At 48.5% G+C, this 140966-nt stretch overlaps 7 protein-coding genes and 4 long non-coding RNA genes across 16 annotated transcripts in view; 3 read left to right on the forward strand and 8 right to left on the reverse strand.

Annotated features, from left to right (window-relative positions):
• Window positions 1-43: 43 nt before the first annotated feature.
• On the reverse strand, window positions 44-23762 carry enpp2l (ectonucleotide pyrophosphatase/phosphodiesterase 2-like). The gene is made up of 25 exons (XM_040188732.2): window positions 23585-23762; window positions 20682-20787; window positions 18428-18577; window positions 17543-17668; window positions 17398-17458; window positions 17170-17267; window positions 16721-16800; window positions 16516-16635; window positions 16186-16241; window positions 15232-15297; window positions 14466-14538; window positions 14198-14306; window positions 13935-14060; window positions 13819-13850; window positions 13593-13720; window positions 13126-13204; window positions 12794-12881; window positions 12515-12687; window positions 12242-12302; window positions 11711-11856; window positions 10310-10451; window positions 9930-10007; window positions 8618-8750; window positions 8063-8216; window positions 44-1651 (listed from the first exon to the last, which is right to left on the reverse strand). The coding sequence occupies exons 1-25, from the start codon at window positions 23600-23602 to the stop codon at window positions 1481-1483; spliced, it is 2574 nt and encodes an 857-aa protein (XP_040044666.1). The 5' UTR covers window positions 23603-23762; the 3' UTR covers window positions 44-1480.
• Window positions 23763-31350: 7588 nt separating this feature from the next.
• On the forward strand, window positions 31351-34566 carry LOC120826977 (DEP domain-containing mTOR-interacting protein). Its single transcript, XM_040189629.2, has 5 exons — window positions 31351-31552; window positions 32358-32525; window positions 33457-33527; window positions 33614-33718; window positions 33817-34566. Exons 1-5 carry the CDS (start codon window positions 31534-31536, stop codon window positions 33943-33945), a joined length of 492 nt encoding a protein of 163 aa, XP_040045563.1. The 5' UTR covers window positions 31351-31533; the 3' UTR covers window positions 33946-34566.
• Window positions 34567-37715: 3149 nt separating this feature from the next.
• Window positions 37716-98469, forward strand: col14a1b (collagen, type XIV, alpha 1b). 4 transcript variants are annotated; one of them, XM_078081006.1, is made up of 48 exons: window positions 37716-37819; window positions 38679-38780; window positions 52413-52529; window positions 56893-57036; window positions 59318-59392; window positions 65969-66127; window positions 66465-66584; window positions 66991-67155; window positions 67281-67442; window positions 67605-67774; window positions 68190-68316; window positions 69692-69837; window positions 70925-71054; window positions 73876-74015; window positions 74096-74222; window positions 74347-74486; window positions 74585-74717; window positions 74812-74856; window positions 75250-75395; window positions 78129-78258; window positions 80151-80273; window positions 81178-81327; window positions 81406-81522; window positions 82519-82668; window positions 82782-82856; window positions 83111-83250; window positions 83384-83507; window positions 83589-83732; window positions 83816-83980; window positions 84081-84119; window positions 84339-84477; window positions 84556-84698; window positions 84836-84945; window positions 85168-85326; window positions 85984-86061; window positions 86535-86621; window positions 86945-86998; window positions 90404-90499; window positions 90814-90867; window positions 91348-91401; window positions 91575-91628; window positions 91790-91861; window positions 92722-92757; window positions 92911-92977; window positions 93187-93375; window positions 93504-93581; window positions 93665-93820; window positions 96716-98469. In XM_078081006.1, the coding sequence occupies exons 2-48, from the start codon at window positions 38705-38707 to the stop codon at window positions 97006-97008; spliced, it is 5598 nt and encodes a 1865-aa protein (XP_077937132.1). In that variant the 5' UTR covers window positions 37716-37819; window positions 38679-38704; the 3' UTR covers window positions 97009-98469. The 4 variants fall into 4 exon arrangements, with proteins under 4 accessions (XP_077937132.1, XP_077937133.1, XP_077937134.1 ...); XM_078081007.1 differs by having other exon boundaries at window positions 96755-98469; XM_078081008.1 differs by lacking the exons at window positions 52413-52529; window positions 56893-57036; window positions 59318-59392 and having other exon boundaries at window positions 37723-37819.
• LOC144383480 (uncharacterized) lies at window positions 39695-45858 on the reverse strand. Its single transcript, XR_013450896.1, has 2 exons — window positions 45718-45858; window positions 39695-43045 (listed from the first exon to the last, which is right to left on the reverse strand). It is a non-coding gene; the product is annotated as an uncharacterized LOC144383480 (long non-coding RNA).
• LOC144383481 (uncharacterized) lies at window positions 44112-45088 on the reverse strand. Its single transcript, XR_013450897.1, has 2 exons — window positions 44434-45088; window positions 44112-44357 (listed from the first exon to the last, which is right to left on the reverse strand). It is a non-coding gene; the product is annotated as an uncharacterized LOC144383481 (long non-coding RNA).
• On the reverse strand, window positions 48342-49701 carry LOC144383482 (uncharacterized). Its single transcript, XR_013450898.1, has 2 exons — window positions 49575-49701; window positions 48342-48430 (listed from the first exon to the last, which is right to left on the reverse strand). It is a non-coding gene; the product is annotated as an uncharacterized LOC144383482 (long non-coding RNA).
• On the reverse strand, window positions 77834-78142 carry LOC144383483 (uncharacterized). The gene is made up of 2 exons (XR_013450899.1): window positions 78010-78142; window positions 77834-77976 (listed from the first exon to the last, which is right to left on the reverse strand). It is a non-coding gene; the product is annotated as an uncharacterized LOC144383483 (long non-coding RNA).
• LOC144383604 (uncharacterized) lies at window positions 87282-88381 on the reverse strand (the record flags this gene model as incomplete). The annotated part of the gene is made up of 1 exon (XM_078081867.1): window positions 87282-88381. A coding segment is annotated over one exon (987 nt), but the record flags the coding sequence as incomplete, so codon positions are not given.
• On the reverse strand, window positions 87282-90064 carry LOC120826465 (layilin-like). Of its 2 annotated transcripts, none has more exons than XM_078081012.1 (6): window positions 89791-90064; window positions 89414-89530; window positions 89222-89323; window positions 88953-89077; window positions 88734-88864; window positions 87282-88535 (listed from the first exon to the last, which is right to left on the reverse strand). In XM_078081012.1, exons 1-6 carry the CDS (start codon window positions 89930-89932, stop codon window positions 88385-88387), a joined length of 768 nt encoding a protein of 255 aa, XP_077937138.1. In that variant the 5' UTR covers window positions 89933-90064; the 3' UTR covers window positions 87282-88384. The 2 variants fall into 2 exon arrangements, with proteins under 2 accessions (XP_077937138.1, XP_077937136.1); XM_078081010.1 differs by having other exon boundaries at window positions 89414-89533; window positions 89791-90062.
• Window positions 98470-104053: 5584 nt separating the features above from the next.
• Window positions 104054-140966, forward strand: part of LOC120826543 (zinc fingers and homeoboxes protein 2-like) — a 48378-nt gene continuing 11465 nt past the window's right edge. Inside the window, exons 1-2 of one of the 2 annotated variants that reach the window (XM_040188924.2) lie at window positions 104054-104272; window positions 122243-122366. The gene's annotated coding sequence lies outside the window, so the exon portion shown is untranslated. Of the gene's footprint in view, window positions 104273-122242; window positions 122367-123477; window positions 123530-140966 lie in introns of those variants that run through there. The other variant, XM_078081013.1, reaches the window with a different exon arrangement.
• LOC144383611 (uncharacterized) overlaps window positions 140072-140966 on the reverse strand; it is a 2703-nt gene continuing 1808 nt past the window's right edge. The window contains exon 3 of the mRNA XM_078081882.1: window positions 140072-140119. Within this exon, the coding sequence (XP_077938008.1) occupies window positions 140072-140119 (48 nt within the window). The remainder of the gene's footprint in view (window positions 140120-140966) is intronic.

The following is a 140966-nucleotide window of genomic DNA, read 5'->3' on the forward strand; positions in this document are numbered from 1 at the left end:
GCTAGAAACGCTTTCAGCCAATCAAAAGTCAGAGCAGCAGCAGTTCAATTCTCCTTTTATTTGAAAGACCACAGGAATAAACATGGCTTCGTCTGCGCTCTCCAGTCATTTTATGGGTTATTTTCTATTGATAACCTTGACAGCTAGCTGTGTTAACTCATCAGTGACTAAAGGAAACAGGTTGTGAGGAGGAAAGAGGAAACATTTTGCCCGTATACCCAGGTCCTTATACTTGCAGTTTTCTCTGTGTTGACTAAAAAGTACAAAGAATCAGCCAGGTGGAAATAAGAGAAAGGAGATCTTCCCTTTCAGGGAGAATCACTTTTGTCACCTCCTTTGAACATCTGTTACACTGGATTCATACTGTAACAGATGCCATTGTTATTATGATGCCACGTAATAAATATGACAAGCTGTATAAAAATATACACCTGGATGATCAGCTGAGAAACAAAGGGACCCTGAACTGTCACCGGTTTTTGTTTGTGGTCATTGCTTCTGCATCTTTTGTTTTATTCGTTAACCGCATGAAATGGTTTAAAACTCAAAATGTAAGTGATCATTTAGTTGTGCGGGAACGTCATTTTGTGGGGAATATGGTTGAGGCAATAGTTTATTTGTGTTATACATATTTTATGTTAACCGTCTCTAGTAGCAGTTGGAGCATATCTCAAGCTTGGCTCAGGATTCTTTTCTTGTTGATTGCTTCTTCCTTTTTAATCTTTACAAAAGCCTCAGGATGGCTGGTGTGTTTTCATGAGTAGATGCTGCATGCTTATATGCATGGTTCACGTGGATCGAAGCCAAAGGTTGGACAATTGGTAATAACATAGCATACTATTATCAGTTAACTGGTGCTGGTGTGTCTGCCTTTAGACAGAGACTAATGCTAAGTTACGCTACGCTAAGCTGCAGAGGCAGCAATCGTCTTATCTCACTACTATCAATAATGCATTTCCAAAAATATCAAACCATGCCTTTGCAAAACTTTGCAGGGATGTTGTATGTTTTTGCCTTTTTCTATTCCTGAATGTGTTTTTCTGACTTTTTAGAAATATGAATATGTGGTTTCTGTGCAGTTTGCTATGAGAAGTCCTCACAATGATATTAGAACTGTGACAGAAAAATAACTGACAATGCAAGATTATAGAGTATTTTATGAGAAAGAAAAGACACGTTCAAAAATGTTTAAATTCTAAAGCGCTGGCTGGGTTGTAGGAGCATGTGTTCACGATGACGTACTATACGTTTTTAATGAAATGTGCGATGGCTTCCTTCATCATTCCTGTGCTAGCTGTTTTATCCTCTCTTGTTTGTGATAGCACTAAATATTCCAAACTTTTATTTTATTGTTAGAAATGATGATTTTTCTAAGCACTTCTGAGCCAGTTCCAGGAGAAGAACCATGTTTGCCGTGTAGCTGCAGGGATTCTACAAAGGCCGACATCCTGAGTGTGTGTGTGTGTGTGTCTCTGCGTTTCTAGTCGTCACTCTCGAAGGTGTGCAGGTAGGTTTTGAGGCTCAGCATGCTGGTGAAGGTCAGGTTGGTGGACCGGAAGAGGTCCAGGCCCGTAAGGATCTCCACGTCTCGGACCCGGGCCGTGTGAAGCTTCAGCAGGTCCTCCACCCACTGCGACTGGTCCTCTCCACTCTGCAGAGACACGGACGGACGCGGTTAGTCGCCGTGAAGACGATATGCAACACGAGTCAAAAGATGGGTGTGATTCCAGCCAAGCACCGTAAATAGGAGGCTAGGAAGTCGTCTGGCAGGAGGCTGAGGTCCATCAGGACTAAGACCTCCTGCCACACCAACAGTTTCTTCCCGTCGGCAGTCGGGCTCATCAACAGAGCCGGACCCCCACTGACTGACTCTGACATCCCACCGGCACCAATCACCAAGTCAAATTCATGTATGTCTGACATATTATGGCAATAAATGATTCCTGACACGATCGTCTCTGGTCGCGTGTGTGTCTCTTCCGTGTGACTGTTGCAGATGGTGTTTTGTATTGTTCATTCTGTCTGATCTGCAATCACCACATTCTGCCTCTTCGTCAACTTAATTAGTGGTTGTCAATAAGTGTTTTTTCAGCACAAACACCGTTGTCCGAATTCGGGAATAGAGATCCCATGAACATGAATGTCTCCCCTCTCACTGGGTTTAATGACATCTACGTTTCATTGGGTTCAGCTTCTTAGCCACTTAACAAGACAAATTGCACACATGCTCAGGCTACACAGCCTTCAGAATTATAGATTGAGAGTTAAGTAAACAAGTTTGGCATCTTTGCTTGATGAATGACTTAATGACTAACTGATTGTACTCTGTGATAAACGAGTTCCCGTTTGCTTGGAGCGCTGCATTCAAATACGGCAAGGCACCACAATAAAAGTTCTGCATACCTCTGCGAGTATTGACACGTATCTGTGATATGAATCTATAAGAGACCAAGCAGGTTCTGCCAATTGAAAACAGCCGGTCTGTTCAGCAGATTAAAGGACGGCTCCACAACACGTGGCTCATTTACTACGTGCGTTATGTAATCAACATGGTTTTATGAGGGATCGTACAGACATTTAGGTGAGTTGTCTCACCGAAACCATTTGATTTCAAACTGCAGGCGAATCATCAAACTGCTCGATAACTCAAAATGTTTCAAGTGTTTTCTGTAATTTGCTTCTGGTTTTGTCGGTGGAGATAAATCGGGCGGTTCTTCAAAGGGAAGCCAAAGCTTCACTTGTTAAAGCTGCGTTCTTTCTAGTGACCACGGGGCGACTCCTCTGGTCCTACAGAAGTCTCTCTTGATTTACTCCCTCAGTAGACATTGCAAACATAAGTTTATGGTTAGGGGACCCAGGACGGAACCATGAGGAACTCCAGTAGTAAGAGAACAAGGTTCTGACACAGATCCTCTCCAGGTTACCCGGTAGTTCAGGCCATCAAGGTAGGACGAGAGAAAGGAGAGAGCAGAGCCTGAGACACCAAGTTCCTGTAGGGAGGAAATAAGGATCTGGTGGTTGACTGTGTCAAATGCAGCAGAGAGGTCCAGAAGGTCGAGGACAGAGGACAGAGAGGAGCTCTAGCAGTGTGGAGTTGATGGTGGGTTTCTTCAGGAGAGGGTTGACTCTTGCCTCCTTCAGAGAAAACAGCCAGATAACAGAGCGTTGTTGATGAGACAGGTGAGGAAAGGAAGAAGGTCAGGAGCGATAGATTGTAGAAGATGTGATGGAATGGGGTCAAGAGGGCAGCTGGTGGACGGGCAGAGGTTACTAGGGTAAGAACTTGGTTAGGAGACAGGGGGGTAAAGGAGGGAAGTGAGGGCGATAGAGGTGAAGCCAGTGGGTTTGAGAAAGAGGAGCGTATGTCAGCTCTTTTTTGGTAAAGTAGTTAACAAAGTCTCCTGGAAGAAGGCTGGAGGGGGGAGGAGGACTGGGGGGGTTCAAGAAGGCTGGAAAAGATAGAAAAGAGTTTTTGTAGGTTAGAAAATGAGGACTCAGTTCTAAATTGGTAGAAAGAGCTTTTGGCAGCAGAGATAGAAGCAGAAAAAGAGGAGAGAAGAGAAGGTCAGAAGGTGGATGAGAACAGAGCGATGAGAGTCGAGGACGAGGTGAGGGGTCTCCACAGTGCCAAAGGGCCTCCAGCGACCAATAATCAATCACAAGATTGATGCTCAGGCCAAAGGTCACTATGTAGTGCACTGAAATCTCTTCTTCTTGATTGTGATCATTGTGACAAATGCAGAGGACAAAAAAATGCATCCATGCAATAATTTGTCATATTTACTATTTGAGTCTTTAATAAAAAAAGAAAAGTCCTTCAGAAATTTGAAAAAAAGAAACACGTTGCATCAGGTTGATAGTTATCACTAATCGCCTCCATACAGCCAGAATGAATTAAGCTGCACGCTCCCACGAAGATAAATACTGAGCAGGTGGCTCTGAGGTCCACCACCTGCCAGAGGTTTACACATCAGCTCCTCACCTGAGCAGTGACCTGCAGTCAGAGTAGGCAAGGCACGCACTGCCTACTCTGCATACTCAGTTCCTGATCCCCGGTTTGCCAATAGCCATTCCGATTTTTGGATCTTGAATAAATTAGTTTTTGTTTACGACATTTGCATTTGATTCCTGCTTCCGCCGCCTTGACGAGACACTAAGTCAATTCAGAAGAAATCTACAGACATGAAGTAGAAAAACAAACAACTGAATGTGTATTTTGGATGTTTCTCTCCACTCTGAAAGAAAACATGTAAAAGGAAGTAAAACATTAACTAGTGAATAAAAAGAACAAAGCATTTGCCTGCGAGGTGCCTCACTTAGTACAACTTCTCATCATCTCAAAAAGTTACTCTGAACAGGGAGGAAATCAAACAGACACTCTGACATATTTGTCATATCAGTATAATTCATAATTGTGCTCCACTAACAACACTTCTGTCATCGAGTCTCCATCACGTCCGCGCTGTTTTCCTCCTCTCAGCATCAACGTAATGTTGCCGTGCAGTTTCACTTCATATTGAATTTAAAGGCTTTATCTCATACAGCACACAATAGTTATGACGTGAAAGCGGAAGCTGGAGTGTTGGTTCCCCATCAGTGAGTCAGCAGAGGGAGTGTGTGAGGCGTGGGAGTGAAACCAGGTCAGTACGACCTCATTAGGTTTTCTCCGCTCCGCAGGGACTCTCCGTACGTCACGGCCACAAATCACATTTTCCCTTTGGCTTTACGTCGTAAAAGATATTCCAAGCTGACAAAGTATCAAATTGAGTTCAAACTGGAAGCAGAAACCACCAGAGGGGGAAACGGAACACATCAACACACGTTTCATCTATCTCTCTATTTATGATGCTCCTTAGCTCCGCCCTCCAGAAACCATCTGCGGATCATCGCAACAGTAAAAGAGGACGACAATTAGCCTCGGTGTGGGGTCACTTCCTGTTTTATTTTCGTATGTCCCCGGGTAACCCTCACTTCCTGCCCTGGTGTGTTTTCTTCCTCCTCCGTGATTGCGTGCCTTGTGTCCTCGTCGGTTCGTTGGTCTTTTGGGGTTTTAACGTTTGGGGGTTCCGTGTAATCTTGGTCCCCGCCTGTTCCCATCATAGACATTCTATGTAATCCAATTTAGTTTAAAAAGAGTTTAAAAATGAATTTCTGCTTTGAACTCTGACCTTAAAATCGGATTGAACCTGTTTAACCTGCGTGACGCAGCGGCTTTTAAAAAATGAACAATGACTGTGTGGCAAAAATATGCAAAGCGCCTTTGAATCACAATCATGGGTCATGCTGCTTTGAATCCCAGTGCGTCATGTTGGCTGCTCGCTATTTGGGTGCAACGTGCCGCAGCCTGCTGATGGTTTGGCAGCTGTGGGAGCGATTCCCCCTCGGGCTTGTTGCCATGACAACAGAGGGGGAAACTCCTTCGCGAGCCTCCTTCAATGTTTTGGAAACGGATGGTTGCACTGATACGCTCCTGGTGGGACGTCCTGTGCAGGGAACCCTTTCAAGTTTGAGTCGCGAGAAATGTAACGCGCAAAGACCAGAAGCTGACGTTTATTGAGTCTGTACACAAACTAACGGCTTTAAGGAAAATCATTGTTCACTTTGCACTCTTCTGTCTCTATGCTAAGCTAAGCTAATCGTCCTCAGGACTCAGGAAACATTTATTGCCATAATATGTCAGACATACAAGGAATGTGACTTGGCGGTTTGTGCGTAACAGCAGACAGTACGACAATGGACGACAAGACAACAGTGCACGAGGAATAAAATAACATAAAACGACTCCAGACTTGAGATTCAATCGGCCTCTTTGTCTTGTTCTCAGTAAGAAGGAGAGGAAGCAGATGTTGCAAAGGGTCCTCGGACGAATGTTCACGAGAAGAGCATTTAAATGACTTAACTTCAATGTGAACCAAGTCGGAACTATGTGCAGGGAAACATTTAAATCAAAGTCTTTCTCTTTTCAACCAAACCAAATTGGCCTGGACATTTTTTCACCTTTGAATGCCCCAAACGTTCTCTGCAGAGAGGCTGATCGGCTGCAACCTGCCGTCCCTGCAGGACTTGTTCGCCTCTAAAGACCCTGAAGCAGCTAAAAAGATGGTAGCCGACCCCTCTCACCCCGGACAAAACCTGTTTGTGCCCCTTCCATCTGGCAGGAGGCTGAGGTCCATCAGGACTACGACCTCCCGCCACACCAACAGTTTCTTCCCGTCGGCAGTCGGGCTCATCAACAGAGCCGGTCCCCCACTGCCTGACTCTGACATCCCACCGGTCACTCCCTTCACACCTGCACACTCACTTTCTGTTTGCTGGTGCACTTTATTTTTTAATTTTTAAATATTTTTAACTTTAACTTTCATTTCTTTATTTTTAAACCAACCCATAGCCTTATACTTCTAACCCATAGCATTATATTTTATCACATTCCTTGTGCACTGTTGTCTTGTCGTCCATTGTCGTACTGTCTGCTGTTACGCACCAAGGTGTGAGGTTTTAGCTTCCTGCGAGGAAATGATCCGTCCGCTTTGTCAAAAACTGTTGTCCAAAAATGGCAGTAAAGCATCAGTCACCAGATAAAGTGGTTACTGCATCTAAGACTCAACATAATAGATGTTGGATTCATTTATCTTAAGCCTTCCCTTAAGGTGGTGAGACATAAGAAACGTTTAATACATCCATCATCAACACAATGGTCCCAGTTGGAGCATCTGGATGTGAAGTGAAAGGAAAGCAGTATGCGCCTGACACATCTGCCATTTTTAGCTTATTGGTGGAGTCATACTGAGGTCAATCTCCACAAAGCGGGTCAAGACCCGTCCTGCAGAGACTCCAGGAGAAACCTCTGAGTTCCCACTGAAAGGGGAGCGTGTGCTTCGGCTTCTTTCAGTGACTGATAACGTGCACATGATGACAGCTTCACAGGCGTGCTAACAAACACGAAACGCACAATCATAAGACCTTTCAGGACAAAAGTACTATGATTAACTCAACCCGTCACCTTTGTTCCAACCAATTTACCTGTCACACCAAAAAGGAAATGGATGATGCTTCTTCTCAAGGAACCTCAGAAGCTGTTTCCCAGAAGTGACTCCAGAACAAACCCAGACACTCTTCCACTTTCTCTTTTAGGCAAAGTGAAAACACGCCTGAGGAAACACGCTGTGTCTGATTCCTCTGTGTGCTACTAAGAAAACATCTGGATGTAGAAAAGGGACTTTGAGAAGAAAGAACAGCTGAGAGGCTTCGTGGAGAGGCGACACTGAGTCTCTGGGCGCCGCTGTGTGATCTCCTCTGTATCACCACTGACGGTTTGGATGAACGGCCAGTGGAGGCGACGCGTTGCTGTTTGTTTGTTCAACTATGAAGAAGAAATGAGTCAAAGAAATGTCAGGCATTGTTCATCGATACCACACCGCTGAGTCACACACGGAGGAATCCTGCTGTGACCTGTACCTGCTCACAGCAGCGCTGCACGAGACCGTGTGACGGTCACCAGGCTGATTCAAAGTCACACCGCCTGCAGGATCTTATTCTAGCTGAGTCTCCTTCTGAAATATGAACATCTGGCAGCAGCTGCCCGATGCTCCTCAGTGTGACATCACGCTCTCATTAATGTTACTGAAACCAGTGGAATATCTTTAAAAAGAACCGTTCCAGTAGCGCTGAGCTGGTTCTCTGAACTCCAACAAGACAAACTCAGTCTGCTTGACGTGAAGACAAATAGAAATTCCTTTTTAACTGAAGTTAACGGCCCGGCTCATGTTTTCACAGATGTGTTCCTGCATCACGGCAGCGAGACTCTTTCCATAATGCTGTCAGACAACAGCAGGAACGTCCAAACATCAGAGGAGCTGAAACCACCACGGCCTTCAAACCCAGAGGGATCAATGAATCAACCTTTGGGTTCTTTCATATTTCCTTCCTTCTCTTTAAAATATCAACTTTCACAGCGGCATGAACAAAAAGGGTAGTATTTGTGGTAATGGGAACTCCTTTGGGGGGCACCTGGAGCTATTCTCTCGGCAGCGCTGCCCCCTGCTGGCCGCCGCTGGTAACTCACATTGCACGACTCCGAGTTGTCCGCTCGGTGAGCCAGCAGGAAGGAGACGGCCCGGAGATCTCCATCACACTCCTCCACCGTCTGGTTCATCTCCTGGCAGCTGGTCACCACCGCGTAGAAGTGGGTGGGGACGGGGGGGGCGTCGGCCGACGCCCTGGGGGGAGAGAGGCGGTGCTTTGATTAGTGAAAGCAGTTCTATTTAGTTTGGTGAATAGATTTAAGGGAGAAATGCACAATAATCCCAAAGCAATGCTAAAGGTGCCTGATAGCTGTTAGCCTGTTAGCTCGGCTGCTAATCTGCAACAAATAAGGTCAGAGGTGAAATATCTGCCAATAATAATAATAATGATAAAAGAAAACCACCTCTGAGACTTTGAGAGCTGTAGGTCAAAGCGAAGAATATTAGATATAGTTTTAACATTATGCAGTTTGAAGTAATAATGTCAAATCTAGTGAAGATACTTAATACCCAGAATGATTATGTGTTAACAGTTAAGACAAATATCTATTTATTCTACAGAACAACACTTTCTGCTTATTTCCTGTAGTATTTACTCTTTTATCGTCTCTCTGGAGTCTCGCAGGCCGTCGTAGTTGGAATCGAAGACGGGCCCGACGAGAACGTTCACGCCGTTGTGCTCCTCGGCGTAACGCCTCAGCAGCGTTCCCTGCAGGAAGCTCCAGAGCCCTGCAGACGAGGAGAAGGGCGTCATTGCTGCTGCGTCTCAGCGCATCGACCCCACTGGCACACAGACACATACATGTATATGTATATGTATATAATGAATGAATTATCCCTTACAATGAAATAAAAACACACTACTATAGAAAGTATTGCAGTTATTGTGCCGGACATTGAGTTTGTTATCGAGGGACAAATCTCGTTTGATATTTTAATAATTTTTAAAAATGAATAATAGTTTTGTCTATTAAGAAATCCCATAACTGACATTGTGTTATGTTATATTGAGTAAGAAACAAATTAAATGCGATTGATAGGTGAAGTTCATTTGAAACATTTCAACAGTTCTACTTCTTCCTTATGTGACGATTCCTCATTCAGCAGTCCATCCTCACAGAGCTGAGGATGGACTGCTGAATGAGGGGGGGGGGGGGGGGGTCATCCTGATAAGCCTTCTCTGTCTGCACGGACAATGGGAGACAGGCCGTCCTCGCTCGGACCTGACCTCTGTCTGTGTGTCAGGAGAGGAGGAGGAGGAGGAGGAGGAGGAGGAGGAGGAGGAGGAGGAGGAGGGAGGCCGCTGAGTGAGGCCTAAAGCCTAGTTTATGGTTGTGCTTTTTCAGAGAAACGCAAGGACACACCTTGCGTGTCCCTTGCGTGTCCCTTGCGTGCGTCGACCCATTTTTCTAGACCAGCGTGTAAAGCGACGCAGCGTCCTGCAGCACCAGGCTGTGATTGGTCTCTGACTACGTCCTTTACGGAGTCTCACATCTCCGTTTTCACAGCACAATACGGCCGTTATTAAAAGGAAGAATGTTTACGAGAGAACGGATCAGACTGAAGAGCTTTTAAATATGATTGCTTGTACAAGCCGTCATTGGCGGACTATGAGGACGCCGGATGGCCTCTGATTCATGGAGGGAGATCTCCACAAACGAGGGGAACAAAGTTGTGGAGGAAAATACGGGACAAATGTGTCCGCAAAAAAAAGCAACCCGCGGTTGTGAAAAGCGAAGCTGCATTCTGTCTACTGGCCACTAGGGGGCTCTGCTCCTTTTCAAGTCTATGGGAAAAGGACCCTTCTAATCACAACCTTCAGTGTCCATTTACATCCCCCATCAGGCCCCAGTGGGCCCTGTCTCCCCCAGGTGGATCAATGAAGTCGTGCAGCGGAGTGTGACTCACTCTTGAAGGCCGGGTACATGGGGACGACGTTGGTGATGAGCGAGGCGTCGTATCTGGACTCTGGAGACGAGGCCAGCTCTGTCAACGACATCACAAACAGAAACAACTTACATCGCCTTGTCAGGCCTGACTCCCGCGGGAACCTGTAGGTCCCATTTATCTTGTCTGCTATCGTCTGTTTGTCTGCTAGACACAATTTATAAATGCGATTAATTAAAACCTGCCTGGTGGGTTCAGAAGGTCGGAGGAACTGATTCCATCACGTTAAAAACAAATACCTGTTTTATTTTATGAAATACGCCTGTCAGAAAATCGAATGAGACATTTGCACATATGTTTCAAGTGACTCATTCATCGGTTCACGAGGGGCCTCGGCTCACCGGGGGGGAACAGGAAGCCGGGGCTCAGCTGCTCGTTCTGGCTGTAGCTGCTGCAGCTCTGACTGTGATCAGCTGACACGCGGGGGTCCGCTCGGACGCACTGTTCGCCGGCGGACGCCTCCGGGACGGGAGCCATGTCCTCCTGACGGACACACACAGCATTTCACAGTTAGTTAGTTTGCATGTGGACCGTCACGCGGGGTGAAGACGCGTCGTGGAAAATGTGCTCTGCAGGCGAGAGGCCAATCGACACCGAGAGGTCGACGAGGTGTTGGTGCGTGAAGTGTGCGTTCACACAACATGTGCGCGTCTCAGGTGTGAGCAGCTGCACCTCGTGAACCTGCAGCATGCTCTGGTCAACATGGGGCAGATAGAGTGTGAGTGTTTCCTCATGCTGGTGCACACCTTCATGTTGGTGCACACCTTCATGCTGGTGGACACCTTCATGTTGGTGCACACCTTCATGTTGGTGCACACCTTCATGTTGGTGCACACCTTCATGCTGGTGGACACCTTCATGTTGGTGCACACCTTCATGTTGGTGGACACGTTCATGTTGGTGGACACCTTCATGTTGGTGCACACCTTCATGTTGGTGGACACGTTCATGTTGGTGGACACCTTCATGTTGGTGCACACCTTCATGTTGGTGGACACCTTCATGTTGGTGCACACCTTCATGTTGGTGGACACCTTCATGTTGGTGGACACCTTCATGTTGGTGCACACCTTCATGTTGGTGGACACCTTCATGCTGCTGGACACCTTCATGCTGGTGGACACCTTCATGTTGGTGGACACCTTCATGTTGGTGCACACCTTCATGTTGGTGGACACCTTCATGTTGGTGGACACCTTCATGCTGGTGGACACCTTCATGTTGGTGGACACCTTCATGCTGGTGGACACCTTCATGTTGGTGGACACCTTCATGTTGGTGCACACCTTCATGTTGGTGGACACCTTCATGTTGGTGGACACCTTCATGCTGGTGGACACCTTCATGTTGGTGGACACCTTCATGCTGGTGGACACCTTCATGTTGGTGCACACCTTCATGTTGGTGTTTGTGTGGACGTAAGCAGGAATCTCTCCAATCTGATGCCCAGTTTAAACACATTGAAAGGGAAAATTGTCTTTGTTTGGAGGACGTGTTACACAGTTTCAATCTGCAACATGTTGGACCTTTAAACTTTATACATGTGCAACATTCTGCTTCATCTCGGTGCTTCGTGGGAATCAGCTTGTAAACACTTGATAATCCATCACAGTGTAATTAGTTTTAATCATGACGACGTCCTACTTCACGCAGCAACAGGATGTTTCTCCCTTTAGACTTATTGTTGATCACATATGAATGATGGTTAGATTAAAGGTTCTTAAAGGTTCTGCAGGTTCTACCGGGTTCTGTCGAGGCAGCGTGAAGGCCGTCCACAGCGGCATGGCCAGCTCTCTGCTGAAGCCGCTGACGAACTCCACGTGGTGAAGCAAACTGTACTGAGTGTCGAACATCACGGCAGGACGACCGAACGGGAGGAGGCTGCTGTCTGCACACACACACACACACACACACACACACACACACACACACCGTGCTTTGTGTTACCACAGTGGAAGACAACAGGAAATGGAAACTAGAAATAATGCCCCAGTTTTGGCGTTATTTCATTTCGTGTGAGTTACGAAACACAAAAGATTTCACGTAAACAAAGACAAGTTGTGTTTTTGTGTAGAAAGTTACAGAGCGAAATCGGGACCCCTGATCCAGAATTCCAACTCTTCTTCATGAAAATGTTGCTGCCAAACCGGAATAAGCTGCATGTACTAGTACTTTAGTAAGTATACTGAAAGTATCACAGTGTTTAACAACTTGGACAAGGATCAGCTGATTGGAGAGAAGAGGAGGACTGTCAATCATCCTCATGGACCTACTGTAACTGTAGATCCCATCAGGAGCCGGACTGAAGGCTTCGATGTTCTCCTCCACTTTGTTCTGAAGCAGAAAGAAAAGAAGTCAGATTCTTTTGAGGGTTTCTGCTCTCTGGAGCAGCACAACTTTGTTTTTCTGTCACGTGACCCGGTTTTTAGAGAGAACGGCGGGGAGGTGCTTTGTTTTAGCGTCTCAACAAGAAGTCCGATGGGATTCTACCTTTGGATGTTGTGTCATTGGAGAAAATATTGCTTATGGCAAAGGTTTCCTCTGACCTCGTCATCACAGATGCAGCCCGGGTCGTGGGTCACGGCAGAGGCGGGGTCCGACGCCGGTGACGGCGATGTCACTTCCTCCGGTATGGCGGGTCGGTGCGGGGGATCCTTCAGCATGTCGTTCAAGCTGCCGTAGGTCCCGTTGTTCGGGGCCGGCTTCAGCCCCAGCAGGTCTGAGACGCAGAGGCGGGAAAGGGGAAGCAGGGGGGCGTCTGAATGAGTCGCCGGTCGCCAGCGGAAACAGGGAAACCATCAGGGGGAAGATACCAATATTCTCACCACACATCACGTTGTATAATTCTATGTTATCAAACTCCGGCACTTTTTTCTGGAACTTGAAGCTCGGTCCATGACCCATGAAAATGGTCTGTGTGAAGAAAATAAGACGTTAAACACAGAACTAAATCAGGGAAAAACCTTAGACTTCAGAGACTTCAATCTTTACTAATAGACATGAGATGTAACCTCAGAGGAGCATCATGGCAACGTGTCCCTACTCAATCATCTCGATCTCCACCATTGGTATCGTTTTATAGGTGTGAGCAGTGAATAAGAAGAGCTTGGTACACGCTACAGTCCAACACGTCCCATGACATAGAACTGCACAGTACCCTCATGCTGGTGATCTTGTTGTCAAAGCCGTGGTCACCAAAGAAACCGCAGCGACTCCTCCGGCTTTCTGGCATTTTCCTAAAGCAGAGAAGAATATTGTGTTCTTTCAACAATGTATTGCGTAATTAAAGAAGAAAAATGAATGTTGAGTCATTCAGTGGATGAAAGTCTCCCGTGTGCATTGATGTTGCTGAAAACCTCTCAGGTCTTCTAGCCTGGTTTAGGGTCCAATAGCAATGTTCTACAGACTCAAGGTTCAGATGTGAGGTTGAAGGGACCAGAATTCACTAAATGAACATCATGCTGTATTGAAGAAGACTTGAAACTAGAGACTGAGACCATAAACTCATGTTTACAATGTTTACTGAATCAAGAGAGAAGTAGAGTCCTTTTCTCATAGACGTCTATGGGACCAGAGGAGTCGCCCCCTGCTGGTCACTGCACAGAATGCAGCTTCACAGGGTACCTGGCGATGTGCCACTTCCTCTCCATCAGCAGGTGGACGTCCTCGATCCTGCGGTTGTTGGCGTAGTGAAGCCTCTTTGGTAGATGTTGCTTCAGGTACGGCTTGAAGTGCTGAGTCGGCATTTTACACTGAAACAACCAACATATGTGTGACCTCTCTATGAGAAACTATATGAACAAGTATACATGTTTGTTGTGATTGGGGGTAATTTGCTGAAATGAGTTACCGTGAGGTTTGCAACCACGACCTTTGGATCATCTGGAAAAGAAAACGTGTCACAATGAAGCGTGTTTTCTTTTCTTTTTTAAAACATGATAAAGTCTAGTGAGAGTGTCATCTTACACGTGGTGGATTTGGGGTCGCGGGGTCGCACCCGGCCCAGCGAGCCGGGGATCAGCATGATCTCCTCTATGTTGAGCGGGTAGCTGCTGAGAAATTCTGTCCGATCGCAGTGGGCCTCCTCCATACCTGAGGGATAGGAATCCGTTGTCATAGGCACTATTTATTTTATTTTTTGTAGGTATCGGTTCCAGTTAAGAGCTAAATGGTGCCCTGTTTAAATAAACATGACACAGTTGATCTGGGTGAACACGCGGCGGTCATACCGTGGTCTCCCACGATGATGATGTTGACACAGCGATGCAGGTTCATCTGCTTCAGACCGTTCATCAGCTGACCAATGATGTTATCGATCTCCCTTAGAGGGTTATCCAGCTGTACACAGGATCAACAAAGACATACTACAGATGTATACCGTCTAATTGAATGATGCAATGAAGCAAGGCACTCAGAAAGAACTTCAACCCCTTTGATGCACCACCAGGGCATCGCGGCGGGTTCTCCACCCACCACGGGGAGTCAGCAGGTGCTCACCTCACTGCTCAGCGGCCCCAGTCGATGTCCGAAGGTATCCGGCTGCTCCGAGTGGACGGCAAAGACATAAGGCCTACCGGGACACAACACGGACGGTTGGCTTTCTCTCGATCCTTTCTCGATGTAAACGAGATAAAACGCTTTGCTGAACATCTCACCGTAACTCACCCTCTTACAACTCTACAAAAACACGAATCAGCAGGTTCTTCCCTCGCTGGCTTTATCTTCTTCTTTAAGAGACACCCATTAACTCACATCACTGCTAACATGTTGGACAAACGCTATTAGATGGTCCATGAATGTTTCCTAGAGCACATTGGGGATGGGGGATCGGGGATGAGGCAGTTGAGCTGGGGAGGTGTGAGGGGCATGGCCTTTCCAAATCAAATTTCTCTGGCGTTGATTACAGCGCCACCACGTGGCCGTTTGGAGCCGTATTACTTGTTATTGGGCCAAGCTTCGTGTTTCTAGTCCGTTCACAAGATTTACAGACAGCTAATAATCACAAACCCACACTCAACGTAGGGTTCTGCGCCTTTGGGCTGTAATGAATTGTAATAATAAGGAAATTATTGACAGCTATTTTGTGTTATCTTGAAATTGTATGTAACTACGGCTATATTCATGTTACTGGTTCCCCTAAGAGGTTTCCTGCTACTGCAAGTCAGAGTTTGGTCTAAGAGAAAGACCCCAGGTTCACTCGAGCACAGAGTGAGAAAAAACAGCTTTTAATTGGTGCATTCATGTCTCAAACGGAGAAATATACCTTTCATCATCGGGAAGATGCAGCCAGCGGAGGATGGTTAGAATCCTCCTCTCCAGAGGAATAACCCTGAAATGAAACCATCAAAAAGTGGGAGGGGAAGTCAAAGAAAGCAGACACGAAACGCAGTGACCGATCGTTTGGGTTCTTTGGGTTCTTTGCGCTGGTCCAAGGGAACCTGGTCGTTCTTTCTATCACTTGGCCTCTCGTTTTATCCTTGATGTGAAGCCCTCTCACCCAACAAGCTGGAGTTTGAGTGGTCAATGGCCTCCTCTGTGACTGGGTGAGTGGGGCTTTTGTCTGGAGTCTTGTGAGAGTTTGGGCCCACTGAGAGCGGCTCATCGGGATCAGTACGTCATCGACATGCTAACGCCATTCACAACCGGTCCGTCTCGCTGAGGAGAGAAGCCTCTTTAAATGTTTGATACGCATCTTGTTGATTTGAAACTGTTGCCATTACGGTTCATCGCTTGACTCATGAAGACCAATTTAACATGAAAATGTAGCATTTAAGTTGCTTTTGCCTGAGTGCTTTAATTCAGAAGTCTCACCACGGACTGTTTGTGCTCCGGAGAAAAGTTCACTTTATCTGGTCGTGAAGACTTTAGAAGATTCTCTTTAGTTCGTAGCAGACGTGTTACTAGTTTTCTGATTATACTTTGTGCGTTCATGGTCGGTTGTGTTTTTCGGGTTTGTTCTTGTCGGTGTAAACATGGTCGGAGGGTTTGGCTGATCAAGAACTTCTTAGTACTTTTCTACTTGAATAACCTGCAAAGAAGTAAAGAAACCATAATTTCTTCTTTTAGTTTTGCAAAAAACATTCTGTACAAAAATGTGTTATTGTATTTTAGGGGACAAAGTGTTTCACTGATTATTATCAGCAAATGTACCCAAATGCGCAGCACTGCGTTCAGTGTCTGAAGCTATTGAAATATATTCCAGTACTAACTTAAGTACCAAGGCCAGAAGAAAGAGGCTGCTTTCACTCCTTGTTCCTCCGCTGTGATCCAGATCTGTCAAACAGGAAAGACAATGTCAGCACGGAGCCTAGTGCTCCCTTTGTTTGCTCTTTTCTTCGTCACGTGGCTAGAACATGGCCTGGATGATGTTATATAAGTCTACTTATATTATGATTAGCAATGGATCCCTCTATGAACCTGCAGGATGTGAACCCTGTCAGCACGTTGGGTGAAAACCTGCGATCAGCCCGCTGAGTGAACGCAGGATCTGATCCCTGAGCAGCGCAGGTTGCATCTGATTTTCCGTCTAATCACAGAGGTCACTCACCGGCTGTCCGCCCCACCAGCGGTGGTTCAGCTTCTCCCTGGTGCGCAGGCTGAAGGTGGCATTGAACACGGGGTCGTACATGGTGTTCCCCACGATGCCATGGGACTCGGGGTAAAGGCCCTGCAGTCCCCACAGTTAATGAAGCAGATTTTAGGCAGCAGGACCCTCAAAGACCCTCACAGAGACATGACCCAGGGTCACTTACCGTGACTAGTGTGTATAAATTTGGGAAGGTCTTTGATGGGTAGACTGGTCGCATGTAGGGGGCTGACGTTCCACACTCTCCTGAGAGGAAAGAAGTGGAAGCTTTTCAGCATTAAACTTAAGGAAATACACTTTAAGCACCACATCAAAGAGGAAGGAGAAGGCTAAAGTCTCGGGTCCGGACCACAAAGACTTCTGTAAGAGTTATCTGTGTTATCAGGCTGAGGAGACAAGAAGAATGAAACATGAGCTCTTGTATCTGGTCAGTGGTTGACATCTGGAGGCTCAGATGTCTTAAAGTCTCTTCCTGTCTCATGTCTTGTTCCTTTTGTCTCCAGTCCCTCATTTATACATATTTTCACCAAGGAGGCCAAGTTGACTAGACTTCTGTTTCAAAACGCTGCAACTGCATTTAGGAACGGAAGCATGAAGTGTGGGGGGGGAACGTACTCAGTTTGTGCATGTTGGGGATGACAGAGTTGCCCTTCTTCAGGTAGGAGGCTCTGAACCCGTCCACAGACAGCATGATGAGCGGAGGACGGATGAAGCTGAGACCAACCAGGAGGACAGAAGACACACTGTTACCACGTAGATGTGGACGAATCAGTCCCCTTTTCCTCGGCTTCCTGCTCACTGAAAAGAAGCTGAATATGTCGAGGTGTCTTGAGTTGGACTCACCCTGCAGGACATTCGGCGCTCTCGATCTCCTCACAGTCTCCATGGACCCACGAGGCCTCACCTCACGAGGGGCACAAGAGCACAGAGTAAGGCCCCCCCGCCTGTCACGCACGGATCTGGGGCCGTTAATCGGGGAGCGCGGTACCTTTGCAGAGCGACTTGTAGTTGGAGCAGCAGTCCCCTCGCTCCAGGCAGTCTGCTGAGCAGTGGCAGGCGTGCTCCTCATTCCTCTCCTCCCCGCAGCGGTCCTGCGTGCACTCGAAGCCCCCCGCTGAGAGCCGGGGGGGAGGGAGGAGAGTTCATTGTCACGTCAATACTCTGATACCACAGAGCAACATCATGACATGCAGCACCGGTAAGTACCGGGATCAGAACCCACGGTTTCATTTCAAGGAAAGCAATAAAAGCACCAAGGAGCTCATGATTGGAAATGTTTTCTCTTTTAGCGTCGGAAAGTTTCCCACTGTCGATTGCTTAATGTTTTCAAGATGAAACCTCGGTTTCACCCTCCTCACTTGGGCCAAGCTCTAAACCAGCATCAGATGAAACTCCCGGACAGTTGGCCGGGGTTCATGTTACCCCCGCCACAGCACAAAGCACTTATGGTATTGTGTTTGCCAAGCGCTCTGAGTACTGGGGCTACCGTGGTACCGCCGGGTTGTATTCTGAAGAATACGTAGCAGCAGACGTTCATGCAACAGTCTGAAAAGGTGGATGAAGATCTGTAGTGTGAAGAGCTTCTCGTGGTTGGGAGACTAGAAATCCATTTCAATTTGTCATACAAGGATACAAAAGAAGACTAAACCAAAGTACCACGTAGTTGTGATCAGTCCAAAGATACTGTAAGATGAGTCTACGTTGTGTGTTTCACACAGGACACGAGCTGACCCACACATCCACTTTGGGCACATTGTTGGTTTTAGTCTTTTTATGGACTTTGTTGCAATGAGGAAACAAGTACAAGTACAACAGACTTGTTTTTGGGCCAAAAGTCTGTGTCCCTCACCAAAACGATGGACATCGAACTGACCTGTTTTCAGGCAGTGCTCCTCGAAGTCGGAGCAGCAGCTGTAGTAGGTTTTACACAGATTGTCACATCTGCATCCCGGAGGTTTGGCCTCTTCCAGCTCGAAGCACCTCCCCTTGCAGGAGCCCGCTGAGCTGACCCACTCTGACACGACTGGAGGGAGGAGAAGGGCTGCGGTTACACAAACACTCTGGACTCATTGTTTTTCTGTGCAGTGACCAGCAGGGGGCGACTCCTCTGCTCCCATAGACGTCTATGAGGAAATGACTCTACTTCTCTGTAGTGACCAGCAGGGGGCGACTCCTCTGCTCCCATAGACGTCTATGAGGAAATGACTCTACTTCTCTGTAGTGACCAGCAGGGGGCGACTCCTCTGCTCCCATAGACGTCTATGAGGAAATGACTCTACTTCTCTCTGGATTTATTCCCTCAGTAAACGTTGTAAACATGAGTTTATGGTCTCAGTCTCTAGTTTCAAGTCTTCTTCAACACAACGTGATGTTCATTTAGTGAATGATGGACCATGCAGAGCAGTGGCGGCCACTCCATAGAGGGCCGTGCGGCCTTGAGCCACAAAAAAATTACAATAATAATAATATATATTTTTATTATATTAAAAATACATTTTACAAATAGTTAATATTTATGTATTTGTGTTTTTGAAATATAGGATATAATCAGTAATATTTGTAAATAAAGATATCTGCTTTTCCTGCACGTCCTCTCCGCCTGTCTGCATGTCTCAGCTGGGCTCGGGCAGGCCCAAAAGAGGCGGGTCTAAGAAGCAGTTTAGCCAATTACTGATTACTGATAAATTAGTAACATGTCATTTCAGCGTCCTAAATTAGATTGAGTCTTGGACAGTCGCCGTTTGGTCCCAGGCTGCGCTCTCGTCAGGGCGAGGCTCGAGAGGCTCCATTTTAACAACAACAACAATCACGGGCAGTATTCTTCAAGAAGACCGACCCGACCTGTAAAATCTCTCCTCCAAGACCCGTTTGGGAGAAGAAACCAGAGGTAAAACAGCTGGATCAGATCAACCTCACAATCAGACGAGGGACGGCGTGAAAGGGAAGCCGCACACACGACGCCGCAGAGGTCCGGGATGTTTAGCTAGCTAGTTAGCTACGTGCTAACGCCGTGTTTAGCTTCCCATGCTCACTTTTTACAGTTTTTCTCAGTAGCATTGGTACATTTCTAGAATCATCCTCGACATTTGCCAAGCAGTACGTGGATTTCTCAAAACAATTTGTACAAATAACAAAAACTAATTGTTACATCTGTGTGTATGTGGGAGATTGATTGCTTCACATTTACACTTTTTCTTTGCAATATAGAAAAGAAAAGACAGCACTGCATAGCACAAAGAAAAAAGACAAAAGAACAGAAGTAGAAATGTGAACATAGATAGATAGATGGATGGATGGATGGATGGATGGATGGATGGGTAGGTAGGTGGGTGGGTGGATGGATGGATGGATGGGTGGGTGGATGGATGGATAGATAGATAGATAGATAGATAGATAGATAGATAGATAGATAGATAGATAGATAGATAGATAGATAGATAGATAGATAGATAGATAGATAGATAGATAGATACTTTTGTCATCCATTCAGACGAGAATGATGACACATTTCCAACATTTCTGCAGGAGTTATTTTGAAATATAAGAAATCTTAGCAGAGAATCAAAGAATAATCATTCCAAGCCGACCAAGGGGGTCCTGCTTTATTCTCAGGACAGCTTTTTTTTTTTAGTGATTGTGGTGCTGTAGGATCCAAAGGTTGTCTCAGAGAGGAAGGAGAGGCGGAAACCTTTCAGACGTGCAGGAAAACATCATTTCTGATTCATTCTTGTTTCACACGTTTGCTTTAGTACATTCATGAAATGATGTCTGTATGTGAAAAATCATTCAAACTTTCAATAAAAGTTAATAATTGATGTAATGCTCCCTGTTTTTTAGGTCAGTGTGTTATGAGTGACGTGTTGACACACATGAAGTGTTCTGTTGGTCTGAGTGAGTTTTGGAGGTTTGATTAACCGTCTGTTCGTAAATAAAGTCCAGAGTGATGAAATAACTTTCACTTTGGTTAGTTAGTCCTGGTTTAACCAACAGTTTGGTTAGTTAGTAGTAGTCAGTCCTGGTTTAAGCAATAGTTAGGCTAGCTAGCAGTAGTTGGTGGTGCTTTAAGCAACAATGTAGTTATTTAGCAGTAGTTAGTTTGGTTTGAGGCATTAGTTTGCGGTTCTCACCTTTGGTGTGAGGTGCTGGGTGGTCTCCTCCCTCTGCAGGGCTGCTCGCTTGAAAAACATAAGCTCTGCTGACGTCAGTTGTCCACAGACAGAACACCAGCGCTACCTGCAGAAGAACCACAGTCCACACGTTAGAAAAACCCACATCCAATGATCTCCTATCGGAAAGAACCTCCTTTAGGTCAAAGGTTAAGCTCAGCAGCAGCTCTACACAGCCGCACACCTACTGGGCACCGGGCCCCGGTCAGGGGCCCCGGGGCCCTCTGTGTGAAGTTACTCGTGACATTTCTTTAGAGACGTCATGACTAGAAAAAGGCCTGAAAAAAAGACGGAAGAACAGATGCAAAAAAGTTTACTCAAAATAACCAAACATGGACACATAATGACCATAAAGACACAATGAACGAGAGACAAACACTGATGCAAAAAGATCCAAAGAAAAGAGATTAAAAATGACCACAAAGAGACACAAAGAGATACAAAGAGACGCAAAGAGACACAAAGAGACACACAGAGACACAAAGAGATACAAAGAGACGCAAAGAGACACAAAGAGACACAAAGAGACACAAAGAGACACAAAGAGATTCAAAGAGACGCAAAGAGACACAAAGAGACACAAAGAGACGCAAAGAGACACAAAGAGACGCAAAGAGACACAAAGAGCCACAAAGAGATACAAAGAGACACAAAGAGACACAAAGAGATACAAAGAGACGCAAAGAGATACAAAGAGACACAAAGAGATACAAAGAGACGCAAAGAGATACAAAGAGACACAAAGAGACACAAAGAAGACACAAAGAGACATAAAAAGATACAAAGCAACGCAAAGAGACGCAAAGAGACACAAAGAGACACAAAGCCACAAAGAGATACAAAGAGACACAAAGAGATACAAAGAGACGCAAAGAGATACAAAGAGACACAAAGTGATACAAAGAAGACACAAAGAGACATAAAAAGATACAAAGCAACGCAAAGAGACGCAAAGAGACACAAAGAGACGTAAAGAGACGCAAAGAGACGCAAAGAGACGCAAAGAGACGTAAAGAGATACAAAGAGACACAAAGAGATACAAAGAGACACAAATAGACGCAAAGAGATACAAAGAGACACAAAGAGACACAAAGAGATACAAAGAGACACAAATAGACGCAAAGAGATACAAAGAGACACAAAGAGACACAAAGAGATGCAAGAGACATAAAGAGATGCAAAGAAATACAAAGAGACACAAAGATACATAAACAGATACAAAGCAACGCAAAGAGACGCAAAGAGATGCAAAGAGACATAAAGAGATACAAAGATACAAAGAGACACACCGAGATACTAGGAGATACAAAACAAGAAGATGCATGGAAGCGACGCACAATGACCTAAAAGAGAAGCACAATGATATGAACAAGGAAACTCTTCGGATCTCTTTGGCGCTGTCGGCCTCGAGGGGGGATCGGGGGATCGGGGCCATTGTCTCTGTCCAGGGACCCATTGTCTCACCATCCATCCATGACTACAGCCTCTGTGTCTGGACTCTTCAATTTGATTTGCTACGTCTATGTCCCAACTAAGACATACATTCACGTTCACACCTCAGCGAAGAGGTCAGAGGTCAACAGGCAAATCTGTCTAAACAAAATAGCTCACACACTTTGTGTTGGACACAATCAGCTAACGAGATTTCACTGAGAAACGAGCACAGATGTTAGAAAACTGAATATGATACTTACGACTCTTAACTCTTCCTAACACACATTGTTTACGGTCACAGGTCCAACTAGAATAAGAACCACTCAGCAAACATAACAAGGCATCCAATGCAGAGGCCAAGTCCCGCCTCCTCTGAGGGACATTATTTTGGGGGGAAAGTTACGTAGCCAACGGCGAGACCATTTTCCAATATCGTTTGAATCACTCATTTGATTTTTGTCACATCAGAAGATAATTTAAACTGTTGAAGCACAAAACGTATTTTGTCTTCCCAGCTGATCAAAATAGTTGCTGGATGAAATCCATCAGGTGACATGACATCCCACCCCATTGAGTGTTCAACCCTGAACCCACAGGGTCATTGATCCACACGGCAAGACCACCAACTGAGACTCTCAACGTGGTCTTTGGGATACAAACATCGTGTGGGTCGTTTCTGGAACCATTGAAATGGCTTCAGATCAATAAATTGATGTATTGTTATTTTTGAAAAGCGGAGGCGGGACTTCCGTGTGGAGGTCAAACCAGTCAAGTTGAGTCAATCTAGTCAAAAACTAACACTTCTCAGTGGATTGATTAGACTGCAAGACCAGAGACAGATCTGGAGACGCTTCAATGAGACACATTCATGTGTTCACAAAAGAAAACACACCCACGCGCCTCCCTGACAGAAAGATGCAGCCGACGGACGTTTCCACCGATTACAAATAAAGACAACCGAGTTGTGACATTCAAGTCCATGAAATGCATACGTGTGTATTAAGAGAGAGATTCACCGGGACGCGAAAGGCCGATTGTTGTGTCTTTAGTGAAGAAGGTGAGGACGTGTGTGTGTGTGTGTGTGTGTGTGTGTGTGTGTGTGTGTGTGTGTGTGTGTGTGTGTGTGTGTGTGTGTGTGTGAGGCAGCAGTGGTTACATGTTACAGTTTCACTGCTCTTTTTACTTTTCCCTGTTTTAATATTTGAGGCGTCTCAAATAAAAATGATTCTTCTATGATGATGATGATGATGATGATGATGATGAAGGTAGCAGCTCGGTTACCGTTCACAGCCTGCATGTGAGGCAAAGTGCAGCTCCGTCACTCACGGGTCGATGCGGGGGGGGGGGGGGGGGGGGGGGGGGTCTGTACGAACAGCGACAAACAGACGCGACATGGATACACGAGCGGTGTCACGCGGTCTTACCGTACCAAATTTCCCGATAGCATGTTCCAAAGAGCGGGTCGGCGCGGAGCATTCCCCCGGGAACTACAGAGAAAGATCCGGAAAATGTCCCCAACGTCCCGTAGAAGCTGAGCTGGCCTCTGCGGGTCGATGGAGCGGAGCGCAGGGGTCCAACTCTCTCCCCCCCTCTCTCTCCCCCCTCCCTCCCCCGTTGTTTGCCTCTCGCTCTGACGTAATGGGGACAGCTGCTCTCAGTGTAGTTTGTCTTACACTAATGTAGGTAAATGAATGTAACGTAGAATAGTAAAGCCTCATAATAATATGGAACACTGTGTAATAACCATATCACTATATAGAATAATGTGTAATAACCTTATGCAGCCATTAAAACACATGAGGGACTCTGACGGGAACATTTTGTTCGTGATGTGGTGACTGAGGGGAGGAAGACACATCTTTGTCTTATAAAGACCACACACACACACACAGGCACAGATTACCTAGCATACCTCAGTGGTGGAGGACGGGGGGACATGTAGGGGAGGAGGGCCGAGTCTGCAGAGAACATTGGATGAAGTTAAGTTCAAAAGTCTCGTCTCATTTTGTTGACGTATTGGAGGCGAATGTTTTCATCCATTGAAATGAATATTTTTCATCCATGTTGTAGAATCCAGAGAGGAATGAAGATGTGAAGCTTGGTGATGTAAACGCTCCTCAGGGAGAAACTCATTTAAAGAGAAGTTTAGTCACATGACCAAAGACACTACAGGTGAAAAGTGTCACGAATGAAAGAGTAGAGGAGCATTTAATGATTACGTCTTTCACCTCAGTGTTAAAATGTAATAAGGATGGACCCCGTGCAGAGGAAGGAGGCCACCTTTGTTTCCTCGTCTCCTCTCCTGTGATCCCGATGAGGTGATGTCACCTTGCATGGAGGGGGTTCAGGCTCCGCCGCCCGAGGACCAGCTTTAGCCGACGCTAAGCCGAAGGACGCCTCAGCAGCCGCCCCCCGTCCCTGTTACCCTGAGAGCTGCCTCGGCATGTCGGACTGCCCCCCCCCCACCGCCGGCTGCAAAACACACTTTTATTCTCTGGCTTTCAACTCACAATGAGAGGCGCCATTGTGGCTTTTTAAATGTGCCTTCGGGGGGTTTCACTGGTTTGTTTTTATGTTTATTTTATTTCATATTCCTTCACGATTATTAAATAAAATAAAACATCTCATTTCTCTTTTTTTAGTGTCCAAATGTTCATTCTAGTGGATGTCTAACCTTTGCTCTTTCCCAACCGAATGCTGGGACTTCCCTGTGAGCGCGGCGTGAGGAGGATGTGGGTCAGGGGGCCGGGGGGCTCGCTGAAGGTCGCCCTGTGTGTGTTTCTCACGCAGGCAAACAGCTCCGGCTGAACTCAGTGTTTCCACAGTGCTTCACAAACCAGGGCCCTCAAATGATTCAGAGAAAGTGAGTTATGACTTTTTCACCTGGAGGTCGAAAGCAATTTCAGGGACACGTGGGGAGGAACTTATCACCATTGCTGTGTTTTTATACATCTGGTTCACGCAGTTTAGTTTGAAGGCATCGCTCAGGAAGGAGCAGAGAGAAACTCTTGTCTTCTCTTGTTTGAGAGAGAGAGAGATGCTCTACGGACATTTGAGCATTGTAATTCCAGAAGAGTAATGTACTTTGGACAAAGTTAATATTTGCCTGGCTGTGCTCAAACACACACCCACACACTCACAGACCCACACACACACACACACACACACACACACACACACACAACACACACAAGATCCCTTTGAGGAAGAGATAACGGTTGTAAAACATGAACCGTAAAGAGTCATTACACAACTCGCCCTGATTCATCCATTTCACTAAAGTGTTCAAACTGAATGTATTTATGCGATTTAAATATATAAAGTAGCTCAAAGGCATTTTCTTTTACACATTAGACAGGGAGGAAGTGAGACCGGTCTGAAGGAAACAACTACACACCGGTCTCTCTTCTTCCCTTTGTGTCTGAAACTTTTGAATGTGCGATCTTTAACCAACTCTCCTCCTGTCTCCACTGTAACAACCTCCTGGACCTCCACCAGTCAGGCTTCAAGGCTCCACAGAGACTGCTCTCCTCGCTGTCTCAGAGCAGCTCCACACTGCTAGAGCTCCTCTCTGTCCTCTGTCCTCGTCCTTCTGGACCTCTCTGCTGCGTTTGACACAGTCAACCACCAGATCCTTATTTTCTGTGTCAGAACCTTGTCCTCTTACTACTGGAGTTCCTCAGGGTTCCGTCCTGGGTCCCCTCCTCTTCTCGCTCTACACCAACTCTCTCGTCTCTGTCATTCGCTCGCATGGCTTCTCCTACCACAGCGATGCCGATGACACCCAACTAATTCTCTCCTTCCCTCACTCGGATCTCTGCCTGTCTGACTGACATCTCAGTGGATCCGCCCACCATCTGAAAATCAACCCCGACAGACTGAACTACTTGTCTTTCTGGGAAAAGATTCTCCTTCACGGGACCTGACTGTTAACTTTGAGACTCTGTGTTAACGTCCACTTTGACTGCAGGAGACATCGACAGCCGACTCTCCCTGACTCCAACATCACTGACAACACGATCATCCAGAATGCAGAACGACAAGACAACAGTGCGAGGAATAAGAGGAAGAGGAATAAAATATAATGCTAGTTAAAATGTTTAAAATATTTTAAAATTAAAAATAAAGTACACCAGTGAACAGAAATTGACGTGTGCAGTGTGAGGGGGAGTGACCGGTGGGATGTCAGAGTCAGGCAGTGGGGGACCGGCTCTGTTGATGAGCCCGACTGCCGACGGGAAGAAACTGTTGGTGTGGCGGGTGGTCTGATGGACCTCAGCCTCCTGCCAGATGGAAGGGGCACAAACAGGTTTTGTTCGGGGTCCTAGAAGCGAACAAGTCCTGCAGGGACGGCAGGTTCCAGCCGATCACCCTCTCTGCAGAGAGCAAAACACTCGACTAGATCTCCACTCTTTGCTGTCCTGCTCCTAAATGGTGGAAGGAGGTCTCTGAAGACATCAGGACCACAGAGATCCTTCACATCTTCAGACTAAAGACACACCTCTTCAGACTCTACCTCCATGTGCCTCTTATGTTTGAAATGCACGTATTGTCGTGACTAAGCGTCAGCAAAATGACATGTAATGTAATTTCTGTTTTTATTCATCTATAACATACAACATGTATAATATGTTTATTTTATTTGTGTCATCCGTTAGATTGTTCTGATACTTATATTTAATCTTTGCATTAGTATTTATTGTATTGAATCCAGAGAAAGGAGGAAAGTGAACTGGAGTTACTGAAGAAACTGCCAAAACCATTCCGCCCCCTGCTGGCAGGCGCAGGTACTACATCTCCCCTAAGGGCAACAATACAGAGCAAGCTAAACTGACCACGTGGATCTGACATGTCGCATGTGACAATGTGATGACGTCATTTCTAACTTTCTATTTTCACACGTTTTAGCTAAAAGAATATTAGGGATACTCAGTGGATGTGTAGTTCTTAAGGTATATTCTATATTCAGCAGAAGAGAGCGAAGGCAGTGAAGAAGAACAAGGGAAGACAACTTGGATGTGTTGGGCGCGGTTCTCCAGCAGGGGGCAGCATTATCTCTGTCACAGTAAATGACAGGTTGGAATTTAGACAAAGGTATATTTTTTCTTTTGTTTCCAGACTGAGGCTCCAGAGAGCCTTCACATCCTCCACCGCAGACTAAAGACACACCTTTTCAGACTCTACCTAACAAACTGCAGCACTTACATTGTACTTATAATGGCTCTTATCTACAGGAAGTTGTAAATCGGCTTATTTAATGAAATGGCACTTTCTTGTTTCTTGTTCTTTTGAGTTTGTGTCCTTATGATTGAATGCACTTATTGTAAGTCGCTTTGGATGAAAGCGTCAGATAAATTACATTTAATGTAATGTAATACATATAAAATGATACAAAGTAACAAGAACACAAAGTCACCAAGACAGCGATGGTATTGTCAGCAATAATAAAAGACAAAAAACACATTGGTTTTGACGGTTGGTTGGTTGGTTGGTTGGATGGCTTTTAAAAAGGACAGGTCGGAATGAAATGATGTTGTCAAAGGGAAAGACAAGACAAAGTGAGGATGAAGTTAAATCAACAGTGGGAGCAGCATTGCTATCATGTTTACTCTCCATCTAAGACAGAATAGGGCCTGAAGTAGAGGAGCAAAGCGGAAGGAGGACGTCACTCATCTATAGCAAATGGTAAATTGGCTCATTTGAGGAAATTGCACTTTCTTGTTTCTTGTTCTCCTGAGTTTGTACCCTATGGTTGAATGCACTTATTGTACGTCGCTTTGGATAAAAGCGTCCGCTAAATGACATGTAATGTAATGTAATGTTATAGAGGTGGAGAACTACACCCATGCAACAGAACCTTTAGGATCACAGGAAAAAAATCTCCAGCTTGTTGCTGCTTGGAGGTGGAGACGGTCCAGTGTGTCCTCGTCTCATACACATAATGTTCAGCTTCTTTCCGGGAGTTTTTTTGTGCTTTCTCCCAGCAGGTCTCCGCAGTAGTTCCTTCTGGACCCTGGTCCTGACACCTGCCGTGGCCCCGCTGACACCTGCTGCTGCCATCATCATCATCATTATGAATCATATTACTGTTACTGACAAAAAACCAACATTACCCTTTCACTCTTTGTGCTTTCCCTCCCCACAGGCTTCTGTGGATGGTGGTTCTGTCTGATGGTGGTTCTCTCTGATGGTGGTTCTGTCTGATGGTGGTTCTGTCTGACGGTGTTCCGTCTGATGGTGGTTCTATCTGATGGTGGTTCTATCTGATGGTGTTCTATCTGATAGTGGTTCTGTCTGATAGTGGTTCTATGTGATGGTGGTTCTATCTGATGGTGGTTCTATCTGATGATGGTTCTATGTGATGGTGGTCCTGTCTGATGGTGGTTCTATCTGATGGTGTTCTATGTGATGGTGGTCCTGTCTGATGGTGGTTCTGTCTGATGGTGGTTCTATCTGATGGTGTTCTATGTGATGGTGGTTCTGTCTGATGGTGGTTCTGTCTGACGGTGTTCCGTCTGATGGTGGTTCTATCTGATGGTGGTTCTATCTGATGGTGTTCTATCTGATAGTGGTTCTGTCTGATGGTGGTTCTATCTGATGGTGGTTCTATCTGATGGTGTTCTAGCTGATGGTGGTTCTATGTGATGGTGGTTCTATCTGATGGTGGTTCTATCTGATGGTGGTTGTGTCTGATGGTGGTTCTATCTGATGGTGGTTGTGTCTGATGGTGGTTCTATGTGATGTTGGTTCTATCTGATGGTGGTTCTATCTGATGGTGTTCTATCTGATGGTGGTTCTATGTGATGGTGGTTCTATCTGATGGTGGTTCTATCTGATGGTGGTTGTGTCTGATGGTCGTTCTATCTGATGGTGGTTGTGTCTGATGGTGGTTCTATGTGATGTTGGTTCTATCTGATGGTGGTTCTATCTGATGGTGGTTCTATCTGATGGTGTTCTATCTGATGGTGGTTCTATGTGATGGTGGTTCTATCTGATGGTGGTTGTCCCTGCAGTACAGTACTTGGAAGGGTTTTCATTTGTTGGGGAGTTTTTCCTGTGTAGATATGAGGAAGTACCTTTTTAAAGTCTTTTACATGTTTCCTAATTTAGTTATGGATTAATCTTATTATTTTTGTTATTTATTAATCTGATGATTATTTTCATGATTTATGAATCTGATGGTTATTTGAATGATAATATTGTAGGATTAAACCAGTTATAATTTAGTTATGGATTAAACCGGTTATGTTTATTAGTGTAATCCCACTAAACCGTCCTTTTAATAACCCTAACCCTCTAATCAACGGCTGAAAAATCAACTGCTGACTTGTTCCTTTAAGTGTAACCTTTGGATGGCTTCCTCTTCTCGCTTTGCAATGTTCAATAATGCTAATTGCTATAATGCTGACTGGTATGATTATGATTTGGTTTAAGTTTGGTTACAGTAGCGGACTCTTGAAGTGTAAACTTGGTGATTTGGGTGACATCGTTTTTATCATCATTCCTTTTAATTGTTCCCACGACTTGAACCTAAAGCCATTAACACGTATTTCTCCTGGTTGGTTTGCTAAGAGTTTGATTGATAGATGCCTCCTCCAATCACCTGCCAGGCACTTCTTCCAAAGTATTGCCCCCTTTTCCAAACACTTCCCAATGACGGCTTCTCAGCTGAACTGCGTAACAAACCATCTGTATGTGTGTCGCTCCAGCAATGTGAAAAAGCATTGACTGCTCAGATCGGGGAAGGGGATTCTCACAGAAAGTGCAGCTGATGCGACACGCCATCGTGCACGTGGGGGAGAAACCGTACGGCTGTTCTGTCTGCAGTAGGAGATTTAAGCTTCTAAAGTTTAGAAACATTTCATTGAATTCAAGGAAGTGAACCAGCTGACGCTGCTTTTTGATGGAATAACCCTCTTTAATTATCCTTGTGTGCAAATTCTGTCCATCTCTTCATCTTGATCAAAGACACTTCGCACTGGGAAGTTTATCTCGCTCAATAAAATGTTCAATCAACCTGATGTCACCTCCCGGATGTGAAGGATTTGGTGATGACATCACTTGAGCCTTTAGACTGCGATGAAGTCGCATTACTAACTGCTGCCCCCGATGGACGGTGAGACCAACAAATCACGCTCCACCGACGTGTTGCCACGGGAGCATCGGAACTCACAGGGTCACCGGGGTCAAAGGTCACGAGATTAGAGTTTAGATTGATCGGGACCCAGAAGTTTGGTTCTTGAAGCCAAAATGTAAAACTTCCAAGTACTCGACGGGAAATCAGCTGGCTTTGATTCTCTGGAATCATTTCTACGAATCGTAGAAACCAAACCAAGCTGTTATTGTGTCAACTTAAACATTCAAAGGCCGTTATCTTCAGAGGAAGGATCCTCGTTAGCTGCTGACGAGGATTATCAGACGTGTGTTTACTCCACCCGTCACGTGACGATGTCGCCTTTGTTGTTGTTGACGATGTCAGCGGCGTTGCTCTCAGTCGATCTCATTCTCAGCCGCATCGATGGGATCAGACATTTTTCTCTTGGTTGTTTCTCTGCTTTTAAAACACTGTTCACCTGTTTAAATACATCTCCATGTATTTACAAATGAAGAAGCATCGCCTCTTTTCTCCGTGCGTCCTTTTGCTCCCCGGCAGCCAGCGCGGCGTCAGGCCGCTGCTCCTGTGTGTCGTGGAGACGGTTCGCTGCCCAGCGCACAAACACTACTTTTGTCTCTAAAGTTGCTCAATGCAGGAGTTCATTGAGAAACACATGCAGCTATCAACACGTAACTGATATCACTCACACGAGGAGAAGGAACAAACATAGTTGCCTAACAGCTGTAGACTAGGGAACGTTTTAACAAAAGAAGCCTCAAAAGGGGGGAAAGGATACACATTTTATGAATTTAATCTTTGAGATTTCTACAAACGTCATTTTTTGTTCTTTATAATGTGCAGCGTTAATATTTCCCTGGTTGTCTTTTCTTACTCCGTCACCAGTCTGTATGTGACATTTATCTATTATTACATATTGATTTTTGCTGTAATCATGTTGTGCGCTTCTTGTTATTCTCATCCGGAGAGTCACTAACAGGAAGAAAAAGGATTTCTAGATTTTCTTCAAAACATGTTATGAAATGTAGTTTATTTGAGAAGTGACGCTTACGTTGTTGCTGAGAGGAAAACCTCCTTCTGGAAGCGTGTCTCCGCCTCCTCGGGGTTTGTTTGCTTAGCGGTTAAATATTTAGCTCTCACACACACACACACACACACACACACACACACCGACGCGTCTCCCTGAGCAGCTGATCACAGACCTGTTGAAGGTCGTCATCCTCGGCAGGTTTCTTCTCCTCGGAGGCCGGATGCCCGGCTGACAGATGGGACCTCGGACAGCAGGTAAGAAATGTTGGATTGAGTTCTGCTTCTGTGTCACTATAATGAAAGAATGTCAATGAATTTCCTCCTTTTCTGTGTAACTGAGACCCGAGTGCAGGAACAGAATCAAACCCGTGACACGACGTGTTCTACTCAACCTTAAAGTTTAAAAACAATCAGATAAGACAGGCGACTCACTTTAAACCAATCAAATCAAATGACCCTGAAGGCTGCATGCTAATAAATCAATCAATAATCAGTGTAACGTCCGTTAACTCCACACAGCTGAGGCAGCGGAACCTCTCACCCCAAAAACACGCTTTTAAAGCGTTAATGTTCTGTTACCATGGTTACAGTAGGAAGTAGTGCAGAGACGAGGACCCGGAACAGGAAGGAAGGACACGCTTCATCCAACAGCAACTTTATCCTTTTATCATCTGTGTGTCAGGTCGTCTTCCGTCCGCCGTCCCGTCACAGAAGGACCTGATTAAATGTGTGTGTGTGTGTGTGTGTGTGTGTGTGTGTGTGTGTGTGTTTGCTGTAATAAACATATTCATAGACCAGGTATTAACCACCTTCTAAAGAAACAAAGGTTTAATAATATTTATTCACTACAGCCTGAGTCTATTGAAGGCTCTTTTTCTATATTCATTTAAATGTTTCTGGAGGGTTACGCCGGCCTCCTTTCATCACGTATTTGATCTATAAGAAATAAATAACAATAATAATGTTGATAACGGTCCCCTGTTGGTCCTTCTCAACTCTGCTGTCGTATGAATCGAGGAACAGAAATAAAGCTCGTTGTTGTTTCCTCTTCCTTCGTCAGTGGCTCCTTCTAAGGAGGCGAAGGAGGTGGCAGGAGGTCGGGGATTACCCCGAATGAGGAGCTGCGACGGCAGCAGATACAGGAGGAGAGGAGTCGGCCTATCCAACAACTCCCCCTCTTCATCTTCCTCCTCCTCCTCTTCACCAGTGCTCTACAGCCCCAAATCAGGTAGAAGACAAATAGTGGATGTGATGCTTTTGCTTCATGTGTTAAAGCTGCATTCTGTGCAGTGACCAGCAGGGGGCGACTCCTCTGCTCCCATAGACGTCTATGAGGAAATGACTCTACTTCTCTGTAGTGACCAGCAGGGGGCGACTCCTCTGCTCCCATAGACGTCTATGAGGAAATGACTCTACTTCTCTGTAGTGACCAGCAGGGGGCGACTCCTCTGCTCCCATAGACGTCTATGAGGAAATGACTCTACTTCTCTGTAGTGACCAGCAGGGGGGCGACTCCTCTGCTCCCATAGACGTCTATGAGGAAATGACTCTACTTCTCTGTAGTGACCAGCAGGGGGCGACTCCTCTGCTCCCATAGACGTCTATGAGGAAATGACTCTACTTCTCTGTAGTGACCAGCAGGGGGCGACTCCTCTGCTCCCATAGACGTCTATGAGGAAATGACTCTACTTCTCTGTAGTGACCAGCAGGGGGCGACTCCTCTGCTCCCATAGACGTCTATGAGGAAATGACTCTACTTCTCTGTAGTGACCAGCAGGGGGCGACTCCTCTGCTCCCATAGACGTCTATGAGGAAATGACTCTACTTCTCTGTAGTGACCAGCAGGGGGCGACTCCTCTGCTCCCATAGACGTCTATGAGGAAATGACTCTACTTCTCTCTGGATTTATTCCCTCAGTAAACGTTGTAAACATGAGTTTATGTCTCAGTCTCTAGTTTCAAGTCTTCTTCAACACAGCATGATGTTCATTTAGTGAATTATGGTCCATTTAGAGTCAAACAGACCATGAAGCAGGGGGCGCTTTCATTTTTTTATTCGCCAACTTTTCACCAAAAAGTCACCAGCCACACGGCCGCTCACACGTTATTCGAATGTTAAGAAAAGGTTTCTACATTCGGTCTGTTGTGCTTCATGTTCAGTCCTGAAGAGGCCGGTGAGCACGGAGGAGCTGCAGAGACCGGGAGGACCTTACATCAAGAAGACCTTCACAGTACGTGGCTCCTCCTCCCGTCACGTGACAAACACACCTTGCAGCTGTAGATTCTTCTGACGCCCCTTTGGCCTCCGTGCCTGCAGGTGGTGTCCGATGCCGTCGGGTGGGGTTTTGTGGTGCGAGGAGAGCGGCCGTGTCACATCCAGGCCGTGGAGCCTTGCGGCCCGGCTGCTGCTGCCGGGATGAAGGTGTGCATTGTGGGAAATGTAGTTGGAGGAGCTTTTTCAATTTCTGTAAAGAAACACGTGGTCCACAGAGACGTTCACCTCCTCCTCGCTCCCCTCAGGTCCGTCAGTTTGTGGTTTCGCTCAACGGGGTCAACGTCCTGGATCTGGACTACCGGACCGTCAGCCACCGGGTCCTCACGGGACCCCGGGCGGTGGTGATGGAGGTGATGGAGGAGACCGACCACTGAGCCACAGGGAGACAAAGCCAAAAACAGCTTTTGTGAAACAGGAGGCGTCCCTCGAGGACAGGAAGGAGGAGACCTCCTCAGGAACCACGTGTCCGGCTGAACTTTAGGATCGTCCCCCCCAGAAGGATCGCCCGGAACCCAAAGGTCTTTGGAGGGGGACGCTGGGGGGTACAAACCGCCGGGGACGTCCAGGGGTCAGCTGAGCTGATCACGTGACGACTGGTCAGGAAATAGTTTGGTTCTTGACCTCCGCTCTCCTCTCGTTGTGTCATTTTTCATTTTCTTCTAAACAACATTTTAAATAAAGATTCCGGCCTTAAAGGACTATGAGGGGAAGCCAGGTCCTCTTCATACTGGTCCTCACCGAGGGGACGGGGGGGACGGGGGACGGAGATGACGGGGTTCTAGAGACACACCTGCTCTGTGTTTTCCTGAAAGTCTCCCTGAAGGATCACGCTGTTGACGCGGCGTCTTCCTTCATTTGGGAGGTTTGGACTTTTGGCCCCCGCACACAAACACATTACCCCCCCCAGTGTTTGCTTTTCCATCCGCAACATCTGTGTGTGAGTGTGTGTGTGTGTGTGTGAGTGTGTGTGTGTGTGTGTGTGTGTGTGTGTGTGTGTGGATCAACACTTTTAAACTGAAGAGTCTTTTAAAGCCTTTGTACCACCTTTTTTCTGCTCTTGTGTTCAGTCGACTCAACGGGAAAAGACTCTTCTCTCAGCGTCTCTCAGCGTTCATCTCGTCTCCTCTGAGTCTCTCGTCTCCTCTCTGAGTCTCTCGTCTCCTCTGAGTCTCTCGTCTCCTCTCTGAGTCTCTCGTCTCCTCTCTGAGTCTCTCGTCTCCTCTGAGTCTCTCGTCTCCTCTGAGTCTCTCGTCTCGTCTGAGTCTCTCGTCTCCTCTCTGAGTCTCTCGTCTCCTCTGAGTCTCTCGTCTCCTCTCTGAGTCTCTCGTCTCCTCTGAGTCTCTCGTCTCCTCTCTGAGTCTCTCGTCTCCTCTGAGTCTCTCGTCTCCTCTGAGTCTCTTGTCTCCTCTCTGAGTCTCTCGTCTCCTCTGAGTCTCTCGTCTCCTCTGAGTCTCTCGTCTCCTCTGAGTCTCTCGTCTCACTGGTGCTGGATTTCATGCAAACACAAAGCTTTTATATAAATTGATTTATTTCTGTTTTTGAAGAATCACCCTTTGAATGCTTGTAAATCCTTTATTTACATTCTGTCTTTGTATTCGTGCTGAAATTGTTTGATTGTGAAACCACTTTAAGTTGCATTCGTAAAAATGAAAAAAATAAATTATTCACAAATATTTTTGTAATTTCTGTGAGAGAGAAAAAAAGGTCAAATCACAAGGGTCACAAGGTCAAATGTGAAGTCCAAAGTTAATGACGGAGCGTTAACAAGATGGAGGGCTTTCAGGTCAGAGGTCACAGGTCACATTCAGGTGTTTGCTTTGCTGCCAGCAGGGGGCGGCACCTGTTAGAGCACGAAGTGGATAAAGATGGACATCTTGAGGGAGTCCTGGGGGGTTTGAACAGTCTGCTTGTGTTTTTGCTGGAATCAGATGCAGCATGTGGTGTTGGAGTAGTTTATCGGGGGGGTCAACGGATAAAGATGGAGAGGACGGAGCATGTGGTGTTGGAGTAGTTTATCGGGGGGGTCAACGGATAAAGATGGAGAGGACGGAGCATGCGGTGTTGGAGTAGTTTATCGGGGGGGTCAACGGATAAAGATGGAGAGGACGGAGCATGCGGTGTTGGAGTAGTTTATCGGGGGGGTCAACGGATAAAGATGGAGAGGACGGAGCATGTGGTGTTGGAGTAGTTTATCGGGGGGGTCAACGGATAAAGATGGAGAGGACGGAGCATGTGGTGTTGGAGTAGTTTATCGGGGGGGTCAAAGGATAAAGATGGAGAGGACGGAGGTTGTTGTAAATTAACGGTGATTTGGAGATATTTCCTTTTCCTTTTACACGTGTAAAAGTTTTATTCTGTGAGAGGAATAAAGATCAATCTCATTCCCGGTGATCGCTGGCTATTAGCGAGCTCGTTGAAGAAGAGGTCAAAGGTCAGGTTCAAGAACGTGACGAGGTGAAGAACCAGAGGACGGCGTGTCTCCTTTCACACTCACAGTGCAACTTCATCACCAGAAGCAGCAAGAGACACAAAACGTCTTCGAAAAGACACACACACAATTATCACAGACACAAAACAACAGCAAATGGTAGAAGACTCAAAGCTCAGGTAGGACAGGTGCTGAGGTCTAGATCCTCACGGCTGGTCCAGACTTGTGGACTCAGAAGACGGATCTCACTGAGAAGTTTTTTTACATGAGGATTCAACAGGGGACGAAAAGAAGAAGAAGCCAAATATTATTTTACACACACAGGAAATAGTTGTCTGCATTTGACCCACACGGCCCGAGCTGCACGGTGTCTCAGGGACACTTGGACATGGGACATGGAGCAGCCGGGGTTCAAACCGACAACCCTCTCTACTCCATGCAGCACGGTGGCCCCGTCTGGTCCTACTTTGATCTTAGAGTCTTGATACAACGTGAACTTCTTCCACAGTCTGACTCCCCCGCCAGGTGAAGCCCCGCCCCCCTGAACCAGGTAACAGGAATGAGTCGCTGCAGGGCAGGAGGAGGAATGAGGCGGGAAACACCCTGCAAGTCTCAACTGAGACAGCAGCAGCATCAAGCTCCCCGGGGTCAGCTGGAGCCACACCGGAAGTGAGATTAATCCCCCTTCAGATTAAAGGAAAAAAGGGTTTTGATCCGAATGAACAAAAATGTAAAACATGGAAGGGACCCAAAGTGTCTGTAATAATAAAGTCAAGTCAAGTCATTTTATTTTGTATAGCCCAGAATCGCAAATTACAAATTTGCCTCAGAGGGCTTTACAGTCTGTACACATACAACATCCTCTGCCCCGAAACCCTCCATCGGCACAGGAAAAACTCCCCAAAAAATGAAAAAACCCTTACAAGAGGGAAAAAAGGGAAGAAACCTTAGGTAATAAAGTACTAATACCACTGTGTAGTAATAGTAGTAATACTCATATCGGCTGCCAGTAAAAGGCAGTGAAAAGAGGTGAAAATGTGACTTAAATATGGGGATTGCTTAATTTTAGTTGCATGAGTTTATGGGGAATTTTCCTAATTATGTTCGTGGTTTAATCTGTGTGTCTTCACCATGGAGGGGTTGTTGACACAGACGCCCACATCCCAAAACTGCAAACAAAATGACATCGTCTTCTTCTTCATCCGGGGCCTCTGACACTCCGCAGGCTACTGATCCTAAAGCTCAAGATTTGTGATATTGAGTAATCGAAATGGAATTGATTAAGGTTACATGTTCCTTATGATCAACGTCCCCTTTGACTTTAAGCATGTTTTCATTAGATTACCCTTTACTCATAATGTAAAAGCAGGATTTCACTGTTAGAGCTGGAGGTACTTGTTGAAACTACTGGGTAACTTAAGTTATTTTATTAAAACTGTTATTATTTCTAAACATTTTTGAGCTCCATGTTTGTTTTTTATGCAACAACCTTCATTTGTTTAGCAACTAAATACTTCAGTTGCCCCATAAATGTACAGATGAGACATTGGCTTGTGGAGAAATGGTACTCGTGTAAAGTATTAAAGCAACAAAGTAAATATTTGTACTTATTCGTTTCCTAATTCTCATTAGCAGCACTGAAGCCAGTCCTCGTCACGGCTTTTATTGTGAAAGTCTCCCCGGTAGCGGGTGGGCCACTCGCTCCGGCTTGTCCCACCGTGCACGAGCAGCGCGCAGTCGGTGAGCAGCGTGGATCAGAGTGGCTCTGCGGAGCTTCTGGAGCAGCGTGTCCGGAGGAGCGAGCCGCGGAGCATCACCAGGTACCGCTTCGACCACGCGCACCACGCGCACCACCTCACCTGAGCTCGTTCAATTAAGGGAAGAAACAACAACAACAACAACAACTTCCGGCTGCTTTTCTTCGCCGTAAGCCGGAGCGGTGTGTGCGGGAACCGTTTCCACATCTGGCGGGTGCAGGTGTTTGCGCGTGCACCTTTTTAGGCGAGTGGCCGCCAGCTGGAGGCGCCGATTGGAGCCTCTAATTGACCCTCTAATTACTCTTAAGCAGCCAGGTGTGTGAACGCGCAGGTGAGCCTCCCTGCAGCGACGTGCCGCGCGTGCGTTGTGCCGTGCACGCCGCGCGCCCCCTCGGGCACCGTGTAGTAGTGTAGTGACGCGCGTCCACTGCCACGAGCGGAGCTCCACTGCGCGCGCTGCGGTCAACTGCTGCTGTCAGCGGATTGGTGAACATCTGGAATCCAGAAGTCTGCAGCTGGAAGTCTTTCTAATAGTGTGCATGTGTCATCTTTAATGACCGCAGGTGAGGGAGTACAGCTGTGTCACGCATTCCTTCCTCGCACCGTGATGGACGAGCTGCAACTTAATCCCCAAATAGTTTGTGTGATAGAAGCTTCCTCCTGCGAACCAAACAAAGGGAGAGAGGGAAGATTTGATGAAAGCAGGGGGGGGGGGCAGGGGGGCTCAGATCTGTGAGGCTGTGCGTCCTCACCTGGAGCCGACGGTCTGTCACTCACACGTGACCTCTGCACACCTGAGCAGCTGCTTAAGAGCAATACTATTGTGTAACGATGGTTACGTGTGTGTGGAACAACAGATTGACTCCTCCCTCTCTCCTTTCCTCCTCACCTTCCCTTACCTGACCTTCTCCCCCTCCTCCAGGTGTGCCATACCCCCCCCCTTGCAGGATGCGCTCCTCACTGTTCCTCGGCCTGCTGGGCCTCTTTGTCGTCTCCCTGTTCCCTCAGCCGGCGCAGGGCCAAGGTAAGTACCTCCCCCTCCGAATGGGACAGGGCCCGCAAGGCCGACATGGGGAGGCGGGGTTTGTTTGGCGTCGTGTGGCCAGCTGGTACCACCCTGTTTTTCCTCATTACGCGGCCGAACAGGGTCGACCTTTTCCTCATTGAAGCTCGGCTTTTAGTGGTCGTTTGAAGGTCAAAGGTCAACCAGGCCTGGTCCCTCTTTTGAGCGCTGATCATGGTTCACCAGGGCTTTCTATAATAGAGCTTTCTATGGGGTTTCCCATGGTGCTTAGCAGGGATTCGCTGTGCGACGGGTTCAGGGTTCATTGGCGGACTGAAGCCATGAGCTGTAATTCAGTTACTCTCATAACTCTGTCATTAAAGTGTTTGATTCATATATTTATTCTGGGGGGCGGCTCACAGGCCACGCTAATGATAGCTTTCTGTGTAGCTCAGGTTACACATTTGAAATCCTAGTTTTCACTCTCATTTCTGTCGGTGCTTAACGTGCGCATTAAATGACATACATTTAAATTAACATCCAGCAGTTTTCTGGCTTCCTCCTCTGCAGCTGTGTGTTCTACTTCCTGTCTGTGAGGAGCACTTCCTGTCTGTGAGGTGCACTTCCTGTCTGTGAGGCGTGCTCGTGTTGACTCCTTTTAATTGATTCAGTGATTGACAGATGTCACTTCACAAACACACGATGTCCCGTATGATCCTCCACCTCTGAGAGGAGGAGCTTAGGACGAGGTGATGGGCGGAGTCATAAATCGCCTGTACACACGTTCCTGTTATTATAGATCTATAGATCCTCGAGGTTACGAGCTGGGATCAAACATCCCCAATAACGAAATCTAAAAGTCCACTCGGTCGACTGTGGTGGAAGATTTTGCACAGACAATCGTTAAGTAAGAAACAAAGGCTCTGAGTCAAGTATGTCTTTTCTCCGTTTATTTCCTTGCAAGGGAAAAAGGGTCACAACAGCTACGTGGTCAGTAGACTGTCAAGAACCTCCTTTTTTCCTCTCAACACATCGAGGCAGTTCTTATACCTAAACTTAGATATCGGTGGCGTCAACAGAGACCGTTAACCATCTTGTTGAGTCTCTACAGCCAGGGTACTGGGAACACCTCGTCCATGTGAGACACGTCAGTTCTTCGACCGTGTCCTTGCTCTCCCAACATGCTTAAACAAAGGTGGTCATAGACATAACAAACACTTTGTTCAATCTCTACAGCTATGACGCTGGAAACATCTAATCCAAGAGGGAGACATCAGTTTTTATGTCAGGGCCTTTGTGACCTAAGCACTTGCAACTAATAAACTGGTTATACAAATGAAGCATTTAAAAGGGTCACATATCATTTTCCCATTACATTCCACTCTTTTGATTACATAATAATCACAAACTATGCAATCAATTTAGAATGACTACTCTAAAAATTTACCATCTGATATCTACCACATCAAATATCACAAAACATGAACATCCGGACATCGCTCACAAAACTTTTCCTGCCACAGAACAAAAACTCCCTAAAAAAACCCTCCGAAATGGGAAAATAGGAAGAAATCTGTTAGGAGAAGATAAAGACTGGAAACCTTCTCACAGGATTTGAGCGTTACACCCCAGATGTCATGTGTACAGTATTGAAATAAAAAAGAAATGAGAACATGTTTAAATCACAATACCAGAACTTGATCCCCTTTCACACAATACAGATATAGAATATTGTGGAAAGGTCATTATATCAATCATATTTACGTTACATACTAATAAATGCAAGGATAAAAGCTGTTTTTGTGAGAATGTTATTTCTCATTGTTTTAGCAAGCTACTGTGAAACAAAAAACATTTAGAACACCAGGAATGCACACAGACAGTGTGTCACTATGTCACTATGCGTATGTGTCGAGGTCGTAAGTGTTCAGCTCGTCAAGGGAGTCCGAGTCACTGTTGGGGTTATTGTCAGAGTCGCGTCTAGGGAACAAGTTTGGTGGTGAGTCATCAGGTGACCCCAGGCTGTACATAGCCATTTGTTTCGCCAGGAGTTGGGCAATCGTATGACGGATCAATGGGATACCGCAAATTACGAATGCGAAGAGAACACAGAGGATAGTAGCTGCTTGTATTAGTGTTCCTTTCCATGAATACCACACCCGTGTGAGCCAATCTGGGGAGGGAGATTTATCTCTTGTCATAGATTCCCGAAGTTTTGTCATGTTTTGTATCGCCTGATGGATTATGCCTTCGTCTTTGTCATTCTCAGGGATAAACGTACAGCAATATTCTCCTACGATAGCACAAACACCTCCTTGGGCAGCGGTCAATTGGTCTAGTACCATGCGGTTCTGCATAATCATTAAACGCATGGCGGTCATTTCCTCGCGAATACCCTTAAGGCCAGCTAGAGTCATGTTTACAAAGCTTTTGAAACGGTAATCAACGGTTTCAAGTCGTAGCGTGTTTTTTCCCACTCCTGTCCATGGAAACAGTCCCCACAAAACTTTAACTGACGTACTGGCGTGTTTGAACTCGTCAGGCACATCGCTGCCCCAGATTGAGTCGTGTGGCGCAAAATTGACTTCCGGGTTAAGGCCAGTGTCCAATGCGGCCATTCGTTTTGTTCGTTTGCTTGTCCCTGTTGTAGCTGTGAGAATAAAAGTATGATCAGTAACGCGAACAGGAGTACATATTCCGCTCCACTGAGGGGGGAGAGACACGCGGAGGGTGGTGCCACACAGCCACCATCCCTCGGTCACTGGATAAGTACCGTTCTTCCCAGGGAGGAAAGTGAAATGGAAAACAGAACAATTAACATTGGGCGGGCAATCTCGTGGATTTACTGGAGTGAAAGTCCAGCCAGAACACGACCATTTTTGGAGATGAATGGGCACTTTTGCGGCCCTTTCTGCAGTGCCCTTAGCTTGGCAAAAGCTCCTGTTGTGGTTTTTGGCGCAGTCGTTTCGGAAAGTTGGGAAATGGTCTTTATTGCAATTTAAATCATTAAACGCATGGTTTCCTGCAATGAGGATCGTGTCACACCTTGCAGGGTCTGTTTTCCCCACTGGATGTGTCCCATCACGAGCATAGCAGAGAGGAAACCGTGTTCGGCTTTCCTGAGCCTGGAGTGCGAATGTAGACCTTTGGCTAGCCGTGTATCGTTTGATATCGTGAGATTGTGCACAGTCCAAATCATCTATTGTTTCCCATGGGGATAACTCATAAATAAACAAAGAATCTTTGTCGCTATCGTTGGATATATACAGGACTATGGGGGGCACATACCACCCACTAACCGAGAGCCCGCAGAAACATCCTTCAGACTTCCCCAGGGGGGCTACGGCTAGCCGTGGTTGATTAGTGCTGATGGGTAGCGGAGAACATACGTAACAGTCGGAAGCATTTTCTTTTGTCGCTACGTGTTGAGCATAGCGCCACCACATATTTGCAGAATATTTGTTCAATGGGTTCATCCCATTTTCGAACCGGTTGTCTAGGCGGGTCAGTGCTCGCTTGGTGCGGTTGCGAATGGTCGAGTTAGAGTGAGTTGAGTTGTTTCGTCGGTCAAGTAAGTCGTCTAAATGTTTCTGGTGGAGGACAAAATATGGAATCAACACAAATAAAGTGACACCTGCAAATAAACACATGGTTACACGAGTCCCCCCCAGTCGTCTGAGGGGGTTCCATGAACGCTGTCGTTCCATGATAAGAGAGACCCACTCTTTAGATAGCTGACTACGGAATCACAAAAAGATGCTGAGATATAATGAAACTGAAGCAAGCAATAATATGAATAAAACTGTCGTGGCACAAACGACTACTGTGTCTATGTGGAGGGGTCCTGGCCGTGTTCTTCTTCTTGTGTTGGTCCGCAGGTACACGTTGGGATGTGGAGTCTGCCAACCCTCTTTCTTGTGAGGCATCCGCGTTGTAGACAGTCAACACAGATCACAATGCACTGTGTGTCTGTCGGTCAACTGCCCGTCCGTGGTCACTGGATCGGTGGTGTCGGTTGATTGACACTTTTTGTGGAGGTAGGGTCGCCTGAGCCCAGTGCTGGTACTGGATCTGGAACCTTCTTGCAATGGGATGCGTGGACCCAAGTTGCTCTTTCAGCTACCTTGACCGCTGTTTGGGTGACCAGGAGAATCTGGAATGGACCCTGCCACCGTTTAGCTTTCCAACTTTTCCTCCTGAAGTCCTTTACCACCACGAAGTCACCTGGTTGCAGTCGGTGTAGTGGACCCGTTGCTTCTCTTGGAAGTGCAGCTACAACCTGTTTTCTTACATCAGACAAAGTGGAAGACAGTCGAATGCAATAGGTTAACATGTCATTCTCGCACATTGTGGTGGAAGGGAGTGGTGTTCCTGGAGCTTCCACACCTATATGGGGAGGAACTGCGAAAAGGATTTCAAATGGGCTTAGGTTGCTGCGTGTTCGTTTCCTCATCCGCATGTACATCAGAACCAAGGGCAGTGCTTTTGTCCACGGTAGGCCTGTGTCTGTGCAACATTTGGCCAGTTTTGTTTTCAATGTTCCATTCTCTCTCTCTACCGCTCCTCCACTAGCTGGATGGTATGCGCAGTGTGTTTTTAAGTCAATACCCAGGTATGCACTTAATTCTGTGATTGCTTGGTTGACAAAATGTGAACCATTGTCGCTAGAAATTTTGCTTGGGATTCCCCAGCGGGGAATGATCTCTGAAATCAAGGCTTTAGCCACTGTGGAGGCAGTCTGCTTACTGGAGGGAAACACCTCAACCCATTTGGACCACATGTCTACCATTACAAGACAGTGTTTCTTACCTTCCGATGGGGAGAGTTCCACAAAATCCATCATTACATGTTCAAATGGTCTTGCAGGCGGTGGATGTGCTGCATGATGTGACACCTGTACTGAACGACCTACATTGTGAGTTGCACATGTTATGCATGCTTGGCAGAACCTTTGTGCGTAAGCTGCAAAACCTTTTGTGAACCATGTTGCATCAATGATACTTAACATTCCCCCTTTTGACACATGGTCTAACCCATGAGTCAATTTCGCATAGTGAGGGAAGAAATGTTTAGGTAAGCATGGATTACCATTCGGACCATACCAGATGCCGTCTATGAATTTGGAGCCTGAGGAGGACCAAAAACGTCTCTCATCTGAAGTAGAGAGGGACTGCACGGCTGCAAGAGAGGAGGGAAGAGAACACATGGCAGGAACTGGGCGTGATGGTTTGGGAAGAGGACGTCTAGCAGCCGCTTTTGCAGCTAAGTCTGCTCGCTCATTCCCCTTTGCGATGTCGCCTGTGCCGGATGTGTGCGCTGCACATTTACAAACGGCAATAGCTGTGGGCAACAAAATGGCATCCAATAGTTCTGCTATCAGAGTGTGGTGTAACACTGGTTTGCCATCCGATTTGAGAAAATTTCTGTGTCTCCACAGCGCGCCGAAATCATGAACCACGCCAAAAGCGTATCTGGAATCAGTGTGAATGGTTGTCGTTTTATCCTTAGCTAGTTTACAAGCTTCTGTTAGCGCGATTAATTCTGCTGCTTGGGCTGAGAGGTGACATGGAAGAGGGCCGGAACACAGAACAGCTGAGTCTGAAACAACAGAGAAACCCACAAGATTAGAACCAGTCAGGGGATCCCGTGTAGCAGATCCGTCAACATACATTACCATGTCACTGTTGAGCAGAGGTGTATCTGCGAGGTCTGGTCGAGGTGTGCACTGAGCTTCCAGCTCAGCCAAACAATTATGCTCCTCTCCATCCTCCGGAGTGGGGAGAAGAGATGCAGGATTGAGGACATTGCAGCGTTTTACTGTAACATTCGGCATGTCTAGGAGACATGTGTGATATCGAAGGTAACGCGCTGCAGATAAATGAGACGACTTCTGTTCGAGAAGAATCAGTGAAACCGAATGTGGAACCAATAATGTTAGCGTAGCATAGCCTACAATGTCACGAGAGGCTGTAAGAGCCTTTTCAGCAGCTGCCACAGCTCGAAGGCACTGTGGTAAGCCTGCTGCTACGGGATCGAGTTTTGCGGAGAAATAAGCTACCGGTCGTAGTTTATCGCCATGGGATTGTAGGAGCACTGATGTCATACATCCAGAACGTTCGTCAACGGTTTGTGTGAACGGTTTGTGAGGATCAGGAAGACCCAAAGTCGGAAGAACTTGTAACGCGCATTTCATGTCCGTGAAAGCTTGAGAGGCTGCAGGGAGCCACTGAATTTTATCATGCGCGCTGAGATTTTTCCCATGTATCAATGAGGACAGAGGTTGCTCGAGTTGGGAGTAATTTGGAATAAATGACCTACAGTAGGAACACATTCCCAAAAATGACATCATCTGTTTCTTGGTTTGTGGTTTTGGAAGTGTTACAATTGAGGCGATGCGTTTTGGTGATAGTGTCTTCCCTTCACCGGAAATGTTATGGCCTAGGAAATGAACGTTCTGTGAAACAAACTGTAGTTTGGATAGGCTGGCCTTGTGTCCTTCCGCTGCTAAGTGTTGAAGCAATTTGAGTGTGTCCTGTTCACACTGCTTTTGTGTTGGAGCTGCAATTAAACAGTCATCAACATACTGCAAAAGAGCTGTTCCTGGAGACAAAGTGAGGCTCTCCAAACTTTCCCTGAGTGCCTCGTTGTAGATCGTAGGTGATTCTGTGTAGCCCTGACACAAGCGTGTGAAAGTGTAAGGCTTGCCATTGAAATTAAACGCAAACCAAAACTGACTGTCAATGTCCACAGGGACACTGAAAAAAGCATTTGAGAGGTCAACCACGGAAAACCATCGAGCATCAGGTGGAACCTGTGCCATAATGGTGTAAGGGTTGGGAACATTTGGGGCTCGTGCGTGGACGGCTGCATTAACGGCTTTTAGGTCCTGCACGAAGCGCCACTCAGTTGGTTTGCCTGCATCTCTGATCTTTTTAACTGGAAAAATAGGTGTTCTTACCGGCGAGTCAGGACATGGAACAATGACTCCGGCCTTTAAGAGGGAGTTGAACACCGGTGTTATACCGTCAATGGCCTCTTGGCGCAGTGGGTATTGATGTTTGTGGGGACGGAAGTCTGATCGAGGAGTGATGACCACAGGTTGACATTTTTTGATGAGTCCCACGTCATATTTATGCGCTGCCCACAAGGTGTCTGGGACAGAACTGAGGGCAGGAGAAATAGAGGAGACATTAGTCAAAAATGTATCAGTGTGTGTGTCAGAAAATATGTTATTTTCATCTATGACATAAACAGATCTGAGAGCAGGTGTGCAAAATGCGAATGGCTGTTTAAAGAAGCCTGTCGACGGAGAGCGCATCACAAGTGGATCTGGTGTAGCCTCCCAATCTGCCAATGCCTCGCACGCTGCGACAAAAGGTCCCAAATCTCTCCATTGGTCTGTTGCTGCTTTAGACAAGGAGATGTGTGGGAAAGAAGAGTCCACATCAAAGAGGTGCTGCTGAGAGGGGGTGAGAGAAACGGAAACAGCACATTTAAGTGTGGACCAAAACAATGTCATACATGCAATTTGATCATTCAGATCCTGTAGAAATAATGCATCATATTGCTTATCTGGCCCATGTGACACATGGGCTGTGCAGTGGAGATATGAAGCATCCATGCACTCTGCCTCAGGCTGGACGCGTGATGCTGCCAGGTGGGACAGTTCTGATTGTGAGTCAACCGGAAGCCACCACTGGTACACAAACATTGGATCACTTATAACTGTATTTGCCATCTGGTCAATGGCTCTGCATCTCACCACTTGCAACCCTGTAGGAGTGGAGATGAGGCTAATGCCGAAAGAACACATGAGGTCTCTGCCCATTAGATTAATGGGACAGCAAGAGGACAGCAAAAAGGAATGTTTTACTGTGATGTCTGGTTCAGGGTCAGTTGAGTCAGTGTGTGTACTGGTCATAGGTGCCGTAAATCTCTCTACAATAGTCATCCCTGAAGCTCCTTGTGAGAAAACCTGTTTTCCACTAAGTTTCTGACCTGGAAAATACTTTTGTTGTATTACAGAATGTGTAGCCCCCGAATCAACCAAAAACGATAAAAGTTTCCCTTGAATTTTCACCATAGTGGTGGGCATATTTTCAAATGATTTTCCTGAAAACTTTGCGTATGTGTGTTTAAGTGAAAGCTTTTGTTGTGTTCTCAATTGCTCTGTGATGTCCACGAGAGCTTGTTGTTGCTCTGGTGTGTGTGTGTGAGTGTGAGTGTGCGTGCAGGGAGTTAGTGCAGAAAGCGTTTCTTCATTGCAGGCTGCGGTGTGTGTGTGTTTTACTTCCCTTATCATGTGAGGCCTCAGCGTGGTTGCCGTCTCCCCCTCACATGCAGCCTCCTCCCCCTCCGCCTCACGTCAATCGGAATGTGCGTTGCCACCCCTTCCTCGTCTGGCCAGTCCACGCCCCCATCCTCTACGAGGTGCATTTTGTGGACATTCTCTGTGCCAATGTCCCTGTTCGCCACAGCGGAAACACGTATCATAGTCATTGGGTGGAGACAGCTGTGATCCCTCCTGGTTCCAGGAGGAGCGTCCCCTCGTCATATCCCGACCACGCCCCCTGAATCCGCCCCGTTGGTTGGGATCCCGTGGGCGGTCGTTTCTGGCAAGTTGAGTGACAGCTTGGAGCATAGTCAGTTGGGCGAGTTCAATCTGACGTGAGCGCCTTTTCCCCTCGTGGTCAGTTCTCTCTATGTCCATGGATTGCGCATGCGCAGCATGTTTCTTTACATCCGCGAGTCGCGAGTCTTCCATTCCAGCCACAGAGCGCTGCACATTCATTTTTATGTCGGGCAATAGTCCATTCATGAAAGCATTCTTCAGGTGTGATTCCCACGTCCCCAGAGCGTCTCCTAACGCGGTGGGTTGTGGAATGCCACTGTTAAGATTAAACACTGTGAGAAGTTTTTGGTAGTAATCATGGACGGACTCACCCGCTGCCTGCTTGGTATTGTTGATGGGAGTCATATCCACTTTGTCAGGGAACAATGTCTTTATGCCGTCGTTCAAAGCCGTGAGTGCGTCTCTGTACGGCTTATTTTGATTTGAACTCCATTCAACGTCTGCCGCACTGGTGTCTCCTGCAACCAGCTGGTTGAGCTTCTGGTAGTGAGTCGGACCCACGTGACTCATTAGAACACGTCGAATTTCAGCAAAGTTGGGCAGGAATTGCTTACAGAAGTCCATGAATGCTTCAGCAAACAGTCTTCCCGAGTGCTGTATCGGCGGGAGATGAGCCATTGCAGCTCTAATGTCCGTATCAGTCCAAGGCCGGAAAACAAGTATGGGACCTGAGTGTCCTGGTACTTGAATCATTGGGGTTTGGAGCACAGATTTTGCATCCGGGGGAACTCCCTCTGGGTCGAAGGAGGGGGAAAAAACATCTGATGTAGATGGTTGCTCTGCAATCAGTTTGTTGATGGCAGAAGTGTCCCCTCCGGTTGCTCCTGGAGAGCGAGTGGGGAGAGCAGCCTGTCTCTTTTCCTCCTCTTCGCCGAGGAGTCGTTCCTGTGCTGCTTTCACTGCCGCTTCCTTTTCCTCCCTCTGCCGGGTGTAGTGAACTTTGATATGTGCTCCTGCAGACGGAGGTTGCTGGTTCGCAGATGAAGCAGGGTACGGTGGTGGGCATGTGTTGAGGAGAGGGCCGCCAGCCCCTGTGAGACTCGGATACAAGGGAGAAGAAGCACATCGGTCATTTTGTTCAATAACATTTGGATCTGTTTTTTCAACCAATGTGGTTTTTGCGCATGTCAATTCTTTAGCCATTTGTTTCCTTTCTCTACATTCACATTCATCCTCCCACCATTTTAACCATTTACTTTGTTTCTCAATGTTCTCCAAGTCTTTGCCTTTTATCACCCTCTGAGATTTTATACCCTTCTCTTTTCCCTCTAAGCCTGTTCGTAACATGTTCAGTTTTATTCTACTGAAAGAACCATTTGCAGGGAACCCAAAATCTTTTGACCACTCGGGCAAAAACTCTAGAGATTGATCTCCATATTTCCTTCTCATCAGATCCACAATGGGTCCCTCCGGAGAACCCATTTCCTTTTTACTTTTACCGTGTACACCACCCATCTTTCAGGCGTGGTGAAGTATACTTTTTATTACTTAAAATATAGTCGTCACTATAAGTCTTGATTTTCTTTTACGTAGGAAAAATACAAGTTAAAACCCAACCAGAACTATTGGTTAATAAATATAGGTCAAGGGCGCAAATATCTGTTTTCAGATTACTGTCCGAAAATCCCGATATTGTTCCTGTCTTCCTGTTAGGTCAAGGGCTGGGATTTTGCGATTTCAGTGAACTCCCAAAATCCCTCCTGTCTTCCCCTTCGGTCAAGGGTCACAATTGTCAATTGCCCCTGTCTTCCCCTTTGGTCAAGGGTCACAATTATGCGTTTTCAGAGTGTTAGTCTGAATACAATCGTAATACGCAAATTGCTCCCTGTCTTCCCCCTTGGTCAAGGGTCACAATTATGCGATTTTCAGATAGTTAGTCTGAATACAATCGTAAATGCGCACATTGCTCCCTGTCTTCCTCAGTAAAAAGTTGGATGCTGATGAACCGGAAATACTGTACAATTACTCTTATAATTTTATACACATTTTTCAAATAACCGGATAAAAAGACAAGTTATCATCATTAGAAGCCCAATCAAATAACCGAAATTTGGATTTTCTAAGAAGAGAGAAAAAATCATTTTTTTAAAATCCCAAAGTACTAAATACCCTTCTTTGTAATCTGTTACCACCCGTTATAATTCAGAAAGCCCCGTTTGAAAATCAGAATATCAACTTCTTACCCGATTCGTGTGAAAATCTTCCTCATCGGATCGTGTTGAAGCCAATCAGGTCTCTTTTGGTCGCCGGTCCCCTCTCTCTGAGTGTGATGAGGTATAGGGCAGAATCACGTTTGGTGGATCCTGAAGTGGCCCCTTCCCGGACGTCCTCGGAGTCCCGACGGAGCTTCAAACGATCCCACTTCTGACACCAAATTGTGGTGGAAGATTTTGCACAGACAATCGTTAAGTAAGAAACAAAGGCTCTGAGTCAAGTATGTCTTTTCTCCGTTTATTTCCTTGCAAGGGAAAAAGGGTCACAACAGCTACGTGGTCAGTAGACTGTCAAGAACCTCCTTTTTTCCTCTCAACACATCGAGGCAGTTCTTATACCTAAACTTAGATATCGGTGGCGTCAACAGAGACCGTTAACCATCTTGTTGAGTCTCTACAGCCAGGGTACTGGGAACACCTTATCCATGTGAGACACGTCAGTTCTTTGACCGTGTCCTTGCTCTCCCAACATGCTTAAACAAAGGTGGTCATAGACATAACAAACACTTTGTTCAATCTCTACAGCTATGACGCTGGAAACATCTAATCCAAGAGGGAGACATCAGTTTTTATGTCAGGGCCTTTGTGACCTAAGCACTTGCAACTAATAAACTGGTTATACAAATGAAGCATTTAAAAGGGTCACATATCATTTTCCCATTACACGACCCAGCAGAGCCACATCAGAACCAGCGTCGTAGTGGGTTCTACGCTGTGAGCTCTGTGTGCATGAAGGGATGTGGCGAGATGTCAGGAGGCTTCGCTCAGAGCGCCGGTCTCACCGTAGCCAGTGTAATCACACGCCGCGGGCACGGGGGGGTCGGGGGGGGGCGTATGAAAGAGAAAAATAATTGGTTTTCCATATTAACAAGAAATTTTGCCGCAAAGCGTAAAACGTCTCTTGACTCGAGCGGACAGACAGCTTCTCGTGCGCGCCGTGTTCGCCGAGATGAGAAACCCTGCGTCGTCTCGCCGTCGCTGCTGAAGGCTTCGACCCGACGCGACGCATTGTTTCCTGTAAATAGAAACGTCTACTTTCGCCAAACCTGGTCGTTTGCACAGACGCCTCCCATGAAACATGAAGATGAGAACTAAGTTCTCGTGGTTCCTGCTGCTTTGCTGCGGCACCCGATTGGCACGTAAACGTCCTCCAGCGTGGATCTTTGCGTGCACCATCGGTCGCCTCCCGTTAACGACACATCATTCACGCACACGCGTGTGGACGCACTGGAATCGACACATTGAAGCTACACGACAAACAAAGAGGTGCAGAGATGTGCTTCTCCAGTCATTCGGGATCTGAGAGAAACGTCGCCGAGAGCTAAAACGGCGAGGCGCCGACTCCACGCCGGCCTGGTTCTGATCCTCAGGTTGGTGAGATGTCTGCTTGTGTGTGTAGAGCGATCTGTCTGCTGTTGAATGCGCCGGCTTCACGCTCCCCGTTGGAATGAGGGTCGTCCTTCCTGTTCTCTTTCTGCAGACAAGGACACGCATGAAGAGCTGCTTCACCACAATAAACCCTGTTAATGTTTAAGCTTCATACGTGTGCATTCGGACCGGCGCGTGTGCAAACCGACACAAACTCCCTCCAAGTGGAGCTTTGTTTGGGGTGAACGTCCCTCCAGGCCTCTCGTCTACCATCCGAGCTCCCTGGCGTCTTCAGGGCGGAGGTATTTAAAGGCGCCGGCGGCAGCAGATGGCGCCGCTCGTAATGAGGACACAGACACGGGAGCGGCTTTGGGGATTTCATATTTGATTTTCCACCCGCTGGTTTTCTCCTCCTTTATTTTTCTGCGTATTTCCTAAATGAATGGGGAAGCTTGTAGGTGAGCGCGCGGCCGCGGACCGCGGGAGTGCGTTCTTCTTTACAATGGCCTCCCTCCGGCGCCGCCCTGTGACACCAGCAGGACGGACCTTCTCCACGGGGCTCATTGTAACGCCGCGCATCCCGACGCTCCTGCTGCGACTGGAGAGGAATAGCGACCGCGAGCTATTCCAGCCTCCTCCCTCCGGGGCCCTTCCTCTTCCTTTCCCTCCTCGCAGTTAAAAGGAAGTCACATTCATTCCTCGTCCTCCTCGTCCTCCTCGTCCTCCTCGTCCTCCTCGTCCCCCGATGCTTCCAAAGCTCAGAAAACGAGATGAAGATCTGATAAAAGGCCGATGGGATGGAGAGCGTACAGACATAAATAAAAGGGGAAGGATACAGGCTGAAGGTGTGGGGGGGCCGAGGGGGCTGACGGGCCAACAACTAGTCAGCCAGAGGAAGTGGAACCCAGAAGAACCGAGCCGATGGGAGGCGAGGAAGAGGAGGAGGAGGAGGAGGAGGAGGAGAATGGGGCTTGGCTTTTCATTGTGACGTCTGTGCAAAGCTCATGTCTGCGTATCCTCCTGCTTGGATGAGATACAATCGATCTTCTGACCCGTTTGAATCGCACAGATGGAGCGACTCAGCCGCCATAACTGTGGGGAGTTCAATTCGGTGCAATCGGACCAAAGTCAGCAGGGAAAACGGGATAAACAGACGTTATTATTCATCTATTGGAGCTGAAAAGGACGGTTGTCTGTTATTATGATCCAAAACGGTTCTGCCAAATCTCTCATTTAGATTTCAATTCAACATCTGACAGAATGAATTGAACTCCCTCCGCTGTTATGGGTGTAATCCACCAGCGCGCGATGACACCGTGGATTCTTTTAATGATGAGAAAGTCTTATCTGTGGTTTGGACCAAGCAATAATTAAAAATATTATACATCTGACACTTAATGCGTGTTATTTATTCTGTCTTTTTTTCCCTTTTCTGTCCAGTTTCATCACCGCGGAGATTTCGTGCCAAAATCCTGAGTCCCACCCGGCTGCACGTGTCGTGGAAGGAGCCGAAGGGACAGTTTGAAAGCTACAAGGTCGTTTACTCCACGCGACCAGGTAAGACCCTGCGCGCCCACCTGTGCCTCACGACGGGCGGCGTTGTTTGTAGCACCGCGCCGTTTGGACCACAGAAGAACCGGCCGGGTTTGGGCCCATCGAGGATTGTTTTGCGTTACCGGAGGTGAATAATGTTGATTAGAAGTGGACTCGGTGTCTGTGACATCACCCCTTTGGGTTTACTGATGTTTCGAAGCCTTTGGTTCGACGCTTTGCCATCTTGGCTTTTTGCATCAACTAAACGCATCCAGCGCGACGTTAGCAGCCTGTCAATCACAGTAAACCCCGCCCTAAAGCTTCCAACATCATGCTGTATTGAAGTACAAGAGATTGAGACCATAAATTCATGTTTATAATGTTTACCAAGGGAACAAATCTGGAGAGAAGTAGTTATTTCCCCATAGACGTCTATGGGACCAGAGTAGTCGCCCCCTGCTGGTCATTACAGAGAATGCAGCATTAAGACAACCGGAGGTTGCTGCCAGGCCAGAGCTTGATACCAGCCGTCCTCTTTTGAAGCTCACCTTGTTTGAATGAGGTTTAGATGTAATCCGATCCTGATTCCCCATCCCTGCTCTCTGCAGAACCCTTCCAGTTCAGACTTGATTGGCCGTGCCTGGTGTTTACGCGGTTACATTCACACCTGGAAGCCGAGCCCTGGTGATGGATCTGTTGTCGAGTGCCTCGCTCAAGGGCTCCTCAGCAGTAGCTGCCTCGTGATAGTTATCAGTGGCACCCATGTGGCACCTGGGTAGCAGAATGACCTTCGGAACGCAGGTCATTACCCTGTCGGTCCTTATTTACTACACGGCTTTCCCCTCGCCGGTGGGACAAAAATGCTAGCTATGCAAAGAGGAGCACAGTGGTTGAACTCCCCTCCGCCCCCCCAGGCGAGAACAAATCCGCCTTTTTTTTTCCTGGGTTTTGCCTGCATTCTGGTTCTGGGGAAAGGACACGCGAGCACTCACAGGAGCCCACTGAGGACCCCCGTGTTTCAACACACCGTTGGGATTTATTGTTCAAGTCTGTAGTCTTTTGTTAATGGCAACGGAAAACATTTGACCCTTCAGGTGGAAACTCAAGTGGGTCTGTGAGCGAGTGGAACCACTCTGACACCCGATTGTGACCCATTTAAATCAATGAGGGAGATTAAACATAAGAACCGTCTGGAGGCAAAAGCCTCCCCAGTTTAACGAAGCTCCGGCTGTGAAACCATCGCCGAGGGAAATCAACCGCTCTGAATGCAAAGGTCGGAGCCCGGTGAGCGTGATTAAGCCGCGTAGAGTCTGAACTGAGGGAGGTTACCTTATCTTCGCTTCGTCTTCCTCCACACGCACCATCACTGACTTTGTGTCTTCATCAGCTTTAGTCTCATTGCATTGAGATACCACACAGTTTGGTGTGTACACTTAGGATGCTGTGGAGGTTGTGCAGCTGAATCGCCCGTTCAGAGACTTTGTTCAGGTTCTTCTGGTTGGATTTGACCATTTGTCCTGATGTTTGCGGGTCAGTGGAACCGGTGTGGTGACTGTTGATGGATGTTGTTTGTGTTGACCACCGATTTTGTTATTAATATCATCTCCATAGACTGAATATAAGTAGTGGACGCAGTATATAATAACTGTCAATCAACTCGTAGCCCCGCCCTAAAGCTGCAGGTCTAGAAGGTCACGGTGTTTTTACTGCAGTAAAAAATGAGAAAATGTTGTTTTTGTTCTTCGGATGAGAGCAAATATCATCTTGTATCAATGATATCAGTGTGATGAGCCGACAAACATTTATATCCTTTATCTTCTGCTGCTTTTCTTTCCTCTCTGTTCTGGTTAATCAGTCAAAGAGAACTGCCTGTCACTTGCTGTGACGGACAGCTTCAAGAATTCATTTAGTTAAGGACTTGAGTTACAGCACGCAAAGGAGAGAGGCCCCTGAGGGGGCCCCCGAGGGGGCTTTTTGCACATTGAGTTAAATCCCACTAACTCCCACCTAATGCAATAAAAGAAGAAGAACATCCTACTTTTTCTGGCCAGTCTGCAGCTGGTTTAACTGAATCATGACTTTGATAATGTACATTTGCACAGCCGATCTGTTTGCTCCCAACATTTACACATCCTGCACTTTGTGAAAATCCATTTTCAACGGAAAATGGTCTTGTCCATGCAGACGTTCTTATTATTTTATCCCAGCAGCTGTCCAGTGGATAGAACTTCACGAGACTTCACGTCTCATCGTGACGTCATTTGGCCAAAACAACTAGTTGAATATGTCGATCAGTAGAACAGTAGATGTTTCCTGGGTTCACCTGGTTCCTGTGTTTGGGACAGCTAGTGTACCCCCTCCATTTAGGATTCCTAACCATGGAAATCCTGGGATCAGGACGCCTCTTAAAATATCAACAACTTTTTCCAGAATGCGGCAAGAAAACATTTTTCTGTTTCGCCCATAAAACGACTTTACGATCGTTTTACGATCGATTTCAGAAATCGTGATTTTACTGATAACGTTTTGACCAAAGATACAGACGTCCCATTTCCTTCTGTCCTCCGCTCTGCCGGATGCACCGGCCTGAGGGCTGAAGGTGAGGTCTGAAGGTGAGGTCTGAAGGTGAGGTCTGAAGGTGAGGTCTGAAGGTGAGGTCTGAAGGTGAGGTCTGAAGGGGAGGTCTGAAGGGGAGGTCTGAAGGTGAGGTCTGAAGGGGAGGTCTGAAGGGGAGGTGTGAAGGTCAGGTCTGAAGGTCAAGTCTGAAGGTCAGGTCCACCTCGGCCCCCATCGGCTGTTGGCCGTGTGTTTGATCCCGGTAATGGAGAAAAGGTCCCATAAGGTGGAGTAAGCACCACGCAGGAGGGAATGAGGTCTAAAGAAGAGGGAGATACCGGAATAGAGGACGGAGTCGAGGAGAGAGAGGATTGATTTGTGATTTGAAGTTTGCTTCGCTGTCGGCTTCAAGCTGGAAACCGCGTTGCTTTGGTGACGTAGAGGTTTTTCCACTTGGCTCCACTTGGCTCTAAGAGATACTAGAAGATTCTCACCAGAAGCTCCATGGCCTCCTGTCTGTGGCCACAGCGCCTCTGGTTGGACGGAAAGCTTCATGGAAACCATCGTGATCCGTCATCAGATGCTCCTGTGAGTCTTTAAGGACCCGATGCGCAGGTTTCCTTTTGACCGAGCAGACGGTGGAGTCTTTTTTCTCAATGAAGTTTGTCTTATTGGTCCCAACAGGGACTTTTATTCTGCCGCAGCAGCAACAGTGAAATTACGGAGCAGGAAGAAAAACGATAAATTGAATTTCATGGCACAAAAGAAGGATGTCGAAGCATATTGGGTCAATGCATCACATGATCGACTGCAAACTGCTGACTTCTACCAAACCTCCTGCTGCCACGACAGCGAAGCGCATTATGCAGGAAGAACACGACTTGTTTTATTGACTGTTTTTGTTGTTCTCGGTTTCTACCCTTTGCTAGTATTTGTGTGTCAGTAAACTGGGGCGAGTGGATGGACCCGGAGGTCTGGACCTTAATAAAGTGAATATATCTCCTCTCGTCGCTCAGGGATGTCAGTTTGTGGCGGGTGGGAGCAGTAGGCGTGGTCGTTTGAGTGACAGGTCAACTGTTTGCTCTTCTGAGGACCAATCAGCTGTAATGTCTTACCCTGAATATAAGGGCGTGGAGACGATGTGACTCGACCCGCCTGCCCCTAAACCAGCGGCATTTAAACGTTTGACTCCCAGCTGTCATCCTTCTTTCTTCCGAGCAGCTGTCCGTCTCATTGAGGCTTTTTGAGGAATAAATACTCGTCTTCCACTCGACTGTGAGGACGTCTCTGATTTCCATGTGACCTTTGACCAGCCGTGGGTTCTTAGAGAAGGAGGAAATCCTTTCCCTCTTATTTACTTCCTTAGGAATGAAAGCGTCTTTTTCGCTGCAGAAACAGGATTTAATTTGTGCATAAATCTCTGAAGTTACAGAACAATCTGCAAAGATTTAAAACCGTGCCGGAGAATGCAAACGATCCTCGAGCAGCTTTTTTAATTGCAAGGAGAAGGTACGTTGGTAGCAGATAATGAGGGTTTGAATAAGTATAGTGAAATGTATTTCCAGCTGTCGTTGCATACGCTAAGAAAAAAAGGGTTTTCTATTGGGAGAAAAGTTCTTCCATAACAAGTTTTACAGGGATGAATTTCCTTTTTGTTAAACATACAATGAAGCCAACTCTGGCGTCTCAACCATTAGCATTCAGACTCGACTATTCGCATCCACACGTCTGCACTCTGGAAGAAGCACGCTGGCAACGTGACGCCACGAAGACGTGGGTTTGTGTTTGTTTCCTCTCCCTGATCATCGGCTTCTCTTCCTCTTCTCTTCAGGTGGGGAGCAAAAGGAGGTTGAGGTATCGAAGCAGGACGCTAAGCTCCTCATCGACGACTTTGACCCCTCCAAAGAGTACAACTTTAAGGTGGTCGCGCTCAGCGGGGGACAGCAGAGCAAACCCCTGCAGGCCACACATGAAGGTGAGTCAAATCCTCCGCAGTAAAAACTGGATTGATGCTCCGGATCAGTTGGGGCTGTTTTCACACTGCAGGCGTTACGTTGTGTAACTGGGAGCAGCCGACCTGAACCACAGAGCTGCTGATGGACACGTCTTCATGGGACCTCCAGCCGCTCCAATCAGTGATGTCACAGCGGGCTTCGTCCCGCCGCCTGTGATTGGCAGGATACTCGCTGTGACATCACTGATTGGCTGCGCCACAGCAGCACTACACGTTTTAGTGGCGTTCCAGTTGTGCTCTGTGTGTTCTGCTTGTGTTGTTGCGCTTTGTGTTGGTGGACAAGTAGACGAGCAGCCCGACACTTCACTCGCTCATATTACGTTTTCAAAAAGTAAAGAGAGAAAAAGACAACTTGTCGTTGTGTCTGACATCAGTTTGTCAATAACAATGATTAGTGTGCGTGTACGATATCCTGTGGAGCCACGAGCAGATAAACTCAAACGAACTGACTTCTCAGACCCGTGAGTGAGTGAACACATCAGCACGTAAGTTTGATTGATGAGACATTTCCCAATGATTTTACTTTTATATTTCGGAGGGAGGCAGCTGACGCTGGATGGGCACAAGGTGAGAGGTGGTGATTCGTTCAAATGTTTGACACAAGAAGGAAACTACATGGCGGAGCTGCTGGGGGTCTGTTTCATGGCCTCTTTCTGCAGCCGGTGACGGAGAGCTTCTGCTCCTCTGGGAGTAAACCAGCATGTCACACATGACGCTGTCGCTATCGCAGCACGCGACTCCTCTGCTCCCATAGACGTCTATGAGGAAATGACTCTACTTCTCTGTAGTGACCAGCAGGGGGCGACTCCTCTGCTCCCATAGACGTCTATGAGGAAATGACTCTACTTCTGTGTAGTGACCAGCAGGGGGCGACTCCTCTGCTCCCATAGACGTCTATGAGGAAATGACTCTACTTCTCTGTAGTGACCAGCAGGGGGCGACTCCTCTGCTCCCATAGACGTCTATGAGGAAATGACTCTACTTCTCTGTAGTGACCAGCAGGGGGCGACTCCTCTGCTCCCATAGACGTCTATGAGGAAATGACTCTACTTCTCTGTAGTGACCAGCAGGGGGCGACTCCTCTGCTCCCATAGACGTCTATGAGGAAATGACTCTACTTCTCTGTAGTGACCAGCAGGGGGCGACTCCTCTGCTCCCATAGACGTCTATGAGGAAATGACTCTACTTCTCTGTAGTGACCAGCAGGGGGCGACTCCTCTGCTCCCATAGACGTCTATGAGGAAATGACTCTACTTCTCTGTAGTGACCAGCAGGGGGCGACTCCTCTGCTCCCATAGACGTCTATGAGGAAATGACTCTACTTCTCTGTAGTGACCAGCAGGGGGCGACTCCTCTGCTCCCATAGACGTCTATGAGGAAATGACTCTACTTCTCTGTAGTGACCAGCAGGGGGCGACTCCTCAGCTCCCATAGACGTCTATGAGGAAATGACTCTACTTCTCTGTAGTGACCAGCAGGCGGCGACTCCTCTGCTCCCATAGACGTCTATGAGGAAATGACTCTACTTCTCTCTGGATTTATTCCCTCAGTAAACATTGTAAACATGAGTTTATGTCTCAGTCTCTAGTTTCACGCCTTCTTCAACACATCATGATGTTCATTTAGTGAATTCTGGTCCATTCAGAGTCAAAAACACCATAAAGCAGAGGATGCTTTGGGGCGGGGCTACACGCTGATTGACAGGTCAACACCAGAGACGCTGGTGTGCTGGAAAATGTTGACGTGTTGCTCGGCAACAGCCCGTTGCTGTCTTTGTGTTTGGCGGACCAGAGTGACTCATACAAACGCGTTGCGTTGTCGCTGTTCTCTTCAGCCTCCAACCCGACCGAGTCACCGCCGGCGCCGCTTTAAATACGAAGCAGATCTCCTGGGACCCGAAGACGCTGCGTCTCGTTCGCTAAGGCTCAGCAGGGGCTTTTTTTACATGAAAGAACACACTTATTTTCAGTTAGTTGTCTTGTGGTTCGTGTTGTGGACGCTTCTATTCTTGGAATTTCAGAAAAGTTGGAACTTAAAGTTGCTGCGAAGAACATTGTAACCGGATAGGAAACCGCTCAGGTTCTTCATCCTGCCTCAGTAAACAAGAGCCGTAGAGAAGATTTATCGAGGGTTCTTCTAAAAGGACCTTTAGTCCACGGGGGACGGACACAATCCCCCCCCACCACCCCCCACTCACACACTCACTAACGTAGACTCTTGCGTCATGTGTCGTCTCTTCCAGCCCAGCAGTCCGGCGTCGAGGTGGTTCGGTCTCCGCGGAGACAGGACGCCCGGGAGGACAACGACATCTCAGAAGGTAAGCTCGTCGCCGCGGAAACGGGAAAAAAGATTGACGCATCCGTCTGCTGCTCGAGGAGATTCTCTTTGAAGACCAACTGAGGGAGAAGCTCCACCTCAGGGAACAGCGCTCCGCGTGATGGGAGGAGACGGATCTGCAGGCAGACCTTCCAGAAGGCATTTCGTCCTCGGCGGCCCGTCTTGTCGGGGAAGACAAAGCTTTTTTGTGATGTTATTTCCATGATAACTGGCCTCGCTCATTGGGAAGCGGAAGCAGAGCGGCGGGCGTAACATTCCTGCACTTACACGCCGATCGTCATGGCGCCTCGACCCGGAGAGAAGAAACCCGGCGACAGTCAGCGAAGCTGCTTTGTACCATAAAAGAATGAAACCCTGTTGGTCTGCGTCTGTTTTGTGAACTTGATCGACTCACCAAAGAGTCCAACCATAAATCCCTCAGGAGGTGTTTCAGCGCCGGTCATGTGACGCGTCCGTCCGTCAGTCATGTCTCGGACCCCGAGACCAGTCCTCCGTCGCTTCTGGTTCCCTGCGTCTCCTCGTTAGTGCGTCTCTCCGTCCGTCCCACCACGCCGGCTGTGGCCGCGGAGACGTGGGACATGTTGCAGCTTCCTTCAAAAGGTCCTCGTGGTTCATCGCTCCTCAGCGGGGCTTCGCTCTCCTCGCCACCAGACGTCCGGTCGCTGTTTTTCTTCCTCTGTTACGCGGCGGAGTCCTCTGGGGTTGTTTTAGTCCTCCAACAAGACCTGAGATTAAACTCACAGGGAAGTTTCAGCAGACGGGAGCTTTAGTTGTTCTGGAGGTGCGAGAAGGACTTTACACAACTACTGAAGGAAGAGGAGGAGCTGCTGAAGGTCCTTTCGCTTTGCTTTGATTGGATGGATTCCTCTGTCCGTCCCTCCGTCACACCGACAGCTGCTTCCTCCGCCCGGGTCCAAGATGTCCACAGATCTTCTGCCAGACGTCCAACCCAGCAGATGGTTGGAAACGGGCGCTAGACTTTGCCCGGTGCGCCAGGACGGGGGAGCGAGGGGGTAACGAGGGAGAGGAGGAGTCCAAATCCCAAACGTTGGCATAAGTCCAGGAGGGCCTCCGTCGGGTCCTCCCCCCCCCCCCCCCCCCCCCCCGGGGGGAGGTGTCGTCTCCGTCGGATCGCTGCGCTCCAACCTGAGACCCACGTGGCGTCATTTCCACACGCCACCCGTTACGTGTTGACGCCTCACACACCAGAGGGAAGGTTGGCTTTTTAAAATATACACAGGACTCCACCCGACCACCACCTTCTTGGCGCACACACACACACACACACACACACACACACACACACACACACACTCCCCTGCAGGCCTGTTTCTTCATCAGATCTCTGCTTTTCCCTCCTGACTTCTGTCTCCTTCTCTGATGTCGTTTGGATTCCTCCTTGTTAAATATATTTATGGACGGAGGAAACGACTTCAGATGGAGACAGACCTTCTGTCCTCGCCGTCTTCAGTCACTCTGCCCTCTCAGGGGACGGAGACCATCTACCCCTGTCCCTCTTCTCCTGTCTTCTTTTTAGTTGAAGCACATGTCTCCTCTCTACTTTGCGTTTAAAGTGTTCGATCGGTCCGATGGGACTGGATGCAGCGTCCTCCTCACAGGCCGACGTGGAGGGTCGGAAAACATCACGGGAGACAAGTTCAAAAAGATAATGTCTTAAATGTTTTGAAAGAAAATTAAATTAAAAAAATAAGAACGGTCAAATAATGTCACGGTCAAAAAAAGTTTTAAAATGTTTGAAAAAAAAATGTGTCAAGATATAATTTGCTCATTTTATTTATCGATCAAACCTTTTTGTAATTTTCTTTAAAGCATCGTTTGCCTCGTCCGTCCTCTCCAGGCTGATGGACGGACGGTAATCTGACACCTGTCTGTCCTTCCTTTTGGCATCTGTCTCTTCATCCAGTTAAACTGTAGTTGATTGACGTCCTGTGAGACAAACGTTTGTCCTCTCGCAGCGGCAGCGGGACGTCCTTGAGGAGACGGTTCGTCTCCGATTGAAAGCCTCCAGGAAGCAGCGGGACCGTTTGCTGGATCCCTGTTGGCTCACGTTCCAGGGCGTCTCCGGGCGGGTGGGGGCTTGTCTCGTCTCTCACATCCGTCTCACGCCTTTGGAATCCGGCTCGTTGAAGTTCACCTGCGTCGGTCTGAGCTACGTCCGCTGCTGGAGGGCGGAGGTCGGCGGAGGTGACAGAACGCACTCTTCCTTTGCGTCTGCGCGCGATTCTCCGTGACGCTTCGCTTGGAGACACGTGTCCCCGGCGGTCTGGAGGGACGGCGTGTGGATCAGCAGACGGTGGAGATGGAAAGCTCAGTCTGCAGAAACCTTTTTCATTTCTTTCACTTTGACTCTTATTGGTGAGAAGAAGCTTCACGTCCCTCAGAAGGCGATGAGATGATCTCTGATGTGTGAGGTTTGTTGTCTGCGATGGGACAATATGTGAAGACTCATTTCTTCCAACGGATTAGAGACGGGAGTCTGTTTACTTCTATGGAGGAGGACGTGAATGAAACGTTTCCTCATTAAAGGAGAAAACCGAGTCAAACCTTTAATAAAGTCATCGTGTGTGTGTAGATCATTCCAGCTCAACGGATCCTTTATGTCTTTTAAAGATGATTTCAAAGTACCGTAATCAGTCAATTTGTGACGCAGAGTAGTGACGTTGGGATCGCTGGGCGACGCGCCGGCGTCTGCCTCCATGGCGGCCCGAGGACCTCGTCTCTGAGCCGCTGGCACGAAGCCTCCTGCTTTAACGTTGTTTCTACTGCTTCTTAGTCGCCGGCTCCCACTCTCTCGTCTCGTGTCTTTCACTCTCTATGGTGTTTGATCGGCAGACGACTGTCTGACTGGATGATGACGCATGTCCTCCTGTCCATCACTTCGTCCATCGTCCCCCTCGGACCAGCACTTCCTGCTCAAAGCTTTTATTGTGAAGCAGCGGCGGCTTCCTGTTGGTTCATTAGGGTTCCTGTTGGATACACAACGGAGTTTATTCGTGTAGATGTGTACTTGCTGCTGACTTTACTATTAGTACTACTAGTAGTACTAGTACTAATAGTACTGCTCTTATTTTCACCGTGTGCCCGTCAAATGTCAGACGCTGGTTTATTTAGTCAGAAAATAATATAAAGACATAAACATAAAAGCAATGTTCAAATCTCTCTGCAGCTTCTGCCCCAAAGCAAATGTAATTATGATGAAACAATGTAATGAAGCGTAAGTGAAGGTGACACACAAGCATCGTTTACTGGGGAGGTTTCTGTGAGGGAAAAGGAGCCGAGTTTCACAAAGAGCGAGTTGTTCTTTCCTCTCACGTTCTCTCACATGCAAGTGTCACGGAACCTCTGTTGGGTTCTTCAGCGCGTGTGTGCGTGTGTGTGTGTGTGTGTGTGTGTGTGTGTGTGTGTGTGTGTGTGTGTGTGTGTGTGTGTGTGTGTGTGTGTGTGTGTGTGTGTGTGTGTGTGTGTGTGTGTGTGAGAGCGCGGGGACCTCCTGTGGTTTTGGTTCCTCTTCTCTTCTCAGTCTAGTGAGAGTTCTCATTAATGAACATCAAAACCTTTTCCTTCCCTCTCTGTCTCTCACACACACACACACACACACACACACACAGGTGGCGGTGTACCTGTGGATGTGATGTGTCAACGAGAGCTGGCTGTTTACTGGCGACTGTGCAGGTCCCGTCGCCGATGAATCATGTCATCAACTGTTCCTTTTTATGATTAATAAAGGAGCTCACATATATTATATATATTATATAATATATATATATATATAATATATATTATTATATATTATATTATATATATATATATATATTATATATATATTATATATATATGATATATATAATATATATATAATATATATATATTATATAACATATATATATATTATATAATATATATATATATATAATGTTCATATTACACCAACTACATCCGTAAGGAGGTATTAATACGGCAAGAGCAAGAACGTGTTGCTAATGATGCATTTTGGGTAATTTAGCGTGTTCTGCATGGTTCTCTCGTGTGGAGGCTGAGAAGGGACATGGAATTAGTTCGCAGTTACTCGGGACATTTACACGCATGTGTTTTACCCGCTGATCTCGGCCCCCCAGGCGGAGACGTGATGAGTGGAACCTCTGAGACGTGTCCATCCAGCCTGATGAAGACAGCTGGAGTTCAGTCTCCCCGCGGAGACCAGCGTTTGGTGCCCCGGTGCCTTGCCCAAAGGCTCCGATGGAGAGAGTGCTCACCTTGCCGTTAACATGTCGTTGTGTCTCTGCTTCAGGGTTTCTCTCCTCAGCTCCTCGTTGTTGTTTGTGTCTCGCCGCTCGCGTTGTAGTTGAGTTTTAGTTCCCATGGTTCTAGGATTTCGAGGTGAATGATCGTTGGTTCCGCCCCACGGTGACCTTTTGACCCCTGGAATAACGGCCGGTGCCTCCTCGTGTCCCGCTCGGGTTCGGCGCTGGACATCGATCCTGGTGGGGACATTTGATTCGTCGGGGAATGTCCCTCATGGCAGAAGTCAGAGGACACTTTGTTGTCTCACGACGCACTCAAACGTCTCTTATTTCCTAATGTCTCGTCACGAAGCAGGTAAACACAACAAGTCGCTGTGATCAACCGGAGATCCGTTTCCTTCTGCTCACACATTCCATATCTCACACCTCAACCATCTTCTCACAGCACACAGGAAGCATGTTCAGCTCGTTGGAGGCGCTTTAACAAAGTGGACGTCTCCGTCTGTCTCTCTCTTTCTCAAATGGCTGAACTCGTCCTATAAATCTCCCGCTGTGGAGCCGTGACCTCGTCTTCAGATTTCCGGCTGATCCCTGAGGTTCTTCTGGAGCTCCTTCTCTTTGCTTCGTCTTCTTCGTGAAGACAATACTAGAGGCCAAGAGGAAGATCAGTGGATGGAGCAGAGAGGAACTCCAGTAGTCCGTCTTCTCCTCCTTTCCCCTTTGTGTCCTCCAGACGGTTTGTCCTTGTTTCACTTAGTGCTCTGAAGCGTTTGTGCTTCTCTCCTGGAATCCTCTCGCGGGTTTGTCTTCCCCAACATGCAGAAGACAAACCGTTGGTGGAGTTTGCGATGCGTTAACGCGTTTTTGTCTCAGCGGTTTTATCGCGTAAAGATCAGGAGGTCGATCGCGTTTCATTTTGTCTTCTAATCGGATCGTCGAGTCGCTGCTGCTTTGTCCTCTTCTGAGGGACCGAGGAGACGCCTTCAGTCCGTCCAACTGCCGACACGCCGGCTGCACCAACCGAGCCGATAGACAAATATCCGCACGCCGACAGCAGCGAGCTGGAAGACGAATACCGACGGTGTTCAGACCTGTAGAACCGTCAGCGGATCGAGCGCTGGAGAATGTGCAGCGCACACACGCAGACACACACACACGTACACACGCACACATACACATGTACACACACACACGTACACGTACACAGGTACACGCACACACGCACACACTGCGCTCTCCGCCTCCCCGAGATGCTAAAACTTGCTGCAACCTGAACGAGACCTTTTCTGATGGAGGTGGAGGTTAAAATCCCGCCAAGTTTTCTTGAGCGTTGTTTGACGGACGGCTCTCTGCTCTATTTGACTTTGGACTTTTTGGCCTTTGACCTTTTACACCTCGATCACCAGAGTGAAATATGTGACGGTCGCTTCCTTCGCTGTTCCTGCTTGCTGCTCCACCACAGTTTGAGTGCTTTTCTCAACAGCACGTCAGCAGTACTGCAGAGATAGTTGGTCCCAAACTTCAGTAAGTGAAGTTTGGCTCGTTGGAGAAGAACAACAGGGGGCCGGGGGGCCGGGGGGCCGTGGGGGCCGTGGGGGGGGGTTATTATCTACCTGCTGAACGGAAGCACCTGAGCTCCTGCAGGTTTAATTGAGCTGATTAATGAAACACTTTGTAGCAGCGCGTTAAACTGACCTCCTGTGTGTGGCTGGAGCTCCATGGTGTCCAGTCCCCCCGGGACCGCTGAGGGGACCACTGAGGGGACATCTTAAGGGATCACTGAGGGGACATCTTAGCGGACCACTGAGGGGACATCTTAGCGGACCACTGAGGGGACATCTTAGGGGACATATTAGGGGACCACTGAGGGGACATCTTAGCGGACCACTGAGGGGACATCTTAGCGGACCACTGAGGGGACATATTAGGGGACCACTGAGGGGACATCTTAGCGGACCACTGAGGGGACATATTAGGGGACCACTGAGGGGACATCTTAGGGGACATATTAGGGGACCACTGAGGGGACATATTAGGGGACCACTGAGGGGACATCTTAGCGGACCACTGAGGGGACATATTAGGGGACCACTGAGGGGACATCTTAGCGGACCACTGAGGGGACATATTAGGGGACCACTGAGGGGACATCTTAGCGGACCACTGAGGGGACATATTAGGGGACATATTAGGGGACCACTGAGGGGACATCTTAGGGGACATATTAGGGGACCACTGAGGGGACATCTTAGGGGACCACTGAGAATACTGTGGTTCTGTGTCTTGGGCTCTAGTGGAGGACGAGTTCATGTGCAGGACTTCGGCCGTATCGGACATCGTCATCCTGGTGGACGGGTCGTGGAGCATCGGGCGCATCAACTTCCGGCTCGTCAGGACCTTCCTGGAGAACCTGGTCAGGGCCTTCACGGTGGAGTTCGACAAGACCAGGATCGGTGAGGATCCCGTCCTCCAGGAGCTTCATCCAAAACATGATTCTGTAGAAATAAATTAACACCACTATCCGTCGTGTGTGTGTGTGTGTGTGTGTTTATGTGCGTGTGTGCGTGTGTGTGTGTGTGCGTGTGTTTATGTGTGTGTGTGTGTGTGTGTGTGTGTGTGTGTGTGTGTGTGTGTGTGTGTGTGTGTGTGTGTGTGTGTGTGTGTGTGCGTGCGTGCGTGCGTGCGTGCGTGCGTGCGTGCGTGCGTGCGTGTGTGTTTATGTGTGTGTGTGTGTGTGTGTTTATGTGTGTGTGTGTGTGTGTGTGTGTGTGTGTGTGTGTGTGTGTGCAGGTCTGGCTCAGTACAGCGGAGACCCGCGGATCGAGTGGCACCTCAACACTCACAGCACCAAAGCGGCCGTGATGGAGGCGGTGAAGAACCTGCCGTACAAAGGAGGGAACACGCTGACAGGCAATAACCAGTGACGATGACATACAGGAAGCTTTGGATCTTTTCTTATATGTATATAAAATATATCAGAATCTTTTTTAGTAAAACTAAAAAATAAAGTTGCCTTTCGATGGAACTTTGAGGGTAATAATTCATCAAGTAATTCAATTAAAAAATAGTCCAAATAATATTCAAAGGATCAAAAAAGATAGTAATTATAAAGATAATAAAATAGGGGGCAGGGACTCGATTCTGATTTTGGGAGAGATGAGATTTTCACCTTGAAGCCGCTTCACCCCTTTTTTATTCATTTCTGAGCTCCAAACTTAATCACAAAGTAAATCAATGCTTTTAAATGAGCTTCTCTTCTGGAAAGTCTCTTGTTTCTCGGCCTTTGTCTTCATAATCGGTCCTCTGTGGTCTGCAGGTCTGGCTCTCACCTTCATCCTGGAGACCAGCTTTAAACCCGAGTCCGGGTCCAGGCCCGGCGTTCCCAAGATCGGGATTCTCATCACGGACGGGAAGTCCCAGGATGACGTCATCCCTCCCGCGCGCAGCCTCAGGGAGGCCGGCATCGAACTGTTCGCCATCGGTACGCGCGAAGTCCTCAGGGGGCCGCCGATGTTTACAGTGAAATCAAGACCAGTCACAGAAATATTAAAACATCTGTTATGAGATTACAGCCCCCCCCCCCCCCCCCCCCCTCCTTCCCCCCAGGTGTGAAAAACGCCGATGAAAACGAGCTGAAGGCCATCGCGTCTCCCCCCGAGGAAACTCACGTGTACAATGTGGCCGACTTCAGCGTGATGAGCGACATCGTGGAGAGTCTCACGCAGACGGTGTGTGAGCGGGTGGAGCATCTGGACAAGCAGATCAAAGGTCGGATTCACTCATTGATCTGTTATGGAAATCAGAAGAAGAAAGGAACCAGCAGTGGTTTCAGCTTGTGATCCATTATTCATGTTGAGGGGCGGGATTTGAGGGCGGAGCCTCCAGATCTGTCAATAAAATACGTTTTCTTCTTCCTCCCCTTTCCTGCAGTGGAGGGAAACCCGGCCCCCCCGCCCGTCGCCATGGCTCCGCCCCGCGACCTGGTGACCTCTGACATTACGGCTCGCAGCTTCCGGGTGACGTGGACACACGCACCGGGCCAGGTGGAGAAGTACCGGGTGGTGTACTACCCGGCCAGCGGGGGGCGGCCGGAGGAAAAGGTACGCGGTTTATTGAAAAACCTTTATTCAGGTCCCTTTTTCCTTTACTCAACAAAACCCCCCGATGTCGCCTCAGTGGGAGGCGTCTCGGGTGGTGCAGGGCTTCACACTGTGTTCCATCTCTCGGGTGGTGCAGGGCTTCACACTGTGTTCAGTCTCTCGGGTGGTGCAGGGCTTCACACTGTGTTCCATCTCTCGGGTGGTGCAGAGCTTCACACTGTGTTCAGTCTCTCGGGTGGTGCATGGCTTCACACTGTGTTCAGTCTCTCGGGTGGTGCATGGCTTCACACTGTGTTCCATCTCTCGGGTGGTGCAGAGCTTCACACTGTGTTCAGTCTCTCGGGTGGTGCATGGCTTCACACTGTGTTCAGTCTCTCGGGTGGTGCAGAGCTTCACACTGTGTTCCGTCTCTCAGGTGGTGCAGGGGGCGGAGAACACCGTGGAGCTCAGCTACCTCAACTCGCTGACGGAGTACCAGTTGGCCGTCTTCGCCGTGTACCGTAGCTCGGCCAGCGAGGCGCTGAGAGGCAGCGCCACCACCCGTGAGTCTTTCACCCGGGAGGCCGACCCTGTCCCGGCCTGCGTACTCGGAGCTCCGCCCACTGCTCCGGCAGCAGAGGTCGGAGGGCACCGCGGGTTTAAGCTTCTTAGCGTCCAGCTAACAGTAGCGCCTCGCCGGTGGCTTCTCGCTCTTATTCCTGATTCCGCTGATGTGAGACGATGGCGAGCTTCTCTCTTCAATGTGCACGGGGGGGTTACGGTTAATAGTATATTCATTTATTAACATTAACTTTATTAACATTAACTTTATTAACATTAGCAGATAAAGAAATCGAACGTGTTACTTTGAGTGACTCGGTCAGTGTGAACAGCTGCTGAACGTTATCGCCCAACAATGTACCACGTGTGACTCACTCTCAGCCAATCAGAACGCTGGATTTCATCTCCCCGTATTATAGTGATACTATTAATAATCCTGAATGATCTCCAAATAGATCCTACTTCAGTCGCTCTTCACTGGGATTAAAAAGGTCTTCATCCTGCTCAACCGGTAAATTAAAACAGGCCGTTAGCTTCTCCTGACGACGCCAAGGACTTTCTTCTGTTTTCTCTTTCTCTCAACTTTATTAACCTTTTTATTTCCAATATTTTTAGGACTGTTAATAAATCACGAAACAGCACGATGCCCGAAGCTCTTTGTCCAAGGCGCCAACGTGCTGCAGTGCATTCTGGTCCTTCCTCCGTCGTAAAGCACAATATATTTATCGCCAACGAATAAACTGAAGCCACAGACAGCAGACGTCCTGTTGGTCTGAGGGGACATGAGGACACCCCGCCCCCCGACCCCCGACCCCCTGAATACGAGCCGCAGGTCGCCCTTGTGAGAGAGCTAACTCTCACGGCGCCCCAGCTGGACCGTTTCCACGGCAACGCCTGAGACGTGATGCTAAACAGTGATGCCGGTTTTGGGGGGCGGGACTCGTAGGATCAAAGGAGCAGGATTCTGATCATTATTTTCATATTTTAAATGGCAAATTAAGTCCAAAGACCAAATGAATAAAGTAAGCGCAGTCCTGGACGGGACAATCAGCAATAAAATATGAAAGAAAATAACAAATAACGCGACGAGACGCCTGGATGAAAGAACTGGATTAAAAAGTATTTTTTGATTAAACCCTCCCGGGTATTTGGATATTATTTGAACTTATTGAAGCTAAAGTTTGAAAGGAAGACTTCATCATTGTCAAATTCAACGTCCATGTTGATGTGTGTAGCGTTGTATGTTCTCACGCGTGTGCGTGTGTGTGTGTGCGTGTGTGTGTGTGTGTGTGTGTGTGTGTGTGTGTGCGTGTGCGTGTCTGTGTGTGCGTGTCCGTGTGTGTGTGTGTGTGTGTGTGTGTGTGTGTGTGTGTGCAGTGGCGCTGCCGATGGTCAACGACCTGGAGTTGTTGGATATCTCTCACAGCACCATGACGGTGCGCTGGATGGCGGCCGCCGGGGCTTCTGGGTACATGATCCTCTACGCTCCGCTGACGGGGGGGGAACCCGCGGACGAGAAGGAGGTGAGTGTGTGTGTGTGTGTGTGTGTGTGTGTTGGGTTTTTGTTCTTTGGGCGAGGTGGGTGTGGTTCTGTGACCGGTCCCGGTGGCGTTGCTTTGAATCGGCCCGGTGTAACCGAGCGGCTTCGGGGTGGAAGTCGCTCTGATGTCGCCCTTTGTGCGGTTTCTCTTTGCATGTCAAGCAGAGCGAAGCTCTTCATGATGATCAGTGAGGAAGTAGGAATTCATCCGGTGGTCCAGAGCAAATGGTTCTTATCATCGCCGAGTAACAATCAGAGGAGACGCCGACTGACCTCAGAGGTCAAAGGAAAGAAAAGAGGCGAAAACATCAGAATCAGGAGGGTTAAATGAGGAGGAAGCTCATTGCCCCAAAACAATAAAAACAGGGCGGGTCACGTGGCTACCCGCTGATTGACAGGCGTCTACCGTAAATCGGGAGATGCTTTTGGGGCGGGGCTTACTGTGGTCGACCTACCTACGTCTTATATAAAGTCCGCAGTTTAAACCCTTCAGTAGCTTTCTGGGTCAATCAAACTGTTACTGCGTGCGTGCGTGCGTGCGTGCGTGCGTGTGGCAGCAGGTGAAACATGGTAGAGTTCTGGCTTCGTGTCTGTAGTGTGGTGCAGATGTTTGCACTACACTACACTACAGTGCAGATGTTTGCGTGGAGTTAATCATTCGGCTGTAAACACAAGCAACATCTGGAATCTGCCTGTGATCGGTTAGAGCCTCACAGGAAGTGGTCGTTGTCATGGTGACGTCACTGGTTGGTTTGTGTTGAAGATTTGGCCGTTGCCACTTTGGATTTCAGCCTTCGGCGTGTTGTTGTTCCTGCAGCCGAATAACAGAGGAGAGACGTAAAGATGTGTACGTCTCTGGTGTTGACCTGTCAATCAGCACGTAGCCCCGCCCTAAAGCATCCCCACATGAAGCTCTGACTTCACTTCTGAATCACAAAGATGAACTGAGGTCTTTAATAAGGAGATACCTTCTTTTTTTAAGCTTTAATAAGTTTTCGTCTTTGATGATGGAGCGACTTTCACCGACGTGACAGACGAATGACGAGATAACAATATTATTACACGTGCAGGTGAAGGTGGAGGACACGGTGAACGTGGTGGAGCTGGAAGGACTGACGCCGGCCACGGAGTACACGGTGACGGTTTACGCCCTGTACGGAGAGGAGGCCAGCGACCCCATGACCAGCCAGCAGACCACACGTGAGTCTCACACGCTCAATGATCTGATCTATCAATCAATAACTGGAGACCAAGTACTAAAGGCCGGGCTCACTGTGATTGACAGGTCATTAGACCAATGAGGGCTTTTGCTTTAGTCCAGATGATGTAGTAGCTTCAACAAAGAGCTTCATGTCATTCCTTCTATGATCTTATGATGATCACTCCAGTTTAGGCCCAATATGAGATACATCAATTCTATAAATACTTAAACTTGAATCGTCACCATTGAAAACTGATCTATATTGTTATTAAACCACCTGGTTGCTTTAAATAGTCTAAATAAATAACGTGTTCCAAATGAAAAACAACGTTTCATTTAAAAAGTCTCTTATTGTTTGTAAAGTTGAGACTTGTACTGAATTCTGAGTTGGGCCTGAAAATATTCTCAGTGTTTAAAGAGAAATTGTTTGTCACAGAGATGGAAACAAACTCACGCTCAGTAAATATGAAGATCACTGTGACATCATCAATGAGCCCCACGGACCTCTGAAGAACATTTGATTTGATGAACTCTGCACATATTTCATTCATCACATGACGTTTGGGCCTTTTTCTACAGACATTGAACGCAGAGAAAAATAAGACTGTTTTCCACCTCGTTCCTGTTCGTTGTCCTTCTGCCCGACACAAACTGGATGTAAACAGAAACACTGAACCGCACTAATCTTCAGCAATCACATCGGCTTCCCTTTTTTCTGGTTTTTGACGGCTTTCTGATTTCCTTCATGTCAATAATCCATCGTTTCGATCACTGACGAAAGGAACTTAATCGATGATTCTACAGAGAAGAAGAAAGGCCGATGTTATTATAAGAAAAGCAGCTCCATGGACATTTAAGCTGGAGGCTCTTTCTCATATTCGCTGTGGTGACTACGAGCTGATTTCACTTTTTATAAAAGCTCACACAATCACAAAATATGCACAAAAAAGACAATTTAGTAGATTCTTTGTTTTCTTTATTGATTCCATGATAAAATCCTGTTGTTTCCAGACCTTCTAGAGGAAGAGGAAGCTGTCGCTCATCGCTTCGCTGCTCTCTTGAAGCCTTGAGTTCAGCAAAAGATGAAACCTTGTGATTGGAAAAGTTTGCTGAACATCTAGAAGTGATGAGCAGAGTCGTCCCACCTGCTCATGAATGGGCGGCCATTTCTGTTTGGAAACTTTGGAGAACTATCTCTAAACTTTCTAATTTCTCATTCTGCCGACTGCCTGGCTGACCTTGGTGTGACCTGCAGCAGAGGCAGTCTCCTCCTCCTCCTCCTCCCTCTGCAGCTTTGTCTTTATTCTGACCCGCAGCATAATAGAGGTGAGCCGATGCCGGGTGCAATCAGGATTTAAAGAGAGAAAGAAAATAGGCCGGTAATTCCAACGTTTCTGAGAGTAAATCCGATTCCCAGACTGAATTAAAAAGGTGGTTTCAGACCTTTGCAGCAGAGAGAGGGAGCACAGGCCGATCGAGGTACGGCCCACTTTGCGATTAAAATAGTGGACTCCAGCGACCTTTGTCCAACCCACGCGAGTGTGTGAAACCACTTAATAAGTCCAAACTCAACGATCCTTTGAGCCTTTGGATCAGCAGCTCTGTGGCCGACTCGTTTCTGAGGCAACAGATACCTGGAAAATGCCATCAGAGACTGAGCTACGACTGGAATGTAGTTTGTTGGGCTGTATTTTAATCAAGACTCAACAGAAGTTTATTTGATTTGTTCGCAAACAATGTAACATTTAATAAAAGTCTTGTATTTTCTAAAAGGTTTGGTATCAAGAGGGAGTGAGAAATGTATTAAAGCTGCATTCTGTGTAGTGACCAGCAGGGGGCGACTCCTCTGCTCCCATAGACGTCTATGAGGAAATGACTCTACTTCTCTGTAGTGACCAGCAGGGGGCGACTCCTCTGCTCCCATAGACGTCTATGAGGAAATGACTCTACTTCTCTGTAGTGACCAGCAGGGGGCGACTCCTCTGCTCCCATAGACGTCTATGAGGAAATGACTCTACTTCTCTGTAGTGACCAGCAGGGGGCGACTCCTCTGCTCCCATAGACGTCTATGAGGAAATGACTCTACTTCTCTGTAGTGACCAGCAGGGGGCGACTCCTCTGCTCCCATAGACGTCTATGAGGAAATGACTCTACTTCTCTGTAGTGACCAGCAGGGGGCGACTCCTCTGCTCCCATAGACGTCTATGAGGAAATGACTCTACTTCTCTGTAGTGACCAGCAGGGGGCGACTCCTCTGCTCCCATAGACGTCTATGAGGAAATGACTCTACTTCTCTGTAGTGACCAGCAGGGGGCGACTCCTCTGCTCCCATAGACGTCTATGAGGAAATGACTCTACTTCTCTGTAGTGACCAGCAGGGGGCGACTCCTCTGCTCCCATAGACGTCTATGAGGAAATGGCTCTACTTCTCTGTAGTGACCAGCAGGGGGCGACTCCTCTGCTCCCATAGACGTCTATGAGGAAATGGCTCTACTTCTCTCTGGATTTATTCCCTCAGTAAACATTGTAAACATGAGTTTATGGTCTCAGTCTCTAGTTTCAAGTCTTCTTCAACACATCATGATGTTCATTTAGTGAATTATGGTCCATTTAGAGTCAAACAGACCATAGAGCAGGAGGTGTTTTAGGGCGGGGCTACGCGCTGATTGACAGGTCTCTGCCAGAGACCTCCTCAGAAACGCTCACTTCAAATGTAGTCCTTCAGAACGCTTAGTTCCACCAACCTGTGGTTAGTCCACCACGGGTTGGAGATGGAAGGTTACGGACATTCACCCTCGGCCTCGTCTCTTCCCGCCTCAGTGCCGCTGACTCCTGCGACCAACCTGCGTTTCTCAGACGTGGACCACAGCTCCAGCCGCCTCACGTGGGACTCGGCCTCCGGGAAGGCCAACGGCTACCGCATCATGTACGTCAAGACCGACGGAGTCCAGACCAACGAGGTGAGAAGGTCTCTTCCCTCACGCCGTTTCTCTGGGACGGACACTGAGGCGCGAAGCCCTCACTGGTCCTTTCTCCGCAGGTGGATGTTGGCCGTGTGACCGCCTGGCTGCTGAGAAACCTGACCTCGCTGACGGAGTACACAGTCGGGGTCTTTGCCGTCTACAACGAGGGACAAGCCGAGGCCGCGACCAACAGCTTCACCACGAGTAGGGACCTACGGCAGCAGCTCAGCATTTTAGGCACAGAGAAAGTCACTGAATGGCAAACCGGGCGTCCCGGCTGGCGAGGCGAGCCGGGCAGGTTATTGACGGCGGGTGTTTGTGTGCGCAGAGACCGTCCCCGAGCCGCAGGATCTGAGGAGCAGTGACATCTCCACCGACAGCTTCAGGGTGTCATGGCAACACCCGGCCTCCGACGTGGTGATGTACCGACTCTCCTGGACGGCCTCGGACGGAGGAGACAGCAAAGAGGTGTGTGTGTGTGTGTGTGTGTGTGTGTGTATTTCTAAGCGTGAAAGGTCTCATTTGATTGTCGTATTGGACGTGTAATTGGGACGTTCGTGGCTCAGGTTCTGGTGAACGGAGACATCAACAGCTACCTGATCTTGGGACTTTCCCCCACCACCAAGTACGAAGTCGTCCTCGCCGCCGTCTATGCCAACGAGGCGGAGAGCGACGACGTGGTCCTGGTCGAGTCCACCGGTACGCAGTAGCCCCTCGGTCCTATGTCTACAAAGCACAATGATCCTTGAACGATCCGTTCGGTTTCAATGAATCACTTTTTTTCTGTTTTCAGTCGAGAGAACGACCACAGTCGCCACGACGACCACCACCTCAGCAAGTAAACAATCCCCTCCTTCCTGTCGTTGCCCTTCCTATTTGCATAAAATGGCCAAAGTCCATTTAATCGGAGCATCAGTACTAACAGTTAGTCTGTAAAGACACTTTAAAACGAAGGTGTTGGTTTAAGAGTTAAAGTCAGATGTGCGATTGTGTCTCTTTCCTCCTTTCCTTGCATTTTGAACCTGAACGTTTCTCTCCATAAAACAAGCGTAGAGATGATGGAGGTGACATTGACTATTAGGTCAACACAAGGGTTCAAGATGGCGCAAATATCCGGCCGCTGTTTTAGCGTCTTTAGCTCGGCGGCGTATCGTCCCCCCGCGAAGGTACGAACTTCGCTGCGATCCCGATGTGAACCAACAGTTCTTGTTTTCTGTCACTGATGCTCCAGCTCCTCGCTACGGGTTCAGGAGCATGAGGGTGGATGAGGAGACCACCTTCAGCATGCGGGTGGCCTGGCAGCCCATGGACCCCAGGAACGTCCGGCACTACCGGCTGAGCTACGTCAGCGCCAACGGAGACCGGGCGGAGGAGCAGGTGGGCGACGCCGTCTGCTGATGTTCTCTAACTTCTGCTTCAGCTCCTTCAGGTCAAACTGTTTCAGGAGTTTCACCAAACGTTTGTTTTCTAACCTCTACGACACGTTGGACGTTACTGGAAACCGTCTCACTGATTTATCAGTGTCTTAAAGGCCGTTGGAGACACACCGATACGATCGGTTCTGAGCCTCATGAATCCACTGTTGTTCATTTATACACAAACCAGTGGTTCTTCCACTGGATGCCAGCTGACCGAGAGCACCACGTTTCTTTTGGACACCTAATGGAAGTGGAATACAGAATCTGAAAGCTTCTTACACCTATTAGAATATTCATCATGTTTAAATGTATCTGGGCAAAGGACATTATCATGGGAGTATATGGTGACCATTCACATGCTCACATAACCCTTTGTTACTTTGTTCCTATGGTGCCCAGACTGTCACTAACCTCCATTTCTGAAGATATAGCGTCTCAGCTTTTCAAATGAGAAGCAGGCAGAATGTTTTATAGGTATTTATGATAAGGAAGAAGCTTGAGCTCACTTTGTTCAGCACGTCCTCACACAGCCCTCTGGTCTTTGCCATGGAGCAGTCTGTTTGATGTGTGTGGACAGGTGTCTTTTGTACAGGTAACACGTTCAAACAGTTGATACAGGTAATGAGTGGAGAGCAGGAGGACTTCCTGAAGATAAACGGAGAATTCTTACTGGTCGGTAGGTGATCAAATACTTTGTAAAATGCACAGTTGAAGAGAACCTTTGATGCTATCAAATACTTGATACCTTAATAGACCACATGGTCTGTAGAAAATCCCTCATTTTGCAGACCATGTGATGTGATGCAGGTGTGTGTTTGTGTGTCCCACCTTAGACCCCCCCCCCCCCACAATGAGCCACCAGCTGCTCGCACCGGCGCCTTGTTGAATGAGGTGTCTTATCAAAGTGTGAACAGCTGTGGGTTCTGATGCAACCCGGTCGGGTCCAATCACTGAGCGCCATCAGCTTCATCCCGGGTTTGGATCAAAGCGACTTCCACTCTGTGGTTTGTGTCGGCCGAAGGAGGGACAGCAACCAGCGACAAGCGTTAAAACCATGTAATCGTAAAGCGATCTCTCTCACTCGCTTCCTCTTTCCTCTCTGTTGATAAGTCACCAGACAAGTTCACAGTTAGAAGCAAATCGTATTGAATCTGTTTATATTAGAGATTTTATGCCGTAATCTTCTCCGGAAACGATTAAAACCACCTCGTCATCATTCAACAGCAGACGGAAAAAAGGGGTCTGATATATTCAAGTCAACTGTGGCTTCTCTTGGCTTCCTCAAGTCCTTTGACCCCCTCCGGAGACAGAAAAACCACCTGATTCCGTCCTGCGGGGGCAGCAATGGGTGAGGACCTGCTAGAGACCACCTGGGGGAGGGGGGTGGAGCATTGAGCAGCCAATAAGACGAGAGGAGAGACCAAAGATAAGCCAGCGTTTGGGACGTAAACGTTAACCCGTTCAGTGATTCTCCCCATGGTTCTACCTCCGGGGCCGGGGGGGTAGTGGTAGCGGTCGCGGTCTGTCCGCTGGTGCAAGCATACATACATGTCTGTGTGGAACTGCTCCCAGTAGTCACTTAAACACTCTCCCATCCCTGCAGCCATGTTCCACCAGCTCACCTTCTTAATATTAACTTAATATTCTGGGCCTCCGTCTAAACTAGATTGGGTTTCTGAATCCTACAAATAGCAAATGAATGCGTGTTTGCATTTCCGAGCTGCGAAGGCAGCTTTAGGGAGATGGTTTTAGAGAGTTTCTGCCTTTTTCATCATTCTGGGCGAAAATTGATTTGTCAAGGCCTGCAGTGTTTGTCTGACTGGCGTGTCAGGGAACGCATAGTCTTTTTTGGGGGGGTTGAGATTTTGTGGACGGAGTCGGGCCAGACTCAACATGCTCAGAACGCAAGACAGACTGACACAGTTTGAAAATGTTTTCCTCGAGGTAAAATACATGGTATCAAAAACCCAGAGAGAAAACGGGAAGAAATGAATCCCATCTTCAGAGAATGAAAAGGAAGCTGCATTGTGGGTCTGATTCAAACAGAAAGATGATCCTTGATAAAATGTAGACGGGGAAGTAGAGCTAAACAAAGAGCAGACTCGCTGCAGGACTGATGGGGGCTCCAGGTGAGGAGGGAACAGGACACCGCCACATGGCTGCTGATTGCACGTAAAAGCCCATCTCCTGCAGACTGCGGAGGAGAATACGTCGGACCTCAGAACCGAGAGCAGAATCCAAATGAATGAATAGGATGGAAGCCGCGACCCAAACAATTAAAACACACACAGTCGACCCTCTCTGACCTCTCTTCTCCCTGGGAACCAATCAGAGAGCTACGAGGAGAGAAGGAAACGCCAAGGCCATCGGGATCAAATCCAAAAAGGAGATATTTGGTTCTTCCCCAAAGTACAATTCAACAAGGATCGCAACGTCTTCACAGGTTTAGGAACAGAGTGCTGCACACACACATGTGCAGAACCCCCTCAGTGAAGCCGCTGCCCTGGAAGGTCCTTTGAGGATCCAGATCAAGAGGCGACCTGATGGCGGCCTGATGGCGACCCGATGGCGACCTGATGGCGGCCTGATGGCGACCTGATGGCGACCTGATGGCGGCCCCACGTGGGAGGCTCTGGCCTTCAAAGCATCGGCCGAATGTTTATTCCCCTTTTTGAATGTGTTTGTTCTGCAGAGGATGGCCCCCGCAGGTCAGAACAGCCTGGTCCTGCAGCCCCTGCTGTCGGATACAGAGTACCAGATTTCCATCACGCCCGTTTACCCCGACGGAGACGGACCAGCGGCGGTGCGGACTGGACGAACGCGTGAGTCACGTCGTCAGCTCATGTCTCTTCATTCACTGACGCATTTCTGACACCTGCAGTGACTCGTTTGTTCTTTGGTTTGTGGAAGTTATTCATTCGTACAGAATGATGAACGTGAAACAAGCATTCTCTCTTTTAGCTCAGGCTTTGGTCTCCACCACCTCGCTGAGGGAAATAAATTCCTCTTAACTAACGGTGAAAGCTCCGCTGTGTTCACCAGCTAATGTTCTGCTGCGGTGGTCCGGCATCAAACCAAACCCACTCAACTCGTTTCCCCGGAAGAAACATTTACAATTCAAGCATCTTCTTCAGGGGGGGCAGGTTCTCCTTCTCAGCACCATCCAGAAAAAAACCCCGGAATAGATATTAGCAAACATTTCCAGATGAAAGCGAGATGCTGAATGTGTGAATGAGATTCATCCATCTGAGCGACTAAACGTCTACAGGCAGCATCAGAGAAGCTGCCTGTAATTTACTTAATCGTGAGGAAAAGTCTTTTAAAAGCCAGGAAGGGCTTTAAATCTCAGGTGCCTCCACCTCCATTGAGACTCCGCCTCCGCCGAGCCTCCATCCGGCATCCCACAACCCCCCATGTTCTCCAGACAGAAACGCGTGGGAGGGGCTCCTCCGCAACGGGATCAAGCGCTCTAGAAAGACGCCGGACCTCCAGCCATCCGTCTTTCGGCATTACACACATTAGTGCCTGCTAACGGCGTCTTGGGGAGGGAGGGGGGCCTCCGGCACCCCGCTGATGACGAATGGCTCCCGTTAGCCGGTGAGGGATGAGATGATCGCCCTGGGTGGAGCGTCTGGGAATGCAGAGGGAGGGTGTGATTGGGTTTTTTACAGCCAAGATCGATGATGTGACAGAGCGAGCCGCTGTAATCTCGGGAGTTGAAACCTGGGGGGGGGGGCAGGGTACCGCCGGGGGGGGTGGAGAGTGTGATTGGGTTTTTAGCCTCAAACTGAAGATGGATAATGGGACGGAGGAGGCAGAATAGTAATCAGAAAGTGTGACCCACTCGGGGATGGGGCTCAGAGAGGCGGGGGGGGGGCAGATGACACTGGAGAGGTCAGAGAAAGACCAGAGCGCATCCTGTGAATCATCTCGGGGGGGCCCATCAGAGCAGATGGAGGTCGTCCAGGTTGAAAAATAGAATCAAATGAAATTCCCTTCTGAATGACTGTGGGAGGAGAGTTTGATCTGCTTCCTGCCAGCGGGGGAGAGAACGAGCCGCTGCTCAGTGGAGCGAGACACTAATTACACCTCCGGCCAAAGCCAAAGAAACTCAGCTAAGCATGCTAATACCATTAGCATCAGATGTTGTTGAACTAGCGGCTAACGATGGCGATGGCGTTCAGAGGGGCTGACCAGTCAGTGCTGACCAGGGCTGGAGGAGTGGGGGGGTGAAGGAGTGGGGGGGTGGAGGAGTGGGGGGGCTGGAGGAGTGGGGGGCTGGAGGAGTCGGGGGCTGGAGGAGTGGGGGGCTGGAGCAGTGGGGGGCTGGAGGAGTGGGGGGGTGAAGGAGTGGGGGGGGTGGAGGAGTGGGGGGGTGGTACCCAGGACAATGACGGGAGGCGCTTTAGCGTCTTAAATCGGAGGGTACGCTGACGCGTGATGTTAGTCATCAACCGCTGAGGTTGTCATGGAGACGGCGACTGAAGATCTAATCGATAGTTTATGAAAAGATGGAGGACATCGTGATGACTTTATTATCTACCTTAATATCTATTGAGGGTAATTGGATGTTATCCTCCCTCATTATCCAATCGCCTGTACACGTCAACCATCACTTAGGTCACGTGTCGACAGCAAGAGGTCCTCTCACCAACATCTCTTCTACTCACTCCATCAGTCCCAGCAGACTTTACCGGCTTCCTTCTCTCTGCAGTTCCTCTCTCGGCTCCTACGAACCTGCGCGTATCGGAGGAATGGTACAACCGCTTCAGGATCAGCTGGGACGTCCCGCCATCCCCCACCATGGGCTACAGGGTGGTCTACCAGCCCCAGTCTGGTAAGGTGCTCACACGGGGTCCACCTGGGAGATCAGGACTACGCTGGGACTAGTTCAGATAGGGGATCTGGACTAAACTGAGACCGGTTTATAGAAGGTCAGGACTAAACTGAGACCGGTTCATATAGGGGATCTGGACTAAACTGAGACCGGTTTATAGAAGGTCAGGACTAAACTGAGACCGGTTCATATAGGGGATCTGGACTAAACTGAGACCAGTTTATAGAGGATCAGGACTAAACTGAGGCCGGTTCATATAAGGGATCTGGACTAAACTGAGACCAGTTTATAGAGGATCAGGACTAAACTGAGACCGGTTCATATAGGGTATCTGGACTAAACTGAGACCGGTTCATATAGGGGATCTGGACTAAACTGAGACCAGTTTATAGAGGATCAGGACTAAACTGAGACCGGTTCATAAAGGGGATCTGGACTAAACTGAGACCAGTTTATAGAGGATCAGGACTAAACTGAGACCAGTTCATAAAGGGGATCTGGACTAAACTGAGACCGGTTCAGAGCCAGTTCCGCGTGGGTTCTTGTTCTCCAGAGGATAGCTGGGTTAATATTGAATGTGTTCTCTTGAGATGATGAATGTAATTTTGGGGGATATTTAGTTTTAATGAATATATATATATATATATATATATATATATATATATATGTGTGTATATATATATATATATATATTTGTGATACTCGTCTGACTCGGTTTCTGAGGACATAAAGCAAACCGCGAGAACACAAAGTGCTCCAAAGCTTTCAGTTATTCTGTTCTCTATTATTCTGAATGCCAATGACAGCGCAGAGGTCCCGTTGTCTCTCATCCTTCTCCCGCTCGCTGGAATCAAAGCCAATGATCGTGTCACTCATTAACACCCCCCCCCCTCCTCACCTGCAGCTCCGGGACGAGCTCTGGAGACCTTTGTGGGGGAGGACGTGAACACCATGCTGATCGTGAACCTGCTGAGCGGGACGGAGTACAGTGTGAAGGTCATCGCCTCCTACACCACCGGCTCCAGTGAGGCCCTGTCAGGGGGGGCCAAGACCCGTGAGTAGAGGACGCATCAGAGGAAAGTCCTCCTCCCCTTTCTGCATTCACTAAACGCACCTTCAACCCCCCCTGCAGTGTACCTGGGGGTCAGCGGCCTGAATGCCTACCAGGTAAAGGTGAGCAGCATCTGCGCCCAGTGGCAGCCGCACCGCCACGCCAGCAGCTACCGCCTGCTGCTGGAGTCCGTGTCCGGTGAGTAGCCCCGCCCCCTGCGTGCGCTACACCCAAACTACATCCTCAGGATGCACGTGTGAGTCGGTAGGAGTCGTCACGCATCACGCATGCCTCCGTCAGTGGGAGAATGCAGATGTGGGGGGGGGGCGAAGGCCCCGCTGTGTGTGTGCGTCTGGGGGCCTCTAGTGGTCGGTTGAGTAAGTAGAATCTGTGTGTGTTTTATCATTTCACATCACACTCTTTCACCTTTGACCTCCATCACACGGCTCCTCTGGACGCAGCGTTAAACATCTGGTTTCACTGTGACCCGTCTGCCGCTCATGACCGGTTCGATTTATTGCTTTAATTAGTTGGTCTTCCTTTGATGATGAGGAGGAGAACGTAACGGCAGCCGCTCCGTCCGTCAGACGTCCAGCGACCGGCGGCGCCTAATTAAGCGTTCTGGGAAAACACGTCTCATCAAAGTCCCCCGACCAGTAAAGAGCTTCTCCTTTCTGTTTGAAACCAGCAACAAAATGAATCCTACCGCAGACGGTTGGTCTCCTGGTTCAGCCACCAGGCCGAAGGTCAAAGGTCGGATTGACCCTTCATACACTCGAGGTGTCAAACTCAGTCTACAACTTAGACTCCAGCACTCACACACGCTTCGTTTGGACCTTCGGGACCTTTCGCTCATTAAAAGGTTCCACCTGCCAGCGTGATGAAGTTTTTCCTGTGTGTGTGACGGGTTTCCAGTCGAGTCCGACCGCCGGCGTGAAGCGAAACAGACGCAGGCGGATCGTCCCACCGATGGCCTTTGTCCAGTTAACAGGATCCACACTTCCTCTCACGATGTATGAGAACGTCCTCATCAGCTCCACACAACACGATAACAGTGAAATGGCACAAAGGACGGTACCAACTGTCAGCTAGGCCCCGCCCCCTGCGGCGCCCACAGTCACCCCCCTCCCGTTTAAAGCGCTTGGACTCACGTGACTCCAGGTGGGACCTAACGTGGGGGGCCTCTGTGTGCAGATGGTCACAAGCAGGAGACCAGGCTGAGTGGGGGGGCCAACCGGCACTGCTTCAACAGCCTGAGGGCCGACACGCAGTACAAGCTGAGCCTGAGGGCCCAGCTGCAGGACGGCACCGAGGGGCCCGAGGTCAGCGTCGCCGCGGCAACACGTAAGAGCGCCGGGGGGGGCGGGGCTTAGAACGTGTGTTTAATGTGAAGGGCTTCAGGTCACATGATGATTTCCAGGTCTCAACGTCTTCGTCTTCTCTCGTTGTCTCTCCAGTCCCCGTCCCGACCCCGAAGCCCACCGCACCCCCCACCACCACGCCGTTACCCACAATCCCCGCTGCTAAGGAAGGTAGGAGCTGCGCCCACGCCGATGTCTAACACTTTTTCTAACCTTTTTAAATCCGATTGAGTTTCTTCGTCACACATGAAGGTCGTTTGAGGTCATTTAAGGTCGTGAGCAAAGCGACGCTTTCCTGTCTCGTTTTTCTCAACCTTGCAACAAGAGAAACAAAGGACGCAGAATGAAACGGGGAGTTATTTTAACGCCAGACGTGTGACTCGTTGAGTAAAGCGAGGCCCCGCCTCCTTCGCTGTCCGTCACAGTCTGCAAGGCGGCAAGAGCCGACCTGGTCTTCCTGGTGGACGGATCCTGGAGCATCGGCGACGACAACTTCCTGAAGATCATCCGCTTCCTGTACAGCACCGCGGGGGCTCTGGACCGGATCGGGCCGGACGGCACGCAGGTACGCGGGGCTCTGGTCACGTGACAGGAAGTAACGACACAATGAGTGAAGATGAGTGACACACGGCCTGTGCTTGTTGGCTCCTCCCCTCCCCTTTTACCTCTGACGTGCCCCCCCCTCTCTCGCCCAACAGGTGGCCATCGCCCAGTTCAGCGACGACGCCCGCACTGAGTTCAAGCTGAACTCGCACAGCGACAAGGAGCGCCTGCTGGACGCCATCAACAGGATCTCCTACAAGGGGGGGAACACCAAGACGGGTGAGGGGGCGTGGCCTGCTGGCCCCAGTAGCGTCGTGTCGACACCCTCCCCCACCTGACGATTTGACTCTGTCCAATCAGGTCGAGCCATCCAGCACGTGAAGGAGAACATCTTCACGGTGGAGGGGGGGGTCAGGAGGGGGATCCCCAACGTGCTGGTGGTCCTCACCGACGGGCGCTCCCAGGACGACGTCAACAAGGTGTCCAAGGAGATGCAGATGGAAGGTCAGCGCGGGGGGGTTGTTCTTTTCACAGAGGAAAGGAGAATATCTACATATATATAAATACCCTGCCCCCCCCCTCTAAAGGCTACATCGTGTTCGCCATCGGCTTCGCCGACGCCGACTACGGCGAGCTGGTGAGCATCGCCAGCAAGCCCAGCGACCGGCACGTCTTCTTCGTGGACGACCTGGACGCCTTCACGAAGATCGAGGAGAAGCTGGTGACGTTTGTGTGCGAGGCCGCCACCGCCAGTGAGTGACCCCCCCCCCCCCCCCCCCCCACGTCCCCTCCCAGGCCACGGCGTCCAGGTGGCTCGAGAATCAAACGCACCTTTTTGTTTTCTTCCCCCAGCGTGTCCGTCCGTACCGATGAGCGGCAGCAGCACGCCAGGTGAGAGGCTGTTCACCGGGGGGGGGGGTCGGGTTGGTGCATAATTACCGCTGCGGTCGGACGAGGAAGGTGGATTTGAACCTCGTTCATCTAGAGCATCTAGAGCAGTAGATCTTTGTCGGGGGTGGAGCTAAACCTGATGGGCTCTGTCGGGGGTGGAGCTAAACCCCGATGGGCTCTGACGGGGGTGGAGCTAAACCCCCGCCCCACCCGCCCCAGGTTTCCGCATGATGGAGCTGTTCGGGCTGGCGGAGAGTCGGTACGGCAGCGTCGCCGGCGTTTCCATGGTACCCGGCACCTTCAACACCTTCCCGTGCTTCCACCTGCACGCCGACGCCTTCCTGGCACAGCCCACCAGGTACGGCCACCAGTCAGCTGGGGCGCCAGCTGGGACGCGTGCACCGAACATGTCCTAATTACCCCCCGCGCCCCACAGGTACATCCACCCTGAAGGGCTGCCCTCCGACTACACCATCAGCCTGCTGTTCAGGCTGCTGCCCGACACGCCCGAGGAGCCCTTCGCCCTGTGGGAGGTGCTGGACCAGAAGAACGAGCCGCTGGTGGGCGTCATCCTGGACCGTGAGTCTGACCTCTGATCTCCGCTTCCTTCGTGAGCAGCTTGTGAAAGAGGCGACGCAGCAAAGGAAGCGAGTACGTCGTGTTCCTGCAACATGGACCCGGGGTTGTGTAACTCGTGCGCGTTGTGCGTCCTGCAGACGGCGGGAAGACGCTGACGTTCTTCAACAACGACTTCAAAGGAGACTTCCAGACGGTGACCTTCGAAGGGCCCGACATCAAGAAGCTCTTCTACGGCAGCTTCCACAAGGTCAGAGCCCATCCATCACTTATTGATCCTTTGGGGACAAGGAGAAGGACGTCCCGTGAGCATGAGGGACGTTGAGGACGTCCACTTTTAAATAAGCAGATGATATCAGGCTTTAGTGGAACAACTAAACCGTAAAACGGTTTCAGAAGCTCAACAAGACATGCTGATATATATGTATATATGTACATACATACATATATGAACATATATGGATGTATGTAGCTTCACATCGCCGTCAGCAAGACGAGCGCCAAGGTGTTGATCGACTGCAGCGCCGTGGACGAGAAAAGCATCAACGCGGCGGGAAACATCAGCACCGACGGCGTGGAGGTCCTCGGGAGGAAGGTCCGGTCCCGAGGGAACAAGGACAGCTCGGCCCCGGTGAGGACACACACACACTCACACACACACACTCACTCACACACACACACACACACACTTTCACACACACACACACACACTCACTCACTCACTCACTCACTCACTCACTCACACACTCACTCACTCACTCACTCACTCACTCACTCACTCACTCACTCACTCACTCACTCACACACTCACTCACTCACTCACTCACTCACTCACTCACTCACTCACTCACTCTCACACACACACACACACACTCACTCACTCACTCACTCACTCACTCACTCACTCACTCACTCACTCACTCACTCTCACACACACACACTCACTCACTCTCTCACACACTCTCACTCACTCACACACACACTCTCACTGACACACACTCTCACACACACACTCACACTCTCACACACACACTCACACACTCACTCACTCACTCTCTCACACACACACACACTCTCTCACACTCACTCACTCACTCACTCACTCACTCACTCACTCACTCACTCACTCACTCACACACACACTCACTCTCTCACACACACGCACACACACACGCACGCACTCACTCACTCACGCTCTCACACACACACTCTCACTCACTCTCACACACACACAACACTGTGTGTCGGTCCAAGGCTCTTATTGTGGCGGGGTGTTCCTCCTGTGCAGTTCCAGCTTCAGGCCTTTGACATCGTGTGCAGCACGTCGTGGGCCGGCAGAGACAAGTGCTGCGAGCTCCCTGGTCTGGTGAGGTCAAAGTTCACTCTACTCATTTAAAGAGTTTCATCCAATGTTTACACTTATATAATAATATTGACATTAGTTCATTGATTAATATTGCACAACTGCACAGAATCATGAAGAGTAACGTAGGTTGTAAAGTGTGCTAGACCTCAAAGAGTGTGTCGTGAGGCTTTTGAGGTTCTACGAGGTTCTAGTGCTTCACTGAGGTACATATAGTTCATAGAACCAGAGAGCCAAAGTTCTGCAGCGGACGTCCTCCTAAAAGAGTCCTCAAGTCTTACGATGTATGTAGAACATTTCTGGTAGGATCAAGGATCGATCTCTCTGCAGCATTTCACTTCTTCCACTAACGTTACTTTCGTTAGAACATTTATCTGTAAAGAGGAAAGTCCCACACTTCCTGTTTCAGCCGCTTCCTGAGATAAAGACAAACGCTTCTTCTTTCTGTCTTCTGCGTCCTCCTCGTCGCCGTCCAGAGGAAGGAGGCGGACTGCCCGGCCATGCCCAAAGCCTGCACCTGCACCCAGGACAGCAAAGGCCCCCCTGGGCCGGCCGGACCCCCGGTGAGCGCCGCACCCCCACCACACACTCGCCCTGGATCGATGAGCCGATCGATCGCACGCTGCTTTTACCGCCTCCGCTCATGCAGAGGGAACTCAAACACAACCCAGCTGTGATCCGTCAATCACAAACATCAGGATTAACACTTTGTTTTAACAATCAGGAAACACAAATGTCTGTTTACACAACTTCTCCCTGAATCTGCACACACACACACACACACACACACACACACACACACACACGCACACAAACACGCCTGCAGCATTGAGGCCGTGTACATCTCCGTGTGCATAATCGTCCCCTGCTCTCCGTGTTCACACAGGGAGGTTCAGGCATCAGAGGAGCCCGAGGAGATCGTGGAGAGCCAGGTCCGGTGGTAAGTCCTGCTGATGTTCATCAGCTCGTTCTCGCTCCTCCTTTAAAGTGTCTGTAGACGTTCAGCTTTCCCGACGTTCATGGATGAAATGTGTAGATTAACGCTCGGATCGGCTTCCACGCCTCGTGTGAAACAATGTCCCCGAACTAAGGACTCAAATGAGCTCCAGAGAGACGCCGAGCAGCTAAAGGGGATCAAAGCGGTTGTTGGCGTGATGAACGCTGAGCGGGACGCTGCTCTCTGCCGTGTCCTCAACACGCGTCACAAAATAACCACAGCTCCATCAGGTGTAACGTTTGTTTATTACATGTGACAGATCAGTGATCCATGCTAAATGCTAATGTTAGCGCTGCAGGATCAATAAACCACAACAACCCCCCCCAGTCTGACAGCTCGTCAGCTGACAAAACCCCCAGAAGCAAATATGGACGAAACAAACACCTGCCGCCCAGCAGAGGAAGAAGAGGAAGAAGAGGAGCGAGAGGAAGAAGAGGAAGAAGAGGAGCCAGAGGAAGAAGAGGAGCGAGAGGAAGAAGAGGAAGAAGAGGAGCCAGAGGAAGAAGAGAAACCAGAGGAAGTAGAGGAAGAAGAGGAGCCAGAGGAAGAAGAGGAGCCAGAGGAAGAAGAGGAGCGAGAGAAAGAAGAGGAAGAAGAGGAGCCAGAGGAAGAAGAGGAAGAAGAGGAGCCAGAGGAAGAAGAGGAAGAAGAGGAGCCAGAGGAGGAAGATGAGCCAGAGGAAGAAGAGGAGCCAGAGGAAGAAGAGGAGCCAGAGGAAGAAGAGAAACCAGAGGAAGAAGAGGAAGAAGAGGAGCCAGAGGAAGAAGAGAAACCAGAGGAAGAAGAGGAGGAAGATGAGCCAGAGGAGGAAGATGAGCCAGAGGAAGAAGAGGAGCCAGAGGAAGAAGAGAAACCAGAGGAAGAAGAGGAAGAAGAGGAGCCAGAGGAAGAAGAGAAACCAGAGGAAGAAGAGGAGCGAGAGAAAGAAGAGGAAGAAGAGGAGCCAGAGGAAGAAGAGGAAGAAGAGGAGCCAGAGGAAGAAGAGGAAGAAGATGAGCCAGAGGAAGAAGAGGAGGAAGATGAGCCAGAGGAGGAAGATGAGCCAGAGGAAGAAGAGGAGCCAGAGGAAGAAGAGAAACCAGAGGAAGAAGAGGAAGAAGAGGAGCCAGAGGAAGAAGAGAAACCAGAGGAAGTAGAGGAAGAAGAGGAGCCAGAGGAAGAAGAGAAACCAGAGGAAGTAGAGGAAGAAGAGGAGCCAGAGGAAGAAGAGGAGCGAGAGGAAGAAGAGGAGCGAGAGAAAGAAGAGGAAGAAGAGGAGCCAGAGGAAGAAGAGGAGCCAGAGGAAGAAGCGGCCCCCCAGGAGCCTTTGGATGGAAATCGGTTCTCTCGTCACGTCTCCGTTTTGTGTTCCATCACTTTCTTCTCACAGATGAATCGCTGGATGGATCCGCCGTCGGTTTGATTCCATGTTCCTTGCGGGCCGATGTAGCCTCTGGACCCCCCAGAGGGCCGGGTCACGGCCACGTTGACCCCCCAGGCCCTGATACATGGGTCACAAAAGAACCCAGTTAGGTCTGACGATCCTTCTGGTCCGTTGAGGAGGTTCTTTAGGAGAAGATGAGTTGGTTTGGTTTCAGAGGATCCAGCAGTAGTCGTCTTCAGCTGTCGTGAGATCCATGGCTTCTTAAACAAACCTACGAATCTCTACATTTAATCAATACGATGAAGAGGTTCTCACCTGTACGAAGAGCGACTGTTGTCCACCCACTCCCACTCCCACTCCAACTCCAACTCCCCCGGCACGCTCCGTTCCCGTGCATGCAGGCCGATCCAGAAGGTCTCCTGTTCACTCAGCCAGCTGACGAACTCCTGACCAGCAACGAGAAGCAGAACTTCTGAATCCGTCTCTGGCTGGGGGGACACGGGACATGTGGTGAGCAGGTCAGCAGACACCCACCTGTTCCTCGTGGGACGTAATCATCACCAGGTCTGCTCCTCGGCGCCGACAGTCCGCCCGGCTCTCCGTCCAGTTCTTCTTCCTGGTGGACTTGTAGTAGCAGCTGCATTCAAACACCCTCCATTCTGCGTTCAGGTTTCAGGGATCATTTCAAATCATTTCACAGCAAGTGCGTGAGATTTAACACCAGAACCCAAGCGTGTCCATCACATGATGCCGCGTGACCCCCCCCCCCCCCACTGTTTCCACGGCAACGCCCCCCGTCTTACCGGACACGTTACCACGGGTCCCCTGGCGGCAGTAGCCGCGGGACAGGAGGCGGTACTTGGCGTCCAGCTCCTCGTAGCGGCCGCTGGGCGGGACGGAGACACCTGGGGGGGGGGGAGGAATGCAGGGACAGTTAGGGGACGTCAACGTCCTCCATGGAGGCTGTGAGAAGGAGACAAAGACCAGGTCCTCACTGCGAGTCGACAGGACGAGGAGCCCGACCCCCAGCAGGACGCAGAGGAGGACCAGAACCACGACGGCCGCTCGCAGGACGTTCTTCAGGACGCCAGGCGGAGGCCTCTGATTGGCTGCTGCTGCAGAGCCAAACAAGAACATCTCTTTATTCTTTTTTATTCTCAGATTAAATTAAACTTTTTGCACCCAAACAAAAGAATCTGACCAGTGTTTAAGCTTTAACTGCAGTATTGAGAGTGTTTATTGATCCGGTGTTTAAATGTGGAGAGCAAACGATCAAATCAATAACTCATCCTCTCACCTGGTACATTCGCTTTAATGCTCTCATGCTAACAGATCGTTTCCTGATAGTATTTAATGGTAGATGATGTCGTACCTGTTTCCGGGGGAACGTGGTGCTCGGTGGACGTCCCTGCGCTCTCGTAGATGTCCACCATCCTCTCCTCCCACTGTCCCCCGTCTTGTCCTCGACAGTACATCCCATGCATAGAAAAGCTCTCATAGATGTTGGAGGACATTTTCACGCGTGTCACCTTGTGCTCCTCGTCTTCGTCTCTGAGTGTTCGGAACGAGGAAGTAGCGTCGCCGCACTAAAAAAAAGGCCGATGCGGACGTAAGAGAGATGCGAGGCTGATCTGAGATCTGCGGTTTGTCTCTGAGGAGTCAGATTGTTCTCAGATAACGAGGTTTAATCAGAAGAGATGTTGCTTCTAGCAGCAGACATTCAATTAAACAGCTCAATGAAATGAGGACACACCAAACTTAAAAGCTCTACAAAGTAATGCAGTTGTCTCTCTCTCTCTCTCGCGCTGATCTCAGATCAGCTAATCGTAGAATCTCTCTTCCTGCTTCACGTCTAAACCTCACATCCTCCCTGTTGGTTGAACCGATAACCGAGATGAGCCGATCGGCTCGTCAGTCTCTGGAGCACATGACGGGTGTCCTCGCGGGGTTAACACGTTGTCCCTCTCCGTCGTCTCCGTCTCCAGGGGGCGACCGGTGCCGTGGGGGACGCGGGACTGCCAGGACCTCCGGGGCCCCAAGGGCCGCAGGGCCACAGCGGGCGCTCCATCATCGGACCCCCGGTACGACCCGCCAGCCGTCGCCTGCAATGCTCGTGGACGTGTTCTGTATCATACTATTATTATATTATATTATTATAATATATTATTATTATTATTATATATTATTATTATATATTATTATTATTATAATATATTATTATTATTATTATTATATAATATTATTATTATATATTATTATTATATATTATTATTATTATTATCCGTGGTTCTTGTCTGATGCCTTTCGTGTTCTAAACATGCTGCTTTGTTGAGCGAGCTCCATGTTACATTAGAAACATACTCAGGATCCGGCAACAACGTCTTTCTGTCTGCAGGGAGGTCCAGGAGAGCGAGGACAGAAAGGTGAAGCGGGACAACAAGGCGTGCAGGTGATTCCAGCGAAGTCGATGGCTTCGCCTTAAAGTTAAATTACGCCTGAATGTTGTTGTTTGAATGAGGAAACGCTGCCGTTGGCGCCTACAGCCCGCTGCTCACCACACGCCGGGCTTACTGGTTTTTGGTCTAATTGTGCTCCTCAGTGAATTACCCCCATGTGCCCTTTAGCAGATGTGAATGATGGTGCCATTTGTACAAGGTTGGTTTCTCTGTTTCTCTTCCCTGAGTCTGTGACATCGCAGGGTGGATTCAACCTCCACCAGTCTCCTGCTTCCCGGCCCGGAATCCAACCGGCGACTCTCTAGTCTCTTGAAAAAGTGTCCCGTTCAGACCATTGAAAGTGTTTTTGGACCAGCGTTGCTTACCCTGCAGACCTGCGTAGTTCCCCGGTCTTTACGTAATGTGGCTCAATGGATCTTCACTGAATAGGTCATCAGAAGGTGTGAGCCTCTTCTCTCCTGCTGTTTCTTCAGGGACTAGCTGGCAGACCTGGAGCTCCAGGCAGAGAAGGACCTGCAGGAGCCAGAGTGAGTCGCCTCATCAATACACGCCTGGGGGGGGGGGGGGGGGGTACTGCTGGTGTTACTAGCATGTGACCTCTTCTTTCCTCCTTCCTGCACTAATACTTCTTCTACACATTGTTAACGCTTTCCAGCCCGGGTTCAAAGAGCTTCCTAACCCCCCTGTTTCTCCTCCTCAGGGCCTGCCGGGTAAAGACGGGCCGCCGGGCCGACCGGGTCCCTCAGGAACCATCGTAAGAGCCCGTTTTTGTGTTTCGTGTCCTTCTACTTATCTGCAGCTCTCCAGCTTTGACAGCTCACGCACATTAAACACTCATTCTGAAACCGTTGATTCCACCGTTAACGCTGTAACTACGCACTCGCGCCTCTTTCTTCACTGTCTGTGTCTCCTCAGGGGACGCCAGGAGCCCCGGGGGCCCCAGGTAACACAGGCTCTTCAGGGAAACCAGGAGATCTGGGACCTCCGGTGAGTCCTCACCTCCTGTCCCCGTCTCTTTGTCCCTTTGTGTGAAAACAGATTGTTTTCACACAGTTTGGTTTATTATGTTTTTTTTATGCTTTCACGCTTTGTCTCTGAAGCAATAAAATAAAAATGAATTGATCCGCTAGAATAATAATAATGTAACTTTAAGTGGGCCTCTGTTTTAGGAAGAAGATAAAGCATTCCTCTGCCTGGGGGGTCAGGGGTCATTGGGTGTTGTCTCACACTGAGACACACTGACTTTTATTTGGATAAAGTTCTACATTTTCCTTCAGTCTGTTTAACCTTTTTAAAGGCTCCAAGAGGATCTGTTATATTATGGTTTTTGGTTAAAATCATCTTTTTTCTCAAAAACCGGTTGAAAAATCGTTGTTTACTGCGATCCTCTTTCTGTACTCCTGAAATGCTTCTTCTGCTGGTGGATGAATGTGGAGGAGCGCCTGGTGATGTGGCAGCGATGCTCTCAGCCTCTTGTGGACGGAACGAGTACTTCAACAACAAGCGCATCCTCACGGATAATAAAGTAGCCCAGTCGGCTCACTCGCCTGTCCTCACAGCTCAGGAACACTGGGAGATCTAGAAAAACGTTCTCTCAGGGCTTCTGAACAGATACGTGGACGTTCTTCCTGCTGAAAGCACTACTGCTTAAGCTACGCTTAAGACAAAAGTCCACAATGGAAAGTTGTTCCGAGTCAGACTATTTAACGAGGCCCGTCCAAACAGGAAGAACAAAGTGTTGCAGGTTTGCTTCAGAGCTTCCAGAGATCCTCTGGCTTCACGAAGCCACGATGTTCTGTGACATCTGAACCGCTTCCGTCTTAACTTCTGTTTCCTCCTCGCTGCAGGGTCTTCCTGGAAGCAAAGGCGAGAGAGGTGAACGGGTAAGTGTTGCTACGCTCTTTCCCTCGCCAGAGTCCGATTGCAAAGGTTCACCGTTTGTACGACACATCTAGTGATGGATGGATGGTTCCCACGTCCATCAGGACCCCTTAGTTTGATCGAAACCAACAGAAGTTCCTCTGGTGTGTCGGCAGGGGGACCTCCAGTCGACCTCGTCCGTCCAGGACATCGCCAGGCAGGTCTGTGAGCAGCTGATCCAGAGTGAGTACCGGGCCCCCGCGGACCCCCTCAATCAAAGCATCGTCCGAAAGGACGGATCAAGGCAATATTTTCAGTTTCTTTTTGGTCATTGGGTGTCTCTTTGAGATCGCTTCAGTTATCGTTGTAGTGTGAAGGGGCGTAGGTTTAGGTCGGGTTTGGGCCAAAAGGTTTCTGATGCATCTGCTGAAGACACTTGTTTCTGTTGCCAGGCCACATGGCGCGCTACAACTCCATCCTCAACCACGTGCCCAGTCCACCAGTTTCCATCCGCACTGTGCCAGGCCCCCCCGGGGAGCCCGGCAGGCAGGGGACCCCGGGGCCCCAGGGAGAACAGGGACCCTCTGGAAGACCCGGCTTCCCAGGACAGAACGGACAGAACGGGCAGCCTGGAGAGAGAGGTGAAGGGCCGAGGATCCCCGTCAGGGCTTTTCAGCTGGAGCTTATGGACACGGACCCGTCCAGATGTTTACCTATCCAGCACCCGGGACCCATGTGCCCTGTTTTACCTGTGTGTGTGTGTGTTCAGGTCAATCAGGAGAAAAGGGCGACAAAGGATCTCCAGGAGTTGGAGTCCAAGGCCCCCGAGGCCCTCCAGGACCCCCCGGTACATTAACCCGCACTGAGCCAGACCGCCCCTCCACAGGAGGCTGTCCACCTGGGCCTCACTAACTCCTCCTCTCCTTCCAGGTGCGCAGGGACAAGGCAGACCTGGCAGCCAGGGTCCGTCGGGGCGACCCGGGAACCCTGGCTCTCCTGGCCGGCCCGGTAACCCCGGACCCGTTGGCTCTGCCGGGTCTCCGGGGTACTGCGACCAGAACTCGTGTGTGGGCTACAACGTGGGAGGTACGTAGGGCCCTGAGATGATCTATGGCAGCATTAAGAGAACCTGTCTGATCGAAGGTGGTTCAATAATCAGACGTATTGAACCAACAATCTTATCTAATTTAAAATATGTATATATCAGCTTTTTTTTCTATATCAGAACTCGGCACAAAAGGAACATCTTGCTCCTCCTGCGCCTGAGTGCTACTTGAGTATTAAAGGCAGAACTTCCAAAATAAGAAGAATAAATGTTTTCCATTTGATGCACGAGGGCCGACCACAGCAGCTCCATTGACACATATTGATCTGTGTGATTCATTGTGACAGTTAAAGAAAACCCGGCATGAGTCATCTTCACTCATCAAATGCATGATTGTGTTACTGTGTGTTGGGGTTAAAGGTCACATCAGCTGACCTGCTTTGAGTCATGATGAAATAACCGTTATAAAAGTAAAATATAATATAAGACAGTTATAAAGTAGTTTACAGTAAAAAAAAAACACAACAAAGGGAATGCCAGATATAATAATTTGTAAGTTAATTAAATGAATCCTGTTCATTTATTTATTGCCTGTTATTATTTTATCATGCAATCAGGTTTTTTTTTTTTTTTATACCCGGTTGAACAACCATCATTCTATTCGTTGCTCTCTCCCTAAACTCTGATTTATAAATTGATATGAACTCTTTGAGTCTGTTAATGTGATTTGTTGAGGATGAGAGAATTACTTTCTCTTCTCTTTAATCTCCTCAGACGTCGTCCTTCGAACTCTCAATCATCCTCTGCTTCATTTTTCTTCTACATTATGATCAGGAGGGTCGATGTGGTAGAGAGGGTGCCGGGAACCGCAAGGTTGGCGGTTCGAGCCCCGGTTGCTTCATGCACCATGTCGAAGTGTCCCTGAGCAAGACACATAACCCCTAATTGCTCCCTGGCCCCAAAATGTAAAAAGCCACGGGTTAAAAATGCAATGTAAGTCGCTTTGGATAAAAGCGTCCGCTAAATGACCTGTAATGTGAAGTAATCATCCAGTTCCTCTTTTTTACAGCCGCGCTGACTCAATAAAAACTTGTAACATAAAAAAACTATCTAACCGTCCTAAAAAATGAATCCAGCAATAACTTAAATGTTTTAACCTTGAGTATTATTTATTTACTTTAACTTTGAAAACCTTTTAACTTTATTAACTTTTATTCCCACGACGTATTTTGGCCATTCCAGGTAAAACAAAGTAGTAATTACAAGACCAGGTAAAATAGAATAGAATCATTTATAAGTGTGTGAAGGAACCACATGGCTTCACTCTGCAGGAATGGTTTAACCACAGCAGTAATTATTATGTGTGAGCAGGGAGAACATAAACTCACAATATGAGTAAGTAAATAAGTGAATTAAAAAAAAAAATCTAGTTTTTTGGGGGGGGGTCGAGGGGACGAGGGGGGTATATGTCTTGTAAATGTCTACATTTTTTTATACATCCATTTTCCTCGTGCACTTTGCTCTCAACTCTCCATCATTTAACGGTTGTGTTTGAAGTGCAACAATCTCCTCACATTTAGCCCGAACGTTTTCAAACCACGGTTTTTACGCAGTGGTGGTCCTCTGCAGGCTGTGTGCCGCGCAGGGTAACGTTAGATGTTGAGAAGCAGCCTAGCAACTCGCTTAGCATAGCAGCTAGCTTAACATAGCAGTGCTTTAAGTTGGATATTTTCAACATTTTCAACACCCTAACATTGCGGCCGTGAATCCTGAATGTATCCTTCCCTCCAACTCTGTTTTCAATTGGTGATCCTTGGTAACCTTTTATAACCCTTGGTAACCCTTTGTGTCCCGTGCTAATCCTTAGTAACCCTCTTGGTATCCCTTCTTATCCCTTGGTATCCTGTGCTAATCCCTTGGTATCTCCTAGTATGTTTTGGTAACGCTTGGTATCCCTTGGTAACCCTTTATATCCCTTGGTAACCCTTTATATCCCTTGGTAACCTGTATAACCCTTGGTATCCCTTTATTACCCTTGGTAACCCTTTATATCCCTTGGTAACCTTTATAACCCTTGGTATCCCTTTATTACCACTGGTAACCCTTTATATCCCTTGGTAACCTTTATAACCCTTGGTATCCCTTTATTACCACTGGTAACCCTTTATATCCCTTGGTAACCCTTTGTATCCCATGGTAACCCTTTATATCCCATGGTAACCCTTTATATCCCTTGGTAACCCTTTATAACCCTTGGTAACCCTTTATATCCCATGGTAACCCTTTATATCCCATGGTAACCCTTTATAACCCTTGGTAACCCTTTATATCCCTTGGTAACCCTTTATAACCCTTGGTAACCCTTCATATCCCATGGTAACCCTTTATAACCCTTGGTAACCCTTTATATCCCTTGGTAACCCTTTATATCCCTTGGTATCCCTTTATATCCCATTGTAACCCTTTATAACCCTTGGTAACCCTTTATAACCCTTGGTAACCCTTTATATCCCATGGTAACCCTTTATAACCCTTGGTATCCTTTGGTAACCCTTTATAACCCTTGGTATCCCTTGGTATCTCTTTATAACCCTTGGTAACCCTTTATAACCCTTGGTATCCCTTTATAACCCTTGGTATCCCTTTATAACCCTTGGTATCCCTTGGTATCCCTTTATAACCCTTGGTAACCCTTTATAACCCTTGGTATCCCTTTATAACCCTTGGTATCCCTTTATAACCCTTGGTATCCCTTTATAACCCTTGGTATCCCTTAATATCCCTTGGTATCCCTTTATAACCCTTGGTATCCTTTGGTATCCCTTTATAACCCCTGGTATCCCTTGTCCCTCCTTCCATCTTTTGGGCTCTCACTGACTTCCTCCCTGTGTGACTGGCGTGCGCCGGTTGCCTTGCTTGGTTGGTTGGCAACGCAGAGGGCGATGATGTCACTGACCGCGCCGCTGTTCCCGCAGTCCAACTGCCACCCAGCGTCTTCCAGAACTACGGCGAGGTCGAGGAGGAGGACCCCTACCGCTTCTACGAGCCCAACTACCCGGCCCCGCAGCCCGTGGCCCCCGACGATCTGGAGTACCAGCAGGACGGCGTCGACCTGAGCTCCCCCGGCGTGGCCCGCGTTGCCCGCAGCACGGGGGAGGGTGGTGAGAAAGGAGTCAGCCTGGAGAGGAGGCTAAAGGGAGGCGCGAAGACGCCGCCCGGACTAATTTAACGAGAGGAAAGGGTCGGAGGCCGCCCGCTGTTTACCGATCGGGCGATTTGGAGTTGTGGACTAATCAACAAGTGCCTGATGTAGAAGATTTCTTATGGACATCGTAGGGGGGCTGGTTATCAGGTGGGGACTCTGAACTCATCTCTGCTTTTGAATCAACTCTCGGGCGACGGGTCTGGTCAGTTGTTGTTGTCCCAAAGTGGACTCAGCGTCACATGGTTTTATGTTTGGGGACTGATCGGAGCAGCATGCCTGTCCGGTCCTCAGCCATCGGGTCTGCTGCTTGGTCGTTGACGCGGCCGGTTACGTCCTCCTGTCCAAACCCAGAAACACAAAAGCTGCAACGAGTCATTTACACACAGAGAAACAGGTGGGTTACAGCGACAACAAGCAACATCGACACTCTTTGTGACTTTATATAAATATACACAACTTTAAAGGGTCCGGCTGCACAGACGACATAAAAAAGGTTCAGCATTTGAATTTTAAGCATTCAATTTTAAGCATTGTTCCAATTTTTAACCTGTCAGAGGGGGTAAAGAAATGATCGTACCTTTAAAATAGAGGGACGTAATGGCTCACCGACATAATAATGCGTTCTAATAGATAACAATCTGGTACAGAAGTCCAACACAATTTGACATAAGTTAAAAACTCACACACTTTACAACAAGTGAACCCCGTCTGTAATATTAAGAGTATTTTCTCCCTCCGTAAACGAACCAAAGGAGAAGTTCTGCCAGTTCACGACCACAGGACGGGAAGGTGAAGCGTAACAGCGACAACATTTCTAATCCGAATCCGTGTTCTTACTCCTCGTGTTTGTTTCAGAAGTTCCTAAACTCTTAAACTGAGACGCTTCCACATTTGGAAAAAACAGAATGTTTATTTATGTCCAGTCCTGCTTCACTTTGGGGTTTTTTCGTTTCATTTTTCATTTCAGGTTTTTAATCCCACAGTTGGAGGCGCGTTGCACCGTCACACACCAGGAGGTTGTTTGCTTATTGTTGCGTTATTTAGCTCATACTGACGTTGCCTGTGACAAACAATGAAAAGAGTTCTTATACTTTGGAGTTAATGAATTTTTTGTTTCTGGATGCTTTTGTTGTTGTTTTTTTCCAATTATTTTTCTAATTAATCTCCATTTGTAACATAGGCTAAAATTAGCATTAAAACCAAACGACGTCATCTGCTTCTGGACCACATTCTTGGAATCGGAGGTTCTCTTCATCGCTCATGTGAATCTGTGTGCTTCCTGCACCCGTTTATTCACCGCTGCATTTTCTAAATGAAATTGGTTGCCAAATACTCGAGCACATTTTGAATTTTCTGAACAAGATCTTTGAAATCTTTGACCTTTTGGGTCCAAACCCCCCCTTCCCCTGGATGAATAAAGGAAGTCATTTATTTTTTACTTGTGATTGAGTTTCCCAGACAAAATAAAACTTGAGTTCAACTGTTGTTATTGTTGTTGTTTTTGGTGTCGTCTGTTTGGCTCAGCAGGTGTAGTGACTACTCCCTTTATGTGGCACCGAACAGCACTGAACCCAACCCCCCCTCAGCTGGGGCTCCCTGTCTTCATAGAACCCGGAGTCACTCGGAGGTTACGATACAGCAGCAACACCTGCCTCTCCGTCCTCCAGCGAATTAAAATGAGTTTATTCAGCAGTGTGGATCAAAACCAAACCGCTAGACTCTCTATGAGAAGGAGACAAAGTCATTGTGACCGTAGCCATTTTACATTATGGCCATTGCCATATTCTCCAGTCAGATCTTGTTTTTTTGGGATCCAATAGATACTGAATCAAGAGCGTGTAGCCCCGCAAGCAGGAGATGCTTTACACGCTCCGCTCTGAGACTGAGACCATAAACTCATGTTTCCTGCGTTTACTGAGGGAATAAATCAAGAGAAGTAGAGTCACGTTCTCATAGACGTCTATGGGAGCAGAGGAGTCGCCCCCTGCTGGTCACTACAGAGAAGTAGAGTCATTTCCTCATAGACGTCTATGGGAGCAGAGGAGTCGCCCCCTGCTGGTCACTACAGAGAAGTAGAGTCATTTCCTCATAGACGTCTATGGGAGCAGAGGAGTCGCCCCCTGCTGGTCACTACAGAGAAGTAGAGTCATTTCCTCATAGACGTCTATGGGAGCAGAGGAGTCGCCCCCTGCTGGTCACTACAGAGAAGTAGAGTCATTTCCTCATAGACGTCTATGGGAGCAGAGGAGTCGCCCCCTGCTGGTCACTACAGAGAAGTAGAGTCATTTCCTCATAGACGTCTATGGGAGCAGAGGAGTCGCCCCCTGCTGGTCACTACAGAGAAGTAGAGTCATTTCCTCATAGACGTCTATGGGAGCAGAGGAGTCGCCCCCTGCTGGTCACTACAGAGAAGTAGAGTCATTTCCTCATAGACGTCTATGGGAGCAGAGGAGTCGCCCCCTGCTGGTCACTACAGAGAAGTAGAGTCATTTCCTCATAGACGTCTATGGGAGCAGAGGAGTCGCCCCCTGCTGGTCACTACAGAGAAGTAGAGTCATTTCCTCATAGACGTCTATGGGAGCAGAGGAGTCGCCCCCTGCTGGTCACTACAGAGAAGTAGAGTCATTTCCTCATAGACGTCTATGGGAGCAGAGGAGTCGCCCCCTGCTGGTCACTACAGAGAAGTAGAGTCATTTCCTCATAGACGTCTATGGGAGCAGAGGAGTCGCCCCCTGCTGGTCACTACAGAGAAGTAGAGTCATTTCCTCATAGACGTCTATGGGAGCTGAGGAGTCGCCCCCTGCTGGTCACTACGCAGAATGCTTTGCTTTGGATTCACTCTTCCGATCTAGAGGTTGACTCCTGGATGCAAACAGAAACCTTTCCCCTCTGTACAAATCATGTGGTAGTTTCCAGGATCTACAAACCTTAAAATGACATTACTCATTTAAACTGAATTATACAAATAAGTGTAGAGTACTTGAAACTCATTTAGTTTTAAGCTGCATTTCCTATTGGTCAATGTCTGTGAAAGGTCACCCACTGTGTGCTCCTCCTGCCCTGCAGCTCAGCCTCTCGGGTGTAAGTTTGATCCAAAGTGCAGATGAAAGTGATTCATTATTCACGCACGCAGGCCGGGAAATCAATTAGCTCCTGCGTCACCACGGTAACGCCCAAGCTGCTTTCATCCCCCTCTGCGTGAGGACGGCTCGTGGCTGCTTTAATGACATTGCGGTGATTAAGGGAATGTTTTATTATTCAGAGAAACGAGTTCCTACAGACGCTTACTATTTTTTTTTCTCTCTGAACATCAGTTTTTGAATAGGTTTTTTTAATAAATATTAAGGTAACTATCTTCTGCTGTTTCGCTTTGTCAGTGAGTCGTCGTCAAAGCCGCTTATCCTTCATACAGAATCACTGGAGTCAACAAGTCAGACCAAGGACCTCGTGGCTGTGAGGCGACTAACCACCACTCCACGTATGGAATAGAACCTTTGTCCTTCTTCAGAATCTGATTTTCTTGTGCAGTTCAGATAAAACGTGCAGAGTAAAATCACTATTTCATCTTTTTGTTCCGTCACATTTATAAAAAGTATCAGTTTACTATATCAATTATATATATGAATACTATAGTATTTCAGATGTTCTTCTGTCACGCCCCTTATGTGCAAAGACCTTAACGCACGTTAACACGTTCTCTTCAATGTCACCTCAAAGGAGCAAAGGAACCGGCCGTTGTCATGGAAACAAGGACTAAATCAAGCTTTAATTATGACACGATCAACAACAAACAACACGTTGTTTTGTTTTTCCATCTGTCCCTGCATCAGTTTTAAAGAACCTGAAGACCTCTACGGCCCCCCCAGGGTCCTTCATGGCCCCCCCAGTGGAGAGGACAGGATGCCGGGTCCTCTACGGCCCCCCCAGTGGAGAGGACAGGATGCAGGGTCCTCTATGGCCCCCCCAGTGGAGAGGACAGGATGCAGGGTCCTCTATGGCCCCCCAGTGGAGAGGACAGGAGGCCGGGTCCTCTATGGCCCCCCCAGTGGAGAGGACAGGATGCAGGGTCCTCTATGGGCCCCCAGTGGAGAGGACAGGAGGCCGGGTCCTCTATGGCCCCCCAGTGGAGAGGACAGGAGGCCGGGTCCTCTATGGCCCCCCAGTGGAGAGGACAGGATGCAGGGTCCTCTACGGCCCCCCCAGTGGAGAGGACAGGATGCCGGGTCCTCTACGGCCCCCCCAGTGGAGAGGACAGGATGCAGGGTCCTCTACGGCCCCCCCAGTGGAGAGGACAGGATGCAGGGTCCTCTATGGCCCCCCAGTGGAGAGGACAGGATGCAGGGTCCTCTACGGCCTTGAATCGTGGTCACATGCGTCCTTGGACTTGTTTCTATTGTAGGAGACACTTATCTACTCACTCATCCAAATATCAGGAAAAGACTCGTTGTTGTTGTTGTTGTTCTCATTTATTTATTGATTTATATCTTGAATCATTTCAGTCTGCAGAGTAAATAACGCTGTGGGATGAATGAGTGATACATTAATCAGAGCGCTGTGGGAGTAGAGGTAGATGTTACTGTGGTCTTTGAGTGAACATCTGATACCCAGGACACAAAGTGCTGAGAGCTTGTTGAGTCACTGAGGCCTTTGTGTAGTGTGTGTGTGTGTGTGTGTGTGTGTGTGTGTGTGTGTGTGTGTGTGTGTGTGTGTGTGTGTGTGTGTGTGTGTGTGCTGCTTTATACTCTGACACATTTATTGATCAGTCTGTGTTCTTCGGTCCTCATGCTCCTTATAGATAATAAACCTGTCTCTTCATGATCAGGGTTACAAACCCTCCCACTCAGCAGATATCTCAGATATCTCCTACGCTTCACTGGTGATGATTTGTTATGTTTCATTACGTATCATTATTATCGGGCCTCATTATGAGCCCTGTTTTCAAACGTCCTGATTTTATGACACAATAAATTCTAACGAGCAGTTTTCCTGTTACGGATGCAGCTCCTTATGCCCCCCGGTGAGACCCCCCCCCCCCCGGCACAGTGAGCTGTGACTCCCCATAATGACTTCTGGTTCTGCTTGATTGGATTGATTGTGGCAGGAGGCCAGCGAGGCGCTGCAGTGGGAGACAGGAGAGGGAAACCACACGGCTGCTCTCCGCTCTGAACGGAGGAATCAGTCTGTGAGATTAGAAACTTCCTCGTACCCCTTTTTATTGTGTCTCTTACAGAAATATCACGTTCCTCTCTGATCTGAACCACAGAACCACTGTGTTAATAATGAGTGACGGGGAAGAACTATCGCAGCAAAGTTCTGGACTAACATGGACTATGAATAAAACACTAGGGGGGGCTCTTCTTGGAGGGTCCGTTCATGTTCCCCTGTGGACTACAAAGAGATACAAAACCACTACGAGGAGATGCAAAGTGACCACAAGAATAACACAAAACTAAAAAGGGATTCAAGGCGACTAGAAACACACGTGTCTACAAAGAGAAGTACGACAATCAATAATCACCAATAAGGGACGTCAAACTGCACAAAGATACACAATCACCTCAAAGAGATACGCAACTGCTACAAAGGATACAAAATGACCACAAACTGAGCAGAAGCGTCTTTCATTGTAGCATCTTTGCATCCTTTAATCTGTTGATTTGTTTTTCTGTTGTTGTTGTTGTTGTTTAATGTACACTCGCCTTTTTGTCAGAGACGTTGTTGGTTTTGCAAAGGGCTGCGAAGCACAAATTAGTGATGCTCAATCCTTTTCTTTTTTTTTAAAGATGATGTTTGAGCTTTGAGTGGTTTGGTTTTTAACTTTTTGTTGCTAAGCGATGCCGGTCTAAACTGCGCTGATTGGCTGCAGCCGGTTCTTCTGCCCGGCAACATTCCCGGATTGTGAATTCTGGAGCTTCCAGCTGCAGACGACTCGCTCCTCACATCTCGGTGAATAAAAGTGGGGTTTGTGACGCTGTAAGGAAGCTCTTTACTTAATAAGCCGGGGGGGCAGGTTGGAGGCGGTGGTGTGGGGGGGGTCTTCCCCAGAATGTATTTGACTTTGGACAAACTCCTGATTGGCAGACGCAGCCGTCCGCTCGCAGGACGCAAACCGGCGGCGGATTTAATGAATTCCGAAGATGACGACATGTTTCGGAGCACGTGAAGGTGCGATTGTTCATCCTGAGGTCTTTGCGTGAAAAGCTGCACAAAGTTCAATATGTTCATACATTAAAACAACCTATGAGGTCTGCTGCTGGCCGCAGTGCCCTTGAGCAAGGCACTAAGTCAAATCAGTCTTTAGTGAGGCTTTAATTCAGAGCAATAAAGGAAAAACTGATATATAGACAGCGGAAATTTAAACTGTAAACTTTTGGACTTTAATGTGCAAAGGAAATAAACTGGATCGTGAAATAAGTAAACTAATAAATTATAACAACAATGAAATACAAGAAATACAATGAGAAACGAGATGGGTGGAACAAAACAAACAAACGCGCCTTAGAGGTGACCTCTGACCTTGTGGAGGGAAACAGATTCATTTTTTCTGCCTAAAAACGATCCCAATGGGACGTTTTAGTGACTCAGGACGTTCTCCCTCATCGTCACAGAGGTTAAAGGTCATCGCTTGCTCGGGGTCAACAATAAACCCACAATCCGTGCACACGGTGCGCGCGCTCCTGCAGGTGTCGCTGTCGCTCCTGTTTTCACATTTATCACCGCATTATTACATCGTTTACCGACACACAGTGTGAGTCCTGACGACGTATACGTTGTGAGGTGGACGATGGGGGCCAAGCTGCTGTTTGTGACGTCATCAAACAGGTGTCATAAGTATGAATTCATATATCATATTTAACGTTCTTCTTAATTTATTTTATTTACAAGAAGGTGGGTTTGTATTATAATGGTGTTGAGGACAAATAGAATTAAAACGTATTTTAAGTAAAAGCGCCCCCCCCCCCTCCACAGGTCATGACATCATGAGCCCCTTAACTTTCCTGTGCATTTTTATTTCACGTCATTTATTTTCCCTTTTTTTTGGCATCGTATGCAAATGCGGTGACGTAGGAGGTCACGTGGCTTGTGTCGTCGATCCCCCCTATGAGCAGCGAGGAGGGCTTTTCTCCCTCCCTCCCTCCCTCCCTCGCTCCTGTCGTCTTTACGTTAGCTATGCTACACTCTTTACTGTACCCAGCGCGAGCTCCACGCGGGCTACCCGGGAATAAGCAACTTCCAGCCCGCAGCCCGCCGCCCGCCGCCGCCGCCGCCACCGGAACACCGCGCGCAGGTAGGAGCGGGGAGGGGGTGCGCGCGCGCGTGTGTGTGTGTGTGTGCGTGCGTGTGTGTCTGTGTGGGGGGGAAACTTCTTATTTATTCAACTCCCGGTGAGGACGATTTTCAACAAGAAGTGCACCGCAAAAGTGAAGTTGCGGACGCGGCCGGTCGCCGCCCGTGGCCGAGCCAGGGTGTCTCTTAGCCGGGCTGCTGCTGACTCCTCCGCCCCCCCCCCCCTCCCTCCATCGCTTATCACCCCGCTAAAACAACACCTGGCCGTCAGGTAACTCTTCGCTCGGCCGGTGGGGGCTCGTCCGTTGTCTGGATGTCATCTGGTCCGCTGTGGTTGTTGTTGTTGTTGTTGTTGTTTTCACGGGAGACAACTTTTGCCATGTCCCCTTCCCCCCCGTTGAAAGTGCACATAATAAACGGTTATCCAGCGGAGTTACCCCCCTGTTAATGACCGGGGGGGGAGCCGCTTTAGCTTTAGCCCCTCACCCCTTGTTCCTCCAAGCGGGGTTCTAATGTCGGGAAGTGTTTTGGTCCCCGACCCCCCTCCCTCCCTCCCTCCCTGTTAATCTGTCTCTCCTGCCCGACTCCGCATCACCCCTCCGGGGCCACGGAACAACGCAGTTTACCCCCCCGAGACTCTATATCTCTGCCCCGGTGACGGCGAGCGAAGTGGCGGCCTTACAGGTGCGCTGCGCCGGCTGCGGCGCGTCCGCGGCCCCGCCGCGCGGTTCATCCGGGGTTAGCTTAGCACAGGCAGCCGGGCGGGCGGCCCGGGTCACCTGAGGTGAGCCGAGCCGCCGCCGCCGGACGACCGAGCGCGGCTGTTGTGCGTGTTTTTGTTTTTAAGCGGGTTCGCGGGCTCCTTCGCGGCGGGAGCGGCCGCCGCGGGGCGCGGACCCGTCAGCGGCCGGTCGACCCGCTGGAAGCGAACCAGTTCGGGATTTAACCGACTGGTTTCCTCCTGAAAAAAAACACCGGTGGTTGTCGTCGTCGGCGGCGGGTTCACGGGGGGTCACGTCGGGTTGTGTCCCGCGGTGTCTCGCGGGGACTTTTGCCGCCAGTTCAGACTGGTTTGCTACGGGTTGACGCACCGACCAGTGCAGTAAACGGTGGCACGCGGGCGGGCTACTGGTCACAGACCGGTTCCGACCGGTTTGGGCTGCTGGTTTTAAATGGTTGAGTACAAGCCACAGTGTGTGTGGTGCTGGTTTGAGTGGTTTTACCAAACGGTGTCACACAAGGAGTCAGTGGGAGTGAGACTGGGTTGGAACTGGTTTGGCTGCCAGTATTTAAGGTGTTTTTTACTTGGCAACAGGTGGCGGCGATGGTACTGGTTTTAAAGAACTGGTGGCAAGTTGCCCCACTGGCAGACTGGTTTTGACCAGTACTTTGTTTTAAACAGTTTTTTATTCATGGGAACAGGCGGTGTGCTTGGGGGGCGCTGGCAGACTGGTTTGAACTGGTTCACGCTGCCGTCTGCGGATCTATTGATCAGAATCGTGATCAATGTTTTCGTGCCGTTGTCATGGAGACGGAGCGGTTTACATGGCCGGCGTTTTTTATCTTATGGGAGGACCAAACTTTAGTTAATGGTTCGTAACATCACAAATAATTAGTCTGACCTTTGACCCCCCCCCCTTTGGTTTGGTGTGTCTGGTCCGGTGGGGGGCCGGCGTTGGAGGGGCCGAGGTGCGTCTCTCAGACGACCAGAAGAGAGGCCCGCTGACGCCGTAGCAACAACCGCCCCCACCAGCAGCCCCACCAGCAGCACCACCCATGTTGGGGGGGGTCGGATGATAAAAGTAGTTTGTCTCCCCCCCTCTTGTCCCGGGCTCATAATCACATTTCCTTTTCCCTCATTGGCCGACTTTCCTCTGTTTTTGTCCCTCATTTAGGCGCCATTGTATCGCCGTGTCAGCCGTTTTAATCCCGTGATGTGGCTGCAGCGATCAGTCAGTCACGCCGCCGTCCTCCGGCTCTCTAGCCGCTAGTCATTCGTCACGATACGCCGCCACACGCACACGTGCACACTCTGTCACAGCTCACACACACACACACACACACACACACACACGTGTGTGTACGCACACATGCACACACACTGTTTCAGCTCTGACACGCTGCTGTTTCTTTGACTCACACACTTCTCGCCGGTCGGCAGGAAGTGCAGCTGTGATTTTTCTGTTGCCACCTAACCTGTTACCCCAATACACACACACACACACACACACACACTTTTTACTTCGCCAGACTGCTCACATCGTGGTTTTTTAGGACTAGAAATCGCCGCTCGGCGTATGTTTTTAAATATATCTTTGTATCATTTGTGGTGATTGAAATGGACCCTGTTGTGTGTTTGTGTTGCCCTCGGTGGCATTCGGTCATGGGGCGTTTATGGCAGCTATAGAAGCCAGAACACACACACACACACACACTCTCTGTCTTTGTCTCTGGGTCAAACTGCTATTTATTTCACACACACGTGCAGAAAGTTTGCATGACAGCTGCATCTGTCACACAAACACATTTCCTTTCCCACTCAATCTTTATTGCTTTAATTTCCTTCGCACACAAACACACACACACACACACACATGTCAGTGCTGTATGACATAGTGAGAGTGTGTGTGGGGTGTGTGAGCGTGCCAGGTTGTGAGTGACTGAGGGATGTGGCGGGAAGTGTGTGTGTGTGTGTGTGTGTGTGTGTGTGTGTGTGTGTGTGTCAGAGCTCTTCATGGGGAAACTCTGCAAACACACACACACAGTCACACACACACACAGTCTCACACACACACGCACACAGGCTCGCTGCTGGACCGAACCCACCTTCCACGTGGACTGGGAGGTTTCGAGGGCTTCATAGGAAGCTGTTATCGTGGCGGCGCTGCTCCGTCCCTCCCTGACGGAGCTGATGGAGGAGTAGGCGGTTGTCGTATTGTCGCTCGGCGCCGTAGAGTCGGTGCTCTCAAACGTGATGTGACAATAACGCGTTCGTGCCGCGTGCCGGCTTTGCTCCTTTTATCCGTCAGCGGTGTTCTTCCAACTTCTCCAAAACACTCATTACTCCCTTTTCACTCTCTGCTTATTTAATTTAAAATGTGATGCGCTTCATCCTACTCGCCCAAATTGGCAGTTCAGTTTTTCTTCCCAGCAGGCCTCTGCACACAGACGGCGCGGCGCGTGCTATTAAATCGTGCCGTTAGTCTTTCGGTGCGCGGTGAGTCGGCCGTGCAGGCGGCGATGCTGCGGTGAGATAAGTCAGAGTTCAAAGTGCACGGTTGCCAAATAAGGAATCACCCATTTAGAAACACGTCTTCAACTGTTCATCATTCTGCTCGCACAATATCCACAACGGCCTGAGGAATCCACTTTGTGGGTCTTTAGTATTATCAGTACCACTCTGCTGCCAATGTTTCACATCAATTCATAACGCCAGCGATGCTAATTTGCATCAGTTGCAACACTTTTTCAATAAAAGGTTTTAATATATTCACAGGCAGAGGACCAAGTGGGATCCTGTGTGAGCTCAAGTCGTCTGTAATTTAAGCTACGCTCAGATATTTCAGTGTTACCTCTGGTGGGCAGTATGTCAAAGGCTTTTATTGTGAAAGGTTAGAAGCATATTTACTGAATGTGCCACAGTTTTAAACAGTAGTACATTTTGCAGTCCTGCGTTCTCTGTAGTGACCAGCAGGGGGCGACTCCTCTGCTCCCATAGACGTCTATGAGGAAATGACTCTACTTCTCTGTAGTGACCAGCAGGGGGCGACTCCTCTGCTCCCATAGACGTCTATGAGGAAATGACTCTACTTCTCTGTAGTGACCAGCAGGGGGCGACTCCTCTGCTCCCATAGACGTCTGAGGAAATGACTCTACTTCTCTGCAGTGACCAGCAGGGGGCGACTCCTCTGCTCCCATAGACGTCTATGAGGAAATGACTCTACTTCTCTGTAGTGACCAGCAGGGGGCGACTCCTCTGCTCCCATAGACGTCTATGAGGAAATGACTCTACTTCTCTGTAGTGACCAGCAGGGGGCGACTCCTCTGCTCCCATAGACGTCTATGAGGAAATGACTCTACTTCTCTGCAGTGACCAGCAGGGGGCGACTCCTCTGCTCCCATAGACGTCTATGAGGAAATGACTCTACTTCTCTGTAGTGACCAGCAGGGGGCGACTCCTCTGCTCCCATAGACGTCTATGAGGAAATGACTCTGCTTCTCTGTAGTGACCAGCAGGGGGCGACTCCTCTGCTCCCATAGACGTCTATGAGGAAATGACTCTACTTCTCTGTAGTGACCAGCAGGGGGCGACTCCTCTGCTCCCATAGACGTCTATGAGGAAATGACTCTACTTCTCTGTAGTGACCAGCAGGGGGCGACTCCTCTGCTCCCATAGACGTCTATGAGGAAATGACTCTACTTCTCTGCAGTGACCAGCAGGGGGCGACTCCTCTGCTCCCATAGACGTCTATGAGGAAATGACTCTACTTCTCTGTAGTGACCAGCAGGGGGCGACTCCTCTGCTCCCATAGACGTCTATGAGGAAATGACTCTACTTCTCTGCAGTGACCAGCAGGGGGCGACTCCTCTGCTCCCATAGACGTCTATGAGGAAATGACTCTACTTCTCTGTAGTGACCAGCAGGGGGCGACTCCTCTGCTCCCATAGACGTCTATGAGGAAATGACTCTACTTCTCTGCAGTGACCAGCAGGGGGCGACTCCTCTGCTCCCATAGACGTCTATGAGGAAATGACTCTACTTCTCTGTAGTGACCAGCAGGGGGCGACTCCTCTGCTCCCATAGACGTCTATGAGGAAATGACTCTACTTCTCTGTAGTGACCAGCAGGGGGCGACTCCTCTGCTCCCATAGACGTCTATGAGGAAATGACTCTACTTCTCTGCAGTGACCAGCAGGGGGCGACTCCTCTGCTCCCATAGACGTCTATGAGGAAATGACTCTACTTCTCTGCAGTGACCAGCAGGGGGCGACTCCTCTGCTCCCATAGACGTCTATGAGGAAATGACTCTACTTCTCTGTAGTGACCAGCAGGGGGCGACTCCTCTGCTCCCATAGACGTCTATGAGGAAATGACTCTGCTTCTCTGTAGTGACCAGCAGGGGGCGACTCCTCTGCTCCCATAGACGTCTATGAGGAAATGACTCTACTTCTCTGTAGTGACCAGCAGGGGGCGACTCCTCTGCTCCCATAGACGTCTATGAGGAAATGACTCTACTTCTCTGTAGTGACCAGCAGGGGGCGACTCCTCTGCTCCCATAGACGTCTATGAGGAAATGACTCTACTTCTCTGCAGTGACCAGCAGGGGGCGACTCCTCTGCTCCCATAGACGTCTATGAGGAAATGACTCTACTTCTCTGTAGTGACCAGCAGGGGGCGACTCCTCTGCTCCCATAGACGTCTATGAGGAAATGACTCTACTTCTCTGCAGTGACCAGCAGGGGGCGACTCCTCTGCTCCCATAGACGTCTATGAGGAAATGACTCTACTTCTCTGTAGTGACCAGCAGGGGGCGACTCCTCTGCTCCCATAGACGTCTATGAGGAAATGACTCTACTTCTCTGCAGTGACCAGCAGGGGGCGACTCCTCTGCTCCCATAGACGTCTATGAGGAAATGACTCTACTTCTCTGTAGTGACCAGCAGGGGGCGACTCCTCTGCTCCCATAGACGTCTATGAGGAAATGACTCTACTTCTCTGTAGTGACCAGCAGGGGGCGACTCCTCTGCTCCCATAGACGTCTATGAGGAAATGACTCTACTTCTCTGCAGTGACCAGCAGGGGGCGACTCCTCTGCTCCCATAGACGTCTATGAGGAAATGACTCTACTTCTCTGTAGTGACCAGCAGGGGGCGACTCCTCTGTGGAGACAAAACGGGCAGAAAAGGTCAAATGTTGCTCTGCTCACGTGGGTTAGAAGCAACAAACGCACCATGTTGGAGGTTAAGATCCAGACGAAGGAGCCGCTACAACCAGGAAGTTCAATGTGCACGCTTGTAATTGTGTGACTTTCTTTTTGCCAAAGAGGAGGTGGCAATTAAAGGATATTTAATACTGGCAGACACATAAAATCCCCAAATATCAGCGCTGAGTTCTTGTAAAATTGTCTCTTGTGTACGTCCTAATGTCTCGCTCCTAAAGACGCGTCAATGCAGGAAGCCTTCAAAGACGATAACGCGTAACAACACGGGACGAATGCTGAGGAGATGAGAACCAGCGCAGCTTGTCAGCTCACAGCGCGAATTAATATTAATGTCGCATGCAAATAAAAGTGAGACTTCACTTCTGTCGTTAGAAGAACCGAGCGCGTCTCCGTGTGACGGATAAACAACAACAGTGGACAGTGGACACCTCGTCGTCCTCAGTGGACACCTCGTGCTCCTGCCCCTTACTCCCTGACATCCCTCCTCCTCCTCCTCTTCCTCCTGCTGCAGCTCTACAATGCACATTTCTGTCTTACTATTCAAAGTGTGAGGCTCTTAACATGCTGGTTCCTGGACTCCATGTGGACTCCATGTGGACTCCATGAGAGCCGGCGCGTTGTGCTTTGAGAGGGGTCACTGTTGGAGGTGACGGGTGGAGAAGAGGATCCGAGTCTCTCTTGCTTCATCACATCAGCTGCTGAATGTTTGTTCGCTGGGTTCATTTTCATGCCATCAGTCGTCTGCTGAAAGTAGGTGTCACTTTTGTTTTTCCCTCCTCCTGTTTGTCGTGTCTCATATTTAGCCTGAAAACACAGGCGCTGTGTTTGTGATCACTGTTTATGTTATTTAGATTTCTTTTCCCTTAAAGCACCAAGTGATGTTATTCATGAGGAGAGAGACGACTGCTTATTCAGTCATTAAAGCCTGCAGAGCGTCTTCTCAATTACTCCTCACACGAGTGACCAGCAGCAGCGACGGGCTCATCAGAGGACAACAAAAAACCTGCCTCCCCCCATACGCCCCCCCCCCCCCCCTATCCCCCCCACACAACCCTGCATCTGGAGCGTTAATTTAAACCTTGTTCCAAACCCTCATTTGCCCGGAGAAAGCTTATCGAGCGGCTCCCTCTTTTTCATCAGCCTCCCTCATTGATATTCATTCGTTTCCTCGCAATCACACCTGCCCCCCCCCCCACACACACACTGCCCCCCCCCCTCCCGAGAGGAAGATGTTCAGGCTCAAGAGAACTTCGGCAGCAGATTCCCGTGTTCAGCCATCCGAGGATCTTCTGAGCAGCTGCAGAGCTGCTTTCCTCTCACATGTGTTTTGTTTCAGAACATCAAGCAGCCACATGTGATTATTTTATTAGTTTTCGATGATCAATATCTCCCCCTCCAAATTCCTATTAAAAAGGTATTTTTCTCATTTATTTGAGGAAACCAACCTGCCCACTAAAAGCTGTCTTCAAGTCGTGTTTCTTTGTCGTAGTTGAGCCAGAAAACGGCGACTTAATGGAATATTTGAAAATGTCTCTAATTTTCGAACAAACAAACCCACAAAATAATTGTTTTGGTTTCAGTTTCATCAGTGAAACAAAAACAGCTTTTGAAGATTTAAGGTTTTCTGGAGAAAATCACTCACAGATTCACCAATAAAGAAAATAGTGGCTGCAAATGATTTATTTGTACTGGACTGGGTCCCCCCACCCCCCCCCTTGCTGGCGGCCATGTTGCCTGCGGGTCAGCTGACACGCCTTTGGACAAACTACCGGTGACGGTGTCCTGTGTTACGGCTTCTGGGTCGCTATAACAACACATCTGAGTAGGTGACTCACGGGGAATCGAACATCTGGAACAGCTGTTCTTGGAATGACCTGCAGGACAATATTTGACAAGATTGATTTGCTTCCCCCTCAAGTCTCTTTCTGGATGTGACTTCCCGTCTACTGACTCTTACGTATAAATGAGAAGAAACACTTTGCGTTTCAGGAAAAGATTCCTGGTTTGTCTTGGTTTTGGATCAGATCAGATCCCCCCCCCCCCCCCCCCCCCCGAGGTTCACAGCTCCGACGGCCCGAAAATAAGTGTACTTGATATCAGATGATGGTGTAAATAATGGCCTTATTCCTATTATTATTATTATTGTAAAACCTTATTGCTTTGATGGTAAATTCTTACTGTTGTTTTTGCACAGGCTTTTTATTTCAGCCTGCAGCCTTCTATGAACCGTCGCAGTAAAGGCAGACAAATGAACAGCCTCAAAAACCCACGAGGAGGATCTGAGCGTGAGGAAAGAATCCAGTTCAGTGTGTGAGACGTTTGTTAGTTTTTGGCCTCTTCGCATAAAAACACTACTCGCACGCAAGGAATCATCACGGCCGATGAGCTGGATTTTAATATGTTTTAAGTTCCACATACGTCTTAACTAAAGCGTCCAACATTACTCACTGACGTAGCTTCAGACTGGATGTTTAATCTCCATCTAATGTAGCTTCAGACTGGATGTTTAATCTCCATCTGAAGTAGCTTCAGACTGGATGTTTAATCTCCATCTGACGTAGCTTCAGACTGGATGTTTAATCTCCATCTGACGTCGCTTCAGACTGGATGTTTAATCTCCATCTGACGTAGCTTCAGACTGGATGTTTAATCTCCATCTGAAGTAGTTTCGGACTGGATGTTTAATCTCCATCTGACGTAGCTTCAGACTGGATGTTTAATCTCCATCTGACGTAGCTTCTGACTGGACTTCTGACTGGATGTTTAATCTCCATCTAATGTAGCTTCAGACTGGATGTTTAATCTCCATCTGAAGTAGCTTCAGACTGGATGTTTAATCTCCATCTAATGTAGCTTCAGACTGGATGTTTAATCTCCATCTGAAGTATCTTCAGACTGGATGTTTAATCTCCATCTGACGTAGCTTCAGACTGGATGTTTAATCTCCATCTGACGTCGCTTCAGACTGGATGTTTAATCTCCATCTGAAGTAGTTTCGGACTGGATGTTTAATCTCCATCTGACGTAGCTTCAGACTGGATGTTTAATCTCCATCTGACGTAGCTTCTGACTGGACTTCTGACTGGATGTTTAATCTCCATCTGAAGTAGCTTCAGAGTGGATCTTTAATCTCCATCTGAAGTAGCTTCAGAGTGGATCTTTAATCTCCATCTGAAGTAGCTTCAGACTGGATGTTTAATCTCCATCTGACGTCGCTTCAGACTGGATGTTTAATCTCCATCTGACGTAGCTTCAGACTGGATGTTTAATCTCCATCTGACGTAGCTTCAGACTGGATGTTTAATCTCCATCTGACGTAGCTTCGGACTGGATGTTTAATCTCCATCTGACGTAGCTTCGGACTGGATGTTTAATCTCCATCTGAAGTAGCTTCGGACTGGATGTTTAATCTCCATCTGAAGTAGCTTCGGACTGGATGTTTAATCTCCATCTGACGTAGTTTAAGACTGGATCTTTAATCTCCATCTGACGTAGTTTAAGACTGGATCTTTAATCTCCATCTGACGTAGCTTCAGACTGGATGTTTAATCTCCATCTGAAGTAGTTTAAGACTGGATCTTTAATCTCCATCTGAAGTATCTTGAGACTGGATGTTTAATCTCCATCTGACGTAGCTTCGGACTGGATGTTTAATCTCCATCTGACGTAGCTTCAGACTGGATGTTTAATCTCCATCTGAAGTAGCTTCAGACTGGATGTTTAATCTCCATCTGAAGTAGCTTCAGACTGGATGTTTAATCTCCATCTGAAGTAGCTTCAGACTGGATGTTTAATCTCCATCTGAAGTAGCTTCAGGATGTTTAATCTCCATCTGACGTAGTTTCAGACTGGATGTTTAATCTCCATCTGACGTAGCTTCAGACTGGATGTTTAATCTCCATCTGAAGTAGCTTCAGACTGGATGTTTAATCTCCATCTGAAGTAGCTTCAGACTGGATGTTTAATCTCCATCTGACGTAGCTTCGGACTGGATGTTTAATCTCCATCTGAATGTTTAATCTCCATCTGAAGTAGCTTCAGACTGGATGTTTAATCTCCATCTGAAGTAGCTTCAGACTGGATGTTTAATCTCCATCTGACGTAGCTTCGGACTGGATGTTTAATCTCCATCTGAATGTTTAATCTCCATCTGACGTAGCTTCAGGATGACGTAGCTTCAGGATCTCCATCTGAAGCCATGAATCTGGTCTTTCACTTAAAAAGGAGTGTTAACGGCCTGCAGTATTTCCATTGTGACTTTGTGTGACTGTGAGTATAAAGAGATTATGAACAGCAGCTTTTGTGCGTGTGTTGAACCCCCCCCCCCCCCCCCCCCCTAGTACCGCAGGTACTAGTCACAGTGACCCGTCACCGAGATGTGAACAGACTGACTCTTTGATACCCACAATCCACATTATTATTTCACACTGCCCGTTGGTTCTGAAGCAGGGATTTCTTATTGATAGATGACGTTAATCTTGAACCAGAGCCTTTTGATTCTGCCTCATTGCAGCGTTGCTTTTCCTAATATATTTACCTACTGTGACGTTTTCCATCTCAACCTACTTAAATTCTCAATGTGGTTAAAATATCCCACGTTTTTGGGTGAAAGTGAACCGGCGGGACTATTTTCAGACGTTGGCGCGACGGGGCTCGATTCCTCAGCCGGCGTCACCACGACGACGGGAAACAAGAGTCTTCCTCTGACTGGTCTCTGGAATCCCCAGATGTCTCCTAACAGCTCGTTTTGACATCACTTCCTGCCCAGCAGACAGCAGGTCAACGCTGTGTAGTAATCGCTTCTCTTTACGGTCCATCCTCAGGGGAGCACGAATGTAGGAACCAAAAAGTCAGGTGGTGTTCGGAGACCCATTCATTACTTTGTGGAATGAAGGCGCTGGGTGAACCAGATTAGGTTGTTGTCGTGCAGTCTGGACATTACCCATAACCCCCTTCTGTAAGAACAGAAAGAAGCATCTTGAGACTGAACTCCAGCTCCAGTTACATTCAAAGTGACTCCTGCAGCTTTAAATCCAACCCCGGCGTTCATTGGTGTCGTTGAATATCAATGAGGGAGGCAGATGAACGACTTTGAGTCTGAAGGTCCTGCAGACGTCCTCGAGTCGCGCAGCGTGCGGGACGTGAAGCGTGTTCTTATAGGAAGTGACTCGCCTCTCGTGTTTTCTTCTCTGGCCCGCTACCTTTCCCTGAGGTTTTTAACCACGCACCTCCTCTGCCAACCGCCGCCCCCGTCTTGGTTTCCCACAGTTCCCTGCTTCACCTCTTGAACCCAGCCACCAGCCCGGGAACGGAGCGCAGGGGGGGGGAACTGCAGGAATGCGGCGCCCAGTCCGAGCCAAGAACACGAAAACAAGGATGGCCCCGCCCCCTGGGAGGCAGAGCCGCGTTGTGATTGGCTTGCCTCTGTAGGCTGACCACTGACTCTCTCGCCCAATTGGCTGCCTTTGCACCTTCACGCACGCACGCACGCACGCACGCACGCACACACACACGCACACACACACACACACACACACACACACACACACACACACACACACACACTGGGGGATAATTACTCCACAGCTCAGCACATCTGTGTTAGTTCTCGTTAGCATCCCTGTAGCCGTGTTAACCATGTCACACACACACACACACACACACAGAGAGACAGACACGCACACGTGGGCGTCGTCAACGCTGTTCCGGCGGGGCATCAAAAGCAGGCCGCTATAGGCCGGGTTTCTGCTCACGCTATTAATAGACCACCTCATGTTCGGGGGGGGGGATAAGTCAGGTCAGCTGACCTCGTCATCGGGACGCCGGCTGGTTCTCAGTGTCGTAATGCAGAGAATGAGACTAAATGAATGACAGCAGGGAGGCTTAAAGCATTCTGGTCCCACATTTAATATTATATTTTCTACTCTCTCAGCCAACTACGGGGACAGTGTTCTGGTTTTTTATTAAATCTAAAAATGTATGTACACAATTATACTTTTTATGAAGAATAAAAGGAGGATGTACCGATTTAGTGGCTCGGGACAAATAATGTAACTCAGTCAGTGAAGAAATGACAAGACGTGCGGGACATTATGGCGTCCAAGACGATATCGTGCACGGCCCCGTCGACCAGTACAGCTGCATTAATAAGAGCCGGTTTTCAAAGTAAAAGCATCTTATGTGGACAAAAAGATCCAACAACTGTGTGTCTTCAGCTGTGAAAACATGACCCATCCCGCATTTATACGTTACACTCTTTGACTTCTCCCCCGACAAGAAGGAGACCTTCCGACGCATTAACGGTTATTTGTCTTTACTCGTGTGGGGTGGGGGGGGTGGGGGAGGGGCACTCGGTTGGAGTCTGGCTCCTCCACCCATCTGCATCTTATTTGAATTTCCTGCTTGCATAATTCCTCAGTCAATGGAGAACTGCTCGGCAACCGAACTGCCACAGCTGCTTGGCCTTTCCTGTCTGGCAAATGGGGAGGGGGGTGGGCAGGCGGGGCGGGGGGGCAAAGAGGGAGGATATACAAATATTTAAGGTGAAGAGAACTGCAGGTGTTTCCCGTGATTGAAAGGTCTTATGCCGTCTTAAACGATCTGAGTTTAAGGATTACAACGTGTGTTTATTTAGCTTTAGTCAGAGAATGTTCGCGGGTCGGTCCGCAGAGGGAGAGCGAGGCCTAAATAATGAATGCCAAATAATTCCGTCTGTCCTCTTATTTTGTCCATTTTTAGTTATGCAACTCAAAGTCAGAGCTTCATGTGATAAAGCTGCGTTCTGTGCAGTGACCAGCAGGGGGCGACTCCTCTGCTCCCATAGACGTCTATGAGGAAATGACTACTTCTCTGTAGTGACCAGCAGGGGGCGACTCCTCTGCTCCCATAGACGTCTATGAGGAAATGACTCTACTTCTCTGTAGTGACCAGCAGGGGGCGACACCTCTGCTCCCATAGACGTCTATGAGGAAATGACTCTACTTCTCTGTAGTGACCAGCAGGGGGCGACTCCTCTGCTCCCATAGATATCTATGAGGAAATGACTACTTCTCTGTAGTGACCAGCAGGGGGCGACTCCTCTGCTCCCATAGACGTCTATGAGGAAATGACTCTACTTCTCTGTAGTGACCAGCAGGGGGCGACTCCTCTGCTCCCATAGACGTCTATGAGGAAATGACTCTACTTCTCTGTAGTGACCAGCAGGGGGCGACTCCTCTGCTCCCATAGACGTCTATGAGGAAATGACTCTACTTCTCTGTAGTGACCAGCAGGGGGCGACTCCTCTGCTCCCATAGACGTCTATGAGGAAATGACTCTACTTCTCTGTAGTGACCAGCAGGGGGCGACTCCTCTGCTCCCATAGACGTCTATGAGGAAATGACTCTACTTCTCTGTAGTGACCAGCAGGGGGCAACTCCTCTGCTCCCATAGACGTCTATGAGGAAATGACTCTACTTCTCTCTTGATTTATTCCCTCAGTAAACATTGTAAACATGAGTTTATGGTCTCAGTCTCTAGTTTCAAGTCTTCTTCAACACATCATGATGTTCATTTAGTGAATGATGGTCCATTTAGAGGCAAACCAATGGGGCGGGGCTTACTGCGATTGACAGGTTGCCGCCACTAACCTTTTCTCTGTGTGTCTTCACTTCAATTTGTACCTGTGTGTGTGTGTGTGTGCGTGTGTGTCAATCAACAACATCTTATTGGATGTTTCTACGCTCCCTTTCTTCATATGTCCTTCACACACACTGTTGTGTCTGGTTTTATTACTTTCTCAGCAGGTGGGGAAGAGTATTTTTTATTTTTTTATTCTCTTTGTCCCGGCCCGTTATTAACCGGTCATCCTGACATATTGAGTCCTCAGCGACGGCATCACATCGCTGGTATCCTGCATCAATAACTGGGGGGGTCAGACCAGTAATGAAATCCGTGGTGTCTTTATTATTCAGCGGCGGCCATTGTTAAGACTGAACTCCGTGAAAGACGGTGGCGTTTTGTGAATTCATTGATTACAAAAATTGGCAGATGGTTTTTCTTTTTCCTTTTCACATTTTCTTTTTAAAAACAAAACAATGATTCACCTTTCAGAGGATGCACTGCGACTATTTTGATATTTGTCAAAGTCAAAACTTCCTCAAAACGTGGGGGTTGTACAATTATTGGATTTTCGGCTTTTCGGCTCTTAAATCGATCACTTCACAATCAATTTTTTATACTTGTAACGAAAGCTACAATGTTTTTAAGAGCAAATCTTATGATTAATAAATTATTGAGTTTTTAGGCCTTAAAATGCAGTAAAAGAAAGTCAATTCGAGCCAAACTACCCCAAAAGTTACACGAACATTGAACGCAATAAAAAGAATGTATTCGCATTAATAAAACATTTTTTTTAAAGGCCAGTTTAAGAACTCTTGATTCCTTAAGGCCATTAGTTTTAATGCTTTTATTGAACACTTAATATAATAATATAAACGATATAATGTTGTAATTAATAAACAATATAAGAGTGTTTTCAGGGGAGGGGGCAAACATCACATCTCATTCTTCTCTGCATGTGACGGATATTAAGGAAGCAGGAGGACGTTTCAGCCGCCCCCCCGGGTGCTTTTGGCAAGGCAGTCCGTGAATTAGCCCCCCCCCACCCCCCACCCATTTGTGGAGATGACTCCACTCTTTAATTCAGGTCGTTACTGTGTTTCCCTTCGGCTCTATTTAAATATAATAATCATACTTTAAATCCTTCGCTCATCTAAACTTGTGCGGTGCCCAAACAAACCGCAGCACTCAAACACATCAGGTATTTTTATTCTTAGCGGTTCATTAAAAACAAGCCGCGGCTCATCAGCCCATAAACGCCGTCTTCCTCCGCCGACTGCCGGCGTTGCGCCACGTTAATGTCGCCATAAAACCCATCTGGTAGCTGCTCAGGAGCTTTTTTGATTGTGAGTACCGCGTCCTCCTCAGCAGATGGAGACGAGAAGTTCTCAACACGCTGAAACGGACATCGCCGAAGACTACAAGTAAGGTGGTGGGATTCAGCAGACCTTTCAAGGTCGGGGTCAGGCATTGACCTTGAACCGTTGAGGTAAGGCATTGACCTTGAACCGCTGAGGTCAGGCATTGACGTTGAACCGTTGAGGTCAGGCATTGGCCTTTAACCGCTGAGGTCAGGCATTGGTCTTTAACGTTTTATTGTCAGGCATTAGCCTTAACGTTTGAGGTCAGGCATTGTTCTTTAACCGCTGAGGTCAGGCATTGACGTTGAACCGTTGAGGTCAGGCATTGGCCTTTAACCGTTGAGGTCAGGCATTGACGTTGAACCGTTGAGGTCAGGCATTGGCCTTTAACCGTTGAGGTCAGGCATTGGCCTTAACGTTTGAGGTCAGGCATTGGTCTTTAACCGCTGAGGTCAGGCATTGGCCTTTAACCGTTGAGGTCAGGCATTGGCCTTAACGTTTGAGGTCAGGCATTGGCCTTAACGTTTGAGGTCAGGCATTGGTCTTTAACGTTTGAGGTCAGGCATTGGTCTTTAACGTTTGAGGTCAGGCATTGGTCTTTAACGTTTGAGGTCAGGCATTGGTCTTCAACCGTTGAGGTCAGGCATTGGTCTTTAACGTTTGAGGTCAGGCATTGGCCTTAACGTTTGAGGTCAGGCATTGGTCTTTAACGTTTGAGGTCAGGCATTGGTCTTTAACGTTTGAGGTCAGGCATTGGTCTTTAACGTTTGAGGTCAGGCATTGGTCTTCAACCGTTGAGGTCAGGCATTGGCCTTAACGTTTGAGGTCAGGCATTGGTCTTTAACCGCTGAGGTCAGGCATTGGCCTTTAACCGTTGAGGTCAGGCATTGGCCTTTAACCGTTGAGGTCAGGCATTGGTCTTTAACGTTTGAGGTCAGGCATGGGCCTTAACGTTTGAGGTCAGGCATTGGTCTTTAACGTTTTATTGTCAGGCATTGGTCTTTAACGTTTGAGGTCAGGCATTGGCCTTAACGTTTGAGGTCAGGCATTGTTCTTTAACCGCTGAGGTCAGGCATTGGCCTTCAACCTTTTTTAAGGTGCCTTGTGTGAATTGTGCAGATCCAAAGAGTTTTTCCTAGGGGGGTCTGATTATAATTTCATTCAACAGTAATTTGCGCTGACCAACAATAACTCGGGGCTCTCAAGTGTCACGCATTGAGCGTCTTTAGTCACGCACTCCAGCCACACATCCAATTCATCACGCAAAAAACAAATCGGACCGAGATATATCCCTAAAATAAGGTCCGTAATGACCTTGAGGTTGAGGACGGGTCGACCCTCCTGGTCTCGTATAATCTAGATCTGCATTCATAATATTCTTAATATGAGAAAGCCGTTATCTATGACCTCCTTAGTGAAATGTCGCTTACATAATACGCAGAAATCTTTCTGTTGACTTGTTGGTTGTTTTTAACGTTTTAAATCTTGTAAACGAACGATCCTCTCCGCTACGGGGAATATCGAAGCCTCCCGGTAAACTAACATCCCGTCTTTAATTGAGCTGGTTGTTTAAATCCAGGTAGGGTCACAAAAAAACAATCACCCACTCACTCTAAAACCCACATTGCTAATTAATTAGGAGCCGACCGGCTCATTTGTATTGCTTTGTAAGCGCTAATTAAGGTATGCAAAATATGAAGAGCAGCCCGCATGATTTCAAGGGGAGTCGAGGACGTTCGTATGTGGGGAAGTGATGATGAATCAAAATATATGTAAAATGTGTATTTTTGAGCTTTTTAGTTGTTAGAGTATTTGGTCTGAGGAAGCTGATAAAGGTTGTGTTCACCGTACTGATTGAAGTATTGATAAAGGGTTCACAGAGGGGTCGGGGGGCACTTGGATTCATTTTCCAATACATTCAGCACCACAAATCGATTCTAATTCTAATCTAATTGTGTGTTTGAGACGATTCATCTTTAAATTATATATTTTTAATCATAATCTCTGGAAACGACCATTTAATACCTCAACCTTTAATACCTCAACATCACCAACTGTTGGTATACATTGTGTGTGTGTGTGTGTGTGTGTGTGTGTGTGTGTGTGTGTGTGTGTGTGTGTGTGTGTGTGTGTGTGTGTGTGTGTGTATATTAGATTGTTGTTGCTTCATGTTTTTTTAAATTTTATATTTGTATACGTATGATATTTGTATCTGCTTCATATATTTTTAATTTATTTTTACCACTTTATATTCCTAACATCTTGACTCTTGGACATATCGCCACAGGAACCACGAACAACAGAATCCCTTAAAATCCCTCCTCAAAAACCCCAAACAAACGCAGTTTCACCTCCATCCCGTCGCTGTGAAAGAGCTTCGAATGTGCTACGTACCACCGTGCACTCCAACGCAGTGCACTCACACACACACACAGACACACACACACACAGCCAGCCGGCGGGTTGCTGATGGACGAGGAGGGGGTCAGTCCTGGGGGGGATCCAGACTCTGGAAAATACGTCACTTCAGACCTCTGACGATGACACACTTGACTTTTTACATGTGAAAACATGGATTTTGCTCTTTTGAATTTTGTTTGTCTCCTTTAACCTAAAAGCTGCTTTCCGTTTGTCGGATTAATTGAGATGAATCCTTAGAGGAGCTGCTTTACTCTTTAATACTCTGAATATGCATCAGACGCCAGCGATAAAACTGGCACACCTGAAAGCAAACTACAAAACACAATAAACCACCATTCTATACATAATGTGTGTGTGTGTGTGTGTGTGTGTGTGACATTGTCATGCGGAAGTAACACAAAGGTTGTGCCGACACGTGTATCCGAAGCAAACACACAAACTTACACACCATCATATTTACACACACACACATGTAGCGGTTCTCTCTCTGCTGTCGCCCCTGTTCTCTCCTGTTTTTGGCACGTTACCACGGTAACCACGGCGCCTTTTCGCCGCGCTGGTGGAGGTTTTAAGGCTCATTTTGGGCTGCTTTTCATTTACGCGCGCGCGCCGTCACACACGCCCACTAACATCCCTCCCTGCTTGCAGATTACCCAGAGTGCCTCTGCCCTGAGGAGCCTCCAGCCCCGAGGGAGAAGGAGGAGCCCGCGCACTGATTGGAGGAGGCCGACCAAGCCCCCAGTGAAGCCCCTCCCCCCTCTGAGGAAGCGCAGTGAGTCGCAGCTTTTATCGCTTCTTCTGGGTGTGGTTGTTACAGGCGCGCTCTCTCGGTGTCAAGGGAGGGGTTTTATTTTGAAATAATAGGAAGAACTTCCTGTTTGCGGGTAAATCTGCTCATTTGTATTAAGTTGGAGCTTTTCACTTCAACGCATCAGAAAAACGTCCAGCCGGAGGACCTGCTTCTGTAATTGCCGATTAAAAAGCGGTCGTCCGTCATGGAATGAAAGACTGTTTCTGAAGACGAGCGTAGATGATTGCGTGCGTCCTCCGTCCCCCCTGTGTTGGTATGTAGCAGCTGTGTTCTGTAGTGACTCTGAGTCAGAGGTTCTCTGGAAGATGGATGTTTGGACGGATGATGGTTAGATGGATGCGTGTTGGATGGACGGAGAGTGGAAGATGGATGTTTAGACGGATGATGGTTAGATGGATGTGTGTTGGATGGACGGTGGGTGGATGATGGATGTTTGGACGGATGATGGTTAGATGGATGTGTGTTGGATGGACGGTGGGTGGAATGTGGGTGGAAGATGGATGTTTGGACGGATGATGGTTAGATGGATGCGTGTTGGATGGACGGAGAGTGGAAGATGGATGTTTAGACGGATGATGGTTAGATGGATGTGTGTTGGATGGACGGTGGGTGGATGATGGATGTTTGGACGGATGATGGTTAGATGGATGTGTGTTGGATGGACGGTGGGTGGATGATGGATGTTTGGACGGATGATGGTTAGATGGATGTGTGTTGGATGGACGGTGGGTGGAATGTGGGTGGAAGATGGATGTTTAGACGGATGATGGTTAGATGGATGTGTGTTGGATGGACGGTGGGTGGAAGAGGTGTAGGTGGATGTATGCATGCATAATTTGGCGTGTGACCCCCGGTGATGACCACAGGATGTGCCAGTGGTGGTAAATCACAACTTTAACACGTTTTTATGAAGAGAGATTAATACATGGACATTATAAAAGTATATCTGCTATAGAGATTAGTGTGAACAGAAGCCCTCACTCTAACTCACGTGGTCAAATCCTCATGATAGTCATTTCCGCTGACACTGCGCCAAGAGACCCGCCCTCCTCTGACTGATGGTTTGTTTCAGGTTCACATCAAACCATCGATGGCAGAACAGGACGAGTCTTCACAGAATTCGGGTGGGATTATTTGCATTGAAGACAGATCAAAATAGTGCAGGACAAAGCCCGTCCTGCGCTACTCTATTCTCAAACGGGACGATTCCGTACTTAAAGGGACGGGTGGCGAGCCTAGGTCCAGCTAAGTGTTAGCATGCTAGCAGGCTAAGCAGGGCTACTGATACAACTGGTATCAGAGTGAATCTATATTCAAACACTAGATACAACTGACTTTTAGTCACACGGATGTTTTTACAACATGAATGGGGATTTTTCTTCCACCTTTTGCTCGGCGGTGATACAACATGACGCATACATGAAATCGTACTCCCTCATCTGTCTGTTTCTCTTCTTCCTCGCGGAGTTTTCTCCACAAAAATGCAGGACCTCGAGGGTCAAGAGTCACCTGGTTCAAGTATTTGTGTGCATGCCGCAGGACGAATACAGCTGTTACGCAACAGCTGGCACCCGGCTCCGCATGTTCAGCTGTTTGAGGCACGTTTGTTCCTGTGGTGAATAATGGTCTGTTTGCGTGTAGCTCCGGGTATCGAACCACCTGAAGTACCTGAAGGTGGCTGTCGGCCTCAGAGATCTGTGGGATCGGTTTTCTTTTCTTCCTTTTTCAGCCTAAAAATTTAGATTCTTTTGTTGAATAAAAATTGTAGCAACATCTTGATTTTTTTTTTCTTAAAATAGTTATTTTTCCATGAAGATGGCTGGATAGTTTTATCATTCGGTGAAGAGATAAAGTTAGGGAGACCGAGAGAGAGGAAGCATGATAACATTTACACCAAATCCCCACAAGATGAAACTCAAGGAGATGAAATGTGAGGATTCTGCTCACGGCGTCCAAGAGGCCGTGTGTCGTACGGTCCTTGAATGCCTCCTTTGCACCGAGACAACATCTGCATGGCATTACACTTGTTAATCGTCCCTGAGACCAGAGATGTTTTCTGCAAAAACATCTTGATTTTCTCCAAGTAATTGTTCCCGGGGGGGGGGCACCAGTGCATGTACAGGATCTTCAGCCCCTCACAGGGGTCGGAGGGGTCGGGTTGAGCTTTTTTTATGTTGGATTTGATCCCAAACCAGGATGTAAAACATCCGTTGCTAATCCCCGCCCCCGAGCTGAGACGGACCAATCCAAGGGCAGCATTGAGTACCATCACATGTTCTGCTCAATAGACTTTTAGGCGGTTCAGTGGATGTGGAGCCTTCTATGCTAAGCTAATAAAGGTACCGTGTAAATATTTACAACAGAGGAAATATAAACGACCTTCATGCAACATATGAATGATGACGCTGTGTGTGTGTGTGTGTGTGTGTGTGTGTGTGTGTGTGTGTGTGTGTGTGTGTGTGTGTGTGTGTGTTTAATGGCATCTCAAGACTTAACAAGATGTTAGATGACAAGAAGTTACACCGACTCACAGCGTCCTCTCTGTCTGCTTCTTCCAAGGATTTCTGTTTGTTTACGTCAAGAGATTAAGACCCATCTGGTGTGTGTGTGTGTGTGTGTGTGTGTGTGTGTGTGTTTGTGCGGGATGCGTTGCAGATTAAACGTTGTGGGTGAGGGCGCTGTGTGCGACGGTGTGTGAATGATAATGACCTCTGACTCCGTCGGTTCTCCAGTTTACTGGATTAGCTCCACCACACACGCACACACACACACACACACACACACACACACACACACAGACACGTAAAAGTTTCACTCACACACTATCTGCCGTAGGAGTTGTCTCTCTGCAGGGGACCCCACATGTGTAACACCAGCTGGTCCACACACACACACACACACACACACACACTCATCGCCCCCGCTGCTCGTACACACACCTTCTGCGAAGATTGTTTCCTTTCTGCATTTGTCATAGTACACACACACACACACACACACGCACACACACACTTTTTCCTTGTTTTTCACACTTGTTTTTACACTATTACAGTGCACCCCCCCCTTCCCTCCCCCACATGCAGGCAAACTGTGTGTGTGACACTGGTGTGTGTGTGTGTGTGTGTGTGTGTGTAGCTGCATGCTCATTGCATCACCCTGCTCTCACATATGTACATGTACACAATCTATAGACACACAGCTACACACGCATTTAATTCATAATTGCGTCATATTAAGAGGCTGAATGCACAGACACACACAGACACACACAGAGACAAAGAGACGCACTTAGCAGATACTTACACACAGATTGCATCACAAACATCCTGCATTCTCCTCTGAACTTCATCACAGGCAGCAAATGAAACCAGTCAGTCAGACCTGGATCGTCTCCGCAGGCCCATTGTGAGTTTGCAGGCCGCTTGAACAAAACCTCCAGTGAATAAAAGCTTTGTCCACATAGAGACGAGTGTGTGTGTGTGTGTGTGTGCGTGTGTGTGTGTGTCAGAGAAAGTAAAGTGTGTGAAAGAACGAGGAACAAAGGGAACAAACCAGAGAGAAAAAGAGAAAGTGAGACAAAGAAACCGAGTTTGGACAAGATGTGCAGCCAAACTATTCTGTGTGTGTGTGTGTGTGTGTGTGTGTGTGTGTGTGTGTGTGTGTGTGTGTGTGTGTGTGTGTGTGTGTGTGTGTGTGCGTCCGTCTGTGTCTGTGCGTGCGTCCGTGTGTGTGTGTGTGTGTGTGTCTGATGGAATGTCACTTACTCTCTTTAGGTACGAGGGACACACACACAGTATATCACAGTATATAATAATCCATATGTGGATTATCCGACGTGTTCTGATGTTTTCTGAAACATCGACTTCTTCGCCGTGTCTTTTTTCCACGTGCGAGGAATATCTCGTCCAGATGTCGCTCCGCTTGCCGGCTCGGGAAGCCGCTGAAACATCTGGAGGCGAATATGAGGAGCGAGGAGCCACAGCTGGAGCTCCTGGTGGTCTGAGGTCATCCCAGGGCGGCGATGTAGGGATGTGAAACCTCAACTCTGCCTTTTCTAATGTCTGCTTCTCCGTGGTTGGTCGTTCTTCTTCTTCACTTCGCTCCACAGATGTTGGCTCATCTTCCACATCTGTCTGGAGCTGGTTTATTTACTTCTCCACCTGTCTTTACATCGCATGTCTGGCTTTAGTCCCTGTGGCAGGATGGTTAATTCCCAGTAGGCTACTTCTCCACGATAGTTAGTAGATGTGACTGTTTAGGAACCCGGAAGTACGACTCAAGTCAAAGGTGTTTTCACCCTGAAGCCGTCGCCATCTTGTTCTGGGGGGGGCAGGCGGTTCAGTTCGGTCAACCTTCACAGGGGCCCCCCTGTTATAATAGCAGAGGAAACTTTATTTACACCATCCCCTGCTTTATGGTCTATTGGAGACCTGTCAATCATCCCCACTGACTGAAAACTAGTGACATTTTATAAGAAATTGGGAGCAATTTTGTAACTTTTGAAATAACATTTAACCTTTAGTTAAAAATAAAATATATATATATATATATACTTAATTAGCTTAGAATGCAACTGTCATGACAGTAATAAGACTTTTACGTTCCATTGCATTACACATTGGGCCGTAGTCTACAGAGTCAAGTGTTTTCTTAGATTTTATTCGTATAGTTTCTCGTGTTAAGCAACATGTGGAGAACGTCGTCTCTCTGTCATTGAGCCGATCACTCAGTGGTAAACATTTAAACCTCGAGACCCTCCGTCAGCTGCCCTCCGTCAGCCCAGCGTCCCTCGCCGACTGCACCCGCGCTAACCTGCGCTAACATTAGCCAAGCTAACTTAAATGGCTAATAATGGCTGTCGGCAAGTTCGAGTCCCTCGAGTGGCTTGCAAAAAATGCATGTGGTTCTCTTGTGATCTTCCTCCACCCAAGTTCATCTACCTCGATGGGTGCGTGGACCTGAGGCGGTGACGATAAAGAAGCGCTCCTTTTTTCTTAAAGAAAGATTCTTTGGAGCGTCTCGTAAAGGCTACGATGGTTTTGACAAGTTCGCTCAGTTGTAATTATTGTCTTGAAACTAGAGGTTGAGATGTTTACAATGTTTACTGAAGTCATCTTCTCATAGACGTCTATGGGAGCAGAGGAGTCGCCCCCTGCTGGTCACTACAGAGAAGTAGAGTCATTTCCTCATAGACGTCTATGGGAGCAGAGGAGTCGCCCCCTGCTGGTCACTACAGAGAAGTAGAGTCATTTCCTCATAGACGTCTATGGGAGCAGAGGAGTCGCCCCCTGCTGGTCACTACAGAGAAGTAGGGTCATTTCCTCATAGACGTCTATGGGAGCAGAGGAGTCGCCCCCTGCTGGTCACTACAGAGAAGTAGAGTCATTTCCTCATAGACGTCTATGGGAGCAGAGGAGTCGCCCCCTGCTGGTCACTACAGAGAAGTAGAGTCATTTCCTCATAGACGTCTATGGGAGCAGAGGAGTCGCCCCCTGCTGGTCACTACAGAGAAGTAGAGTCATTTCCTCATAGACGTCTATGGGAGCAGAGGAGTCGCCCCCTGCTGGTCACTACAGAGAAGTAGAGTCATTTCCTCATAGACGTCTATGGGAGCAGAGGAGTCGCCCCCTGCTGGTCACTACAGAGAAGTAGAGTCATTTCCTCATAGACGTCTATGGGAGCAGAGGAGTCGCCCCCTGCTGGTCACTACAGAGAAGTAGAGTCATTTCCTCATAGACGTCTATGGGAGCAGAGGAGTCGCCCCCTGCTGGTCACTACAGAGAAGTAGAGTCATTTCCTCATAGACGTCTATGGGAGCAGAGGAGTCGCCCCCTGCTGGTCACTACACAGAATGCAGCTTTAACACGACTTCACTTTAACGAACCAAAGGTTTCCGCCTGTTTGTTGGCAAAGGACGAAGTTATTTAGAATAAGAGACGTCAAATGTTTCCAGTCAGCTTTAATTCATTCGATGATTTATTTATATATATATATATATATATATATATATATATATATATATTTATATGCATTTTCTATACAGAAAGTATAGCACTTGATTCATGCGGGTTTTGGATGTTTTATTTCATTAGTGATTCATTGGTCGGTGGTTGATTTGGGACAGTTTTATTTATTTTACCACCCTTTGTGTAACGTCTCAGCGGGGGGTGGGGGGGTATTTATCAACAGACAGCAGAAAAAGAAATTTGACATCTACCTGTCGAAGCAGCCGTTTAAATAAAAGGCAAAAAATGAAAAGAAATAAGAAAGTGAGCGTGTCAGGCTTCAGGTTGGCATGCGAGCGATGAAAAGGCCGCCGATTGTCACCAGAAATTATTCATGTACAAACAAATAGACGCTGGGGGAGGACGCCGCAGTTTGGGAGGCTTTTGAAAAAACAATCAAAGGGGGGGGGGGGGATTATGAGACAAAAGCAGGACATGAGGACGAGGACAATAAGGAGGGACAGAAAGACTGATGGGTGGAAGAAGAACGGGACCTACGAAAAACCATCGCGCACCAATCAGAGCGCTTCTAACCTCTTCTAATCATTCCCGTCCTACGACATGCTCTTCCCGTCCCCGTCCCCGTCCCTGTCCCGTCCCCGTCCCGTCCCTGTCCCATCCACGTCCATCAGACATCAGAGAGCCGGCAGGTGAGGCTCATTGAGCCTCTTCAGTTCCTCCTCCCCTCTTTTTCTCCCCCTTTGTTATCGCACCTCCCATCCCTGTTATTTCATCATCTTTCTGTCTTTTTACTTCCACTCGTTCCTCCCTCTCACCTTCCTCCCTCCTCTTCCTCCCTCTCACCTCCCTCCCTCCTTCTTCCTCCCTCTACAATTCTCTTCACTTGTCCTCCATATTCACCCCCCCCCCTTTCGCCTGTTGAGTGAACAAATGCTGCCGCAGAAAACGTCTTTGCTGTTATTTGTATTTATTTTATTCCTCTTTTATCCTCCTTTTATTTATTCTGTGTACTTTTATAGAAAATGTCTACTTCCTGGCTTCCTTAATAACTGCTTCTTGTACCTATTTCAACGTTTCCTCTCTAATTGCACACGGATCCGCTCGCTGCCAACATGTTATTTCTTTTCTCCTCGTGGCCACGAGCTTTAAAAACTACACTCGCTGTGCGTCTTTCTTCTCATTCAGGTGGGCAAACGTCACGGGACCCCGAACGCAAGAATGAGGCCACAATTAAAGTGGTGTTTGTGTTGAACTGATGATCGCGTGTCGATCAATAATCCATAACCGTAAATCAGAGCGCGTCTCACCGAGACAAAGAGAGGCAGACGCAGACCGACCTGCTGCTTTTTGGTAGAAATAAGACACACCCAGACAGACACACACACAGAGACACACACAGAGACACACACACACACAGACACACACAGAGACACACACACACACAGACACACACACACACACAGACACACACACACAGAGACACACACACAGAGACACACACAGAGACACACACACACACAGACACACACAGAGACACACACACACACACACACAGACACACAGAGACACACACACACAGACACGCACACACACACACACACACACACACACACACGTGCAGACACACACACACAGACACGCACGCAGTTTGAAGTAGTGTGTAGTGGATTTTTGGGCAGGACGAGCGGGGTAGCGCTCTCTCCCTCCAGCGACCAGGGGACTCGGCGCGTTGCCATGGCAACAGCCCAAACTGCACCGGAGGAGTGATTGAGAGACGGGGGGAGGAGGGGGGAGAGAGGGGGAGACTTATTTGCTCCAAGAACAAGGCCTTCTGATGGCGACTGTTCTTCTCCACTCAATGCGAACAGTTTAATGTGTGTGTGTGTGTGTGTCTGTGTGTGTGTCTGTGTGTGTGTGTGTGTGTGTGTGTGTGTGTGTGTGTATTTCTGCATTTCTGCTTCTTTTTGGGGGACGTGTATGTTTCAGATTTGTCTAGAATGCTTGTCAGTATCTAGTTATTCACAGCCACTGCACGTGTGTGTGTGTGTGTGTGTGTGTGTGTGTGTGTGTGTGTGTGTGTCTGTGCCACGCCGGGTTCCAGGCTGTGAAAACACTGGTTTGGCAGCTGCAGCATCTTCCTCCGTCTCCGACCGGCTCGGCCAACAAAAAGCAGAGAGAATTACATCTCTTATTAAATGATGCGCTATTACAAAAGAAGGTGTGGGTGTGTGGGAGGGGGGGAGGGGGGGGGGGGGGGGGGGGGTTCCTCATGAAGCTGCTGATGTGATGGAGTCAGGTGGAGAAAAGGTGAATCCAGCTGGATGTTAAGTGGAAGTCAGCCGGGAGGCTCCATGGGGGGTCAGGATCAGAAATATCACTATTTTATATTTTTTGGGCGTATTTCTTATTTTGGCTGCGATGAACGTTGTAGGTTTGTTTGCTTAAAGGCTGATTTAATTCAAATAGAATCTGACATCAACATGTTGCGGTGTGAGAAGCAGCGTGTGAAACACACTAACGGCTCATGCGGATGTGTGATATTTAACATACTGGCGGTCCGATGACTGTTTGATGTACAGTCAGTTCCACACAAACAGATCAAGCTGCATTCTGCGTGGTGACCAGCAGGGGGCGACTCCTCCGGTCCCACTGAGGTCTATGGGAAAATGACTACTTCTCTCCGTAGACATGAGTCTCTACGTCCTCCTCTGGAATAATCTGTCTCCTCCTTTTAACTGCTTGAGAAAAACAAGATGGCGACAACTGAAACGTCAAACTTGAGGCTTCAAAAGAGCCGTTAAAAAACCGCACGAGTGACGTCACCACGACAGCGTTCACTCTACAACAGCTCAATGAAACGCATCGTCCTTCCATCCACGTTGATGTACAAAGCTTTGTGACCGTAGTTCACATCTTAATCGTCTCAAAGAACAATGATTGACCAAATCTGCGTTTTAGTTCACACGCGCTACTAAATAATAAAGCTGTTATGTTCATAATCGATCACCAATCAAAGCCTTCAGGTGAAATCAGAAGGATCATAAGGCACACAGTCACGTTTGAGACGAAGGATTTATCTCACCAACATCAAGGTTTCTCTTTTTATATAAATATATTTCCAGATGTCTGGATGGAAAAAAAGAAATAGAAATATTTAAAAATGCACTGACGCCAGTATTTATGAGCCAAATTGAGTCCCTTTCATGGACATCAAACCTTCGCTTGGGGCCAAATTGCGAATTAAATAAACGGTGCCCTTCTTTTTCTCTCGAGATGAAGCTCATTCAATGAAGCTCCGATAACTTCACCGTATTCACCGAGAAATTCGGGTCGCTGGAAGCGTCTTCACCCTCAAACAGAGACGCTTTAAAAATACGTGTTTCCACACGGAGTCGTGAGCTCGCCGGGCCGCGCGCACGACAATTCCCCACGCCTCCGTCCAGTCATCACGTGACTCATGATCCGTGTGCGTGTTTCTACATGAATGAATCAGAGAGCTCTGTCCATTACTCACATCCGGGTACTTGTGTACTCCACTACTGCAGATAGTACTCCCTTTCTCACTGTGACAAAGTAACTTTGAAAGTTTGTGTTAATGTGATACTAACAGGGACGTTAATAATTGGCGGTTTGAATAAGTATTAAACATAAAAGCGTGCCATGTTTCGGACGCTTTAACGCCACGTCGGCGTATGGCTGCAGGCTGAGACCCAGATTAGAGTATTAGTACACAAACATAGGATTGGACCTGGTATTTATACCAATATCAGGTCTGATACTATTGGAGAAATAAAAATACTCTGCTAGCAGTGCCAGAAGCTAACAGTTAGCAATGCTAGCAGCGCCGCTGGCTGGGAAATACTGGCGTTCTGTAGAAGTACTGGTTCTACTGCAGTAAAACCTGGACGTGTTCCTGCGTCCCCGACCTTTGTCCACCCGTCTGCAGCAAATTCAAACAAACGCACCCAGAGTCCAGGTCTCTGAGGAGACGGGGAACGCCGGCGCGGCGTACGACAGAAGACCGGAAAACCGGCGTCCTTTACGCCCGTCCTGTCAGCCGCAGGTATGAAAAACAAACGCACCTAGAACAAAAGTAGCAAAAGATCAGACCAGGTGTTTCCAGCTGTCCTACAGGGGTGTGTGTGTGTGTGTGTGTGTGTGTGTGTGTGTGTGTGTGTGTGTGTGCACACATTTCAGTGCTGTAAAGCTGCTCGTCCCGCTGCAGCCAACGTCAACAGCGCGGCGCATAACTTCCCATGAGCCTCTTCCCCTACGAGGGAACCGGAGAGAGTGTGTGTGTGTGTTTACACACATTCATCCATGTGCATCCACGCAGACAGCAGGCGCGCACGTGTGTGTGTGTGTCTACATGCATGATGTTTGGGAATATTTTCACGCAGCGTGTGTGTTTTGGTTTTAAGACACATGCACACTCAGCATGAACACACACACACACACACACACACACACACACTACTGGTAGCGTGCTGACATTGGTACATGCACAGTGTGTGATTGTGTGTTAATGCAGCACAGGTTGTGTGTGTGTGTGTGTGTGTGTGTGTGTGTGTGTGTGTGTGTGTGTGTGTGTGTGTGTGTGTGTGTGTGTGTGTGTGTGTGTGTGTGTGTGTGTGTGTGTGTGCAGAGTGGCGGCTCTAATGCGATTACGTCCCTTGTCTCCGTGCAGAACTGATCAGGTATTAGAAGGCGGCCTGATGAGATTTAAATTAATTCAGCCTGAGATGAGCTGCTCCAACCCAACACTCCTCCCTCCTCTCTACTCCTCCCTCCTCTCTACTCCTCCCTCCTCTCTACTCCTCCCTCCTCTCTACTCCTCCCTCCTCTCTACTCCTCTCTACTCCTCCCTCCTCTCTACTCCTCTTTACTCCTCCCTCCTCTCTACTCCTCTTTACTCCTCCCTCCTCTTTACTCCTCTTTACTCCTCCCTCCTCTCTACTCCTCTTTACTCCTCCCTCCTCTCTACTCCTCTTTACTCCTCCCTCCTCTCTACTCCTCTCTACTCCTCCCTCCTCTCTACTCCTCTTTACTCCTCCCTCCTCTCTACTCCTCTTTACTCCTCCCTCCTCTTTACTCCTCTCTACTCCTCCCTCCTCTCTACTCCTCTTTACTCCTCCCTCCTCTCTACTCCTCTTTACTCCTCCCTCCTCTCTACTCCTCTTTACTCCTCCCTCCTCTTTACTCCTCTTTACTCCTCCCTCCTCTCTACTCCTCTTTACTCCTCCCTCCTCTCTACTCCTCTCTACTCCTCCCTCCTCTTTACTCCTCTTTACTCCTCCCTCCTCTCTACTCCTCTTTACTCCTCTTTACTCCTCCCTCCTCTCTACTCCTCTCTACTCCTCCCTCCTCTCTACTCCTCCCTACTCCTCTCTACTCCTCTCTACTCCTCCCTCCTCTCTACTCCTCTCTACTCCTCTCTACTCCTCCCTCCTCTCTACTCCTCTTTACTCCTCTTTACTCCTCCCTCCTCTCTACTCCTCTCTACTCCTCCCTCCTCTCTACTCCTCTCTACTCCTCCCTCCTCCTCACTCCTCTTTACTCCTCTTTACTCCTCCCTCCTCTTTACTCCTCTTTACTCCTCACTCCCTCCTCTTTACTCCTCCCTCCTCTCTACTCCTCTTTACTCCTCACTCCCTCCTCTTGACTCCTCTTTACTCCTCACTCCCTCCTCTTTACTCCTCACTCCTCTCTACTCCTCTTTACTCCTCCCTCCTCTCTACTCCTCTTTACTCCTCCCTCCTCTTTACTCCTCTTTACTCCTCCCTCCCTCCTCTTTACTCCTCCAACCCTCCTCTTTACTCCTCACTCCATCCTCTTTACTCCGTGACAAACTTCCTCCCTTCTCCCGATTCTCCCTTTAATCCTCCATAAATTCCTCCTCTCCTTTCTCCCCCACCTGCTCCTTTCCTCCGTCCAGCTTTACTCCTCTTTTGCGTGACTAACCTCCTTTTCCTTTCTTACCGTCTCCCTGCCTCCTCGATCCTTCCCTCATCCCTCCTCCTCCCATCCTCCCATTGTTTCCTCTCCTCCTCCCCTCCTTCCATTCTTTCCTCTCCTCCTCCCGTCCTTCCATTCTTTCCTCTCCTCCTCCCGTCCTTCCATTCTTTCCTCTCCTCCTCCCGTCCTTCCATTGTTTCCTCTCCTCCTCCCCTCCTTCCATTCTTTCCTCTCCTCCTCCCCTCCTTCCATTCTTTCCTCTCCTCCCCTCTTTATTCACTCCGTTTTGATCCAGTCATCTTTGTTCCCTTCATCTCGCTTCCTTTACTTCCTCTGAGCTCCTAACGCTTGTCTCTTTGCCTCCTTCACTATGTTCCTCCTTCCTTACCCCCTCTATTCCTCTCAGCTCTGAATCGTCTCCTCCTCCCTTCATTCACGCTTTCAGTCCTTCATCCTCTTTTCTCTCCTCCTGTTTCAACCTTCGTCTCCTTCCATCCCTCCTTTCTCCTTTTCCCTTCCTTCATTCTTCCTTTTGAATAATCTCCTTCCTCCCTTTTTTCCTCCTCTCTTAATCCTCTTCCTGTGAATTCCCCTCTTTCCTTCCTCCTTTCTCCCTCAGCCTTCAGTCTCCACCTTTTGCCTCCACCCCTCTCCTCCTCTTTCCATCCGCCCTCCCTCCCTCTCTCCTCCCCTCCCCACGCCTCCCTGTCTATCTCCTTCCCTCTCTTCTCCATCCTTCCTTTTTTAGTCATACCTCCTTCTTTCCTTCATCACCTCCCTTTGTTCCCTCACCCTTTAACACTCCTTTCCTCAATTCCTGTCTCCCTCCTTCCTCTCTCCTTTGATGTTTGTCCCACCTAAACCATTTCCTCCCCCCTCCTTCCTCTGGAGTAGCTCCTCTTTTCAAAACATTTAACCAAATGGAGGAGAGCTTAACCTTTGAGGAGGGGCGGCTTTGTGTGTGTGTGTCTGTGTGTCTGTGTGTCTGTGTGTCTGTGTGTGTGTGTGTGTGTGTGTGTGTGTGTGTGTGTGTGTGTGTGTGTGTGTGTGTGTGTTATTCCGCCTTTGTTTTTTTTTCCCTTTCTGAGCTGAGGGGTCAGAGGTCACAGGGGCCTGCTGAAGGGTTCAGTGTCCAGCTCAAGGGCTCTCTGGAGGGACGTCTACTCAACGACCTTTGACCCTCCATGCGGCCCCCACAGACACACACACAGACACACTCACAGACACGCAAACACAGACACACACACATCCCGGCGTCACCATCGGCTCTTGGATTCAAATCGCTGCACAGAAGCCGACACAAACACCTGCACAGGTAACCGGGAACGCCGGCTCCCCGGGGGCCAGGAGACACGGCGTGCTTTCAGGAGGACGTTGACCTCATTAAGCGTAACACCACAGACCTTATTAATAAATGATGCACAGAGTTGGAACGTGGCGCTCCATCTGGAGCTCCATCAGGCGGAGTCGTCGGCCTGAAACCTGCTGACGTGGAGGTCCTACGCGATGCTGGGCGAGTGGAGCTCGGGCGCCGCGTTAGAAGTCAAAGCTGAGCGTGAAACGGCAAACGTTTCTGTGTTTTGTCGCCGGCCTCGCCCCCCCCCCCAGCTCTGTTTCCTGATCGCCCTCCTGTTTCTCCTTCTCTCTCCTCCGAGCTTCGGCCTCAACTCCCCCCAGAGGGAAGCGGCTCCACGCGGTCATCATTTATTCTCCTTTTCATTCCCTTTATTCAACTTTGATTTCCCTTTATTCAACTTTGATTTCCCTCGGCCGGCTCGTGGAGATTGAGTGGGGAGCGTTGAGAGGTTCAAGCCCCCCCGAGCGGTGAAGACCCACTCTGACCTCTGACCTCAGGACGCGGCTCACCGAAGGAGCTGCGGCGGCAGCGGGAGCGCTCCGTGTACGTCCGGCGTGCGTTGCCCTGGAAACGGGCGAGGCGAGGCGTGCTGATCCCTCCCAGGTTTCTCATCAGTGAGATACGAGATGTTCACACGGGGCCGATGGGAGGAACACGCGCGGCGTCCCGGCTAATAACTGGATCTGCATGCCAGATAACGCAGCGGGGCGCCCCCCCCCCCCCCCTCGGGCTCCTCCTCTAAACGCCGAATAATAATCACCGCGTTTATTCTCTGATGTGCAGCTGCTCCCGTCGGATCTACGTGAACACGGCAGGTCTGGAGACACATGCAGCGCGTCTTGGTGGACGTGGAGAAGCCGGGTCTCTCCTTCAAAGCCCGCCCCTCTCTGTGGAGATGGAATGACGCCCTGGTAATCGTTCATCGGAGGGTGGGCTCTGTGACGGGAACACGCTCCTCACAAACCCAAACGGGGGTCTTCTGTCCGATGGGACCAGGAGGTGGAAGCGCTTTCCTTCCTCTCTAATCCCCCTCCCCACCCTTAAGGATTGAGCCCCCCGGGCCGTACCACACCGCGAGCAGGGGGGGGGTCGCAGCTCCTCGACGAGCTCAGGAAGGACGCGGTGCGTTCTGTGATGTCACAGGTCCTCGGAGAGACGGACGCGTCCAGAGATGATTAAAGGAACCCGAGGGAGCAGCACAGGCTCCACCGGTGGGGCTTAAAATGATTACTTCTTTGTTCGGTTCAGGCAACACAACTACTTGTTATCTTGTTAACAAAATTACAGTTTAAGCCTAAATTTACTCCAGACCCAAAAGACATAAAACATGAGAATAAATCCCATAAAATGATAAAATATGACGACATTTAATAACGTCATTCCTCTGCTTTATGATAATACCTCGTAAAAGAAGTTGAGGCAGTCGTGATTATTCTTTGGATTTTATAGTTTAGAATCATTTGTCATCAGCACGAGCAGCGAGCTCGTCCAAAAGAAGGTCCTTGTCACTCAGATGAGACATTTGGTGGAACCTTTTGTCCAAAGCACCGGACGTATGTCGTTGATCATGTAACCGTAGAGACGCAGGGGCCTCATTCACGTGTTCTGTCAGCCGTCAAAGTGAATGCTAAACTGTTAGCTTATGGTTAGCTCTCCTGTAGGACATCGTACGCCACAATAAGGCTTTTTACAGTTAGCTGCAGTTAGCCTTGTGTCCACTTACACAGTGGTGATGTAGCATGTTAGCATGTTGCTACATCATCAGCACACAGGCTGTTTTCAGTTCCCTCAGCGGGTGCCGCTACATGTTCTACTCTAAACAGTCACCTCACATGATGAAAAAAACATCAAGTTAACTGCAGCTTTAACACACGTGTTCTTCCGTGGTGACGTGTGCCGTGAGACGGCGGCGGCGGCGGCGCTGACCTACATAGGGTGTAAGTCTGCTCCCTCCTCACGCAGCATTCAGAGCGCCTCACGGCTGGCGTGGCGTGTTAGCCGAGGACACGCGCGGGGACGCACACGTACAAAGACGTCCTCGCACACGTGATGTTAGGACACGCAAGAGCACACAGAATACCTCATGCATGTTTTACTGACCCGACTCTTTCTTTCTCTCCTCCACTGTCTCATCCCTTCATCCCTCTCTCTCCCCCTTTATTCTCCCTCGTCTCCTTTGTTTCTCCTCCCTCGTTCACCTCGTCCTCCTCTGACCAACCAGAGAGCAACAGATCAATCTGATGGGCTCAGAGGAGACAAGACTCCTCCCATACTTCCTCTCCTCTTATGTGTTCTCCTTCCTCTCCTCCTCCCTCTCTGTTTTCTTCCTCTCCTTCTATTTTCCGTCTATCCTTCTTGAGCTTCCTTGTCTCCTCCATGTTCTATTCTCACTGGTTCCACACTTTGGTACCTCCTTAGAACTCCGTCATTTTCTTCCTCCTCTTCTCTAATCTGTCTTTATAGTCTTCTCCTCTTCCACTCAACATCTGTTCCTCATCCCCCGCTCCTCCCTCCTCATCCTCTCCATCCTCTGCCCCCTTCTGACCTCCTCTCCCTCTCCTCACCCTCCTCTCCTGCTCCATTGTCTGCCCTTTCCTGACCTCCTCTCTCTCTCCTCCTTCCTCATCCTTCTCTCCTCCTCCTCCTCCTTGGTCTCTTTTTTTGCTACCTCCTCTCCTCACCCCTCCTCCCGCTACCCGCCCCCCTTCCCCCTAATTAGCACCTGAGCATACAGGGCTGGTTAATATTCGGCGGCGAGGCGCTGCGACGGCAGAAGGGCCCCTCGCCGTCTCTCCTGTGCTGCCGTTGCCGTGGTAACGCCATGGAAATGAAGCGCCGCTCCCTCCGTCTCTCTGTCTTTTCCTAATTTCTCTCCCCCTCCTCGCCTTTTCACTTTTTAATGACTCACTGCATCCATTATGTTTTGGGGTGGCAGGAGAGTCACGAGCTTCAAGACCTGAGAATAAAAACGTAAAGGCGTGAATTTCAAAAAGTTTTTATTTCGTTTAAAAAAACAACAACAAGAGCAGCAACAAAGAAGTCAATATTCCTTCAAGTGTTCAGACGTCCAAGGACAGGGCTATTTATTTATTTATCTTTTTGCTGGTGTGTGTGTGTGTGTGCGTGTGCGTGTGTGTGTTTCGGGGGGCTTTTGGGACGGAGACCTTGGCCTTGATGAAGTTCTTTAATACTGCTAATTGTGTTTCATTCGTATTTCATGGTCGTGGAGGGCAGACAGTCTGCAGAATTGAGTGCAATTGTTGCATTCCTAAACCATGGCCACGAGGTGTGTGTGTGTGTGTGTGTGTGTGTGTGTGTGTGTGTGTGTGTGTGTGTGTGTGTGTGTGTGTGTGAGTGAAACATGATTCAGTTTTTCTTACATTCAACAGTCAGGTGGAGGTGCTTGACCTCTGAACCCCCCCAGTGCCTTTTTCATCATCAGTTTTAAGATTCTAGACTCTGTGGACGTTTACGTTAATAAAAGAACAGAGAAGATAAAAATACATCTGGTCTTTATTACTAAAGAGGGTGGAATTCTTTTTCTAAAGAATTCTTTAGTGAAGTCAGAGCTTCATGTGTTAAAGCTGCATTCTGTGCAGTGACCAGCAGGGGGCGACTCCTCTGCTCCCATAGACGTCTATGAGGAAATGACTCTACTTCTCTGTAGTGACCAGCAGGGGGCGACTCCTCTGCTCCCATAGACGTCTATGAGGAAATGACTCTACTTCTCTGTAGTGACCAGCAGGGGGCGACTCCTCTGCTCCCATAGACGTCTATGAGGAAATGACTCTACTTCTCTGTAGTGACCAGCAGGGGGCGACTCCTCTGCTCCCATAGACGTCTATGAGGAAATGACTCTACTTCTCTGTAGTGACCAGCAGGGGGCGACTCCTCTGCTCCCATAGACGTCTATGAGGAAATGACTCTACTTCTCTGTAGTGACCAGCAGGGGGCGACTCCTCTGCTCCCATAGACGTCTATGAGGAAATGACTCTACTTCTCTGTAGTGACCAGCAGGGGGCGACTCCTCTGCTCCCATAGACGTCTATGAGGAAATGACTCTACTTCTCTGTAGTGACCAGCAGGGGGCGACTCCTCTGCTCCCATAGACGTCTATGAGGAAATGACTCTACTTCTCTGTAGTGACCAGCAGGGGGCGACTCCTCTGCTCCCATAGACGTCTATGAGGAAATGACTCTACTTCTCTGTAGTGACCAGCAGGGGGCGACTCCTCTGCTCCCATAGACGTCTATGAGGAAATTACTCATTGTAAACATGAGTTTATGGTCTCAGTCTTCTGCAATGCAGCATGATGGTCCATTTAGAGTCAAACAGACCATGAAGCAGGGGAGGCTTTAGGGCGGGGCTATGCGCTGATTGACAGGTCACTACCGCTTCTTTGTCCAGTCTGCTACGATCTCGAGGCTCCGAAACTTCTTTGGAAACAAAATAGAACATATAGAACATGAAACCTGCTCACAGTTTGGGATTTATTTTTTGTTCATCAGTCAATCATTTCAGCTCTTAAATAAAGTATTTGTGTCTTTGTAAAACAACAAAAGAAGTAAATGACCTTTGATACCATGAAGAATGTCTGATAATCAGCTGATACGGGCGGGGCAGCGGTGGCACGTGGAGCAGAGCGGCTGCGCCGGGGACCGCAAGGTTGGCGGTTCAAACCCTGGCTGCTCTGTCGAAGTGTCCCTGAGCAAGACACTCAACCCCTGATGTGAATGTAAAACCACAGGTTAAGAATGCAATGCAAGTCGTTTTGGATAAAAGCGTCAGCTAATTGTAATGTAATCGTTGGTCCTCCTGCCACATTCACATTTGGCTCCGCAGACGCGACCTTGAGAAGCTCAGCAGCTCGATGGTCGCCATCAAGCGTCGCTCCGGTCGTACAGCAGATCGCCCGAGTCCTGAAATCTCTCTCTCTCAAGGTTCTCTGCCAATGAAACGCCTGCTTTGTTCCTCCCCACATCCACCAGGCACTCAGCTCCCCCCTCACATTCATCGCTTCTCATGTTTAAAGTGCCGTTTGGCCTCAGAGGTCAATGGTTCCCAACGTGAGGCGCCGGGCCCCTCTCAGGGTCCTCAGCGGGCCTCCGGAGGGACCGCGGCGGGTGATGCTTCTGTTATGTCGAGGTGAATGAATGACAACTCGGAGCTGAACTGACTTCCTGTTTGATCTGGATGCTTGTCATTGTTTTATCGATAGCGACGGTTGCCGGGTCGGTGAGGAAGCCGAACCCTGTGCGTGGCGATGCTCGGGTGACGCGTGTG

Source organism: Gasterosteus aculeatus, chromosome 10 (assembly GCF_964276395.1).
Source record: "Gasterosteus aculeatus chromosome 10, fGasAcu3.hap1.1, whole genome shotgun sequence".
Classification (NCBI taxonomy): Eukaryota; Metazoa; Chordata; class Actinopteri; order Perciformes; family Gasterosteidae; genus Gasterosteus; species Gasterosteus aculeatus.

Excerpts from the sequence above, each read along its gene's own strand:
- enpp2l (XM_040188732.2), bottom strand. Across the intron at positions 16,801-17,169 it reads CCCCAACATGCACAAACTGA|GAGAGTGTGGAACGTCAGCC; the intron begins GTACGTTCCCCC and ends CTTTCCTCTCAG. Across the intron at positions 12,688-12,793 it reads ATTATACAACGTGATGTGTG|ACCTGCTGGGGCTGAAGCCG; the intron begins GTGAGAATATTG and ends TCTGCGTCTCAG.
- LOC120826977 (XM_040189629.2), top strand. Across the intron at positions 33,528-33,613 it reads ACATCAAGAAGACCTTCACA|GTGGTGTCCGATGCCGTCGG; the intron begins GTACGTGGCTCC and ends CCGTGCCTGCAG. Across the intron at positions 33,719-33,816 it reads CTGCTGCTGCCGGGATGAAG|GTCCGTCAGTTTGTGGTTTC; the intron begins GTGTGCATTGTG and ends CGCTCCCCTCAG.
- col14a1b (XM_078081006.1), top strand. The coding sequence starts at position 38,705 with ATGCGCTCCTCACTGTTCCTCGGCCTGCTGGGCCTCTTTGTCGTCTCC. Across the intron at positions 90,868-91,347 it reads CGGGACAACAAGGCGTGCAG|GGACTAGCTGGCAGACCTGG; the intron begins GTGATTCCAGCG and ends CTGTTTCTTCAG. Across the intron at positions 93,376-93,503 it reads CGGGCAGCCTGGAGAGAGAG|GTCAATCAGGAGAAAAGGGC; the intron begins GTGAAGGGCCGA and ends GTGTGTGTTCAG.
- LOC120826465 (XM_078081010.1), bottom strand. The coding sequence starts at position 89,932 with ATGTCCTCCAACATCTATGAGAGCTTTTCTATGCATGGGATGTACTGT. Across the intron at positions 89,324-89,413 it reads CCTCGTCCTGTCGACTCGCA|GTGTCTCCGTCCCGCCCAGC; the intron begins GTGAGGACCTGG and ends CCCCCCCCCCAG. Across the intron at positions 88,865-88,952 it reads TTACGTCCCACGAGGAACAG|GAGTTCGTCAGCTGGCTGAG; the intron begins GTGGGTGTCTGC and ends GTTGCTGGTCAG.